Source organism: Lutjanus erythropterus, chromosome 21 (assembly GCF_056507025.1).
Source record: "Lutjanus erythropterus isolate fLutEry1 chromosome 21, fLutEry1.hap2, whole genome shotgun sequence".
NCBI lineage: Eukaryota > Metazoa > Chordata > Actinopteri > Lutjaniformes > Lutjanidae > Lutjanus > Lutjanus erythropterus.
Window position 1 is genome coordinate 30,437,667 of NC_139337.1, and position 131,885 is coordinate 30,569,551.

Here is a 131,885-nt window from a genome sequence, read left to right on the forward strand (position 1 = left end):
TAGACTGTTAGTATTACTTGATGACAATTAGAGCAGATTCTGCCCTACAAATTCATTTGGTCAAAAAATAGTTATTATCATTTTTGTGACATTAAAGACATCCTTGATCATGTGGACAAATATCTGTGTAAAAAAAGTTAAAAAAAAGTAGCCCCCTTCTTTTCGTTAGCAAGCCTACCTGTTTGGGATAGTAATCGTACTTGACTTCCGTCCGTTGCCCGCTGTGGCGGTGTTCATCTTGACCAAACTGAGTATCTTTGCTGGATGGCGAAGTCTCGCGAGAACTCCTGACGTCACGGGATAATGGCTGGAGATCGCGGATATTAGAAGGTACTTTTCTGCTTTTATTTACTTTGTGCTGGATTAAAATGGTGCATTCTCACCAACAGGTTATTTTAAATGACGACGTGTTTGCACGACTGGTCGTTGAATGAATGGTTTCTAACGTTTTGTGCCAACTTACGGCGACACCGCCGGTACAAACCGTCAAACCTTCGAAATAAGAGCACAATGTTTTCCGCGCTTTCTACCATTGCACAAACAGTTAGCTTTAGCTTCACACAGATCCCGCTCTAATTAAACACTGGAGCGCTATAATAGCCTCTGCAGTGGCGTGTTCAGTACACAAAGTGCTCATAAATCTATGTGAAACGACACACGAGCACCAGAAGTCATTTTAACCTCGCCACGACACTGCTGTTAGCATTAGCATGGCTCTAAGGCCTGCTCAGGAAGCAGGCGGGAGCTTTTATTTTCCAAAACTGCTTCTCCATCTCTCACCTGTCAAGGCTGCTGATTCAGATAAATAAATCTGTTCACTATTGTTTATGTAAACTGTAAATGGTTATTTAGGCTGTCATTGGGCTCTAAAGACTGACTCAATACTCTCATTTTTATTCGCATCTTTCTCCAACAGAGAAATCCACAATCCAAGAGTTAAAGAGGAGGTGACTCAGGCACACGCTCACAGTAAGTTAATAGTTTTATAATAATTGTTTGTTTTGGCAGAAAAATATTTTTTTTTCTTTGTTTTGATGCTACATTTTATTGTATTTGAATTTAACTTAAATATTCTGCCTGTTTTCTTGCTGTGACATTGGATTTTCCCCAGGTGAGTCATATAAACACATAATCAAGCCTTATTCAGATTACAGGTTGTTTGTAGGCTCATATACACCCAGTCATATTGATTTAATTTAAGGCCCGAACATGTAGTAAATGCCGATAAATAAAGAACTTTGAGACAGAAAAATAGTGTGTTGATATTTTATATTTTATTTATGTCAGTTCTAGTGTATATTACATCTTTGAGTCACTGAGCTCTATTGTCCAAAATATTAGGTTGCATATTAAATATCTGTCTGATATAATAATAATGGGAAATTATGTTGTTATTTATTATTCCAATAAGGAAAGTATAGCTGATAAATATAAGGCTCTAATAATATCTGCTTCGCCAGATTATGTTAAAGCATTTCATTTGAATTCTCCACTATAAAAGCCAAGGTGTGTTTAATAGGAAAATATACATTTGAAGGGTCAGAACTGTTCTTTGTTTTTGTTGTAATAGTGATGCCACTTGTCCTTGATTTGGCCAGTACTGTGGAACATTAAATCATGCGTCTTTGCTCGCTACATCTGAGTCTTTCTTATTCTCAGGTGTGAATAAACTACAAATTACATGATGTTTTTAAAATACAAAAATGGGAAATTACCCATTATTGTGTCAACAAAAAACAAAAAAAACCATTGTGCATCCTTAATAATTAAAGTCAGTAAGCTGCACTGTTTCACGCTTGTTTTACTTTTCATCTCCAGCTAAACAAATTTAAACTGTTTGACTCAGACAGTCTGAAATGTAATTAACTGACTAGTGCCATATACTACCATAATTCTTTGGTAAGAATGGTGTAGTTGACATAAATTCGGTTATTCTTAGCAACACATGTAATTTGGTAGACATTTCAATGAGTTGTTCTTAATGAAATCAGTCATTAAGTGGCAGCTGTGGTCAGGGGTGCTTTTGTATGTTGAGCAGCATGCAGCAACAGGAACTTAAAATAAGAGTTATTACTGTATTATTTATCTTTTGACCTCAAATGAGCAGCAGATATTTTGCTTTGGTTAGTATAAATGTATTCAAACAGACTTAATGTATTTAAAAAACATCACAAAAATACAAAAGTCAGGCAATAAAAGTTTTGTAGCAGCAATAATTAAAAGTCTCTGTTTGCCTTTTGAAACAGTGTGACAGTGTGTTCGTGCTTCATGAGGCTGATCGCTCTTGGAATGAAAATATTCTCAGTTGATTTTATGGTCTTACAGCGCCTCCCAGAGGACGATATCTTTCTAAACATAACAGTGGCATTAACACTGACTCTCTCTCTTCCCTCGTTAATCAGCAGCAGAGATGGCTCATGTCACCAATCATGGGAAGCTGCTCTTGCAGCGCTTGCATGAGCAGCGAGAGATGGACTTCCTGTGTGATATAACCATCATGGTGAGAGACGTGGAGTTCAGAGCCCACCGCAACATCCTGGCTGCGTTCAGCAAGTATTTCTCCTCCCAGGCTGAAAAGGGTCAAGAGGTCACAACCTTGGACCCTGATAAGGTCAGCCGGTACGCTCTGGAGAAGCTTCTGGAGTTCATCTACACGGGACACATGAACCTCAGCAGGTAACACTGAATCAAATACAGGCTGTGGTTTTCTGCTTTTGTTGTTGTTGTTTTTTGAAGATAATTAAAGGAGTAATTTGGATTATTTGAAGAGGAATTGTATAATGTACTTATCAACACAGTGGTTATAAAGGTTAAATATTGCTCTCTCCAAAACAACCAAGCTCCATAGAAGAAATCAGTAATTTTTCCTTGCAGAACACAGGAGTTGCTGGTCTACCGCTGCCTCGATCTGTTAGTTAGTTTGTGTTATTGTGTGATCTCTGTGTCTTAAAGGGTTACTTTGTCACACAGTAACACAAACTAACTGATCAAGACATTGGTAGAGCAGAAACTCTTGTGTTTTGCAAAGTAAAACGACTGGTTTCATCTATGGAGTTTGGTTGGTTTTGGAGAAAGCTACATTTAGCCTATATAACAGCAGTTTTCCATCAGTAAAGGCTGTCTGATGGTAAAGTGGTATGACTGACTAATCAACTAAGTTAATTGTTGAAAGAATTTATCAATAAAAATATTGAGTCAGGAATTGAAAAAAAGAAGAAGAGGAAGAATCATGATATTTAAGGGAATCAATTTTTTGTCCCATCTACTGTAGCTAATACACTGACTGTTGATAAGTACCTAATACAAATAATCAAACTATCCTTTTAAGGTTGAGCAAAATTAATTTTCAACTAACTTGTAATAAAATGTTGTTTTTCTTGGTTTCAGCACCAGACAAGCAGCTGTGCGTCGGGCAGCTGTGTTCCTGGGAATGTCTGAGGCCACAAAATACCTGGAGGAGACCCCCCACTGGTCTGAGCCGAGCGAAACGTCCCAGTCAGAGGCGGATAAAGAAGCGGGTCTGTCTCCGCCCAGTCCGGCCTCTCCTGGCAGCCCCAGCTCACCTGTTCCCCTGTCCATCGCCTCGGTCACAGGGGACTGGCAGGACGAGGGAAAGGATGGCAAAGAGAAAGGTGACGAGGCCAAAGATTTGGATATGGAAGAGGGAGAAAAAAGTGATGAAGAGTACACCCCCGCTACGCTGAAGGGCATGGGAAGAGGACAGGGGAGGAAGAGAGGCAGACCGCCCAAGAGTTTCAGTGGCGAGAAGGTGGAGCCGAGCAGCTCGGCCGAGGGCACCCCCAAAACCCCGGGCTACAGGGGGAGGGGGAGAGGCAGAGGGAGAGGCAGGGGGAGAGGGAGAGGGGGGTTGACAAGTGAAGATTTGGAAGATTCTGACACCAGCGTGAAAGACTTCGGGGACACGTCTGCAGACTGGAGCCCCTCGCAGGAGGACGACGACACTCCGGTGAAGAAACCTCGCCTGAGCAGCGTGGAGGGACGCAGAGGGCGAGGCCGGGGGAGGGGGAGGGGCAGAGGGAGGGGCAGGGGGCGAGGCAGGAGCAGGGCCGAGGAGGGAGACGAGGAGAGCGGCGAGGCGGGGACGGGCGACGACGAGGGGGAGGACGGGGATGGCGAGATCGGGGAGCTGGATCCGTCACTAGCGGGCGAGCTGACGCTGTCGTGCACCGAGTGCAACAAACTGTTTAAAGACGTGAGCAGCCTGCGCAGACATGAGAAGATCCACAAGGGGCTGAAACCGTACGTCTGCATCTTCTGCTCCAAAACCTTCAGACAAGCTACGCAGCTGAAGACACACCTGCGGATACACACAGGTGAGCTGAGCTGTGACTCATACGTCAAACTATTAGACAGAAATATCTGTTACCTCATGTGTCGTTTTTCCTTTGTTTGATTTATATATACAAGGAGACTGCACTGCTGAGACTTCAACTGAGTGTACACAAGAGCTGCAACTAACATTTATTTTCATCATCAGTTAATCTGTTGATTGTTTTTCTCGATTAATAATCTGTTCTCCAGATTTATTTTCATCATCAGTTAATCTGTTGATTGTTTTTCTCGATTAATAATCTGTTCTCCAGAGTTCAAGCTGACGTTCACAAATTGCTTTAGATGTTCAGTTTATGGTCATAGAGGACTAAAGAAAACAGAAAATATTCACATTTGAGAAGCTAAAATCAAAGAATTTTGACATTTTTATTTAAAAAATTATGATTAATCGATTATCAAAATAATTGGCGATTCGTTGCAGCTCTAGTGGACACTTGCTAAAGTTTGCTTTTTGTTTATGTTTGGCTCCTGGAACACTTGGAAGTTTGAAATTTTAAGCTGGTAAATACCAATCATGTCTTTGACTGAAGCACAGCAGAAGCTTCAGGGAAAACAAGCAGCGGTGCAACATCCTGCAGTAAAGGCCTCATATATGATGAGTAAAGCGATTGTATAAATCATCTTCCAGGAACTACAGTCCATATCTGATCGACTTATTAATCCAGGCATGTCCAAACTGTTCCATAAAGGGCCGAGTGGCTGCAGGTTTTTGTTCCAACCAGTCTACAGCACACCTGATTCGACTAATCAGCTGTTTGAAGACTGAAATCAGTTGATTGAATGAGTCGAGCCTGGTGTGCTCCGGCTTGGTAGGAATGAAAACCTGCAGCCACATGGCCCTTTATGGAACAGTTTGGACATGCCTGTATTAATCAATCATCACATCACAATGGGGGAAAGAAGTTAGTGTTTATGAGTGTGTTTTCTTTCTATCCCCACCTGAACTTTCTCTCTGTCTCTCTGGTATTTGCTGCAGGTGAGAAACCGTTCAGTTGCTCCGACTGCGACAAGTGTTTCGCTCAGAAGTGTCAGCTGGTCGCTCACCGCCGGATGCACCACGGAGAGGAGAAGCCTTACACGTGTGAACGGTGTGGTTTCAAGTTCGCCACCTCGTCCAACTATAAAATACACATCAGGTACACACACTGCTTTGGGTTTTTATTACATTACACAGCAGAAGCTCTGTGTTGGAAGTTTTATTTATGTGTGTTTAGCAAAACTAAATAGCAATTTTTGTTTGAAATCTTTGTTATCCTTTCTTTATTCCAGTGTTACTTTCATTTTTAGCATTTTCCTGCAGGTTGTAACATGATGTAGAGTCCAAAGTCTCAAAGGGTTGCTCTGATAATTTTTGTGTGTGTGCACATGTGTGTTCTCTACAGACTGCACAGCGGAGAGAAACCGTATGTCTGTGACATCTGTGGCCAGGCATTCGCTCAGTCCAGCACCTTGACATATCACAAGCGACGACACACCGGAGAGAAACCGTACCAGTGTGATCTGTGTGGCATGTCCTTCTCTGTCTCTTCCTCTCTCATCGCTCACGCACGAAAACACACAGGTGAGAGTGTTTTTGAATGAGGGGATTGAACTTCAGCCAGATACACTGGTTTCTTTCCAAAGTGTCTGGACAGATTGAGACATTTAACATTTAACAGCCAAAACCTGTCGGCTTCTGGCTCAAAGCAGCTATTCCATGTGTTTGTATTTCAGGTGAGACGCCGTACAAATGTTCACAGCCGAAATGTGACTCAAGTTTTGTGACGTCATCCGAACTAAAGAAGCACATGCGACGACTTCACCCAGGTGAGATTTCCTGATCCAGCGTCACACTTTTGACTATAAGAGAGGTTTGGTTTGGATCACAAGAACAGTATAATCAAAGAGCTTTTCCAAGTGTGTAGATAAACATACTGTGGCCATGAGACCCGCACAAAGCACAAAAGGCCGAATCTAGAGCCAATGTTTAGTTTGTCCATTCTGGGCTACCATAGAAACATAGTGAATCAACACGGCAATCAGCCTCATGGCCTCAGAAACTCGTCCTTTCTCTGAATGTTCATCAACAAAGATATAAAAGTATGGTTTAATCACACTGTCTCTGTGTGTGTGTGTGTATGTGTGTGTGTGTAGAGGGGAACAACGGTGTGCAGTGTCTGCTGTGTGGAAACCGGTTCGCCAGCGTGAAGAACATGATCAAACACCAGGAGAAGGCTCACGCTGATGAAGTGCGGCAACACAAGGAGAGAGCCAGAGCAGGTGAGCGGTGTGCGGATTCAGGTCATCAGTCGAGAAAAGTCGACATCATTTTGTCCGTCGCATCTCTGCACTTTTGGTTTTTAGCTGTGTCACTGTACACAGAGTAATGCAACAGCATGACGGGCTTCAAACTTAACAAACCGAGTCTTAAAATCACAGCAAACCACAGAACTAACTGTGATGAAAGCAGAGAAGAGTGATAGAAACAGAGAGACGCTGCGTGGTGTTCTGGGATTTTATAACTGAACTATAACTCAAATGGAGGACGCTCACTTTTACTTTCTCTGACTGTGTGGAAATCTGATACTTTCACGTCACAGATGATGAAGGAAGACATTAAAACATGTGACTCGTATTGATCTCACCCAAACCTACTCATATAGGCTGATATATGAGTTCAGAGTGGTGCTGATCTGAGAGGGAAAAAAGGAACAAATAGTCGAATCTTTGTATGGACAAGCCAAATCCGATTCGGCTGACAAAATTCTGAGTTGGCTGCAGTCCTATTGATGATGGAGGTGCTCCTTTACAGGGAGGGGGGAACCTGTGGTCTGGAAACCACCAATGTTGATTTTGATTTAGTGTTTTCATTATACTGATGTTTGTCATTTCACTGCTGTTGTTTTTGTGTGTCTGTGTGTGTGAGAGCAGTGGTCCTCCTTGCTTCCAGTCATCCTGTGACCTTCGTCCAGAGCAAACTCTCCCAGGAAAACAAAGCTATGTCTTCCATCCCCGAAGGCGAGCCACCCAACCCCGAACCTGCCACCCCCAACCCCAAAGCCACAGCACCATCGGCAGCCGCAGATGCCACCGACGCCACCACCACTCAAACCATCCAGGACTTCAAGGCGGAGCCCGCTCACCCTCCTATCAACACCGCAGACCAGGTGACCTTCGAACCCGACCAGGAGCAGACCATCAACTCGGACACCCTCCACGCTCTGGTGGAGCAGCTGCGGCCGACGCCGTCCCCCGCGCGCAGCCCCGAAAAGATCATCATCTCTGAATATACGGACCACATGGACAACCCTCAGCCCTCCCCTGCGCAGAGCCTGGAGCAGATTGTCATCATCAGGACGGTGGACAACGCTGACCACAACCCTCCTCAGCAGTGAGGCCCTGAAACACAGCAGCGTCGCTCTGGTGGGACATTTTCACTTTGCAGCCACATTCAGGCTTAAAAATCTCCGTAAAATCGACTTTAATCAACCTTCAGTCATCTGCGGAGAAAGATAATTCTGTTAGATTTATATGTGGATCATAAACTCATCGTTTTTGTCCATTATTTATAACAGTAACAAGGACATTGTACTTGCCAAGTTAACAGCTGAAACCAGAGAATTGGGTCACATGATCTGACAACAAACCAACAAACCTCCAGGTTAGACAAACTTAGTTAGAAGAGAAAGTGAAGGCGAAAGTTAAAATCATCAACAAATTATCTGTTATAATCATCAGTCATCTGACGACCTGATTCAGCTTTGACCAACCATATTTAAAGGTATAGTTTAGGGTTTTTGACGTGTAGTTACCTGACCTGCTTATCCACAGTCGGTATATTACCTACAGTAGATGGCGGTCGACACGCCCCCAGTTTGGAGAAGCGGCAGGAGCACCGGTGTAGGAAGCTCATCAGTGTACTGCTGTAGACAGGGTCAGCAGAAACATGTAACATGCACAGCTTCACAATTGTTTCGATGTAAACACAAACCAGAAGCAACAGAAGTTTCTGAGTTTCTGAGGCTGTTTAGCACAAATTGTGCTAGAATGTGGAAATGTTTCCTAAAGTCTAAATATCTCTTCATTTAGGGCTCTGTCTCCTCCCATCCTGAGTTCTAACTTCTGCTAAATATCAAAAATGTGTGCATCATCACTGATGTTTGTTATCATCTACTGTGGCTGACTAGTGTCAAACTTTATCAGCCACTTAAATTCCAATTTACCAAAAAACAAAACAAGACTAACAACATTTTCTCAGTCGTCAGTGTGTGTCTGGAGTTTCTGTTGAAGCTGTTTGGATCAATAATCAATGTAAAAAAAGTTTATCAGGCCTGAATGTTGATCAGAGTATATATAACAGGACAGCCAGTACAACACTTGCATTGTTTTAATAGTTAATATAGTTAGTAGGAGCCTTGTTATCATCCTGAGATATGATTTTATTTATCATATATGTTTCATCCTTAAGTGTTTGACATGTGATGGTGGCTTTATTACTGTAAACATAGCCCTGTTAATGCAAACCAACATTTTGGTTTCAGTGTAATATAGTCATTTATTTTTTAAAGCAGCTGTTTTAGGTCTTAGCAGAAGTGTTTGTGCTTCAGATTTGAAAACTGCATCATATACAGTGTTTCTAACGACTCTTTAAGAAGCTGTTTTTTGTTTGTTTTTGTTTTGTTTTATGCTTTCTTTTTTCTTTTGGATAAAACGTCTGCATTAATTGTACAGAAATGTGAATTACATATACAAGTTCACCACTGTATAAAAACTGTACCACAGGAAAATAAAATTAAAGATGAGAAGGAACAATTGGACTGTTTGTCTCAGTGGCTGCTGCGGATGCAGTCGAGAAGTTATTGATTATTGTTTGTAGTTGCATGAGATTGTCACATTTTGTCCAAAGCAGTTTCAGTTTTCTTTCAGTATCTATGTTTTTTATCTTACATGAATGGGTTTTCTGCACCCTGTCTTTTTCAATGCCATCATCTGTTTGGAAACAGAATAATTTCTCTTTAAAACATCTTATAGTTCCTCAAATGTACCAAACAAAGTTCTAAAGATGATGGTCTAAATTTAATCAAACATGTTTACTTACACCACCAGCAAGTAAAGGAAGTTGTTCAGTGTTTATCACCAGGCATAAAATTCTATATATTTTTATAAACATTATAAATCTATTTTAAACCACTAGAAACTAGAAAACTGAAAAAGAGGTTAGATTTATCAATTTAGTATTTCAGGACAATCATAAGAAATGCTCTGGTTCTTGACTCAAAAAGGAAGAGATTTATGAAAGACATGGCAGCAAATTGAAATTTAGCCATCAGGAATATAAATGAAGGTAAAAGGGGTATTTTTGTGCTGGAAAATCATAATTATCTGCTGTTGAACTGCTGTTCACTCTCTCGTCCAGAAGGGAATCCTCGTTTTGCCAAACTCTCCCGAGGTTTGTAAGAGTTCTTTCTTCATTGTGCACCTTATTCAAACTAGTTATGTTTTATGACGTAGCTAATGTCTGGGTAGATTAAAAGACAAAAAAACACCCGGTTATGTTTAGAGAAAGATCACGGTTTGGATTAAAATAATAACTCTCGCGAGATCTTCCGTGATTCTGAGGTTCCCTCCAAAACACTTTTCATTTCCCTCTTGTTGCCATAGCAACTCAAACAAACTGTGGCTATAACGATGGCTAGTGAAAATATGTCCGAGTTTTACGCCGCTGTCTGCGCAGAACATCAGATAAAAATAAATCCACTCATTTTAGACGTGTTAAAAAAGAAGACGGTAACTCAGTAAGTAACTTAACTAACGACTGAAAGCTAACATGTTAAGATGAAGTTAACGTTAGCTTTCGGAGCTAATGTTGCCTTTCAGGTGCAACTAGTTAGCTACTCCAGTACAAGTAAAACTCAGCATTTGATATAGTCTAAATAATAATGAACTTTATTTACAGTGGTGGAAGAAGTATTCTAAAGTCCTCTAATAAAAGTATTAATACCACAAGTTCGAATTCAAAAGCTTACATTAATAAAAGTATTATAAGTATCGGTATTCAGGAGTGCAAGAAGTATTCAGAAGGTTTACCTCAGTAAAAGTACAACTATCATAGGGGGGAAAAGTCAAAAACTTACTCAAGTGCAGAAGTATTGTAAGCTAAATGTACTTAAAATATTAAAAGTACTCATAATGCAGGAAAGTAGCACATTTGGGTGTTAAATTATTATGTGTGAATAGCATTTTTACTATTAAAGTTAATCAAGGTGGAGCTAATTTTAACTCACCTCCATTAGTAGTTTATAATATTATTTTATTATTTTCTTTATAAAATCTTAATTTGTAATGTTATCATACAAATGTAGTGGTGTAAAAAGTTCAATATTTCTCACGTAGAGTAGAAGTATAATGTATAAAATGGATGTACATCTATGTAAAGTACAAGGACCTTAAATTTTTACTTAAGTATGACGCTTGAGAAAATATTCCACCTCTGTTTATTTATATATTACTTTTACAGCACCTATTACTTAAATAGTTAAAGTAAGTAGGCTAAAAGTAACCTAAATATTAGCAGACGTGATGCAAAGTAACTGAGTACTGTATTTAAGTAGCAATTACCATGCTGTACTTAAGTTTTGAGGTTTGTGTACTTTACTCGAGTGAGTCCATTTTCTGCTACTTTATTCTTCTATTCCACTACATTTGAGAGGCAGATATTGTCCTTTTTACACCACTGCGTTTATTTGACAGCTATTAGTTTACAGTTAGTCAGCTGCTAAAGGTTTTAGTTACATGTTTAGTTATATGTTACATTTTACAGATTCATACATTGAACTAGTTTTAACAGTGAATTGATTCTTCTATAATGTTGCCTGCTTTTACTTTCGGTATGGACTGTTTCATGTAGAAAATAAAACCACAGTATCTGTTTGTCAGTCTTTTATTTTGCAGTCTATTTGTATTATTTTCACAATCTGCAGTGGTGGTGGTTGTACAGGTGTGCACAACTCCTCAAACTTTATGAAGTGCAACTGAAGGCAGCATGAGTGCTGGATCATGAAATTGGTTGACTAGTTGTTTGTTTTTTGGCAGGAATTTCACCTTAAAACTGACAGGAAACAGTCGACTGAGACATGCTCAACAACTTGATGACAAAGACGTTCTCGCTCTCACAAAATGTCTAAGAAACAACACAAGTGTGACAGGTGAGCAGTCAGATGTAAGTGAACACTTTAAAGTGGTTGTATGAGGTATTTATTCACAGTCAGTGTATTACCTGCAGTAGATGATGGTTAACCCCCCCTTAAGTTTGGAGAAGCAGCAGGAGTACCCGTGTAGGATGCTAAGCAGTGTACTGCTGTGGACAGGGTCAGCAGCAAAATATATTTTAGACACCTAAAAAAGTCAATGTCAGTCAATATCTAGAGCCTTTCTTGTAAAACACTGCAAATATTGCTCTCTCTGAAACAACTATACTACTGGTCTACCGCCGCCTCGATCAGTAAGTTTGTTTGTGTTATCATGTGACTCTGGTGAATTCAAACTTCAAAATCACACAATAACAAACAAACTGACCAATCAAGGCAGTGGACCAGCAGCTCCCGTGTCCTGCGAGGTAAAATGCAAACAGCATTTTGCTGCTGACCCTGTCCACAGGTCTCCAAACGTCCATCTACTGTAGGTAACACACTGACTGTGGAGAAGTACCTCATACAACCACACTTCAAAAAAACAATCCCTTTAACATTTGTAAAATTATTTATTTATTTATTTATTTATTTTTAAGTTAATTTTAAACTTTTTTGTATCGGCAGGTCTTGATGTCAGGTACAATAACATAACAGATGAAGGGGCTGGACACCTTGCTGAAATCTTACAGGTAAGCAGGTAATGAGGGATCTGAATGTACCACATCTAGTTAAATGGTCAGTTCACATGCGCAGTCCCAGAAATGTTGATGATCAAAGATGAAGGCAAAACATTTTTAATACAATCTATGTTTCAGTTGTAGTTCACATTTGTAAAAGTTTGTTTTCCCTGAGCAGGAGGACGGTTCAGCCCTGCTGTCGCTGGACCTGATGTTCAACAACATCCAGGCAGACGGAGCTGAAGTTCTCGCCACGAGCCTTCAGGTTCATATTTACCTCTCTCTCTCTCTCTCTCTCTCTCTCTCACACACACAGACTACTGTTTATAGGCATCCTTTCTGCTTACTTTCACGGCAAGTTATTGTCAACAATCCTCAAGAAAGGCCAAAATCATCACTGTACATCATACTTTCTGATGTCCTGTCTGGAATTCAATGTCAAGCTCACTGGTTCCTGCTGAAGATGTAAATATTTAAAAACACCTCACAATTATATAGTTGTTGTTTTTTTTTTAAATAAAAATTCAATTAATTAAATTTTATTTATTTAAACAGCAGCAAGGCAGGTCAGTGTAGATTTTATCAAACTGGAAAAGAAAGCATTTTTTGGGGACTACTTTCAGCAGCAGATTATTTGGGGTTGAAGGATGGTATCTGTTGACTGGCATCTGATCTCCGAGTTTATTTTTGCTCTCCAAGGGGTGTTATGAATAGGAGTGGAGTCGCAGCCTCAACTAACAGTCTCACAGAGAGGGACTCACACACAGGGAGCGTGACTTTAGTCTCTGCTCAGGACGCCATTACTCTTCTCTTTACACAGGAAATAGTTCTTTAATGCCGTGTTAATGTTCAAGATCTCATACATATAACCTTTGACTGTCAGAAAGTAATGATATCTCTCTCCCTCTGTGTCTCTGCAGTGTAACAGCACCTTGCTTTCTCTCAGCCTGTCAGGTAATAAAATAAAGAACAGAGGAGCCATGCGGCTGGCCAGCATGCTGCAGGTGAACCACTGCCTGCAGGAGCTGGAGCTGGCTTCCTGTGACCTGGTAAACACACACAGTGTACTGTCTGTCATGCTGGTTGGTGAGACCGAAGAGACGTCTTTCCTTATAACTTTTTAGTTTGTAAAGCATCAGAAGGATTTCTTACTTTTCAAACTGAAAAAAGGCCATTCTGTTGATTTTATATTAATAATGTTGGAGTTAGGTTGGCTGTCAGCTGCCCTGTTTTCCCTGCAGGATTTCCTTTTTTTAAGAATATTAAGTTGCTGATCCACAAGTTTCATACAGGTAGCATTACATCCCCACCCACACAAACATATAGCCTACACACTTCACACACACAAACACATGACAAATTAAAGACAAAACAAAAGTTTTCTGGGTGATTTTCCAGCACCACTCCCTCTAAAGAGCTTCATAAATTATGATATTGTGTATCTTTGTTGTTTCCTCTGATACTGTCCTTTCAGTATTCAAGCAGTATTTCATTTTTTAAAGTTTCTTCCTCAGTATTTTTCCAGTTTTGCAATATTACCTCCTCATAAACTAATGATGAAAAAAGAATATTATACCATTGGGTATATTATTTTCTTAACATCTTGAAAGAGACAAATCAATTGAAATCCATCTGTCAGTGTTCTCACAAGTTCTTCATTAATTTTTATGTTTTGTTTGCATCTGCCGTATCAAGATCTTTATTCAGTTTATTATACATATTTTGTAGCAGTTCATTTCTCTCAGCTTTAATAAAATATTGCATTTAGCACCTACTAAACGCCTATTTTTATCGCTTTTATGTAGAATGTCGTGTGTCTCAGGTAAAAGGATTTTAATCAGGATCAAAGTTCCTCTGACCCTGCCTCTGTCCCTGCAGGCCACTCAAAGTGTGATTGCATTTGCCATCGTGTTGAAAAGCAACAAGACTCTTCGCTCTGTGGATATCAGCCGACCACTGCTCTTCAGTCACCAGGTCCAAACACACACACAGCGCCACACTGCTGTGTTTTACAGATAAAAATCAGCAGTGTTTTTCTTCGTCACGGTTGATATGAAGGTCAGTTTGAGGCAGATTTCCATGAGCAGAGACATGTAATATGACCGTGTGTCTCTCAGGAGGAGTGGGCGGTGCACTTCTCTGAGATGCTGGCGGTGAACAGCAGCCTGGTGGAGCTCCACCTGGGGATGATGGGAATGACCGACACTGGGATGGAGAGGCTGACTGAAGGTCTGAGGCTCAACCACAGCCTGCGCTACCTGGACCTGCGCTGGTAGGAACAAAAACGTTCTCTCTTTCAGGTTCATGACATTTCAAATCCTTCATCTGGGACAACCCAAAATCACAGTGTATGCTCGTCTTTTCTATAATTAAGTAAAATGACAATTTATGATTAATTGACATTTTATGGATAGTTTATATTATATTCAGTGCGTAACAATAACAGCACACACCAACTGATGAACTGAACGGTTTGAATCCTCGTCTCTCACCGTCTTCTCCTGCACCTCCTCTTCATCTCGTCTCTGTTGTTTACAGTAACCGAGTGACTCGTGACGGCGTGCGTCATCTTGCCAAGGTGCTGAAGCAGAACCTGACCCTGGAGATCATCGATCTGTCGTCCAATCGGATTGAAGATGAGGGTGCTCTGTACATGAGCGAGGCCATCGCCTGGCCAGGCTGCGTCCTGAGAGAGTGAGTCCGACACACTCAGACAGACATCGACTCTGCAACATTATGGCTCCATTAAGTAGTTAAAGGGACATTCCACCCTCTGGCTGGAGGCACACTTTGTCAAATGTGCTCTGTCTTTCAAGGAGTGCTGTACTAGTTTTGGCTGCCTTGGTGGTTCAGGACTGTGACTTCTGATCCCCTTAAAATTAAGCACTTTCTACTTAAACCCCCACCAGCTTAATTTGGTCATAGGTTATGAGCGTTTTCCTCCGTTTGATGGACTTTTTGAAGGTTTGAACAGGTGAAAGTATCCAGTTTGTGCTTATTTTAATAGTTTTTAGAGATTTAAAGAGGTGAAAGTATGAAGCAGCTGGAAGTATTTTCATAAGACACATAAACATTGTCTGTCTGTCTGTCTGTCTGTCTGTCAGACTGTCTGTCAGCAGGAACAGTATCAGGACGGAGGGTCTGCTGTCTTTGGCTCAGGCAATGAAAGTTAACACAACTCTGAACCACATCTACATCTGGGGAAACCAGCTGGAGGAGCCTGTGTGTCAGGTCACTCACTCACACACACACACACACACACACACACACACACACACACACACACACACACACACACATTCATTTCATCTTGTCACCTTGCTGAAGTGTAACATTGCACACTGTCTACCTCATTTTTGTGTGTACTTTATTATGCCTCCGCCGAATATGCCGGGCCAGAGGCATACTGTTCTCCGGTTGTCCGGCTGTACATGAGTCCGTGCGTCCGTCACAGATTTTTGTTCGCGCGATAACTTTTGAAAGCGTGGACGGATTTGCACCAAATCCTGTGTCTATAACAGGTCCATGAACTGATTATTGACTTTGATATATTTTTGAATAACTATGTTGGATACTATTAGGTAATAAAGGTAACAGCTCTTTCCTTGCAATCTTTTCTCATTAACTGTATACTGTATCAATAGAACCATAATTCTCAAACTCCTGGAACACTTGCAAATAGGATTTATAATGAATCAATGGTTTCAATCAGGTGTAGGGGACACAAAAACTCACAGTTGCATGAAACTGTTGCAGGCGAAGGCATCAGAATCAACGCTTTAGCGTCGACTTCTTCCTGTTTTCATTTCTCTGCTGTTCCCCTTCAGGCCTTCAGAGATCTGATCTCCAGTGGCCGCCTGCTTCCGGATCAGACAGATGTGAGCGCGTACGATGTGGACGGTCAGGTGTTTCTTGCTGAGGTCCTCCACAGTTTGAGAAAACACTATTACAGGACTAACACCTCCACTACAGACACGTCCCCCTCCTCCAACAGTGCCACAGACCCGTTAACAGACCACACTGCCACCTTTCTACCACACATTGACTGTGAGCAGCTTGTTGCTCTGCAGCCCTGACAGGCTTCCATTAATTTCCTCACATTCACCTGCATGCCAGCAAATGAAACCCTAATCCTAACACTGACTTTAAAAAAGACTTTAACCAATAAAAACACATACACATGTCAAAAGAACGTGTGTGTATGTGTGTTTTTTCCTTTATTTCCCTGTTTTATAAAGCAGTGATGTTTGGTTTTGATGGTGAATCAAATCCTGTCTGCTTTATTTCTGTTTAAATCTTCAATAAAATGTTCATTACAAAACAACAAAGAGTGGATCAGAATTAATAAAAGAGGACAAGTATGGAGACACCTGCCAACAAAACATGAGATTAGCCTTTGAGTGAACACTTGTTTCCTAATCATGAAAGCTCATACAGAACTTTAAGTGTGTGTGGCGTTAATGAATTCTGAAAACAAACCTATTTGTATAAAAGCAAAGAGTCAACTTTAAAAGAATGACATGCATCTCAATATTATTATTATTAGTTTTTATACTGTTCATTTACTAATTTGTATTATTTATGGTCTTTTTGTGGGAAAAACCGGAGCGCCCGGAGAAAACCATCTTAAATAAACACCGCACGGGACCGCATTCAAAGCAAGCTTTGAAATGATCTGTGTTGCCACTAAATCCCCAGTGTCTATCATACTTGAATGAATTCGATGTAATTATACTTAAATTCATTTTATTAACTTTTTTGTTGCGTGGGAAAAGCCGGAGCGCCCGGAGAAAACCGGATGTAAACAGAGGATTTTTAAGCTTCTGTGCCGTCTTATAAGGATGTTATAAATGTAGCAGGGGGATACTGAGAGGCAGTTGTTAAGAGGCCAATGAAGCACAGGTGTGTAAGCGTCACTCAGGCTATTGAGATCACTCCTGTGCACATGCTGCCTTGGTAAGCCAAACAAACACTGTTGTTGGAGGTATTTGTTTTTAAAGGTAATGTAGGGGTGCAAAATGCACCCTGAGGTAATTTATTTGCATATATTATGTAAATAGGGAATCTTTGTAAAAATGTGGGTCTGGCAATAATTAATTCTCTCTTTTGTAAAGGGTCCTAACAGCCCCAGAATTGTGCCAGTGGCAAGGTATGGGAATGTCTCCTTGTTACCAGGCATTGTTTGCATGTCTGTAGACTGAGACTTAACATGTGCTCTGTTAAATTTGCAGGGAAAGTGCTGGTTGCCGTTTACAGCCTATTATATTATTTGAATTTTGTTTATTGTGTCTAGTGAGTATGGCTAATCTATAGCTCTCCTTTTTGTTTTAGTGCTGCAGCTGGTGTTGGCCTTTGGTCACAGCAGCAGCTGGTGCAGTGGAAGTTCACCCATTGATTTGTGGTGTTATCCTTTTAAGGTTTGCTGTGGCACTGGTATTAGTTTGGGTGTGTTTCTGTTGGGTAGGGTTTATTTTGTTTTCTAGTTTTGGTATATAATTATTTATTTTTGTTTTGTTCACCTATAGTATACTTCCAGTGCACCAGCCTGCTGACTGGTGTGCCACCACCCCCTGCAGCGAGACATGCTATTTTTAACCTTTTAATTGATGTTAGTGAGCCTTCATTGTAATAAAACAGCCAGTTATGGCAGTTATGGCCTGTATGTAAGTTTTAGAGCTTAGCTGAGTGTCACATAAATGATCACATGGTCTTATTAAATGTCTGATCTTTTTGGTGTGTTGGGTTTAAAAAAAATACCAAAATACAGCAGCAGTCGTGTCTCTTATGGAGGCGAAAGCAGCTGCAGTTTTCTGTTTTATCACAGAAAAAGCATCACGAATCCCGAATTGGGGAGAAATGATTGGCTTAAATTTACCTGATGCTGGAAGGTACACCTTCAATTCTCTCACACGCTCTGGAAAACCAAGTTTAAATTCTTGGCCAGAACGCGGAAAAAACAGCTTCAGTTTTCCGTTTCCGTCTGGATAAACCACCGACATTTCTTGCTCTGGTTGGTTTAAAGGCAGACTGAAATCTTGTTCTAATTCTGGAAGAATTAACTGCACTTCTTCCTCTGGTGCTGGAAAAACGACGGTCACGTTTAAAAGGCTGTTGTCAGAGGGAAGAAACTTTTTTATTTGTCTGAAAACATAACCAGCACAATCTACTGTGATCTTGTAAAGTAAGTGAAGAGGAAAGTCGTGTAAGACGGACGTCAAAGCCATCTGTAAAACGGTCTGTGGCGCCTTAGTGTCTCCCATATTTAAATCAACTGGATGAAATTATACGAAATTTTAACGTTAATCTTTAGCTCTATAAACTACCAAACAGCTCTGTTCGTTAACTGAACCGCTAGATACAGACTGACTGCAGTGACGTCATCAAAGGATTTTAAAAGATCATAGTCTTTGATGACGTCATTACGTCACGGCGTGTTCAACACTGTTTTTTTAAATAAAGTTCAAAGCACGTTGGTGTCTGTGCGTGACAAAATGTCTGACAGCACGTCAGTGTGAAAAACACTCATGTGTGTTTAAAATCCACCTCATGTTGTTATATGGGACACAGTGTAACTCTTTAATAACTGAATATTACAGAATATTATATTTTGGCTGTATTATAATGTTTTATCAGCAGCCAGGAGCTCGAATTTCACCTTCAGTAGGGGAGAGCGGGGCATGTTGTAACACATTTTACTTTCAGTCCAGTTTCTCAGTCTCAGCACATCAGGGTCACTCATTTTACATATTAATTTAGCGTTAAATAATGAATTCTAAAATTAAAATAATGTTAGAATGCACATCAAAGTAGTGTTTTGCTTTATGAAGCTGTTATTTACTTATTACTAAAATCTTATTTTCCAATCAATGTGTTTGAGAATTATGACACCAGTCAAAACGTCATCATGTTAATGAATTTTTTAAATATTAGCATTTTAGGAACTTTTTAAATCAATAATATACAAAGTGAGAAAGTAACCCATATTTAGAGCTCAGAAAAACTTATAAAACTTTCACAATTATGTTTTTATGTTGTGTTTTCTTGACACAACTTGTTCAAGTTCTTTACTCACATTTAACTCTGTGATGTGGTTTGAAGTGCAACATGTCTGTGAAATCTTTTACGGCACTTTGCATCGTGCTATTACTGTTTTCTGACCGTCATAAAATAAATTTATGCATTTTAAGGGGAAAAAATCTGTTAATGTGTTATTTTGGCTATATGAGGTTACATCAGCACCATGGACAGAAGCTGTCAGCAGCTTGAAGTTTACAGGTTTCAACTTGATAAACTCTCATATTTCATGATTTGCAGAAAGAGGCAGGAGGTATGATTATGAGACATACCAGCGTCAGCAGACACTGAAATTTCTTTCATTTATTGGAATAAAATAAATTGGAGAACATATTAATTTTAATTTTCTGCTGTCTAAAGTTTAGATAACTGCAAATTTAAACTTACATTATTTTTTCTCAACGTTCTTTGTTAGAGATTAACATGATCGAACCGTGATAATATAGTTGTTGCTAGCTGGCATATGACATTTTATCATAGCTGCAAGATCAGAGCCTGATGGTCCGATGGAAGCATCATGTTTGTGTTGACATATTTGTGAAGAGAGAAGCACCTTTTAACTGGTTTTGAAAGGTGTTATATAAAAAATAGAATTTATATTATTGTTGCTCTTCTGTCAGAAAATGAACATATTTCATAAATGTAAACGTAACGTTACATTTAACTCAATCAAACGATTAAAATCTAGTTAGCACTACAATAGCTGTCAAGTCTTCTGCAAAAACAATAATAGATTTTTGCTTTGAATGCATATAATGCCTGACATCTAACAAATATGAACCATATACAACTGCCCACCAAGGAGGGAAGCAACAACTATATTTGATCATATTCATTTTGAACCAATAATCCAGAGACCATTGCCCACCAAAGGGGGCAATTATAACACTCTGACCTGCATGAAATGTTATGTTATAGTCTCATCCTTATTATTAAAACTATATCAATTATCTTATTAGTGCACATATATATTTCTTATATTGAAAGATGACAAATGCATTTGAAGTTACTAAAAACAGACAAGGAAAATATTCATTTAAAAATTAAATTATTATTATAAAATCGAGTATTTAACAGAGCCGTGTAATGAGTGCTGGTAATGTTTCTAATTCAGGTGTTCTTCATTAGTGACATATGATCTCTGATATCCAGCATCTTCATGATTCTGAATCTCTATTCCTCAGGATGACTCTCTGGGCTCTCCTGATCGGTCGCCTTAAATGACAACGTAGCGTTTTGATTTGGTGGGTCCCACTCCAGCAGGACGCTCCTCTTCCTCAGGCAGTGGCTCAGCTGCTGTCTGTCCTGAGAGCTGATCGTCCACCGCCGCGCCGCCAGGCGAGCCAGCGCAGGGAGTCGAGGCAGAGCGCAGAGCAGTGCCGGCAGCCAGGCCGAGCAGGGAGCGGAGGTCAAAGGTCGAAGGCTGAGGTCGACGTCCTCAAGCGAGCTCAGGCCTCCCGCTGCCAACAGGACCGACCAGCCGTCATCACCTACCGAGCCGTTGTAGGACAGATCCAAGACGCGCAGCGAGGACAGACAGCCACGTCTGCACACAGCAGCTGTGCAGGACAAAGAGGAGTCCAATCGAAGATTATTAATCAGCAATAAATAAGCAGAATTTAAGCCACTACAAGGAGTTTTAAACTGGTTATGAAATTGTCTCAGTTTAATGCTGACCTGCATAAGTTAACGAGATCATCTGTGAGAAAAGCTGCAGATTCAGATTCTTCTTGAAATCAGATCAAAAGTCTGTGTTCAGATTGTTTTTCTTTGCAAAGTAACAGAAAGTAGCACGTTAGACAGTTAAAAAGAAGCAGATGGAGATTTTTACTTAGATAATTCTATTTTTGACGTTATATTTTGTGGTTATTACAGTGGAAACACCACTAAACTAAACAGTAAACTTAGGACCTTGACTAAGAGACATATTTTAGAGATATCCCATATTATATTTATTGCATCACAATAACAGTAGAGAAAAACTGATAAACTGTACAGTTAAACCCAATTAGTGAACACAATAACTGCAAGAATTAGTGATTTTGATGAATTCTGAGCAGAATATTTTCTGTGAATGTTGCATCAAAGATGAGTTTTATAAACTTTTTAAATTAACGTTTTGTATAATTACTTTTTTCTGTTAAAATCTTAAATAATAATATAAACTTTAAAATTAACAAACTTTTTTTTCTTTATTAAATGCTGAGATGTGGGCCTCCTCTATATTTCTTTTTAAAAAGCTTTCTTCCACCACTTAAAATGAAGAAGGCCCATGTGAAACTTTGGTGACCCCTAGTGGGAGTCAAGACCCCCAGATTGAGAACCACTGCCCTAAAGTGAGCTGGTAATGTCTTCAGAGGCTCTGGGTTCTCTGACACACTTGGAAGGTACGGTGAGGCGAGGTCTTTGCAATCTCACCCCTAGATACTACAATATCCTACACATTTAAATGCAACTCAATTTGCATAAATGTATGGGGTTTTTTTTTTGCGTTTTGATGTGAAAATGCTGTGTGTGTGTGTTACCTAGGTGACTCAGGTCGTCTGTGGTGAGCTCACAGCTGCTGAGGCGGAGCTCCAGGATGACTGACGGCTGCAAAGCGTCCAGGAGCAGCGCTAAACGACCACCGACCACTTTACACCAGGAAACATCCACACTGTGGAGGTACGGCACGGCCAGGGCTGACACACACACACACACACACACACACACACACACACACACACACACACACAAACAGTGAAGACATCAGGGATACATAACCCACTTGACCTTGAACAGTTGAATACTGCTCTAGACTCAAGGCACAAAAAACACAATTTTACCCTTTTTGCTTAAATCACAAATAAGAAGTTCAGAGTTAAAGAGATAGTTGAAGTGTATGAATTAAATATGAATATGAAAATAGAATTATAAGGATATAACAATCGATTAATTAATATATAATTAATCTTATAAAATATGAATTAGATTTTATTTATCTTCTAGACTCTATGATCAGAACTGTGTCCATAGCAACAGTCTGTTCTGTTCTTCTGGGTGAAACCTTTCACAGATGGTCTGGGTAAATCCCTTTATGTTGGGTTCTAGGTAGAACTCTCTTAATGTTTATTAAAAGGTTCCCCCAGGAACCAAAAATGATTCTTCTGTGGGAACAAGCCAAAGAACCGTTTGTGGTTCTAGTTAGCACCTTTGTTACTAAGAGTGTTGTGTGCGCGTACCGAGAGCAGTAAAGGACTCCACGTTCAGGCTGCAGCTGTTGAGCGGCAGACGCCTCATCTGTGTCAGAGGGAGGGCGGAGACCAGTGAGTGGACCACACCCCCTGCCTCCTTATTGGACGACACGTCGAGCTCCGACAGCACCGTCAGAGAGGGAAGCACCTGGACTGGAGACAAACAAGTCACATGACTGCTGCAGGTTCCTGCTCATCCTCATCACAGCTCTGTTCAGTCTCAGTTTACACACACACACACACACACACTCACTGAGGGCTTCCAGGTCGGTGTGTGTGAGGCAGCAGAGGTGAAGGTCGAGGCTCTCCAGGTGTGTGAGGTGAGCCAGGTGGAGGGTGAAGTGGTTCAGTCCTCCAGACAGACTTTTGTTACAGGACAGGTCCAGCTCTCTCAGCGAGGGGAGGCAGCGGAGTGAACCACCTACAGGACAGAGGGGGGGAGGACCAGAATCTACTCGTCTTGATGCAGTTTTACCAAACTAGATCTGATGTAAATGTATGAAAAATTCCATGTAAAACTGTGATGTCACACCCCCCCGTCCTGCCTTTTTTTTTTTTTATCTTAATCCTCAGACGAATCAAAGAGCTCAACCTACACAAAAAGCCCAAACTGACCCGAGCCTGTCATGTCATGTCATGTCATGTGTGTAAAACATTAGATCTCGTACTGAGAGCATCGAGGCTGTCTGTCGTCAGACCGCAGGCCTGTAATTGCAGCGTGGTGAGGGAGGCAGCGTTTGAGAGAAAGGAGGCCAGCTCCATGAAGCCGCCAACATCATCAACACCGTGAGCGAGCTGAGGATTACAGGAGACGTCCAACACACACAGGCTGTGGAGGGAAGACACCAGTCCTCCTGACAGGGACACACACAGGACAATCCAAGAAAGTCTCCATCTTTCTGTGTGTTTTCTCTACCGGCATTATGGGAATTGTAGGAAATGGTGTACATATAAGTTACCCAGTGCAGCAGCATCACTCGCAGTGAGCTGACAGGCCACCAGGTGGAGTTCCCTCAGCGGTGGGTGAAGTTTACCCATCAGGCCTTGTAAAGCGCCGCCCCCGACGCTGCTGTTCCAGGACAAATCAAGGATCTCTAAGAGAGGCGCGGAGACGAGCGCTTCACCTACACAAACACACAGACCTCTGGAAATTATGTGTTTGTCGTTTATTTACAAGAGAGCTGAAGCCATCTGAGATCACACAAACAACTGTAACTCTCCAGATAGAACTGTGATTTGAACTGTGTTGCGATTTCGATAATATGTGATTGATTGTGCAGCCCTGTTGATGACAGAGTAAACTGACTTGATCTGCATGCACAGTAGCTTTTAGGCTTTTAATTAAAACAGAAATAATGACCCACCCAGTGCAGCGACGTCATCAGCGTCCAGCCTACAGCTGCAGAGCCTCAGCGCTCTCATCCTGCCCACATGCTGGAGGTGAGAGGTCAGCGCTTTCAGACTTCCACCAATCAGATCGTTCCAGGAGACGTCCAGCTCCTCCAGCTGAGGGAGAAACTGGAGCAGCGTCGCTGTGGGGATGAGGAGTGTTTGTTACTGCAGGCCAGCATCCTGCTTTCAGCCTATACATGTTGTTCTCCTGCTACAACATGACGTCTTCTGTGAGAAAGATTAGGATCACCTTGACTTGGAAGCCACCAACAAAGATTAATATAACTCAAGATTAATTCTAATCACAGTTTAGAAAAAACTAGGTTTAAAATGAGTAAATCCAGATTTAAAATTAAGTAGCGCTCTGTTGCACAATTAAAAACTGATATCAATGCAGTAACTTTAAGTTTAGTGATGTAAAACTTATAGACTAAATAGACTTTAATCAATATGGAGACGCTTGTTTACGCAAATTACCAAAAGTTTACCCACTGAAACTCAGCAATCTTAGACAACGTAGAGTCAGAATAAATGAAGGCACCTAACTCCAGCAGGTCTGTCGCAGTGAGGTCACAGTGACTCAGACTGAGGCTCCTGCTGTCACCTTTCTTCCCCAACCTCTGCAGGAAAACACACACCCGACCCCAACCGACGTCCTGCTCGCCATCTGCTGCCTCAGGAACACCTGCGGCACAAATGCACACATTTCTGTCCCCTCTTTTGTCACCTTAACATTAACTTTTAACTTTCTCTTCTGTCCCTGTCCTTCTTATATAATTGATTATAATTATATAATTCATATAAAACCTTTAAATCCATCCATCCATCCTCAACTGCTTATCTGAAATCGGGTCACAATTAATTACTGATTTTATTGATTTAAAGGTTTTATCCGACCTGATGTTGGATAAAACCTTTCAGTCAATAAAATAATTTTTAAATCAATATTTTATTAACTTTTTTTTGTAAGTAACCATGTAATTAGCAGGATAATGTACAGTGAGTGTATCATTATTGAGAATAAATAATTTTTCCTTTATTTCGTAATAATGACCCACCCACTGTACATTATTCCTCACTTGCAACACTCCCTTAAATGTCAAACATTAAAAAGTCAGATGTATTTTGGACAAACATGGCCGTCTCCACCCTGACTGTTCCCACGCTGCTGTGAGACATCACCTGAGCTCTGTCCTTTGTCCTCTCTGCTGTCCGTCTCTCCATCCTCAGGGATCCCCGTCCGGTCTGACGTCCTGGACAGGAGGCGTCCCAGAGGCTTCCTGTCTGAGGCTGAGCGTTTCCTTCGGATCTGACTCATGATGACGTCAAGAGGGGAACGCCTCTGACTGCTGCTGTCCCGCCCCCGCTGACCATCTGACCAATGAGAGCCAGAAAACAATGTAACATTATAATTAAAATGCACTTAATTTCTCCTTTAAATCAATATTAATTGATATTTTTAAAGGTATATTCATGTTTTTTTCATGGAGTTACTGATAATTAAGTGAGTTTTATCCCTGTGTGCATGTTTACAGGGTTATAAAAGTTTAGTTGTGCAAAAATCCATAAAATGGATGCAACCTCCAATAAATGATTCCCTAACTGGGGATCAAGGGAGTTTTTTTTTCCCTTAATCGTAGAGAACATTTGTTGCTGGTATAACAAATCAAATGATAAGAGATTAACATTACTTCACTAACATGTAAGAGGAGACTTTATTGTTCCCCATGGAAGAAATTAGGTCTTATTTCATAACAAGAAACAGAGCAGACAAAGATACAAAGAGGATAAAAAAAAAGAACAACACAAACAGAGAACTACACCACAACTCAGAGTTAAATAAATCTGAAAAGAGGAAACTGTGAATTTTTCATTAGAAAGGCTGCAGTAAAAATAAGGAATTGTTTAATAATAAAAATAATGCAAAATGAAATTAGAATTCTTATTTAATTCTAAAGGAAGTTGACATAAATTAAGGAGAAATTATTCAGAAAAGAATAACATGTAATATGAATTGTAAATTAAATGAAATTAGATTCATGTAATGTATGTATCTGTCCCATTATATTTTTATTACTCTTGCATTAATGTAAAATTATTATTATATTATTATTTTCATTACAGATTAATCTGCTGATCATTTTCTCTATTAATCGATTGATTGTTTAGTTTGTTAAAATTCTGAATAAGGAGAAGAAGCAAATATTCTCATTTTTTAAGCTAGTAACTAAAACTGTCACATAAATGCAGTGAAGTAAAAAGTACAATATGTCCTACTGAGGTGTAGTGAAGTAGAAAATGCCTTTAAGTGGTACTTCAGTGCAGTATTTGAATAAATGTACAGTATATTTTTTTCTTCTACAGGGTAGGAAAAAAAAATCACTGTATATGATCATAGTTCTGTACATTTACTGCAGTAAAATCTCTGCTTCATACTTTCACTTTTATTCTACTCAACAGTAGAACTTATCTTACCTGCAGACTCCATGTACTTAAGAGTTGAGCCCCAAAAAGAAGGAAAGATAATAAAAAGAAAAAAAGAAAAGAAAAGAAAAACTCGAGCGTGTTTTTATTAGTGACTCGTCCCGGCCGGTGATGCGTTCATGGTCAGTTTGTATTAAAAAGATAAAAGTAAAACCTTCAGTGACTCTTTGCAAAGTCAAAATGAACTAAATCCTCTCTAACGCTTCAAAACAAACATCTACTTCATCTTTTATCTCATTTTATCTTGAAGACGCTCTCACTCCGGTCTGAGCTTCACCTAGATGACGTCAGGTCTCGTGCTCGTCAGGTGGATCTCATCCCGGAAGTGCGACAACACCTTCAGTAAATGTTGCCATGATCACTGTGCTGCTGCTCCTCAGTGGCTCTGTAACACTGTTACACCTCCAAACACAGCCGTGGAAGAAATACAGTTTCGTTTGTTTCAGTAAAAATAGTAACACCTCAGTCCTGTATCTGAATCTTAACTTGAGTAAAAAATCTGAACGTATTAGCATCATAATGGACCAAAAAGTCAAAGTAGGTCGCTCATTATACCATCATTATTACAAACCCAGTCTAAGTTTACAGGAAGTTGGCAGAAATTAAGGAGAAATTATTCAGAAATATTGATAACAAGTTTTCTAATTGGGTGTATTATGTGTTATAAATTAAAATTAATTAAATCAATGTAATAACAAGTTCCTTGCAGAATCTCCCACACAATGGAAGTGAATGGTGACAGGACTATTAAATTGAATAATCAAACCAATGTTAAATAGTGTTCACAAATAATTAATCCTAACATGAATTGTTTACTGTAAGTGTGTTGCTACTGCCTGTCACTTTCCACTGTGTCTAAAGGCGCTCTCTCTCTCTCTCTCTCTCTATATATATATATATATATATATATATATATACATATATAGATATATAGATATATATATATCTGTATGTATGTATGTATAAAATTAAATTTTTTTTCCATAGTTTTCTTAATAGTAAGACAATAAAATGTCAGAAAATTGTAAATCTCTGCCATAACTGTTTCCTAAAACCCCAGGCCGGGGAAATCCTCATATTTGAGAAGCCGGATCTATTTTTGCTTAAATAATTCCTTAAAAGAAAAAAAATATATATAGCAAAAATGTCACAGACTGTTGTGCTTTTTAGTTGAATGACAACTTAATTATCGACTGACCACTTTAGGCATCATACAAATCTTTTTAAACAAATAAAAGTTTGTTACTTTTTAACTACGCTTTGACTGAAATCATTGGATGTTATTTTCATACAGAAATTAGCTTATCAGCACAATATAACTCCTGTAAAAGATTACAAAAATATAAAATCAGTTAATTACAACCCACATTCCTAAAAATAAAAAGTTGTGTTGCTGTGCAAAACTTAAATAAAACAAAGTTATAACTGCTGATCCTTTCTGACTTATACTAAATTGAAAACAGCACAAAGACAATACCACATCAACTTCATTGATTTTTGTAAATGTGCACTTAATAATTTATAATAATTTAGTTTTTAATTACGTCTCACTCTGGAATCTGGTTTGTGAGATTCTGACAGATAAATCAACTTTAGGAGCTTTAAATCCCTTTGACCTTTTAAAGCTTTATACTTGTCTTCAGTTAAGTGCAATATCTGAAAAGTGACAAAAAGACCTCGAAGACGAGCACATTTCTTCCAAATTTGTTTTATTAGATCTGACTGAAATCTGGTGACAGTACAGCATCATTCTGTACTGAATGAACCTCTGGTCTCGCTCTGGAAGCAGCTGCATGTGAACTTTCTCTGGAGGATTGTTATGACAATCTAAAGAGCCTCCTCTCCTCCTCTGTTCTCCTTCATCTGCAGTAAACACAGGTGACGGGTCACAAACACTAAACTGGACCTCGTCCGAGGCGTCGCTGTGGAGAAAGAAGAGCAGAGGGAGGAGGAGGCGACTTTCGACCGCTGACATGTCCTGTTCTGCTCACCGCCTTCCTCCTTGTGGAAAGAAAAAAAAACAAAAAGCCAAGAAGAGTGTGATGGTTGCGGTGTCCTGATGGGCGTGTTGCTACGGTGATGTCCAATTTTCTTCCTCCTCAGTCATCGTCCACTGTGGGTGTGATGGTCACGCCCCTCCTGATTTGTCCCCATCCAATCAGACTGAAGGGAAGGACGACAACATAAAGGGCGTTAAATTTAAGAATTCATCTACAGTCATGTAAAAGTTATTCTGAAAATCAGGCGAGTCTAATGTTAAAGGAGCCAAAAGTGTATCTTCAGAAATCGCTGATCACACAAATCTAAAACTTTATTTCTGTTTGAAGTTAGGCGTGAAGTCTCCAGTATGTTAGATCTTACGTTTAAGACAAAGATGAGTTTAATAAACAACTTCTTAGGTTACAGTTTAGTTAGTTTATCCAGGAAGAGAAGAGACGCCGCAAAGCGACTTGACAAGGACGCACACTAGGCACACAATTCTGTGTGACGCAGGACATGAGGCACTGGCCCACCAGTGAAATACCAAGTGTTTATAGTCCCCTGCTAATGCACCCCGGGCACCTTGCAATTTTCTAATTAACTGAGAGATGACCCTTCTGTGGTGAAGAGGACAAAGTTTACAGATGCTTGGAAATAATCAAGGAGGACAAAATAGTGGCGACTTTCACTGGATACCAGGAGCGATAAGATTTTTACCAACCATAGTTACCAGAATTTGAACAGAAACAAAACCCTGGAGGAAAATCCGTGCTGTAATTGAGATTTTGGGTAAGTTGTCTTCATTTATTTAAATTGTGCTAAAGGCCCCAACACATGATCAGTAGTAAAAACTATTTGTGCTGACTGTCCCATCTGCATCAGATTCAGCAGCACCGCTACCCTCGGTGTGGCGTACAGACTCGGATCGGCCGCTGAAGCAGACCTTCCTCTTTAGTGGATTCTTACCGCCAGTGTTTCTCCACACGCCGACTCAGAGCGATCTTCTCTCCGACCTCTGTGCAGACCGGGTTGGTGAGGACGATCTTGGCCAGATCGGCCTTGACGGCGCTGACGCGGCCGCCTGTCGACAACGAGCCGATGTTCACCATCAGCACCTCGTTCTTAGACAGCTTCTGGACCTGCAGAGATGAAAGGTGAAGGATTCTGTCATGACACTTTTCATCCCAAACAACGGCACAGTTGTTGTTCAATGTAATCAGATTCTGGTGGGTGTTTCTGAGAGTACTGCGCAAATAACTGGGGAACTGGGTTTGAAAATATTGTATTAATGCCAGCAAGAGAACAACAGACCTATTTTACAACTGGAATGACTTAATGCTAGAAGACTGTGGTGTTTTCTCACAGCACCCTGAGCTATCCCCATACAACCAAAACATGTTAAAACCTATAAATACTGTGTTCCAAGGTTCTGAATATCAGGATTTATAATAGAAAACATTTCCATTCTTCAACACGACTCCTCTCTTGAACTGCAGAAGACTTGGAGATACATTTCTCATAATGCATGTCTCACCTTGGCAGCCTTTTTGTCTCCCTCTGTGCGGACTCCGAGCAGCCTCCTGAGCAGGAAGTAGGAGATCTCCAGCTCAGTGAAGATCTCTGGCAGCGCTCCAACGGCGCCCAGCACCTGACCGACCATACGATCCGCTCGGCACAGTGTCGGGTCGATCTTAGTGCCCACACCTGCACACAAACACTTTTATTTAACCTATTACTGGAACATTTTGTTGTTTGTGCCACTCGTAGTTTTTCCTAATTTCTCTTCATCTCTCCCTGTAAGCCTGTGTATTTATATCGGAGTACAACTATGAAGTTGTTTTAATAATACTTTAACAATACTTTTCATTTAGCTGACTCGTGGAAAAATAGCATCACAAGAAATGTTTTTCTATCATTAAATAATATTTCTTAAGTCACAGGTTTTCTGTCACAGCCAGGAAGTTTTCTGGTTTATGACATTAAAATCAAAGCTCCATTTAATCCCACCTATTGAAAACAACACATTTCTGAAGCGGTATTTCTTTCTAAGCACATAAAAGGATGAATCAAGGTTCAAAAATGCGTGTCTGGAGTGGGGACGTACCGATAAGGCCTCCAGGTGCAGCGTACTGCAGGTCGTTGTGCTCAGCAAACAAAGAGACAATCTTGGAGAAGATGGGTTTGCACATCAGCTTTCCTTCCTGGTCTTTGGACACAATACCTGGTCGCACCTCGATCTCTTGACCCACCTGGTCACATAAAGAAGAGGAGGACGGTTTAGAGGGACACACTCAGTGATGGATAACTGTATAAAGGTTGAGTTTATAAAATCATAATTTCTACACTGCTGTGCCTCTTATTGTCCATCTCACCTTGAGGACACCTTTCAGGATACTTCCTCCTGCCACACCTCCTTTCAAGTCATCGACTTCACAGCCGGGCTTGTTCACGTCAAAAGATCTGATGACTGAAACACAGAAGACGTTCCCAGGGTTTCATCTGATACCGTTCAAATCCACTGACAGAACATTTCATTATTAAAGTACTGAAGTGGTTCACAGCAGGAAAAAAGACAGAAGAGTAATTTTCAAGGCTAAAACATGATCAGGAAAACAAAAGGCAGAGAACAAACAACAGTTTAGTGAGAAAAAAAGAAACGACCTGTGTGTGTGTGTTCTTTTCTTACCGATGAGTCTGGGTTCAGAGGTGAAGTCTCTGATGGGCACTGGGATCTTTTTGACGATGTACTCACAAACCACCTCGATGTTGTACTTGAGCTGTGCTGAGATAGGAATGATGGGAGCTCCCTCTGCCACTGTGCCTGCAGGAGAAACGAGACACACATCAGGCGACACCAAAGATTCAGACAAAGACGAAAGACGAGTTTGCATGAGTCATGAGTTTAAAGTGAAGGAAATGTGAAAGTCGAGTCAAATTTTATTTCTGTAGTCCAGTATCAGATTTGCCTCAAGCAGCTTTGCTATGCTATACTATTCAGTAGGACTAGAAAGAAGACCTGATGGACCCGCTTCTTGAGTGTGTGGGTTCATGATGACTCACCCTGTACGAAGGCAAGGATCTGCTCGTACTGCTCTTTGGCCTGGCTCTCCTTCACCAGGTCGATCTTGTTCTGCAGGATGAGGATGTGCTTCAGCTTCATGATCTCTATGGCTGCCAGGTGCTCTGACGTCTGAGGCTGAGGACACGACTCGTTTCCCGCTGGCAGACAGAAAGGCAAGAACAAAAATCAGATGACTTCTCAAGAGTACAGCAGGAGTAAATTACACACAGATTAAGTCATGGTTTGTCTTGCTGGCAGAAGTAAAGGAATTACCAATAAGCAGGAGGGCTGCGTCCATGACGGCAGCTCCGTTCAACATGGTCGCCATCAAAATGTCGTGACCAGGACAGTCAACAAATGACACATGTCTGGGAGAAAGAAAAAGTCAAACTGATACATGAAAAAATGGATTTCATAGTTTAATAGCTGAAAGTCTAGACTAAAAATCTTGTGTGTGTTTTTGTGACACCACTGCCTTCTGTCTTCAGTCTCACCTGACCAGTTTGAAGTTGCCCTTGGTGCCGGGGATGTCTGAGGGAAACTCATCAGGAGTGCTGCTGCCACACGACCTGTAGCACTCTGGCCGGGGACAGCTGGGGTCATCCAGCTTATAGACCTACAATATCAATATCAAAATCATGGATTTGGAGAATCATGACACCCCTAGAAAAATCTGACATAAGACTTGTGCATTAATATGAAGTAATGAACAGAACTCCTCTAAAAATGTCAACACTTATTATTAGCAAGCACTGACTGAAGAGTCCCTGCTTGTTTTCTATCCTGTTTAGAATATAGATGTACCGAGCATCTTTAATATTGTGCAGAAAAAACTGCTCCAATTCTAACTTACAATGGAAAACATCAAAACCAGCAAATGCCCCCGTCATACAGGCAATGCCCCTCAAAATTCAGAAGAAGCAGAGGTCTGGTAGACCCACCAGATCACGCTTCGTAAGACCAATCCCCAGTGCCACTTACCTTAGCATTAGCATATCCTAGCTTGATGGTGATGTTCCTTTCCAGCTCATTCTTGAATCTGACAGTGTGGACACCAGAAATGGCCTTCACTACTGTGGACTTTCCATGGGCCACATGACCGATGGTGCCTAGGAGAGAGGAAGAGACAAGTCAAAAATTGTGTCATGTCCAACCTTCAAGGGACAAGAGCATGCTGAAACACATGAAGTCCGATGCCAGATTCCCATACCGATATTGATGGTGGCCTGTCTGCTGATGATCTCTGGAGAGAGAGGCGTCAGGGTGGACACATCCTGCCAAAGAGAACGAGTCACATCACAACACAGAATTTTTACAGGTTTTCACTGTGAACAGAGCAGCGCTCCCTCACTCTCTTTAATCCAGGAGGTGAACAGACACAAAGGGAGCTGCAGAGAGGACAGACATACAAACACTGCTGTCCCACTGACTCTGCAAAGTTATGAAGTGGACACTCACCCAGACAGGAGCATTGACATTTCATGTAAACCCAACACTGTTAGTGTTGTGTTTTGGTTTACAATGTTTACTTAGGCTAACTGGTTAAAAGATGTATGACAACTGTTCTGGCTTACTGAGGGAAAATTTTGCACTTTTTGTGTGGATGTCCAGTCAGTGTTGAGGGTAAATGTAGTCAGCTGAAGCAATAAATTTATCAGGCATGCTATATTGACAAAGGAAGCTGAGTTATCCTGCTCACAGAGTTGTGCCTGCAGTGCCTACATGTATCAGGATACATTGCACATGATCTTCTGCTTTAATTTGCTGTAACATATTGTCCTCAGATCTCCAAAAAATGACCTCAGACACAAGGAAGTGCAAAGTAATAGTCATTAAAGTTGGACCCATGTAGCCTGAATTTGCTGACATAAACTCGCCTGACACCAAAGCAATAAGACAGCGCACACAGTGAACACATTTCCATTCAGGTTATTTGTGCTTGATGAAAGAAACTGCAAGCATGTGCTACCAGCCCACTCGTCAGGTCTCTTCTTAGTTGTGCTAATCTGTTAAATCAGCATATGAAATTCAGAGACTTGCCATACAAACATCAGTTTGTTGCCAACATCCATGTTGCCTGAGCAGATGCACTGGGACACATTTGAATTGGAAGTCAGGATAAGCAACGCAGAACTATCACCTTCCAGCTTGCAAAGGTTTGCATTACATTGCTGGCAAAAACATGGCCTTAGGTGGCAAAAATACTCATCTGACTGGTGTACTAGTCTCTCAAAGGCAGAGACTATTAGTCCAAGCTGAAATAGCCTGTAGTTCTTCCTTAACACCAATTACATCACTGAGACATCACTGATGCAGGAAGAACAACAGATTTTGCAACAGAACTCAACTTTTATTATCAATATAGTACACAATGAAAAAGTATTTTCATTAAATGACTATATTTACCATCAGCACTGACAGGACATCCACATAAAAGGTGCCAAATATTCCCTTTAAGCTTTACATTTCCTAAAAATGAAACACTTAATTTTTTTTTTTTTATAAATCACATAAAACTTAGCTTGGTACCTTAACTCGGTAAACGTTTTAAATAACAAAGCATGTCTTCCCAGCCCCAGTATGTGCACTATAAAGTATTTTATTGTCAACGGATTTAAACAAAAATCACAAAAGATAATCTGTGAGCCATATCCCCAGAACATCATTAGCACCAATCAATACACATACAGTATTCATAAAATGACTGTATCAAGACGACAGCCCGCATCAATGCTGATCAGAATCCCTGCTTCCATCTCCGTTCAGAACCCCATTGACATTTTTATAGATTTTACTCCAATTTAGCAAATGTTGCTAACGCTCCAAGACTGAGCAGCTATTACTGACGTAGTACAAAGATGGCGACAAAAACGGCGCCACTAATACAACATATTGATTTCATTTTGAAATGATGATTAAATTAAGTCTAATGTTAACCTTTGTTAAGCGTGAAGCGGGTGTCTTAGCTGTGTGCCACGCCGGGGGCCTGCCGTCATGTGCCGGGTGGTGGTGGCAGCGCAGCACCGGTGACCGTTAACGTTACGAATTTCTATCTCTTTTGTAACCGTTTTGATGACACAACAAGCCGACAGCCACTGATATAAAAGTAAAATGCTGTCAAAATCAGTTTAACCGACACTTACCAGAGAATTAAGGTCTTGTCTAGCCAGGTGAGGCTGACCAAGCGTTGTACCAGACTCGTCGCCCGCCATCTTGAATGAAAAGGGAATGAAGGAGGCGGCTTCGGCGAATGCCTGATCAACGGACAAAAAAATGTTGTTCCTATTTCCAAAAATCGATTATTCCGTCAAATTCTGTTTACTTTTGTAGTGGCCGTGGGGAATCACATAATCTTAGAATCAATACGGATGTTAAATATTTCTTTTTCGCCGAGAAAGACGTGGTTTGCAACTCGCGTGATTCATCCAAGTAAAGGTAGCGGGGTCCTTCCACTGCGGCTGATGCAATTTATTTATTACTGTAAATTGCATTTGATGTAATGACCACAAACTGCTGCTGTGTATGCACAGTAAACAACTGATTATCATGGAACAAGACACAAGTTATGACTAACTTTTTCCTGCTTCAGAAAGTAAATAAATACATTCTTATCCATGTCTCGGTTCCGTCGATGTTTAAAAACGTAATCAAATTGATGTTTTTGTAGTTCTTTATGTTTAATCCAAGTCCTACCCTACCTGCCTTCTATTAAGACCAATTTTATGACCACAAAATAATTGTATTATCACTAATATTGAAAAAACATCTGACTCGCTGCGGAACATGGAAGCTACGGATCTACAGTGAAGATTTAGGCTGAAAACATGGTGTGAATTATGTCTTTCAAGCTTGGCATGTTAGGGTTTTAGGAGACTAGAAGCATTTCGTGTTTCTTTGACTGTTTTTGTTACTGGTCACCATTCACTTAAATTGTTTAGGAGATCCTGCAACCCTGTTTTCCTGTGAAACTCCAGCAGTGTTTTGTGGACTACAAAGTTAAACCGTCAGTCGGCATGAGCCTGAGTAGATAATGACTGAATTTTAATTTTCGGGTGAACTATCCCTTTCAGTACAGTACATTGATAAACTGTACTTTCCACCAAACCACTGGTAGATAAAATGCATTTTCAATAAAGATGTGCTGACTGTTTTGAGAGTTGAAAACAGGGTTAGGAGTGATACATCTTTCACATATAGACAATCTTTGCTGCTGCGCACTACGCCCTTCAGTTCCGCCCAAAAGGGAAATGACGCCGGTGCAGAAAATGGCGTCCGCAAAGCCTGTGGACCGCTGTGGTTTGTTACCCATTTAATTTAGAGCCGAGTGGGGGGTCTCTTCGTCTGGCAGATGGACGATAACATGGCAGTGCACCGCTGCCGTCCGCTCTCTTGATTCCGGCAACGAACCCGCAACTTCATGTCCGAAGGAGCCCGAGCTGCCTGGTCGAAGAGGGGCTGTGGGGATTCGCACCGCCGAGGTGAGACGGGTTGGATGTTAGCCGCTGAGCTAAAGCTGTTACCCCAGTCTGTCGATCAGTGTCGGATCCCCCGGACCTCCTGTCACTACCACTGAGAGTCGTGACAGTTAATGTAGCTGCTGTGGTAGCTAGCTACTGAGTGAAATATCTGCTTTTATCATATTTAATCACTATACATGATCTAGATGATTAGCTAGCTAACGCTAACATCTTCATCTTCAGATAGCAGAGCTGTCTGTGCACCGTTACGTGCAGCCCCAGCCTTTGTTTTTGAGCTCTAATCTTGGCATGTACGGTCTCTGTAACACACTTTTCTACCGCTGTTGTAATGAAAGTTAATCAAAGAAATTGAGACTAGCTTCTCTAACCGCTCTTTTGTTCTGCCCATGCCAGTGTGATGCAAACTTATGTAGTAAGTTGAACGGTTAGCTCTTCTCTGCTAACGTTAGCATTGCTCTGCCTGCTGCTCCTCCTGTTGTCATGACTGAAATGTGACTGACACAATAACACAAACAAAGACACGCGTTTATAAAGAGAGCTACTGTTGTGTAGTGAGTGACAGCTACATTATGAGCTAGCTTAGCTGAATGTGAAGTCGCTGTGAACATGTGAGGGAGTGAAGCTTGTTGTCAGCACTGTGAGCTCTGGAGCGTGAGACTCTGACAACCTGTTGTTGTTTGTCCTCTTCATCCAGAGACAAACTCACAGGTCAGTCAGAGGGTCAGACTGATTCACACAAGTGCAGAGAGCCTGTTGAAGTTTGTGTGCGTCACTGAGTGTGAAGAAAGTTTTAGTTAATGTTGTGATAATTAACACTAGAGCTGTAACGGATAGTCGATTAGCTGTTAATGATTAGTCATCAACATTTTAATTAATCATCAACTATTTTGAATATTAAGTATTCGTTTTAAATCTTGTTTTTAAAGGGGAAAAAAGTCTTTAATTTAAATGATAAATTGAGAGAATTAATTGTAGTTTAATGAACTGATGTATGATTGTAGTTAGTGGTCAAGCGATATTGGTTTTTCAGTGGCTGATAGAAATATTAAGAGAGCAGGGCAGCTGATGGCAGGTTAATATATAATGCCAATATCAGAAGAAAAGTCATGCATAATTTGATTATTTCAAGCACATTACAATTTAATATAGATGTTTATCTTAGCTAGTAGCATGTTGTTTTGGATTCAACTTTTATTAATTAATCAAATAGAAAAAAACAGTGGTTAAAGCTGTAGATTGTAGACGGGAGAGCGAGCGTCAAAGGCCCGATCATTTAACTGCATTATTATGTACATTACAACATAAGTAAGGGATAATGTACAGTGAGCAGGTGAGCATGACAGGTGAGCATGACAGGTGAGCATGACAGGTGAGCATGACAGGATGATGCACAAGAGTAAAAATATATTATCAAAATTATAATTAAAATTGTATCAAATATAAATTTCAAAGGTCTCCTGAAACATCCTGAAGGGGTTTATTTGAGCTGCTCACTGTACATTATCCCACTTGTTACATGATTATGTACAAAAATCGTTTGACAGAAAATGATTTTAGTGATTTAACAATGATTTTATTGTTCCTGCAGTCTCTGTGATCAGGACTGTGTTCACACTAACGGTCTGTTCTTCATAACGCCGGTCTGTTATACAGAAATAACAGACAGAATGATGTAATTGACCAATCAGAATTGAATATTTAACAAAGCCATTTGATAATATATATTTATCACTTGCCAGCTGCAGTTTTAGATTATTTTTCCTGCCGTTTAGGATTACAGGAGGAACATATACATTTAGAAAAGATACTGTTGACTGAGGACATTTAGGCAGACGTTTTCAACAGGATACCTGAGTTATGTGCTGCGTTCGAGACGACAGTGGAGGTCAGACTTTCCCAGTTGAAATTTCCAACTTCCAAACTCAAAGCATTCCAGGTGCACAAGGCCAAAACTGAGCAAAACAAAAACATGGCTGACTGTGAAAAATAGTTGACTTTCTTTAGAAAGTGTATGCTCAGTTGAACCCTCAGCAGTGCAGCCTCCTTGCATAAATGTGAATGAGGAAAAACCAACACATGAAGTAACAGACACCATTATACATTTTATTACACAGCACTTGATAGTAGGGCTGCACAATTAATTCAAATTGTGTCAAAATGACAATGTGGCTCTTAAATGTTTATTCTGTTTATACACATGTTACCAGTTATAATCATTAGTTGCAGACCCATTGAAACACAAGGAAAAGAAGTAATCTCCTTGGATTTGTTTTTGGAGTCAGTGTTTGACATCTACTGTATGTTGATGTGGACCAGTGGTTCTCAAGCTGGGGAGCAGGTCCCTCCGGGGGTCAACAACATGATTTATGTAGGAAAATAAACAATCAAGGGTTTCTTTATTGTGCTGACCTTTATTTTATGAGAATTCAGCTTGGATTGTTTTTTATTAGTTACTTCCCCTGTCATTGTTTAATGGTTGATAAATATTGTGGGGTGGGAGGGTGAAAACTTTTTTTTGGCTTCTGAAGTTGGAGATGCCAGAAAAAGATATCGACTGCCCCGACCGTATCACAGCTGATACTGGCGCTTGTTTGCTGTGAAACAGTTTGAGCTCACTAATTGTAACTTGCAAGTCCCGGATTGTGTCGTGGAACATTTGATGGGTTTCTTTTGCTTTCTGCTCCTCCTCCGCCGTCTTACAACTCTTTCTCTTGTCTCCTCTGTTAGAACCAGGGAAACATAAACACAGGAAATGCGAGCGGCCCCTTAGCGCTCAGCTGTCAAAGCCTGTGATTGTTCGCCCGGGCTCCAAAAGGTACGATTTTTCATTCTGCAACACTGCATGTTAAACTTAACCCGGGCAAACTCCTTCAACTCAGCGTCCATCTCGCCCATCACTCCCCTCTTTTCTTCCTCTTCAACATCTGCTTTCATTTCTGCAACCTGTACTTTGGGCTCACAGGGTAGATGAGGGGTCTAAGGTCAAATCCTCACAGTGCTGAAGTGTCCTCGAGCAAGAAGACGCTGAACCCTTAACAGCTCTTTGGCTCGTGTTATGTCACGTTTTCTTGTTAGTTTAATTGGTTATTCAATTAAGGGATAATTCCAGTTTATTACCATGTGGATCTTATTTTTCATAGTTTTGGCCAGTCTGGGACGTTTATATTGTTTGACTGAACTTGCCAACATCACAAAAGACAAATTTGTCAGTGACTTGATGGATTAATTTTCGGGGATGCACTCTGCCGCATCTCTGCTGCTGTAATAAAGCTTTTAAACATTGTTTTATGTCACATTCTTAATATACTGATGCCTAACTGCATAGGATCTTAATTACTCAAACTATAAGGTGAATAAAAATTGCACAGGTTTTCAGTTTCGGAAACCAAAAGCTGATGCTTGGCTGCCGGCCTGAAAACCACGTTTAAACGTTAGTGTTGCGTTCTGTCTAACCTGAAGGTTTGTTTCCAACTTGTGTGTCTCTTTACTTCTGTTTGGTGACATCAGTGTTCTCAGATCTCAATAATTAAATAATTTTATTTAATCTGACTTTGATGTTAAAAGATATGAATTTAAGACTCAAGTAGTAATAACCTGGAATTATCCCTTAACCGTAACTTTACTGTGACTAACGTTCATTTCATAACATTCATTTTGAAATATCCACAATGAATTTTCCTGCATTAACAGACGTTTTGCTGCACTTTTGCTGTGTATTAAATTATGAGAAGATAAGAGATTCTACTCGCCTGTGTTGAAATACACAACAAGGCCAAAATTATGTGGACAGTGGACACCCCTGTCTGTGTGAACTGTTCAGCATACAGTATATGCATGGATGAAATGTCCAGGTGTCCGCATACTTTTGGCCACAGTTAAAGCTATTTAAATGCACAGAAGTCGTTTGGCATTTTTCTTTAATTGCCCCTGCAGACGTTCATGCTTTAATGTGGCGGTTGTGTTGGCTTTGTCGTCCAGGTGATTGACGCTCAGAAAAGGGACATTGTTAGCATCTACTGGACACAAGGGGCACTGTCCTCTGATTGGCTCGGACAACCCCCTCTGACATGCCCGTGGCCAATCAGAGGTGAGTGTGCTGTGTGTGTGTGTGTGTGTGTGTGTGTGTTTGTTTTCATTTACATTCTTATTGAGTGAGTTTGTGGACATGTGCAGATGACGTGTGTTTGTGTTTTCTCCTCTTTCTTGTGTGCAGAAAGTAGATAACTTTAAGTACAAGTTTTGTGTGTGTGTGTGTTGATGTTTCCTTCTTGTGATTTGTGTGTGTGACAGTGTATTTTCATGCTGAATAAAGTGGATGAAATGATAAGTGGGATGTTTTTCTTTTAAAGGATTTCCTCTCTTTCTCTTTATTGTTACTGATGTCACTGGGGAAATACCCTGCTCCGCTCTAACACGGGGTGTCAGCGCAGAAACACACTCGTCTGGCTGTGAAAGTGTAACCGCTTGTTAGGATGCAGCAGCTGAAGTGCTGAGCTTGTAATGCTGAACGTCCTATTGAATGCCCTTCCAGTCCCAGACTTACTGTTTTCAGCAGCATGCACACAAACGGTCTTTTCCTTGGAGATGCGTGCAGTTTTGTGCCTGCTGAATTCATTTTGGAATAGTTGTGAAAGGGACAGTTCACCCCAAAATCCAAAAAAACATATTTTCCTATTACTTTTAGTGCTTTTATCAGTCTAGACAGTTTTGGTGTGAGTTATTGGAGACAAGCTGGACATCTCAGCAGCTGATATCTCCAAAACTCAGTAATTCACACTGAAACTATCTAGATGGATAAATAGCACTACAGGTAAGAGGATTTTGGGGTGAACTGTTGCTTTGATTCTAGTTCATACCTGCATTCTGTTCCCAATAGACAGCTGCAGCCAGGTTCAGTGTTGTGACCTTAGAGATCTGTTCTAATGCTCTGTCCGTCTCCATCCCCCCCCGGCTCCTGCACTTTGCTCTCCTTCGTGCCTCCAGGTGTGTTATGTCGGGGGCAGATGTGGAGGTGTACCTGTCCCAGGTGCACGATGGGAGTGTGTCGTCGGGCTTCCGGGCGCTTTACGAGGAGCGTCTGCTGCTGGATGTCACACTGTTGATAGAGGAGCACCACTTCCAGGTAGACAAATAGAACTGAACACACAGAGATGTACGTTGTTTTAAGGCCTTTCTCAGACTGCAAGATTGTGGACTAGAGTTTCAAATGTTGTGCATTTTCCTTAAGCGATAGTTTAATGCATTAACAATCAATTAATCCATAAATCATTAATAATTAATAAGATACAAAATGCATGTTTTTTCCTCACTTTAAGGTTTATTCAAACAATTCTTTTGGCCCATTAGAAACGGCTGCTCTGTCCACCTGTACTTGCTCTGGAGAAATGGTACACAAAACATGTATTTTTGGTTACTACATTTCGGTTAATCTGTTAAAGTCTTAACAGTGAATAATTGATTAATTATTAATCATTAACATCCCCAGTCTTGACAGGAAAAAAAACAAAGAAAAAACAGATGAAATGTGATTTTTGCAGCTTGGATCCAAGCTCTACTTCTACTTGGGAAACCTGTAAATAGTCGACTAGACAATTAAAAGTTGCTGCCCTCACTAGTCAGCAAATACTAGTCAAGCAGTTATAAATATTCTGTTAATATACAGCGCCAGTTAACTTGGGACAAAGATGCTGCCTTGTAAAACCAGCACAGTTTGTCAGTATTTTGATCTAGAAAATCAAGATTATATGTGAAGGATCAGTCAGAATAAACTGGCAAATAACAACCCACCCGGAGTGATGCGTAAACACATTTAGCACACTTTTATTGAGAAAGTTGTTGCCTAGTTTTGTGGGATATTTTGCAGTGTTCATAATGCATGGTACCAAGTTGTACACATATCACCAGCTTTTAAAATATGTTTTTGTTATTGAAGGATGTTAATAATGGTTTCAAATGGCTCTTAAATACTCACAATATTTTTTGTTTAACCTCATCAGTTAAATTGTGCTCAGCTTTTGCTCTTTCTGACTCTGTTTTCAACTCTTCTGCTACTCTAAATTTAAGTTTCTGTTTTATTAATTCATTGTTAGCAAACTGTAAACGGGTCGACAGGGAAAGGTCACAACTGACAAACTGCAACAAAGCCAGTGTTGTAGCACTCTGGTGTGACAGCCATAATTTCACTTCTGGCCACTCAAATTGAATTTCAGAGTGTCTTTTTTTCATCAGTTGACAGGAGATGCACAATGTCAAATCCAGGGTGATGGAATTACATCAGAGCGGCTGAGCGGAGTCCCTGCTGCCTCTAGCAGAGTGCTATCCTCTGTCGCTGAGTTTCTCTGGTGCGGTTGTTTGCAGGGCGAGATAAAGGATCTCTGTTTCTCACGTCTCTGCACTGGAAAGCTGCGTCATGAGCGTACGTAGTTACTGACGCCTACGTTGTTACCACACCAGTACATGCAGACAAGTCGGTGACGTCTGGAAACACAAATCTGATCTGATCACTTGCAAACAACCGTGCAGACAGTCTATCTCACAGATCTGATTTGAGAAACAAGTCTGATTTGCCTGCAGTCATAACAAAGCCTTAAAGCTTTTTTTTTTTTTTTTCATAGCCGTGCATGGATATCTCTGGGGAACACATCTGCTAATAAAATTTGTTACAGGAAGGTTATTGGAAATGTAAACTCACTGGATGGTTGGAAATTTTCTGAGCAACTTTGAAGCTGGAAAATTGAAGTCAAGCAACTGTAAAAAAAACAAAAAACATCTTTTATTCCCACAGAGAGAAGTCTTATCCATTCAAGTCCTTGCAAAGTTGGAAAAGACACTTCTCTGTTGATTTTTGTTTTGTTACTTTACAACCTGACGTAGTTTTTCCTACCTTGTACATCACTAAGAATATTTCCAGCCACCCAGGGACTTCATATTTTCCAACATGCTTACTGTAGTGATTTCAGTTCAGTGAGAAACCCATGCAGAATACGTGCTGTACGTTCCTGGATCAGGGCTGGATGTTTCATGTGGAATTTAACAGTGTGGAGAGAGAACAGGCAGAAAGTCACAACTATAAAACTTTTTGTCCTGCGTGTGACGCTGTTGTTCACGTGTCCGTTGTGACCGTCCTCCTACAGGCTCACAAGGCGCTTCTGGCCACCCAGAGCGACTACTTCCGGGTCATGTTCACAGCAGACATGAGGGAGAGGGACCAGGACAAGATCCACATGAAGGGGCTGACAGCCGCTGGGTTCGGCCACATTCTCCGATTCATGTACTATGGCTCGCTGGAGCTCAGCATGCCCACCGTCCAAGAGATCCTTCAGGTACTGCCACCCACCTACTGACATAAGCACCTGTGCAGCAGAGCAGCTGCACCCCCCCAAAAATACTCAAGTGACCTATGTAGCTTTGCAACCAGTCTTGACAATCTATGCATCATATAGGTTGCATTATCTGTCACTTCCTGAGCTTTATAGTGAAAGAGCAGCTGTATTGATCACGATTGAAGCTCTACATTGCAGAAAAAGGCACTTTGAGGTGTTAATTAAACAATAATTTTACTGCCATACCTTTATAATTATAAATAGGTGCTCATGCTCACTGATATCTTCTCTGGTTCTTGCAATGTTATTGTGCTTTCATTTCAGCCATAGCTGATGAAAAACGGACACATGAGCTGTACAGAAGCAGTATTTTATACTTCTTCACTATCATAACACACTCTGACACATTCCCTCCTCTGTTTCCTCCTCCTCTTCCTGTCCCCGGCAGGCGGCCATGTACGTCCAGCTGACGGAGGCGGTGGAGTTCTGCTGCTCCTTCCTGCTGGCCAAGATCTGTCTGGAGAACTGTGCCGAGGTCATGCGCCTCCTGGAGGACTTCAGCGTGGGCGTGGAGGGCGTCCAGGAGCAGCTCGACAACTTCCTACTTGACAACTTCGTCCCCCTCATGAGCCGACCCGACTTCCTGTCCTACCTCAGCCTAGAGAGACTGCAGGTTCGGTTGTTGTTTGGATGCTTAACACAACAGATTGCTAACAGAAAACTGCTGAGCTGAAAATACAAAGTTTGTGTTTGCTCAATTATTTTAATTAGTTGGATTAATTGTGATCAAGATGCATACTGAGTGGGACATTTTACATCATTGCTTTTGAGGTTTCTCTGGCAGACAAACCATATAATTTAAGGGCGCTCCAACTGATCGGCCACTGATTGTTATTGGACGATATTTGTTTTGAATAGTTGGATTGGTGGTCTCTATAAAGGTTGAGCAGGTGATGATTTTTTCTTTGTTGAATAAATGTCAGAAGGCTGTCGACCACACTGGTGGTTAAGGTTTGCACCAAAATAGGTTTTTTGATAAAATATGGTGCTTTGGTTGCATTTCAGGCGTTCTGCTTCTGTCCACTGCTGTCTGTGTCGGAGTTTGACACACACACACACACACGCACAGGGACCTTATGCTGCATTTAGGTGCACTTCATAAAGTCTGAAATCTACGTTGCTTTGTATAACAAAGCGCAGTGGTGCCAACAGGGACTTTGTGGTGCATTCAAGTGTAGCTCAGACATCTGTAATCAAATGGCCACACATATTAACCAGAAAAGTTTTTTAAGTTTTCTTTACTGAAATACATAGGGCTGCTTCTGACATTATTTTTTATTCCTCACTACAGTATTTTAATAATTTCATGCTAAAATCAGAGCAGTATCCCATTAATTTCTACATAAGCAGATTTAAAAAATTCTACTTTAAAAAAATCAAATAAAAGTTTTGCTAGCATACATATTGTTATACAGCAGGTCTCCAAGTACCTCTGTGATCATGTAAAAGTTGTTTTATACTTAATGTGTTGTTAAGAATAGTTTAAAAAAAAAGTAATGGTGCACGGTGGATAGAAGGAAAGTCCTGACTGGGACACGCTTAATGAACTGGTTTCTAATTACCACAAGTCTGGTTTGGGCGTGATACATCTACGGGTCAACCAGTGATAAAGTTTTCTAAATTCAATCTTTCTCTCTTTCTCACTCCAGGCGTACCTAAACAGTGATGCTCTGAGTCGCTTTCCGGAAATCGAGCTGTATGAAGCTGTCCAGGCGTGGCTACGGCACGACCGGCGGCGCTGGAGGCACACAGACACCATCGTGCAGTCCATCCGCTTCTGCCTCATGACCCCCGCCAACATCTTCGAGAAGGTGACTTCTCTTCTCTCCTCAGATGTAGAGAGCTGAGGGAAATGCCGCTGGGTCCTCAGGTTCACTGTGATGTTCACTGATGTCCTCCTCTTCCTCATCGCAGGTGAAGACGTCAGAGTTTTACCGTTACTCCAGACAACTGAGGCAGGAGGTAGATCAGGCGCTCAGCTACTTCCATGATGTCAACCAGCAGCCTCTGGTGGAGACGCGCTCCAACCGCATCCGCTCCGTCCGCCCACAGACCGCTGTCTTCAGGGGAATGATCGGTCACAGTATGGTCAACAGCAAGATCCTGCTGCTGCAGCGCCCGAAGGTGTCTGCTCGTTAGTCTGCCTACAAGAGTCCTTATTTTTTTAATCCAGTTGATAGATTGTCCCCAAAACAAAAAAGCATTGTTTCGGGTATCATATTCCGTCTAATCTCTTTCCATGATGTGAAATCAGAGTTTGTGTCAGATTCAGTAACGCATGTTTTGATCCCTCAGGTGTGGTGGGAGCTGGAGGGACCTCAGGTGCCGTTACGGCCGGACTGCCTGGCAATCGTCAACAACTTTGCCTTCCTTTTGGGTGGAGAGGAGCTGGGGCCGGACGGGGAGTTTCACGCCTCCTCCAAAGTCTACCGCTACGACCCTCGACAGAACTCGTGGCTACGCATGGCCGACATGTCTGTGCCCAGGTCAGAGGAGCCTGAAGCTCTGCGTGTTTGTGCTGTGCTGTTTTCTCATGTGAAAAGCTGATGTTTCTTTTCTTATGTTGTTTTTTTTTTTGTCACTTTATCTTAATTCCAAGCTGATGCTCATCCGCTCCTTGCAACTGAATTTAAACGAGTTATTAGATTTTGATGCATATTGATGGTGTTTGTCGTTGCAGGTCAGAGTTTGCCGTCGGTGTCATCGGCAAGTTTATTTACGCCGTAGCGGGCCGCACGCGAGACGAGACCTTCTATTCCACAGAGCGCTATGACATCACAGAGGACCGCTGGGAGTTCGTGGACCCGTATCCCGTCAACAAGTACGGTCACGAGGGGACGGTCCTTAACGGTAAACTGTACATCACCGGCGGTATCACCTCCTCCTCCACCTCCAAACAGGTGTGCGTGTTTGATCCCGGGCGGGAAGCGGGAGGTGGGGGAGGAGGAGGGAGCTCAGGCGGGTCAGACGCACACAGGACACGCGCCGGCCGAGGCCCGCTGCTGCCCGGCACCCACGCCAGCTGCTGGGAGAACAAATCCAAAATGAACTACGCCCGTTGCTTCCACAAGATGATCTCTCACAACGGGAAGCTGTACGTGTTTGGCGGCGTGTGCGTGATCCTGCGGGCTTCCTTCGAGTCGCAGGGCTGCCCGTCCACCGAGGTGTACGACCCAGACACCGACGAGTGGACCATCCTCGCCTCCATGCCCATCGGGCGCAGCGGCCACGGGGTGGCAGTGTTGGACAGGCAGATCATGGTGCTGGGCGGCCTGTGTTACAACGGCCACTACAGTGACTCCATCCTTACCTTCGACCCCGACGAAAACAAGTGGAAGGAGGACGAGTATCCCAGGATGCCTTGCAAACTGGACGGTCTGCAGGTGTGCAGTCTGCACTTCCCAGAGTATGTGCTAGAGCACGTGAGACGCTGCAGCTGAGGTCTGCTCCACAACAAGCCTCCTTTTTATAGAACTGGGAATGCACTGTTCACGGCCTGAAGGGTCCCGCTGGGAGGTCAGGTGTTCACAGGTGGGAGGCTCTATTTTAAACTAGAGACCAGCACTTACCTGAGGTGAGGAAAAAATGGCCGGGCCATAGATTTGCTGTTCTTAATGAAGCCAATCGAAGCGTGGCGCGGTGAGACGCCACACGTTAACAGTCAGCTTGAACATTTTCAGAACTAGCTTTCTCAGAAAATTAAGGAAAATCATTTGTGGGGAGAAAAAAAAAGTTGAATTCTGCTGGTTTATGTTTGGACTGTGGTCAGTTTCCTCTTCTACTACTCACCTACTGTATTTAGGCTATCCAGTCAGTCAGGCTTATTGCAGAAACGCACTGGAAGCGTCAGATTCTTGCATTCACAGGTGGACCTGTATTCATTTTAGTTCTCCAGTCAAACAAACCAGTATCTCAGATTTATCTGAATCAGGTTTCTTTGCCTGAGGTCTCATAGTGACCATTAAAGGGAAAGTTCAGATTAATTGAAGTGTAGTTGTATGCGGTTCTTATCCATAGTCAGAGCACCAACATGTATTTTAGACGCCTAAAAAAATCATTACCGGTTTTAGTGTTCACTATATTTAGAATATTTTCACAGCTTTACTTTATCTTCAGACAGACTTTTCTGACAGGAAACCACTGTTATAGAAGCCAAATATCGCTCTCTACAAACTAACCAAACTATATATGTGAAAACAGTAAATTTATGCCACAGAGCACAGGAGTCGCTGATCTACTGTCGCCTCAGTTTGTTAGTTTGTTTGGGTTACTGTGTGACTCTTGTGTTTTAAAAAGAAAGTTTGGATTCACCGAGTTCACACAATAACACAAACAAACAAGCTGATCCAGGCAGCAGTAAACCAGCAACTCCCGTGCTCTGCAAGGTAAAATGATTGATTTTGACCATGGACTTTGGTTGGTTTGGAGACAGTGACATCTGGCTTATAAAACAGCAGTTTCCTGTCAGAAGAGGTTATCTGATGGCAAAGTAAAATGCTGAAAATATTTTAAGTACGCTTAAACTTTAAACTCCAAACTGGGGGCGTGTCGACCACCGTCTACTGCAGGTAATACGCTGACTATGGATAAGAGCCTCATAAAACCACACTTTAAATAATCCAGACTATCCCTTTAACTTATTTGAAGGGAAACAATGATCCTATATGTTGTTAATCAAGTTGCTGTTATTGAGAAATTAGTTAGTGAAAGCCAAGACATGACTGTAGCTACTTCAAACAATCCAAAAATGCCCTATAAGATATATAACGGCAAGTTAAAGCATACAATTAGGTATATAAACACAATATGAACACTATATACTGTAGCGTATCTAATTTTATAGCCCGTCGCCAAATATGCGAAGCAGACTGTAGAAACCATTAAAGAAATATGATCACCGTGTTACAGATGCTGCTAAGGCTTCAATCTGCTACCAGCTGTAAACTTTCAGATTCGTCATTCAGAGGTTCAGTTTTTCGCTTCCAGTGCGTTCCAGCTTTTAGTCCCAACTCTGCTCTTTACTCCCAGATATCCACCATACTGTGCTCATGTTCATATAACATCACCGTGTCTGTCTGTGTCCCCTCTCCTTCCTCCGCCTGAGTTTGAGAATATGTAAGTGTGTGTATGAGAGAGAGAGAGAGAGAGAGAGAGAGAGAGTGAGTGCAAGATTGAGAGGAAAAAAAAAACACTACATGGTACACGAGGGCTCATTGGTTCATTCAGTGATGATGTCATATGATGATAGTGGCAGGGACTCGTACACCGCAGGGGTCAAAGGATGTCGTCCGTATCCGTCTAGTCACTGGCAGTGCTTTATTTTCTCTCGTCCACATTCCCTGCACTTTACTGGTTCTTGTTGTGGCTCTTGGGCATAAATGCAAATTTTACCTGCTAACCTTCAAAGCAGCTGTAATGTTACAGACATTCAACAGTGTCTGAAATTAACCTCCTGGCTGACAAGTCAAGATGAACTAAACACACACCCACCATCACACACGCAGCTAGAAACACTGGGACTCCTGCAAGAATATTTTAGTATTCTTATCATAAAGATTTCTTCTTCTGGATTCACCAAACTCTCTTAAAGTACCAGTTTGTATGATTTAGCTGCATCTAGTGGTGAGCTTGAAAACACCTCGTCTCTCCCTCCTCTTCCCAGCATGCAGGAGAATCTATGATGGCCACAAAAACGTGAAAGGTTGTAACCCTCTATAGATTTAAATGGTTCATTCAAAGGTAACGTAAACACATTATTTCTATTTTCGGCTGATCTTACACTCATGAAAACATGCTCATAAATATTATGTTCCATTTCTGCCATAGTCTGCAAATGATCGTCAGTACATCATACACACTGGACCTTTGAGAAGCACAGACTTGTTTTAAAAAGCTTGTTTCAGTCTGATTAGCGCCACCCGTTCATGAGGAGGTGCCTGCATGTGTGCAACTTTCATCATTAACATAATCACCAGCCTGCTGATGGCAAAGCAAATTTGCATCTTCTCCTGCTGCTTCTCCAAACTGGGGTCGTGTCGACCACCATCTACTGTTGATAATACACTGAGTGTGGATAAATACCTCATACAATCACACTTAAAAAAATCTGAAATATTCCTTAAAAATAGAGAAAAGAAAAACAAAACAGTTGAGTGCCACAAATTCTCTTAAATTCTTTGTGTCACTTTAGGACCGATCTGTTTGTACGAGTGGTTCTTGCAGGAGTCCCATTGTTTATTTACCTGTAAACTGGTCCTCACACACGTCATGTTTATTACGTACAGAACCAGGTTCAGTGTGTACTTGCATCGAAGCGTGTTAAACGTCTTACAAAAGCAACAGATCTCAGTGTAGCCAACCAGGCTTTCAGCTTTGAGTGACTCAAATTACCAGCCAGTGTTTTGGATGATTGTGTCCAGTATGTCCACGAAAGCTGAACTTTACCAGCGTTTCGCAGTCGGCTGTGTTAATTTCAGGCATTGAGATGTCACCCGGAGTGCTTCGGTCAAATCACTTATTTAGCAGGTTCAATATTTCTGTTGTCATACGTACTGTAGAGCTTTTTTCACGTCTAAGCAGTCCAGCGCCTTGATCCTGCAGCCCAGCACGCCCTGCTCGATGACCAGCTCCATGTTTCTGACTCTGTCCTCTCTAGATATTTATTTTTCCTTCTGTTTTTTGTCCATGAGCCAACTGTGAAAAGGGCTAGAACACATACTGATGCAGTTCTGTATGTCAGCCGTGTATTTAAGTTATTTATTTTCTGAAGTATTGCTTTCACCGAGCTATGCAGTAACAGAAGAAGTAGGGTTATTTATTATGACAAGAATTATGTTGTGAATCGTGTTGTTTTCAAATCGTACATTGTCTTCTCTCCTCGTTTCATCCTCGGCCGTCTGTCCCGTCCACCCCAGCAGCACTGCATGTGGCTAATGAATGGATGCTTTGAGAACGGTCTTTCTTCCAGTCTAAACTAGCGAGACTGCAGGTACAATTTAAAGGAGGATGCTGGTGTTATTTCGAAATTATGGTCCATTATTTACAATCTATTTTCCTGTATGCAAATTGTCATTCATCAGATGTTAAATTTACAGGTTTTCCATCATTTCTTACATACAAAGCTGTTTCTAAGCAGCATGTTACTGAGGGATCTGACTTGAATTTCTTTCTGAAATGAAAAAACTCTGGTATTATCCTTTAATTCATGGCTCTCTGTCCCTACGGTTCACTCACAAACCTCTCGAGTCCTGAGCTGCAGCTTTTCACCGTTCATGCGATGCCTCTGGGGTTTGTCTTTTTGGGGTAATCTTCAACGCTTTGCAGCGGGAAATCTTGGATTGTTTCAGTTTCCTCATGTCAACGCCTCCTCAGCAGTGAGAAGTTGTGTGTTTCACTGTGGACTTCATGATGCGTCTCTGCTTTCAAAGAGGGAAAATTGATTGATTTGTTGTTATAATGACATGCTGATATTATCAAAAACAAAAGTTTCATATTTGTACTTGCAAAATGTCTTAAACATTATTAGATTTTCAAAGTAGTTGCAGTTTCATTTATTTTTAGTCACCTAATTCATTGACAAATTAATTGCATCTCTGATATGGAGCAGTCACACTGTAGATACACGTCATTTTACAACCTTTTTCCACTCTAAGTCAATCCAAACCTGGTAAGCAGAAGCTAAATGAAAATAAAAAACACTAAGGAAAAGACAGTTTTTATTTTGAAACTCTTCCCTCAAATTTAAAAGCATTTTTTCTGCTGTCAGTTCTCTATTTTTCAGATTCAGAACATTTCATCTCATTGTTTTTTATTTGTTTGTTTTATAGCCAAAGCTAATGTTCTTCCCATATTCCAGTTTTTGCACTTTTTTTTTTCTGGTAATTTCTAATTTTTAACACCAGAATCTTCAGAATATCCACAGAAGCGTCACATGCAACGTTCACACTGTCTGAGGCAGGTCTGGTTGAGGAACAGCCCTCTTTAACTCTGCGTCCCTTTACATCTCTTACATGTGTCACTGTAGCCTGCAGCTGATATCATCAACATCACATCTGCCACGCTGTAGGCCTCTCGCTCCTCCTCCTCCTCCTCCTCCTCCTCCTCCTCCTCTTCCTCTCATGTTGCTGTTAAAAGAACAAAAGTGTAACCGATGAAGTACTACTGTCCTGATTTGAGGCACATTCAGTCATAGCGCAGCATCCTTTAGTCCACCAGTCTTCAGTCTGTCAGTAGGAAAACAGAATAGAGGATTTAAAAAAAAAAAACATACCTTGCTACGACTGTATCCGAAAAAGAAAGTAAAATCAGATTAACATATCTTATAATCTGAGTAGAAACTCTTTGGAAACGATTTGTAACTTCTTTCCAGAAATAAATGTTCATATTGGTCGACTTTCAGCCGGCTGTCTGAGTGCTTTAATATCTGTGTGTTTGTGTTTCTGATTCTTCTTATGGCTTTTTGTTGAAATGTTAGATCATAACGGTATTACTGTCCCTCCTCAAGTAAAGTCATGTTGACCAACAACCCCAGATTCAAATATATCTTATTTTTACAATGATATGAACCAGAAAAGCGTTAAATCCTCACATTTAAGAAGCTGGAAGCTATACATTGTTCTTAAATGACCTAAACTGTCATTAAATTATCTGCCATCAAAGATTAGCCAGAGGTTATTATTTTTTTTTCTTTCTCTTAGCCAAGGACCCCCTCAGGATAATTAATATATGATTTAGATGTTTCCCTGCTCCAACACACCTGATTCACACGATCAGCTCGTCATCAAGCCTCTGCAGAAGCCTGACAACAACCTGATCATTTGAATCAGGTGTGTTGGAGCAGGGAAACGTCTAAAACATGCAGGACAGTGAGCTCTGAGGACCAGGGTTGGGGAACACTGATATAGAGAATATAAATAATATAAAATAAGGCTCATAAAAACATCTACCCCGGGACTTGAATATGATAGGCATTTAATTTTTTGTGGAAAGTATGTGTAAATATATAAATAAATAATGATTATCTTAAAAAATATAACTGTCATAACTGTGACCTTTGTTTTTTATTATTATTATTGTTATTATTATTTCATATTTAGTACTTTTATCTTGTAATTTACTTTTTATCTCTGATGTACCATGGATATAATTTTTCTTTTTACCAGCGGAAATGGGCTTCAGTAATGTCATTTTCAACTTTATTAGATAATTTTAGTGTCGAGCGTTTCCATCAGCTCCATTCTTCATGCCTTCTGCTTTGAGAGCCGTAGTGGAACGCGCATGCGCCCTTTGGTTTGACACTCCTTCGGCTTGCCGTACAAAAGCGAAAGTCTTCTGGGGAGAAAATGTCATATGTGAAACTGGTAATTATTCTTAAACATTTATCACGTTTAACATAATGTACTAATTAGTCTGCGGTTGCTGTTTAGTCAAGCATAGACTTACAGTGTTACTGACATTTAGCTAAAAAAGACTAAATGAAAGACTAAATTAGTCCACTGCTAAGGTTAGCATGTTGCTAGCTGCTGTCGCTAACAGGTCAGTTAACAGGCGACTGCTCCTTTTCTGTCTTAATTAAAGAGTACTAGACGGTAAACTTGTGTTATTTGCCTCTCTCTGTTTATAATTAATAATTATAATTCGTGTTTAGAGTGTTTTAAATGACGGTACAGCTTTATTATTGACGTTATTAGTTATCATCAGTACCAGTCAGTGTGTTCTGTCGGTGTGCCGCCAGGTGTCGCTGTGTGCCGGGGCTTCAGGTGTGACGGGCCTGCTGTGCGGCTCGGTGCTGGCTGCCAGTGAGGCGAAGAAGAAGAACTCGCAGCCTGCTTTCAGCATCGATGAGGTGGGTTAATAACTAACTGACTGCGAGGGGGAGGAGGGGCTGCCCTCCCATCACCAGCACCATGATGTTCCCTGTAACCTTGTCCTCAGTGTGCTTTTGTTTTATTTTTGTACCTGTGTTTACAAGCCCACGTGTATCCTGGATATGAGTCTTATCCTGAAAGACTGAAAATATCCAAAAGGCCGTAGAATGTACATCATTATGTTAATCCAAGTTTCCACAGCTGCATATAAATGGGAATAGAAGGAATATTCTTTTTCCTGAAAAAGGGCAAACAGCAGAATATTTTGTGCAAGTACACATTGTACCTGATTCTTGTTGTTCTTCCTCCCAGAGTTCATCTTTGGTGAACTTTGATCTCCAACGTTGCTCAATACAAACTGTTTTGTTGATGCATCTTGTGGATCAACATGGAGAAATCATTATCCTAGCAGTGTGTCATCACCTGGTTTTTGAAAAATCTTCAAATATCAAACTACAATCAGTCTGACCTGTGACGACATGTTGTTTTCAGTGTCGACTGTTGACTCATAGCACTGACTCTCACCTTGTCTTTTTTTTTTTTTGTTTTCAGCTGCCATCGTTATACACCAGCCCTGAAGTCGAGCCTCAGTATGTGGAGCCAGAGGCGGGGCCGTTGGAGGAGACCGTCTCATCTCTGAGGAAATGGGCCGAACCATACACGAGCCAGTGTCAGGTGTGTTCATACGTGATGCTCCCTTCAAAGAAGTTAAATGAAAGCTTGACAATTTCTGGGTTTTGTGTAATGCTGTTTAAATTTGGGTCATGTTTCTGTCTGTGTGTCAACTTACACCAGCAAAAATCTCACCTTCTCTAACCAGTCTCTTTTTCTCTCTGCTCGCTGCAAGTTGAGTCACACCAAATTAATTCCTAAACTTAGTAATTCCCAAAATTAATCAAACAAAACCATTTCTGTAAGTTGTGAACATGGGTAGACAATATGATGCAAAAAATATCATATGACAATTTTTTTAAGGCAGGTTCACGATCAACGATCATGATTCATGTCGATTTATAACGGTGGTTCTCAAACTTTTTCTTTTTCCTAAGACTTATTGCCAGTCATTAACAAAAGTTGGGGAAACATTACCAATTTTTTTTGTTTATTTGCCCCACATAAATCATATTCATTCAACTGTTTGACTCCATATTTTTACACTGGTCACATCTCAAGTTTTAGAACGACTGGTTTATGAGACTATGGCTTTGGCTTGCAGAAGCAGACAGTGTTCAGTGACTTTTTTTGTAGCAGCACTGTGTGCAGTTTGTTAATGAAAAGACTAAGGCTGCATGATGTGGTTAAAAAAAAGTATTGCAGTTATTTGAACATATTCTGATGATATGATTCACAATTAGTTGGAATGCACTACGTTGTTTTGTTTTTCTTACACCTGGAGAAGAAGATTTGTAGACCAGGGCACCTTTGCACCACCACTGTACTTCATGATTATGCTGTTTTGTCACAGATTTTTCTTTTATCGAAAATGTCTCCTGCGGTTTGGATATTGCACTTGCAATTTTGATAAGCATCACTGCATCAGTTACGTATGTGCAGGGCTGACTCGCTGTCATGCAGAGAGCCTTTCTCAAATATTGTCATTACAGATTGTTTTGGCTTTACAGCCTCTGGTTGTGTGGTTGGAGATGATGCACTAATGTGAGATCCCCTCACTGACTGTCTGTTTGCTGCATATATTTGGGTGCTCAGGTCGTTAAAAAAGTTTTTTGTGTTGTTATCCTTGCAAACCTTACCTTTGAAAATAACTGTTGTTTGCACCATGTTGGTTTTGGAAAATGCAAACCAGTTCAATATGTCGAATTCTTTCTAGGAACCAACAACTCAGTTTTTTCATCCATGCGGCTAAGCTGCCAAATAGAAAACAGGAAGTGGAGGAGATCCAAGGCTCTACTTACTATTTGCTATCATTGGTTTATTCATGTGTCTCAAGGGAAGGTGCAACACCGACTGACAAATAGTGTGATGTAAGATTTGGCTGAAAAAGCAAGTCTGGATGTATGTAGGAACCATAAAGCTGCAGCTGATATAATGTGCACTGTAGCATGATGCTAACAGTCTCGCTGTAAAGGCAGATTGTGGAGACATTTCAGTCATTCACAATCTAATGTAGTCATATATTACTCGGCAGCCATTGTGAGCTTCTCAAGCTAAAGAGACTTTGGAAATCTGTTAGAAAAAACATTCGAAGTTAGTCAGATTTACAGTCATCTCTCTGATGAATGCATTTATCAAAAGGACATGGTGGCTTTTTGTGGCTTTCAGTGCAAATGTCATCTCACTGAGGTTTTTGAAGTTCACACCAGTCACATGTTTTTCATATTGTTTCACATTTTTCAGATTGTGTTTTCAACTGTCAGCGTTTCTCCTCATATTCCTCACAAACTTGTAGATCCTCCACAGTTCATAAACTACTCAGTTTCTTCACTCCCGATGTTGTGTTTTTTGGTCAGCTGTCATGACTCCCTGCCATCATTTCATGAAATCCAGTCACATAGATTATGAATCGCATAGTGCAGTTAATGCACGTTTATCACTTTCATTTCCTCTGAGAGTGTCGCACAGGAACAAGTTGTGCAACAAGTGGTTTGTTTTTGTCACTCTGGTGCTTTGAGCTGAAGCCTTAAGTTTTTCACTGCACCAAAAACTATCACATTATAACTTTTCCACCAGATGAGATACTAGCAAGCAGTACGTATTGTCTTTTTCAATTGTGTTGCATTATTTCTGTTGCAAAATAGTCTCAGTGTTCAAAGAATGTGTTCAGATTTAAAGTTTTCAGCTGGTGTGTCAGTCTTATCATCTAATATAAAGAAATATCTGCTGTACCAGGACAAAGCTGTTTGGGTTCAGTGTCTGCTCTGTTCTGCTTTTCTGTTCCTGCAGGATTTAACTCCCTTCTGGTTTTCATTATATGCACATGTGCAGGAAAGCATGGACTATTTTTAATCCTGAACTCTGCCTGAGGAAACAGTAAAAAACTGTATGTTGGAAAGACAAGATCAAGCTAGCTGAGACCTTCTGTCATAGAAAGGGACATTATTTCATTTTGTTTTGTAAAAGATTGTTGATCAGTTTGGAGAAAAAAAAAAAAAAAAAGAAACTGCTGTATAAAAATTTTTTACTTAAATATTTGTTCTTTTTTGCAGCAAACGGGCCAGGCTGCAGTGGAGAAAATTGAGGTTAGTAAAAAATTCTGCAATCAAGGCTGAAAAAGAGAGTCACTTAAGGTCATCTGGTTGTTTGAGAACCACAACTTTTTGAGCCGACAGCTGCAGCTCGATGACTGACGTCTTCACTTTGACAGTCGCCACAAAAACATGTCCGAACCATCTGTGACAAAGCTGTTGGATTTTTCCTTTGCTTGCAGGTTGAAAATATACCGTTTATTTTTACGCCGTGTCTCCTGCATCGTTATGAAAGGCTGTAGAAGTGATACTTCATGTAAACGAGTGCAGAAAATAAAGTGTGTCCTCGCTCTTGAAGGGTTAGGTCACAGTTTTTTGAATCGTGGTTGAATGAGGCACTTATCCCTAGTCAGTGTCTTACCTACAGCAGATGGCGTCCTCTAGTTTGGTGAAGCAACAGGAGCACTGGAGCAGGAAGCTAAGCAATGCACGTCTGTGAGCAGGGTCAGCAACAAAATGTGTTTGTGATTTCACAGCCAAACGCCTCTCCACAGTGCTCAGCTTTGGAGAAAGGTCTGGCTTCATGCATGCACCTTCTGCTACAGGGGAAAAACACCCTGCCTTGTTTGCATTTTATTTAAACCAATCACAATGGTCCTGGGCGGTACTAAGCCCGGGATGCAGCAAGAGTGCCCCTGCAAAATAATATACAGGGGGAACTTATTTTCAGTGTGTAGGTTACAACTAGGAGGTTGTTCTCTTGTTTCCTGGGGAGTTTGAAAACCTAGATAGCCGACGGCGCGATGCCGGGCGACCAGTGGCAGGACTTAGACCTGTTCGGTCCGTGCTGCACCCTCCCACCAAGTTTCATGAAAATTCAGTCAGTAGTTTTTCTGTCATCCTGCTGACAAAAACTTAACCTCCTTGGTGGAGGTAATTAAGTTGCTTCAGTCTGCAGGGGTTGTGCAATACCTTCATGGTGTTTTTATCACTGGTTGTGTAACATGTAATATTAATTTTTTATTACCATGTGCACAGCATTTGAGCAACAAATTTCCCTGCAGGGACAATAAAGCTCATCATATCGTATTATTAGACAGTCTGGATAACAGATACGTTCACACATAAAAGAAGAGAAGAAGAAGAGAATTAAAACCGTTATAATGCTTTAACTCATAATCATGAAGTAAATATTGATTGCACAGTGTAATGACTGTAGAATAATGATGCCATCTGTGTTTAGGCTGATTCTCTCTGAACTTCACTTGCATCTGGGCCTGATTTTTCCACAGGAAAATGTCTCCATTAGAGACTTAAATAACCAACAAAATCATGCTTTTTCTCCAAATGTTTTCTTTTAATATTATTCCATCCAGAACTCAAACCCTGCTGTGTTGTGTAAAGGTGTTGTCTTTGCAACAGCGCACAAACAGTTACACCACTTGGAAAAAGTAGGTCTTATTTTCACGATTAACCGATTAGTTTTTGTCGGCCATTAATTGTCAGGAAAAAGTGAAAATGTAGATCAATGTTTCCCAAAGCTCAAGATGACATGTTAAAAATATTCAGTTTACTGTCAGACTAAAGAAGCCAGAAAATATTAACATTTGAGAAGCTTAAATCACAGAGTTTGAACATTTCATCTTAAGACAGTGACTCAAAATGATTCATTGATCATCAAAATAGTTGCTGATTAATTCTTTCTTCTGCTTTCAGGAGGTCAATGACACTCTGAGGATTAGTCAGTAAAGTGTGACTGATGATCGTTTTTGGCTTGTCTGTTGTTTATGTGACCTTTCAGTCATTTCACATACTTAGTTTGACTTATCAGTCCAGCTAAAGTTTGAGCCTAAAATCTAAAATCTGATCTGATCAAACAGTTTGATTTATGGTAAAATGATCCGTTGTGATTAAAAAAAAAGTGCCACATAAAGACAAAAGAGCCAGAAAAAATGAGAAAAACTAAAAAGATGTTTTTATTGCACATTTTGAACGAGCTGAAGGTTATTATCACGTGAAAGTAACCTGCTCTTCTCGCTCACTCACTCTCTCTCTCTCGCTCTCACTCTCTCTCTCGCTCTCTCGCTCTCTCGCTCTCTCTCTCTCTCTGTTTACTGATGATCTTTGGACTCCAGCATGTGTACAGGACTGTGGAGCCCACAATCAACACGTCTATAACAACAGTCACAGGTGAGAAAACACCTCTTCAGTCTGTACTGTTCAGAAAGTGTAGTTTGACAAGTTGGTTGACAGAAAGTTTGTAATAAATATTCATAAATTTTGTGTTTTAGCTGATATGGGAAACAGGATCCTGGAGGACTTTTCTTTCCCCGCATTAACTGGTCAAAGTCACCTGCATCATTAATTATTTTTAAATTTGAAGTCTGTATGCTTTTATTTATCTTTTTCATATCAAAAATCAAATTAGGAACAGAAAACAATAAAGCAAACAAATATGATGTCATCTGTTTTAGAGGATGTCCACACCTTCAACAGCTTTTTGTTTTGTGTCAGCCATCTTCACTCTCTTCCTTTTTCCATCTTTCCCACGTTGTTTAATTGTGTTTTTCAGATGTGTACCAGTTCCTCAGCGACCCTCCTCCTGACCTCTACCCCAGTGTAGCGGTGGTGGGCTTCTCTGGCTTCCTGGGTCTTTATTTTGCTAAAGGTAACCGGAGCACCTTTGCACACAAACACACACACACACTGACCTGCAAGGTTGACGAGGTGGACGTTCGCTGACAGACGTGCTACAGACCGCTCATCAGTCTGTAGCACCGGTGGTATTTTGTAAAACAGCTCAAGGTTATTTCAGTTCAGGACAGAGTTTGCAAGTGTATGTTTTGTTTTTTAGGCGTATTTTCGTCTGTTTTTTTTGTTTTTTTTTAACACAGATTTCCATTAAAGTTCAGTAAATGTGATGGTGAATGAAACTGGTCACAGCAGTTCTCCTCTCACCTGTTTAAAAAAGAAAAAACTCATCTCTCTTTTTGTCCTTCAGGCTCCAAAGTGAAGCGGCTGGTGTTTCCAGTTGGACTCATGGCTCTGAGTGCCTCCATGTTTTACCCTCAGCAGGCTGCCTCTTTACTCAAGGTGTGTTCTCTGCATCACTGTGTCTTAAACACGATCTCCGAGGCTCAGCATCACACTGTTGAAGTGGAATAAAGAATCTGGGGGTGGCTGGCATGTTGAGTCTTGTGCTAACAAGGCAGGCCAGTATGTTTAAAGTTTTCCATCCGGCCACTAAGAACATTCACTTGGTCCAATAAACAAAATAAACTCAAAAAGTGTCAAGAAATGAAACTTTCTCACTCCTGTTTTCCTTATTAAATAGAAAAACATAACCAAACTCCCCCTTAATCCAAGTTTATCCCCTTTTACCAAACTAAAATGAGCTTAATTGGCTTGTTAACACATAGTAAAACAGACTTCATTTAAACTCGACAGAAAAACGTTTAAAAAAAAAAAAAGTGTCTTTGTAAAAGCTTCTAACCAGCTCTGGTTTGGTCCAAAAAAAAATCCTTAACTGATGGTGTTAGATGTGAAAAGAGTCTGGCTCTGCAGGCTCTCATAAAAATTATTATTTCCCTCTAATATCACAAATCATGTCACAATTGTGATATCAGTCAAAGTATTTTTCTCAGAATCATTCAGGCCTAGTCTAAATTAATTCTTACATTCTCAAATATAATCTAAATTTTGCTCGTGGCTCATCTCAAGTCTCTCTCGGCTAGTTATGGAAGCCAAATCCAACAGAAGAAAAGTCTCAGACGAGATGAAAATAGAGAATTTAAAAGTTGCTTGTGCTTGTGCCACCTCACCTTTTTTTTATTTTTAACGCCTAACAACTTCATTTAAACTCAAAGTTAATTAATTTAAGTCATTTTAAAGTTTAAAGCTCTGAATCTGTTTTCACCTCCTTATTTAACTTTCCTCCCAGCGCTGAAATAAACTCAGGAAACAGCTGTAAAAGCAGGACAGTGACATGAATACATCTAGTTTATGTTTCTATATTTTATTTTTAGGTATAATTTATTCTTAGTAGTTTTTTTTTTCCTCTGAGCAGCAGTGAGCCATAAAGTTCGTTCTCAGAGAGTTTCTTTTTCCCAGGAAAGAGGAAAAATCACACCCTCACTCCATAAACTGTGTCTGACGAGCATCACGTAGGTTAAAATTTTCCAGGCAGGACTCATGCTTTAAGTAAATGTTGTATCAGTGTTTGATCTGTGACAGGAAAGGGTTGAGCTTCCCTGCAGGAAGGCCTGGCTGTGAATTGTGTTTCTAATACCCACTGATGTCATTTCATTTACTGTATTTCCACCCAGCGAGCCAACAGACAAGAACACACATACACAGAGACGCACCCTGATCGGGTCACTGTTTAGCTCAGAGATGAAGCAGACAAGCAGGGCAGGGTGCAGATATGAAAACACATGAGCAGACAAGATAAAAGGAGGCGTTCAGCTTCTTGTTTGAAATTTGAAGGAGGTGCGAACAAAACCATCATTATCAGACAGCCTTTTCTGATGGGAAATCCCCTGGTGGAAGTAACTAAGTACTTAGTCTGACTCACTGAATGCACCCTTCTGCTACACCCTGCCATTGGTCTCTTGCTTCAAGCGGCATGGCGGTGTCCGCTGTCTACATTTTAGAAGTGCCAGGGAAACAGCAGAAACCTCAGAGCTGCAGCCTACACGCTGAAACAGACAAATTAGCACCTGAGATGCTAATGGTACGAAGGTAAACAACCGCTACCTTTTGTTTTGCATTGTTGTTAATATTTTAATACCAGAATTCGCCTCCTGACGCACAGATGTTCCACTAAAACGATTTCCCCTCGGACACTATTTTGCAGCAGCACCACAGCTGCATCCTGAGCTCAGTACCGTCTGAAGAAGTGCAAACAAGACATGGCTTTTTCCCCCCTATAGCAGAATGTGTATGTGTGGAGCCGGACCTTTCTCCAGAGCTCAACGCTGTGGAGAGACTACTAATTACTAGACTCCTGATTCCACATGGGTCCCGACCCAGTCTCTGGGAATGACTGGGCTAACTGGTTGGTGCCTTTGGCTAATGATGTTTCTGGTGTTTGCAGGTGAGTCGAGACTCTGCGTACACCTGGGCTCAGCAGGGCCGCGTCGCCCTGGAGACTCTTTGGAAAGAGCCTCCGTTTGGCAAAAAAAAGGTGAGTCTTCAGCCGGCAGTTTAAACTTTTATCTTCACTGTGTTTCCTGATGTTCCTGATGTTTTTATTGAAATAGTTGTTCTGACTTTTGCAACTTTTTTTTTTTTTTTTTTTGAGAAGAAAGAGCGAACAGAGAGCGACGACCCGACAAGCTGAGACGACAAGAAGACAAACACCTCTCCATCCTTCACCTCCCAGTAACACACACACACACACTCACACCTGGACACCAGTTATTAATCACACACACGACCAAACTCCCATAGCCACAAATCAGGCCTTATAAGCTGCAGTGTTTAAGTTTTATATCCCACAAACTTGAAGGTGTATCTGAAACCCATCCTGCCTCCTCTTGAGTCCTTCCTTTACAACCCCGCCACCTGATCCAAGATCAGCTCCATATTCCCATTATCCAGATGAGTTTGTGAATCCGCTTCCTCCTCCTCCTCCTCCTCCTCCTCCTCCTCCTCCTCTGTTATCAGTACCAGTTTGTCCTTCGATGACCTCGGCTCCTCCAGTTTCTGTTTTGTTTAACACACCAGGTCACAGTGTCAAGTTTCTGCAGCGTTTAACTTCCACAATATCTGCCACTGGTTCTTCTTTATTGTTGTTATTTGTTAAAGCTGAACAACACAACTTCACAGACATCAAACTGTTAAATACTCAAAAACATCAATAAGAGGTTAGAGGTGAAATTATTAATTGATCACCAGAAAATGAATAATCTGTTTCAATCATTATTATAATAATTGTTTTTGTAATTTTGGTGGTTCCAGCTTCCCAAATGTGGGAATTTTCTCCTGTTTTATTTTTGTGTTTTGCACTGTTGAACAGAAGGAATCATCAAGTTCCTGCCTCTACTGAGGTTATTTATTTATTTTTTTTTACTGTTTTATTTGTCTTAAAAATTTGCCAGAACATTTTTAGTGCACATCTGGGGAGATTTGTGCAGAGGAGTCCCACACTGCAGGTTTGGTTTGTTCCTTGTCTTACTTTATAGTAAACTGAATATTTTTGTGTTTTGCACTGTTTAAAAGCAATTAGAACGTGTTATTTTGGACTTTGGGAAACTGGAATGAAGGTTTGTCATTATTTTCTGAACTTTTATGGACCAATTATCTAATTAATTCCTAAATTTAAGTCCTAAAGGGGGCCAGACCACTGAGAGAAAATGTCCAGATTGTTTTATTTTTCTCAGAGTATCATAAAAACTTGTTTGTTTTAAAGAAAGTGAGAACAATATTTTGGGTGCGCATCTGTATTTTGGTGCATTTTATTTTGCAGCACATTGAGATGATTTTGCAGCCTTGGCAGAACTGTGTGCTTTCTGAACTGCTTTTGTTGTTGTGACCAGAACACAGAGCACTTTCTGAGAATTTTCCATGTGAAAGAAATCTCCTGCTGCAGGTTACAGACTTACGTAATGTTTTACTTTAAAGAAGTCGATCAAAATTTTGGAAAAAACACTGATTTTAATTTCTTTGCTGAGGTTTAAATGAGAACACGCTCACACTAAATGTAATGGTGCAGCTGGTTAGCTTAGCATCAGATAAAGTCTGGAAACAGGGGAAACGGGCAGCCTGGCTCTGTCCAAAAAGAACAAAATCCACTCCCAGCACCTCTAAAACTCATTAACATGTTATATCTTGTTTGTGAGTGTTAACAACACACTGTAGAGAACTGCTTGTTGGCCGGTGCAGAGAAAAGCACTTGCGGTGTGAACAGCCAGCCTGCTGCTCACTCAACAACTGACGCTCCTGCCTCCTGTGTGTCCTCAGTGTTGAGCTGGTCAGTGGATCTTTGGTTTCTCTCTCTGTTAAACTAAGCTGACAAGCTGCAGGCTGTTCATGCACGTCTCAGAAAGATAGCAAATATGCATGTTTCCCAAATGTTGAATTATTCTTTTCCCAGCATTATGAAGTGCTGTTTTTTATTATCTCCATTTTAAAACGGCAACATCAGTCGAGTGACGTGTTTGTGAGGATCTCGTCGGTAACATGCAGCTCAGAAACAGTGTTGGACGAGTTTGAGTTACTTTTTACTCCTTTTAAAACTCTAACAGCTGGCTGACAGCTGACATGACGTCCTGTTCTGACCCGCTGCATGAACACATCATCATAAGATAACGTTCCTAGGTCAAAAAGGTACTTGGATTAGTAATAATATTACAGTAATATGTAACTGATTAATGTCTTACTGCCTAATACTGCTCACTTCTCTCTTGTCTGGGCGCCACTGTGATTTTGTCAAGTGCAGCTTTTAGCAGTTTATCACGTCGAGGACGATGGTTCAGCGTGTTCACACACACTTATTGTTTACGTTTAGTTTTCCACATGTTTATTTCCCCTGATGTTGTATTCATGTCACAGTTTGATGCTAATTATACTAACTATGCTACAGTAAAGGGCCAAATAATGTGTGTACTGCAGCTTCATTTACTTATTAAGGGACTGAATGAGAATGTGTTTATTGTCCATGTCTAATAATGCACTGTAAATACTGTATGAGGTTTTATCCTAATGTAATTAAATGTGGTATCTGACTGAGGTGATCTAATGTTTATTTTTGAGTGATGAGTAACTCATAAAGTAAATCTGTGTTTGTCTGCACACAGATGCATGTGACGGAGTGGATGTGAGAAGCCTGAGATGTTTTATTTCTTGTACCTTCCCTGTGCGTTCAGTAGTTTTGTGCATCTGAGGAGCTGCTTTTTGTTTGTTCTGGGAGTCGAGGCAGCAGGAGAACGTAAAGACTGATCATGTGAGCGGAGCGGTCGTGTCCTGATGTGGTTGAGAACGGCCCTGCAGCACCTCCTCCCACGACCTCACACAAAGTTCACTGTAAATGTGACACTCGAGCTGCTGTGACACGGCGAAGAACAATGAAGAGCGTCTCTGTTCTGGATATTCATGTTTAATCTCATTTCCTCTCTCTTCCTTTTTCTCTGTCTGCCGTTGATTTATCTTCAGTCCGCTGCAGACAGGACGGAGGATATGATGTAACTGTCCTCCGCTGTTTGATGTTTTCAGGAGTGACGTTCATGTGGGATTACCCTCATCCGTCAAGGAAAACTTGATTTGAACTCTTACACACTTTAATCCTGAAAGAATGGAAACCCTTTTCTGCCGAATAAGATTGAAAAAATTAAGATTCTGTGTTATTATGAGAAACCATTCTTGAAATAATGGCTTAGTATCACAAAATAATTAGAAACTTTATCAAAATAATGACTTGGTATCTCAAACTTCTTCAAAATAATTTACCTAAATACGTCATATAAAATGAGTCAAAGTTTCTCATTATAATGTGTGGAATAACTTTCTTTTTTGGCACAAACAAGCTTCCATACTGAGTAGCAGCATTTGTCAGCTGTAAACAAGTTTTTACACACAGTTTTTAAAGCAGCTTAAGACGACTAACAAACCTCCAACAACCCAAATCGGCTGTTTCCAGTCCAAAAAAAACATTTATGTGAGAGCACATCTCAAGCTGTCCCTGACTCGACAAAAAGGAACTGAAGAACACAAGTGTTCTGTGACAGTTACGTTTTGAAGTTGTTTAAGTTCCTCAAATCTTCTTAAATGAGAACATGCTCAGCTGTATTGTCCAAAAACTGTGAACAACTTTCTGCTCAAGCCACAAAAGTTGAAAATATCTCAAGGTTTTCACACATCATGTTGTGAAAAACGCCCAACACAACACACTGTTTCAGTTCTGTTTTTACGCTCAGGGACAAACTTCTGGTAACAACATCAACAACGTTTACTGACAATAATTAAGCCCTGAATCACAGGAAAATTTGAGTTTCCATCAGGAGAAACTTGTCTACGTTCAGAACTACAAATGATGACTTTCCGTTTCTGTTTTCATTTACAGGCAGCCTCTGAGAGTTAATGTGAAACTAGACTGTATATCAGACATGACAGCTAAAACACTGAAAACCTGAAGACAAACCCTGATTCACTAAAAGAATCACCTGCCTTTAGGTTTTACACGCTGGTGTTTAAATGTGTCGGCGTGTTTCGTCTTTTCACAGTTTCTTAAATAAAATGTTACGTCAGAATGTGCAAATTCTGGAAAAATGGCTGAGGAGATAAAACAGCTGACTCCGCTCCGATGTCTTTGATTCTTGATTTCTCTCTCAAGTTTTCTGTGTGCACACGGCCCTGCAGTCTCATGCCCTTATATGGGCGTTGGGGTGTTTACCTGTGCTAATTAAGAGCAGCCGGCACTTATGAGGACACTGGCATTCAAGATGATCAAAACTGAGATATGAACATTTGACCCTTTGCTAAACCCCGCCCCAAACAGCACCTGTCCAATCATAGCTTAGCAACCGTAACTAGAGCTGTCAAGCTTTTCATTTCTCTCCATGTTGAAGGTGTGCATGATGTTTTCATAAAAAACAAGAGCACACGTGGTGAATGTATTCAACTCTGTCTTCATCTGCTCTGACAGAAGCTGCAAATGTTAGCATGTCTGGCTAACTAACGCTAGCTTACCACCTGCAGTAACTTTAGCTCCAGACTAACTTGTTAGATCCCACTGCATCTGCATTTGTTCTGTGGGGGTTTGAGGAGGAGGATGTGGGCTGATGAAGAGTCAAGTCCTGCTGGAGTCTGGTGCGTCGTGTCCTCGCAGCTCAGGGTGCAGCAGCCTGATCCAGGATGCTGTGGTCTCTCTCTCCCTCTCCCTCTCCCTCTCTCCCTCTCCCTCTCCCTCTCTCTGTGGATAAACAGCTGTTGATTTGAGATAATTTAGCAGTTTGACGACACAAATGATCGATCTAAGTGAATGACTAATTTGCCATTTTTTCCCCCCGGTTGCTTTTCTTGGATTACACTCACTGACCTGAAGAAGCGTTTTCACAACCCCACATAGTGAATGTTTAACCAGACAGTCTAACAATTCAACATAAACAAGAGCCAAGAACAGGATCAAAGGTCAGAGACGTCCGTCTGAAGACGATTCTGGAGACAACATAAATGTGGACAATAAATAACTGGTATTTTTCCAGAAATAACAGAATCTGTCCACTCAGCGCACAAACAAACCTGAAGCCAAACTCTGATTGTAATCTGAGGAGATATTTAACTGCTCATTTGAGGTGAAACGGAGAGTGAAGATCACTCTGACCCTCCGGCTGCACAGGGAGTGTTCACAACTGTTTCCAGCTGTGAGGTTGAAGTTTACTTGGTGTTTTTCCCAGTCGCTGCAGTGGATTTAACATTGCTCAACTCAGACAAACTCCGTCACGGTGCAGAGTTTATGTCGTTATAAAGAGGCCCGACCAGTGAAATGCAACAAGTTGAGTTTATTGTGTTGACTGACCAAGAGTCCAAAGAGATTTTACACGGAAAGTTAAGACGTTGAGAAACTTTTAAGGGGATAATTCACCCAAAAGTGATAACAGGGAGAGAAGGTGCCCAGAGGATACTGAAAGACAGACAACACCTGCTGCAGCCAGTCTGTTCAAATATCTGCTGCCAAACCAGCAGACTGAAGAGCAGCTGCTCACTTCATCTTCACATCTCCAACTTATTTATTAAATTCAGTTTTATCTCTTCAGCAAATCTACTCTTTAATAATTTCAATGTTGGTTTTATGAGTAGCCAAAAAGGGAACTACAGTTTAATCCAGTTACACCAGTGTTTCTCAAACTTATTTTCTGGGAAGCCAACAGGCCTTATCAGTAAATCTTGTGAAAAGTTGAATTGTGCACAAATAAGTTCATGACTGTTTTCATTTCTGTTGTCTTGACACATGCATACATTACATATTTGATAAATGAGACATTAATAAATGTAGGCTGAGTTAAGAGGACGTCTCATTGTTTGTATTTTCCCCTCATCAAGAAAACAAACCTTAACCGTAACTTAGGTTTCTTCTTTAGATAAACTTGAATCTTTGAGGTCTAGAAACTCAAAAAAGCGTTTCAGAATTGTTCACTGTGAGCTGTGAACCTGATCAGTCTGTCATTGTTTGGGTGCTTGAAAATTAGGCTGTTTTTTAATTGAAGATATATATATATATAATATAATATTAACTTTCTAACTAATAATTCATTTTCATGTCTGCTCAGTAGTTTTTGAAATACGATTTTTGGGGGCTTCAACAACAAGATTCAAGTTTATTTTAAGTAGAAATTATCTCAATAAAACATTCTAAAACTTTCTTGACACTTGAGTTGGGCTCAAAATTCATACAGTGTAGGACATGAGACTGAATGAGCAGGCTGTTGTTTTTTCTCTCAACAGTAAAACAATATACCCATTTAATGGCTTTATAAAAGCAGAAATAAACTCAGTCTCATTTATCTGGTGACCCGAATAAAATCTCCTGTGACCCACATGTGGGTCACGACCCAGTGTTTGGGAATGACTGAGTTATACAACCCTATGTTGTATAATAATAATAATAAATACACCTTTGGCATTTTTCTCATGCTTATATTCTTATATTGATCTTGCTTGTGTTGTTTTTCTCATGTTTACGTTCATACTTAATATTTTCTTTCACCGTAAACCACATTGTGTTTGTTTAATCAAATGTGATATAAAAATAAAACTACCATTTTCTTGTACTTTGTAAATTTTGCAGATTTACTGAGATGAAAGAACCCAAACACTTTGTTCACCTCTTGTTCCAAGTGTGTTAAAGGATGAGACCACTGCGACATGTGAGATCAATTATTGTTTTATTGAAAACTGAAGTGATAATAACTTTTTCTGCAGATCAAATGCACCTATACTAACAAAGAAAAATAAGATTTCAGAACAAAAATATAATGATTCAGAGTGTTAATAGATACTACAGACTGAACTACATAGAGATTATATCACTGTGATACTGTTTTGCCCTTTTTAAAAGCTGAACTTATGTGAATCAACCCTCATCTGAATGGAGAGAAAAGTCGAGGAGTCAGACGCAGAGGATCGAGTCTCCGTCTCTGCTCAGACTCTCGTGTCTCCTCCTGTCCCTCCTGTCGTCCCGCCGCCGGACCTCCGTCACTCCTCAGCCGGAGCGGCCAGCTTGACGAGGCTGTTCTTGCTGAACCTGAACAGCCTCCAGCCCTCCTCCTGAGAGAGGTCCTCCGCACCGCGTCGCTTGTAGAACTGGAGAGAAGACTCATTGTTCTCCGCGACCACGAACATCATGCCGGTGCAGCGCATCTTCACCGCCAGCTGACGGAGGGACAGGAGTGTTAGAGGGCAAAGGCTGACTCACATCAACACGCACAGCTGCACAAATCCACACTTGTTGTCAGCTTTGAGTCACCATTTTTCATGATTATAACTTGGTGGTTTGTAGGTTGATGTGCTGAACAAATCTGATTCTAAAGGTCTGGAATCAGTTTAATAAAAACCCTATTTTATCTTTAATTCTGCTCGGACATATTCCTCAGACCCCGTGCTGTTCTAAGAGCTCTGGATCAGTAAACATACTCACGTCACTGAGATGCCGCAGGATCTCCGAACCGATGCCCAGCCCTGGAAGAAGAAAAGGAAAGTTTAAAAAAGATCTCATCAATAAATAAGCAGTTAAAGAGGCAGTTAAACGTGGACGGGACTGAATGTTTACCTCTGTAAGGCTTCATCACGTAGAAGTCCTCCAGGTAGAGCTGTTTGCCGATCCAGGGGTCGTATGTGAAGTAGTACATGGCGAAGCCCACTACTGTCAGACCTGAAGAGATGAAATGATTTGAGTTTCCTGCTGATGTACATCTTTTTAATCACGTTTATATATTTTTATTGATGCTTCTCTCTATTTTACCATCTTTCCTGATGTAAATTGACTCATTGTGGGACTAATAAAGGATTATCTCTCATATTATTGTGGTTAAGATGTGCTGAAAATGTTCAAAAAGTTCTGATATACACACTGAAATCATTCCACTAAGTTTTATATTGAAAACCTCTAAATGTTAAATTGCATTAAGTCATTTTTGATGTCAGTGTTTATGTCATTGCTGCGTCTGCAGGTTGGAGACTGTAGCTGACTTTGGTTGATGCTGGACAGGATTGATCAACTCAACTTTTATTTTCCCGTCTTGTTTTTTAGGATAATTTGCAATGGTTCATAATGCACAAAGCAAATTAGTAAATTGTGCTCGACTTGTTCTTTGCTTTGTCGTTGTGCTGTTTTTTCACGACCCAAAAAAAACAAAAAACACCCCTAAAAGATTCTAAATAATGATAATACATAAATAAATTGTTGATAAATTTTGTCTGTTTGTTTAACTTTTTATTTAATCGACTAGTCTAATCATTGCATCCATACTACATACCGATATTTATATTATGTATAACACATACACCACAGCTGCCGATCTGCTACCTTTGGCTGACTTCTTGAACAAGTGAATTTCCCCCTGGGCAAAGATAATTGTAGGTTGTGGAACTTAAATTGTCTGTGCAGTGTTTTGTGAAGAACACCTGACTGTTCACACTGAGAGCTGAACTGTGAGGTAAACAAAGAAACATCTAACTTTTAACGAGTGTCTGTACTTGGAAAAAGGTTATAGTTTCTGAAGTAATTTGAAGCCACGTGTAATGACACTAAATTAAAGAGGTACTGCACACTTCCACGTATTTTTGAACTAAATTATATTACTGTACATGTCCAGTATAGCTGTACTGTACTGCTAAGCTGGACATCTGAGTCTTTACCTAACAGGCTTCCGTTATATTAACGCCTGGAGGTATTTGACAAAAACAGGAAGAACATACAGTGCAGCCTTTAGATAAACACCGTCAGCCTGAGCAGATGGTGGAAGCAGCTCGAAGCTCAAACTTAGAAAAGTTAAACTGGGAGATGAGATCGTTTAAGAATCTCAGGCTGAGTTAAAACTGTCGCACTTCGACAACGGTGGAAACTCTTTAGGTGCAGACAAGAGAGGACGCAGCAGCAGCAGAAAAACAAGTGTTCTTCTAAAACTGTGGTGAAAATGATGAGCCTGTTTGTGTTGTTTGACGTTGCACCGGTTCCTTGAGACTTTAACTTGCTTCATACCGTCACTGCTGCTGTTCTCTCCTTGGATTTCAGCGATGATGCAATGGTAAAACGGGGTGTCACCAAAACCATCCTCAAGGAGTTCTGCGAGAAAAGAAAGATTTTACGCATGAGACGCAGAGCACCAATAATCTGTGTAATAATCAGATCGATAGATGAGGGAGGGTCACCTTTCTCAGTCAGTGTCACCTGGCTCTCCATATCTTCATATTTTGCAAGTTCCTGGGACAAGAAAGACGGAAACAACACCTTATATTTAGTGCTGAGAAGATCAGTCGTGTGACATTAGCACCCAACCCATCTAATCACAATCAAACACACAATATTCATTATTTATTGTAAGCATGTAACTCAATGAGTTTGTGAACTGTGACCAAGATATGTATAAATCTACATATGAAAATTAAACTTTTCAGTGCTCGCTGGTCGGCAAACCATGTAACAGGGACACAGTACTTCTTTTTAACATTTATAAACAGAGCTTGTAACTATAATACATTATGTCATCTATACTCAGGAGGTCATAGGAGGTGTTGGTGGACTTTTTCTTGAATGGCTGAGTGTAATATCCAAGTCTCAGAAGATGCTTTTGTTAATAAAAATGTGAGAAAACAGCATTATAATGAGATGTGCAGACCTACAAATATTTTTCTCCAGATGTTGGACAACATGTTTGTTTAGTGCAGACAAAAGACAAATGTCACATCGTCATGATTTTAACAGGTTTTTTTTCTTCAGTGAAAATGAAAACATGATCATATGCCGGTAATCATGAATCATATCACAATATAATTTTCTAACCATATCAGCCCCATTTATTATCATTATTATTATGAGCATCATTATTATTAATAATAAATTTAAATGTATTCCAAAGTATTTGATTTGGACTGCAGGTTAAACAGGCTTCACAAACAAACAACAGTTACAGTGCAAATAGGTACAAAGTGCAAATATTTACAGTATGGCAACTTGTTTAATGCTCTGAAAGACTTGTACAAATCAAGTGCACAGCGATGCATCATTAACTACTGGTGACTAGAGTTCAAATATGAGAATTACAGAGTGCAGTGACAAGTTGACAGCTCTTTCTTACAGTTATTGAAGGGAATATGTGTGCAAAATATTTTGGCTATAAGCTTAAATTGTACTTTACGGTGTATTAAGCAAACTTCACATACAGATAACTATATTACATATTTATAATTCACAAAACCACCAGACTGAGATCTGGATCAATGCGTGGTATCAGCGCTTCGTCCCAGTTCTACCAATACTAGTCAATACGGTGGATTTTTCAGTTTATTCCATGTACTGTCACGCAAGCAGGGTGGATTGTAATCTCTATGTTCTTTGCATTGTCATTGTGCTGTTTTGCACGACCTAAAAAAAACTCTATTTAACCTATATTTATATTTTACATATAGCCAACTGTGTTTTTGTTGTTGTTTCCATATTGTTATACCTCTTGTTTCTATGTTTTATATTTTGTTGTATTTGTAGCATACTGCACGTTTTACATACTTATAATTTCTATTTACATCTTTATATTTTCTATATGCTTATATATACACTTTTATTTTTGAATTAGAGCAACTGTAACAGAAACATTTTCCACTACAAACATTTTATAAATAAGTATTATATATATATTAATTATTATTACTACTCTAACCGGTTATGAAATCATGTCTGGCTGCAGCTTCGGTTGTGTTCTTCATGTCAGGTCAGTGGCTATAAACGGTTATAACATGTCATCATCAGGGTCAACCTTGATAAGAACTAAAGCTGCTGCTCTGACGCTGACCATATTTGGAGAACTCGTCAGTCAAACCGGAAATGGGTCGTCTGGCTGTAAACAAAGACCCCGACACTAATCCACACTCGGACATCCTCCGGATATTTTCCACCTGTCACCACTAACTCACAATTTACTCACCATTAAATCACAATTAACACCATTAGAGGATGTAATTTATGTTTTAAGGCGTCTGAGTATCTGACTTTGTGCGTAAACCTCGTCTGAACTGGAGTTAACTCGAGTTTAAGTTCACGGAAAGTGACTAAGTAACTAAGTTAGCTGGACGGTTTAATAGCTGAACTTTTATGTTGAATAATTTGACTTTCTGAGCAGATTTGTGGGCCTGTTCTGGTCCTCGGCCTACCTTCACCAGTCGTAATATATCAGACACGTCCCTGGGTTCAGCTTTTCGTAATTTATACTCCATTTTCTTCTTTTACTCTTTTTTCCTCTCGTTAGAAGTCCTCTGTATGTGAAGTGAAAGATTAGATGTTTCTTCATTCGCTTCAGAGTGGCTTTTCCCCCACAGTCAGCCTCTGGTCAGGACGCGTTTGTCGAGACAATAACATCCAGTAAGAGTCACCCTCGGCTGGGTCGCTGCCGTTCAACTGTCCGCTCTTTGTTTACATCGCTGCTTTTATACCGGGCTCGCGCTGGAATGTGGTTGGCCAGTCCCCGCAGCGCTCAGATTTCTGACCAATCAGCGACACCCTCTGGTATTTCTTAGCCAATCCCAACATAGAGAGTCTGTTTTGGTGCTGTCATAAGATCTTTGTTTTTGATGGCGAGAGAAGAAACTTGGAAAAAAGTATCTTATACCTCAAGTTAAAGTGGAAATTATAGATAATAAAATAGCGCAATTTAAAGCTAACATTTAGCATGTTTACTGTAGTCGAGTTGTAAAAATTTTAGTCGTAAATAAGTAACATTTACCCAAGTAGAAGATGCACAAACAGTTTGTTATCGTGGTTTCTCAGTCTGTTTAGAAAAATGTTATATATGGTTCTGTGTGCTGCAAAGACAAGCAACTCATAAAACAATATACTAATAATTAAATGGGTTTTAAGCTCTCCTTATTATGAAGTTGCTGCCTTGTAATAAGCACTTTGTGACGTGGGTTGAGATATAAAAATCATTGTTATTATTTTTACTACTGCTTCATACACATTGAGGTGTGTTAAACTCAAACACTACATAAATTTAAAGCATTTAGCAGCCCATACCAGTCACACAAGTGGAATTTTCCACCTCCCACAGACTGTGAGGTTAGACGAGGCTACAGGCTATATCACTGCTGCAGCTCTATGTAATGGAGGAAAAACAAATCCTTGGATCATAGACTTAAAGAGGTAGCTCCTCCACTAATTTAATCACACACTTGCACAAACTTAGGGGACTTGTGCTCACTTTGCACCAACAAACTTTGCACATACAAACTTCTTTTCATTTCCTTTTAACAGTTACAGTGTAACTATACAGTATAATACAGATGCATGTTCAAAAGCTCAACAAGGTTGTAAATGTCTTAAAGAGGTGGTCTGAGTTTCTGTATCTCCTCAGCGTCCATAGCACTGAATAATTCTCTTTGTTCATGGCCCCACTGAAAAATAGACAGGAAGGAAAAATAATATGGTAATTATTGCGGACCAATTAGTTGAAAATGCATTTGTTGTTATTGTGACCTTGCAGTTATGTTTTCCATGTAATGAACATCCTTAACTCTCTCTCTCCACTGTTTTAATGAGGGGATCAGTGGCCTCGGCCAGGAGACTGTGACCATTTTCACATTTTGCACAATATTCCTGATTATTGTATGTTGGACAACATACATAACATGTATTTTTGATACTGTATATTGTAATTGTACATAGTGTTCCTTGGTTACTTATTTATATTCACTCTCTTTTTTTATATTTTAGATTTTTCTTCACTTCTTATATCTGCTTCATTGTTTGACAGCATTCAGAGTAGAAGGCGAAGAAATAATTTTGTACTTCTGTACAGTTTTTAACTGTGCATATGACAAAAAATACTTTGACTTGAGGTTTTAGAGATAAACGGTCAAAACCAATGCAGCAGATGGCTTAAGGTCCAAAACACCAGGGTCATCAGGGTTATTTTCTCAGACTGGATGAAGCTCCTCTAGAGTCGCAGAGGACGTGTTTACACAGGCTGAGCAGTGGTCATGTGACTTCTGCAAAAACATTTCAGGTTGAGCAGGTTGTAAAATACATATATCAGAGGTACGACCAAGTCATTGTTTTACAAGTCTCAAGTGAAGACAGACAAGTCCCAAGTCACACATGTAAGTCACAAGCAAGTCTCAAGTCTCAGCATTCAAGTCTCAAACAAGCCCTGAGTTACTGTGGTGCGACTCAAGCAAGTCAGATCCCTGCTGTGAGACAAGAAAGTCACAAGTCAAATGAAATTCTGATAATCGCCCCCAGTTTCAGCATAAGAATCATTTTAAAGACAGTGGTCATGAACATTTACATTTAATTTTCAACACTGAAGATAAATAATAAGTGTTTGTCACAACAATCATCCAGACAACGGTACCTTTGAGTATTTGATTAACTTCATTATTCTATATTCAAAAGTTTTTTATCTACAAACAGAAGTCTGTTATTATCTTATTTAGAGTCAATGAGCGTGCGTCTTGCGTCTTGCGTCAGTGGGCGGGGCTAATGCCAACACGGAAGCTGTCCTGTGGTCCTCTCCTCCTGGCACTCTGCCACCCTGCCACCGCGCTCCCCTGATAAGAAGAAAACTGTCTTTTTCTCCTTTTTTTACCAGCTCACCGGCTCTGTTTGCACTCTTTAAAGTTTCCCGCTGACAACCCGGACTCCACAATGTTCTCACCGAGGTCAGTGTGATCAAAGTCCTGCTGGTGCCGCTGGATGCTAACCGTTAGCATATTTACAACCAGCTAATCTAGGATTGCTGAACATGCCTGTAAACTACAGCTGTTTAATGACTGCTGCTGTGTTTGTAGAGCTGTTTTATGATTTAATGTTTGCTGTACAAATGAAGGAATCTGCTCTACGTGGGAATAGTTAACCAGGTTCAAACAGGGTGGAGGTTTTTGTATACATACAGGGTGTGTCAACTTCATACCACTGAAAATAGACCCGAACAGTAAAAACAGCAAAATGAACAAAAGTATTTCACTATGGAGGAATATACACTTTTATGTACAGTATTACACTACTGCACAGTTAATGTAGGAGGTCAAACTAATTCATATACTGTGCATTTTATATTTTCTAAAATTGTTTGAAATTTAAAGACTAGATAATAATAATAGAAAAAATATTTATCAAAAGACAATAACAGTAAAAAAATATGTACAAAAGTAAAGATAAGCTCTGTTAATATGATCCTTTAGGGCTGCAACTAACAGTTATTTTCATTATTGATTAATTGTTGATTATTTTCATGAAATGTTAAAGAATTGTGAAAAATGCTTACTACAATTTCTGAGAGCCAATACTGATGTCTTCAAATTGCTTCTGTTTGTTCAACCAAAAGTCCAAAAAAAAAAACAAATCCTCACATTTATGACACTGGATGCAGAAAATATCGTCTGTTTTTGCTTAACATATGACTGAATTGATGAATTGATAATCAAAATAGTTGGCAATTTATTTTTCTTTTGATCACATAATCAAATATTTGATGCTTTCATGTTGCTCATTACCTTTTGACATTTTTGCACATAATTTAAAAAAGTAAATATTTTCCAGTTTAAATATAACAGAATCTTAAATGGTGGAGAATTAACATCTGGATTAGCTGCTCTGTTACGTTCCTCTGGTGTTAATAATAGAACAAGTTGGAACAGATGATGTCTAAACAAAGCTGCTGAGTGGTACTGAAGTATCTGGTGTCACTGCTGGTTTTAAATTGCAGTGAGAGTGTGTCTGTGTGTCTGTGTGTCCGTCTGCTCAGCTGCTCTCTGTGGAAGATCAGAGCAGGACAGATGCCTCTGGATGGTTATAATTAGAAGAGGAGGCTGCACATGAATGTAACTGGACTCTTCGGCCTTCAGGTCATCTCAGAGTTTTGTTTATTTGTTGTCATGTCCTCGTGTGCGTGGCTGCAGGTTCTTGCTGCTGCGGTCAGCCGCGTCCTTGACGACCAGGTCATTCTGTGCAGGGGGCGTGTCCAAACAAGGGAGGGCGCCGGACATGATTGAAGGTAAGACTGTAAGATTTTAGATTACATTTACACTATTGTCATTATTTTGGCCATAACATTACAGATCTGTTGAGAAGGGAATGAGTTTGAGATCAGAGTTGCCACATACGTGTCCACACAGCCTCTAATTAGTCGACAGACTCAAACCAAGGCATCATGGGATTGCCAGTGGATGACTTATAACAGTTTTCAACACGAAGAAATGGATAAATAATCACAAAAAATGTTCTTGGTCCTGTTTTACATCCTGCGCACAGCGGATGGCAGGGCTGACAGAAGTGTGCAAATGAACTTGCATGTGTGTGTGCACAAAGTTTGTGGTGCAGTAGGTCTGTCTGCACACGATAACAAACGCACACAAACATCTCAACACTCACAAAACACCTTCACTTATGTTAAGTCTTCTGCACAGGAGCTGGGATTAGTAAAGTGTTTGAACATATTTTCTATCAGCAATAAACTGTAAATATTGAAATCAACACTTTGCATTGCATCGTGTGTGTCTCTAAAATTATTCTCACTAATAATGAAAAATTATTATTACAATTATAAAGCCTAATAAATCTTAATAGACCTGCAAAGGACAGGATCACAGCTGTTAGATCGTCCTTAACAGATCAGTCACATGACAGCTGGAATGTTTGTGTCTGTGTGTTTATTGGGATCCAGAAAAACAATGATGAAACAATTATGATCTATAACATACAAAATGAACAAGAACTGACCACGAGACCGGCCCGCCCCGACCCGGGGAGAAAACGGTATGTGTGCTTCTGTCAGAGCCTGATGCTGGTTGAGATATACCTGTTGGATAACGTGTGCGTAAGGAGACCTGTCCCCTCGCTTGAAAATCTTTTCTCTTTGTTTCTTCCTGGTATTTCTACCATCATGCCGCCAACGCTTGTGCTCTTAGTGCACCTGCTCCTTCAAGGTCTTTAGAACAGACTTTGTGATTGGTTTATTTCATGTTACAGCCAGATCACCCCCGTGAATTAATCAAGGCACTTGTGCACAGCTGATAAGGTGTATCCTGCAGGCAAAGGTGGATTTGGACATAAAACCCACAGGTCAACTTTATGCATCACTTGAAATCATGTATGAAGAACAGCTTCACACCAGTCAACAATCATTTCCTCCCAGGGGATATAATCAGCATTAGACATACTGATAAACAACCAAATATGAATTCTTTGTGAGTTTTTATTCCAGCAGTTTGTTAGTGAAAAAGGTCAGTCATGCAGCTATGATGTCTGTGAGGGTTACAGAGGGATGTACTTGAAATTTCTGCTGACATCCATCTCTTGCAGCTCTTGTTCATGTGGAGGTGTATGTTTTTTTTTTTGTCAAATGAAATGTAACGTGGTGACACGTCTCCTGTCCAAATGTCGGTCTTCTCAAACATCCAGCCTCGTCCTCTGATCTTCTGCAAGGTTTTTTGTAATTCTTTTTGTCTCCCCACAGGAAATCCACTCTTACATGTGTCAAATGGTGTGTGTTGGTAAACGAATCCTAGACAAATCCTAACCATCAAATCTAAACCTCCTACCTGTACTTGTAGTAATTCTCTTCTAATTTGCTCTATTTGCATGGTAATTCCTCCTGCATGGTTACACATTGGCTGACTGAAAGTCTGTTCTCTTTTACCTGAAGCACACCTTGTTTCACGCACAGCAGCTTTTATTTTGCACCTGATCTGCACCTGGGCAGGTCTGGATTTAATGTTCCTGCTGGCCGGCTGGAGTTCTCCTCCTGCTCCACAGTAAAGCTACACCTCCCCTGGTGGTCTGTTAACCCTCTTCTTCTTCTTCTCTCTGTGGCAGCGAGCTTCAGTATTTTGTTGCAGCTGGCTCACGCCTGATGGTGGCCTGTACTCAACTGATTCTCTCCTCTGTTGTTTCATATTGTCTCACAGTTTGGGCTTCAATAATTTGCAGCCGTCTGGCAAGATTTCAGGACATGTTACTGTTTAAATTATTATCAGATCACTCCACTTTTGTCAAAGTGGTTGATTTAAATGTGATTACTTGATAAGTGACTCTGCTGTAAAATCCAAACACATCATCTGACCTTTAAATGACTGAACTGAAGAAACAGAAGAGTAACAGTCTAATTGTTTGTTGCACAGTGTTGAATAAAATGCTGCTCTGACCGAGACAATATGAAACATGTAGCCTTGAACTCTTAGTGCTTTCACTGCACTACCACACACACACACACACACACAGAAGATCTGAGTGTTTCTTTTGTGTTTTTCAGTGCGAAACAGGCTGAGAGAAATCGTGGGAGCTTCTACCAACTGGAGGTACTGAAACATCTGTGTCAAAGCAAAGAAAACAATATCTGTGTTGTTCCACCGAGGTCACAAAGGTTCTTTGTTACAGTTTTTGCATCTGTTGTATCTCAGAGGGAACAAACCTTTTGATACTTGGAAGAAACTTGCAAGAGAGAAACAGTAAAAATAAAAATAAACAGATATTTCCAGTAACAGAACTTCGTAGTTAACCTTGGAGGGTTTATATTTATTAATATGTTGAGTGATCTCGTCTGCAGCGACCACCAGCAGGCGATGGCGGAGCGCGTGTCGCTGTCGTCCATGTTGGCAAATTCTCAAAACGACCTTCCAGCCAAGACGATGAAGGACAGCTACCTGGAGGTCCACCTGCCGCTGGGCTCCGAGCCGCAGCTCAGAGAGAAGTACCTGACCTTCCACAACACGGTCAGGTACACGTGCACGCGCGCACACACACACACACACACACACACACACACCAGTTCCCCTGTATATTTTATCAGACAGACAAACCAGAACTCACCGCTTTCTCTAACTTGTCTTCTGTCTCTGTCCAGGTTCGGTAGAATCCTGGAGGACTTGGACAGTTTAGCAGGTATCACATGACACATGTTGATGATTTCTGTTCTAACTAAACAGGAAGTGTGACACTAATTAACGTTCTTCCTTGTCTGTGTCCTCAGTCCTCATCTCTTATTCTCACACCTACAACGCGGCGCTGAAGAGGTCTCCTCTGTCCATCGTCACGGCTCTGGTGGACAAGATCGGTAACAGTCTCTCATATTTAACGGTCTGAACACTGGCTTTGTTTACTTGCATGCTAATTTCTCACTACTATTCCAAATATGCAGAAGCCTGAGGTAGGCTTTGGTAGACAAAACAAGATATTTGAGGACATCAACCTTAGTGCGAGTAAAAAAGTAATCACCACTTAGTTGGTTCAACAAACATCACCAGACTGTTTGTACGGTATCTGGGTGCTTTATTTGGCGCCACCACAATTGTTTTCATTTGACCAAACAGTTGAAGCTCAACATGTCCAGATTAACCTGCACAAACATGCTTGTTACGAATGTTCCTTTTACATCCAAACGTGTTTTTGTTTGTGGTCAAGCCTGAGTTGTAAAAATCATCTGTTTAAGATCTGTTTTTTTTTAATTGAACAGACATGAGGCAGCACGTCATCTATCCAGACTGCGACATCAAGTTCACTGGTCATGTGACGTGGGTGGGAAAGACCTCTATTGAAGCCAAGATGCACATGTCGCAGGTAGACACGCTTCCCTGTCTGCTCAAGCACACAGACAAACAGAAAAACTGCATACATTTTAGTTTAGTCATCGAAATGAATACAGAACTAATAAGTACTGGCTGCCTGAAGTGGCCTGTGGAAGCAGAAAATAAGAAGAAAACAAGCAGCAATATCTGTTCTTGCTGCAGAAGCAAGGAGAATAAAACGCCCACAGTAACACGAATTTCACCAAAATCCAGACCCAAGAACAAAGCTGACATCGTCCCACAGAGTTTTTGATTGACATGCGATCACTTGTAATTGCAGAGCAGAAACACAACAGAGCTGCACAAGAAAGATCGAAACAAAAGTCCAAGAAAAACACTAAAGTCGCAGGTTTGCGCTGGAGCAAAATGTCCACTGACAAAGAGATGAATCTTAATAATGTGACTTCTCTTTCAGTACCGTGATGGAGCGTACGCTCCAGTTCTGGATGCTACGTTTGTCATGGTGGCCCGGGATCCAGAAAACAAGAGGTAGGACACTCAGTCCAAGCTTTCCAGAAACTCGCACTACATTCACACGGATTTTATTTTAATATAGAAAGAACGAGAGCCTGTTCTAAAAGTGTACGACAGGCAGTGTGTGTCTCTGTGATCCTGTCACTTTAGTGCAAATACAAATTCATCTGTGACTTCAGCACCACGGACAGCTCCATGGATTTATCAGCACACAGTTCCAGTTAGACTCCTGATATTTCAGAGCCGTGATCAGGGTCACAGATTCTCACTTAAACAAACCTCAGACTAATTTATTCACAGATATCCTCGGGATCAGTGGGTCAGACAGATGAGACTAACATATTTAACCAAACAACCCCTCTGCCTCTGCTGGGGGATGGAGAGGGGGGATGGTAGATTAACAAAGGGGGGATGCATTGTGGTCATTTTACTAACACGGGGGACAGAACGTCTCCCCATCCCCCCTCAAATACAGCAGCAAACAAGCTGAAACAATGACATGGTCTTGCATGAAAAATGACAAATAATTATCAGAATAGTTGCCAGTGAATTTTTTTATTTATATACATTCTTCATATGTTTTGTGTATAAAATCTTAATTTCTAAAAGAAGTAAAGCTGTCAGATAAGTCAAAAGTATAATATTTTCCTCTGACGTGTCATGAAGTAGAAGAAGAAAGTAGCTTGACAGTAAAGGACTGAAACCTCAAATTTGTAGTTCAGTACAGTCTTTGACTAAATAGATTTACAGTAGAGAGTGAAGAGAAACAATCATCACTGCTGGTGAGATTTTTTTCTTCTGTCACACATGTTGACTGAATCCTCTGTGTCCCCCGATTGTATCTGTCCACACGTCTTTATTTTTCAGGGCAGCTTTTGTAAATCCACTGAAGCCAGAAGGTCCAGAAGAGGAGAAGATCTTCCAGGAAGGAGAAGGTAAGAGATCCACAATATCCATAATATGTATTGGATTAACATCATGACTTTAAAAAACACCAAATGACTTCTTTTAACACATAGTTAGTTTATAATATGAAGAATTGTAAAATATGATTTCCATGAGGCTGTTCAGTCAGACAGTGACAGATCACCTGCAGTAAACTTTGCATTTCATCCCTGCAGCTGTAGAAAAGTTCAAGCTGCATGCACCATGTGCAGTTTATATAATGTTCATTATGTCAGTTAATGTTAAACTGACATTATCCTGTCCAACACCATCTGATAACACGGGGTTAGAATCCTTGTTTCATGTGGTTTTGCCTGAAATGTGACCAATTTGTTTTGACGGTCGCCAAAATTGTTAAAAAAAAGTTAAATTCCCGGGAAAAGAAGCACATTTTCCCTTTTTTCTCATTTTCAGGAAAAATATTCATCCCTAATCCTGACACAGCTTTGGTTTTATTTGTATTTTGTGTGTGTGTGTGTTTCCAGCTAATAAATCTCGCCGTGTGGAGCTCAGCACCGCCTCGCTGCTGAAGGTGGCTCCCACAGATGAGGAGAGGAAGATCGTACACAGTCTGTTCCTCAACACGCTGGACACAAAGTACGACTGAGATACTATTTAAATGAAAAATCTGCGATACGTCCTGATGGAAACCTGGCTACCATGTATTTATTTTTGCGTCTCCTTCTTGTCCTTCAGGACGGTCAGTTTCCGCAGCAGAGTTCTGCCTCCAAACTCGGTGTGGATGGAAGACGCCAAACTGAAAGGACTGGAGATCTGCCACCCTCAGGTCAGAGGACGGAAGGATTGTTTGTTTGTTTGTTTGTTTGTTTGTTTGAGGTTGTTGAAGGCTTGATTTCATTTTCCAAAGAGCAAAACTCTTGCACACCTGTGGATTGACAGGAGAAGACCATGAGTTGACACTACAAAGCAAAGTGACTCCTGCACACTTTGCTCTGCACTTGAAATCAAACATTTAATAATGCTTTGGTAAGATGAAAATAAAAAGTTCATTGTACTGAAACGTTTTTATTAAATCTTTGATTGCAAGCGCAGAAGAAGTCTTTTTGCTTTGTAAGAAATTAATTTTCCGTAATAGAAAACTAAATTCTACCTTACATTCTTTACTTTGACAATGTTGGGTTTTAGTTTTTCAATTTAGATACACCTCAGTGTCTTCTGTTCTTTCTAAAATCAACATTTACACAGGAGAAGTAGATTTAAGTGCCATTATTTGTCATGATTCTTTTAGATGCTTGTATGTTTTGTGGAGCTGCTAACATTTTATCAACGACAGTAGTAGCTGTTATTGTGGTGGCCAGTGTTCCTCATAATTTCTCCAAACCATCTCTTCAGTTTTTGTCCAGTTATTTAGTTTATGTCCCTGAGGTGTAAGTGGTTTAAAGATAATATGTGTATCAGTTGTTCTGTCTGTGTTTGTGTCGACCAGGAGAGGAACATCTTCAACAGGATATTTGGAGGTTTTCTGATGAGGAAAGCCTACGAGTTGGGTTGGGCCAACGCCTGCTCCTACGGGTGGGAGCTTTTGAACAAAAGAAAATAAAAGAGCATCATGTTGAAGCAGAATATTGATTCGATGTTAAACCGTTTGCTTTCCTTCCTCTGGTCTGCTGCAGAGGCTGTCGGCCGAGTCTGGTGGCCGTTGATGATATCCTCTTCCAGAAACCCGTGGAGATCGGATCCCTGCTTCTGCTCTCATCACAGGTCAGAGCGTCTGTGGGTTTCCATCTACATCTGATCAGGATCTTTGAGGAGAACTTCCTATGATTTAAGTTTTGCATTTTTTGAGCATAGTGGAACATTTAGCAGAGGTGGTGGAGACCAAAAACAGAGCTAATCAGATGGACACAAACACGACTTCACTGGGACGATCATGTTGCTCTGGATGTGTTAATACAAACACATTCATCATATCGGCTCTCTGAGGTGATTAAATGTCAGACTTGTGTTTACAGCCTGTTCTTGTCTGTTCAATTTGATTGTTTATGCACACACTGATACTAGGCTTGTAGTTGTTTAGTTTAGATGCACCACATTTGCAACACATTTGTGGAGCACCTTGAGGAACACCACAGAAAAATTCAAGCTGTGATCCGGTATCGAAAACTTTTTTGAGATTTCTGCAAGAATTGCATTTTTCTGCAAGTGCGTGGCGAGCACTTCTGCTTTGGTGGTTGCTCAGAAACCCTCTTCAGTGTCAGTTTACCTGGGAGGATCATCCATCCTCTGAATCCTTCAGGTCTCTAGTTTGTGGCTGTGAAGTTTCATGAAGCTGTGATTAGCTGAGAGGTCACTATAGGCCATTATATACAGAGAGGTCAAGTTCAAAAATTGGTCTCAATACAATAAAATTTCAATACAATACAATAAATATATACTACAATAAAATATTCCAGTACAGTTTAGGGACTTCATTGTGCAGAAATCTTCAAATAGGCGAAAATAACTAGAAACAAGTGCACATTTCTCGCCCCAAAACTGCAGAGGATCAGCATAAATAAATCAGGGAGACTCCTGGGTACCAAAGAACTCATTTTCATTCAGGTATCTTGAGGTCAGACGTTAAAGGAGCTCTTTGAAAATGCAGAGCTGCAGTTGAATGAGTTGCTGCAATGATGTGACCACAGAGACTGTTGGAGAAATACGTGAGGTTTTAATGTGTGTATCTGTGTGTGTTTCTCAGTGACTGACTGTCATCCTGGCTGTTTTTTTTCCTGTGTGTGTGTGTTTCAGGTGTGTTACACACAGGGGAAGCACATCCAGGTCAGAGTTCACAGCGAGGTTTTCGACCCGCTGACCCGCCAGCACAACACCACCAACGTCTTCCACTTCACCTTCGTGTCTGACCGCGACGTCCCCAACATTATTCCAAATACATACGGAGGTGAGGGCGCGGACACACACACACACACACACACACCCTTCAGCTAGCGAAAGACAAGGGTGAAAAATCCTGCGTCTGTTCCTCTGAGGAAGCACTTTTCAACCACCACGAGTAGTCTAACCTGCTGCTGCAGGATTAGACTACAAACTTGCAGACCACAGTCCACCAAGTGGCCCACTGGCCCTGACTGGCTGCACTCTACAGGCTTTTAAGCACCAGGTCCTGATTGCAGAGCAGCTGCACTCTTGTTCCGCGTTATCGTTTGAACATTTCAAAAAAAGATGTCAAAGTGAGAATCATCTGAGCACGTCTCCGTCTGACATGTTTGATGTTTTTGTTTGTTGTTGTCTGACAGAGTCGATGCTGTACCTGGATGGGAAGAGACACTTTAATCAGACCATAGAGCACTGAAAGCATCACGTCTCCTGCCGCCCAAAGCCTTTTAGGATCTGATCAATGAGGTCTTTATGTTTGTGTGTGTGTGTGTGTGTGGGTGTGTGTGAGAGATCAGCTGAGAACAATGAATGCAGTTCATATAGTATACATCCTTTTTATATAATGCCTTGTTCACTTTACACAAACCCACATGGTCACCTGATTACTGTTACTTTATTTGTTCGGGTGGTTTACGTTTTCTTGCAGAGAAGGGCAACTACAGAAAGACAGCTTTTTTTATTCATTTTATTTTATTTTTTTGTACTCAGCTTTCAGATGGTTAATTTGACAACCAGTCAGCATTTACAGCTTCTCAACAGTCACGTTTGACTGCTGGAACAACCCGTTCTCTTTAATCTGTACAAATAACACACAATTACACTTTCAAATAGCAAGGAGCACATATGCCAAAGACCAACTGTGTGTCCAGGTGATCCTAATCCTTTCCGTTAGCCGATATAGAAATCAGACCCATAGTCAGGTGACCTTCATCTGTAACAAAAATAAACAAGTGTTTGGACATAGTTTGGTTAGATTTAATGTAAGTCACATGATGCATGTGACGTTATGTAACTTTAAACTTTAGATAATGCTGATTTTTGCTTTCAGAAAGTCCTGTGTTTGTTCGATCCGTCCATCCACCACACCGCTTTTCTTGCACTTTACACCGTCTCACCTGATATTTGTTTCTTTAATGGGAAGAACTGGTGAATCACCTGCACGCAAAATTGGAGACTGGCGTATGCTTTGCACACAACTTCAATGTCTAATATCCTGGTATTTGTGTGCAAATTAAAGAGGGTATGCTGGATTAAAATGGAGCAGATGTTCAGTTTCTTGGCCTTGTCATGAACTCATATATCTCCGATTTGCATGGCTTTACAAACTGTGTTACATTTTTATATTCCTTTGTCGCTTATACGCACAAAACTCTTTGACTTTACTTTTTTATGTTGAATGGGAAGCTTTATTCTGAATGTGTCAGACAAGAGGGAGGAGGGTGTCATTATTTCTGTCTTTAAATCATATGTTTTACTCAAATGCAATAAATAAATTCTTATTTATGTTGAATGAACAGTTGTCTTTGTTTTCATTATTTTTGATGCAAATGATAACTGGTGGATGAATATTATAAATACAAATCAAAAATCAAAAATACTTTATTGATCCCAGGGAGGAAATTGTTCAAATTACAGATGCTCCCATTCAAGACTAGAAAAAACAGAAAAATATATAGCATGGAGCAATTTGCAGAAAATATTTTTAAAAAAAGGTGTGTTAAAATATTTACAAACTCCTTACATATACACAGAGACAAAATGACAATAATAGATGACAGAACAAAATATATACAATAAGACTATAAAACTGTAAAGACAAATAGGTCTCAGTGCATCATGTGCATCATGATACAAATATATTTATTTATATATGTTAACAACAAGGTTTTAGAAACGTGCCTGTGATATTTAATCTGCCTTTACCACTTGTTCCTTTAATAAATCTTAATCGACAGTCCTCAGGTGTTTCTACTTTTTATCTACATTACTCTTTATATAATTGGCATAGTATGTTTCTATGTTAACATGAGACTTTAAAGAGAAATTTAAAAGCAAATAATTTAATAAAATTTTAATTAAATTAAAGTATGTTGCATTTCCCGGCAGCTATAAAACCTGTGAGGAACCAATGTTCGGTGGAGCCAGTGTTCACCGGAGTCATTTCACAGACGGACACTAACACGGAATTAGCAGCCAGCAGCCACTAACAGCGGCTTCTCTAATCCCTTCAGAGCCGGGTCGTCGTTCAGTAGCATGCAAAATATGTTAACCATTATCTCTAACGCACTTTGTAGGATCACTGGCAGGAATGTGGTGAGTTTTCTGCGGGTTAACTGACCGTCGAGCTGCGGGATCTCTTGTTTCTGGGCTGATGCTAACGGTTAGCTAGCCTGGGTTTGTTTGGCATGGGGCTGACCTTGTGAGTGGGTAACATGTTAGCAACATTGGCTAGCCCGAATCTTGCTTTGTAAATTGCATGTTGGGGTTAGAGAAGGTCGTGTGTGCTTGCATATCGATCGACTAAATGTTAATTTAAACAAGGACGCAGATAAACGCGGTGAAATCTCAGGAGCTGAAGACGCTCGGTGTCGTCGCGGTCATTTTTCTTTACACTGATTCTCTTCAGTTAATCTTTACCTTGTCCTGTCTGTGTCTGTGTCTGTGACTGTGGTGGTTTGCCTTCCTCAAGCAGCTTTTACTGACTGAGATGCACTGATGTGATCAATACTGACCAATATCCGGTCCAAAATCCAACCCGAGACTAAACTTGGCTTCCATTTGTTAAGTTATAACACTAAAAATGTCCCATCAGATGAAAGAAAAGGTGTGAATCTCTGTTTCACACTTCAGACCTATTTGCTTTGTATGAGAAACCCAAAAGTCTGATTTTAAAACGGCTACTTAGCCTCGTGAAATCTGGATTAGATTGACACTGAGCGCACAGAGTAATTTAAACCCTAATTTCAAATGTAGATGTTATCTGCTGCTTATTTAATCAATTAATTGGTGGCGAAAGGGGAAAAATGTGATAAATGCTCATCACAACTTCCCAGAATCCTTAACTGCTTGTTTTGTCCAACCAACAGTCCAAACCAAAAGATTCTCCATTCACTGTCATAAATGACAAAGAAAAGCAGGAAAGACTTTAAGAAGCTGGAACCAGCAGATGTTTGTATCATTTTCACACGGAAAAATGACTGAAATGATCAATTGATTATCAATATAGTTGGTGATTTTCTTTTCCTCAACTGTTCAGTAAGTTAACTAGGCTTTGTTGTTGCAGCTCCAGCCAAAATTTGGGGAGTAAATGTTTGAGGACTTTGAGGAAGTAATGATGCAGTATTAAATGGTATGCTGAGTACTGCAGTAGTTATTAGTTATTAGTCTAGTACCAAAACGTTAAATTACCTTTGCAATATTAATCATTTATTTATTGATTGATGATTGGCATCTGTGTATCAGTACAACATCACCACCCTTCTATCTTTGAGATTCATAAAATCTTTAGTGTACCTGTGATAACACTCAACAGCCAACTTTTGCTTTTTTCTCCACATAGCACTTCACACATTTTTCTAATTTGTCCATTTGTTTTTAAATGTGATATTGAAAAAGACTCAAAGTAGCAATACTGACAAATTTCATTCACAATGTTTAACTCTTTATATGTGCAAAATAATCAATACTGATTTTGCTAGTTTTTCTAAACACAGCTTTCTCCAGATCTTAATTTTGTACAACAGAAATCTGACAAAGACGACGTGATGACAAAAAGATGATGTGAATGTTGACAGACAGAAGATATTGGTCTCAGTTAAAACACATCAGTGGATCTGTATTCACTTCGCCTGTTGAGTAGAAGAAGCCGTAGCACCGACAGCAGCATGTTGCGTCTTTGTTGTCGTGTTTCAGTGGCAGCAGGGGTCCTACAGTCCTGGGAATTAATTTGGCGTACATCAGATATTTTTGTGTTGTAGAATTCCAGATCTGTGCAGATATTTATAAAAAAAAAAAGATGATTCCTGTGTTAATTAAAGGAAACTGTCTGATCCTAAAAACGAAACACTGTGTGACTGTAGGAACCCTGTTCTTCTACAGCTTTCGTTCTCTCCCTCTGGCTTCCATTCCCTCTTCATTCACTCTTTCTCACACACACACTGACACACACAACAATCCCGATTTATTTCTTGCTTTTCTCCCTCCTCTCCTCCTCCTCCTCCTCGCCTGAACCCTAGGGAGCCCAAACAGTGTCGGAGGTAAGCAGCTTGTTGCTCTGCTGATGTCTGTGTGTAGGCTGGTCCCTCTGCAGTCATGTTTCCCCGAGGCGCTCCTCTAAAGTGCTTCTAAATTAGGAGGCCTAGGTTCTCGTAAACTAAATCACAATAGATTTCACCTTATTGGTCCTCTTACCTAGAATGAAACCAATCAAAACTGTTTACTGTGTTTGATTGAATTGTCCTTTTTAATTCTTTGGATTTCATTGAAAATGTCCAAACATCTGGTTTTTTTTTAATTTCTTCACTCATTTATTAATAATATAATAACTCTGTGGTAACACAGTCAAATGTCACCATTTAGGTGAAAGTCTGTCCCTGTGATATTTCACATTGGCACAACATTTATTTGCAGTTTCAGCTCCTCAGCAGCAGCAGCAGTCATTTAAAAAGAAGTCGCTGTCACCGTGTTACCAGTTCATGAGAATAATTTAGTAACATCTGCAAACGAAAATAACATTAACCAATGTTTTAAGATGCATTAAATAAACACTGGTGGGCTGATGAAAACAGTTTTGATGATTTGATGCATTTTAGTTTTACTTTTTCTGTAATATATCGGACTGCAGCTCGAGTTTAATCCAGTATAAAATATTATTTTCAGTTCTACTTGTACTATAATATTATCTATTTCTATATCTTCTCTGTGAACTATTTTCAGATATAATAACCAACAAATGGCCTTAATTAAATTCCCAAGAAGTGGATGCACTTTATTTATCTGAAAATATACATTAAAGCAGTTTTGCTTATTGATTTGCAACATTTCTACAACAGTGTTGTACAACCAGAAGTAAATATAATGATAAAATCTGTGTTGGTTGATAAAGTTAAATATTTTTCAGTATATTTGATGACCACATTGTATTTAAAATGTTGTGCCAGTTTTAAAATGTCATGTGACATGTAGACACTGTTGGGCTGGTGATCAGTCTCTGTTCCCTCAGTGTTTTTCTCCTTATTTTAGCTTCTAGAAGCTAGAAGTCATCGTGTGTGTGTCCATTCTCCATTTAGCTGCTGCTTCTGCTGTTTCTCACCTGTAGACGTCTCATCATCACCGTAGACTCTGTAGAGCTCCTCTGGCTGTGCTCTGCTGTGCTCTGCTCTGGTCTGACTGGTTGGCTCCTGTGTTCCCCAGTTGCTGATTGACCTGTCAGAGTACGTCAATATAACCTCACCGGCGGCGCCTGCCTTGGCACAGACTGAGCGGCAACCACCTAAACCACCTCCAGTCAGTACTAGAGCATCTGCTGCTGAGTTAGTTAGCGCCCAGACTGACCAGCTAGACAGACCAGTAAGAACATGTGTAGCATCCTCCATGTCTGCCTGATCACTAACACGGGTGGGAAACTTTACTTTTGTGTCTGCAAGCCACCGTGGCTCCTAACTGTTCAGAATTAAAGGAAATAATCTCTTTTAAGGTAGTCAAAAACACCTGTTAGCAATGCATTTCTTGGTACTGGGTTGTTCTTATCGTCTGTCCTTTCCTGGGAAATGTTTGAGACTAACTTAAGATGTAAAATAATAGGTTTGGAGTAAAAAACTCTCTCTTCAAAGATGCATGTCTTTTAAGCACTACTATTTATCATTTCATGGATTTACTGTAAAACAATTTATTTCATGATCTGTCATGAAAGTTAATTCTTTTTTTGATTAACCATTTTTTGTCTTTTATAATTCAGAAAATGGTGAAACAAATGTCCACCTGCATATGAAGGGAGCATCTGGTTGCAAAGGATAAAATTTGGTATTGAAAGTGTTCTGGTTTCTGTTTGTAGTCAGAAAAGAACTGACCAATCACATGTGAGCAGACTTAAGTTGCATGCAGGTAAACGGTCTATGTGGAGAGCAAGAGGGATGCATTGGCTAAGATGTAACCTCTGTACCCACTGGCTTTTTTAAAGCTTTTTTTTTCACTTATCTGTATTTAGATGCAGATATTCGTTTATGGACATGAGCTAAAATGTTGGCTGGACGTCTCAAGTTTCTAATTAGTCTTGAAGTCTTGACCCAGATATAATTTGTTATTCATCTAGCTGCTGGTGTAGAAGCTCTGAAGTATAGGCAGTTTCCAAAATTGTTGTTAGACACCAAACATTTTAAAATTGTTGTTTTGAAATGAATTTTTATGCCTAAAACATAAATTACTTCTGTTAGCTTAACTGAAGTTTGCTTGGTCATCAAGTTGGACTGCAAAATTGCATAAGAGGACACACTGAGTTTTCTTTCTTGTATCACTGACTTGCAAATGTTTCCTCAGATAACCAAATTTTTATTTTAATAACTTTTCATGCAGCGATGACAAAACCTGCAGGTGTCAACTTCTGATAAAGTGAGGACTTAGACAGCCAGTTATTGGTGTTCCTCTCCCACCCTGTTACTGACCTCCTCACATCACAGACAGCTGTGTCAGCCGTTAATCACCTGATCCCCTTCACCTGTAGCCCCGCCTACCCTCCACCTGCTGTGAAGAGGAGGGCAGCCCTCACGCTGTCTGTGTGGAAGACTCGTGTGCTTTCTTTATCGTGTATTATTACTCAGTGGCTGTCAGCTGTTTGTTTGTACGTGTGTGTTTTTGAAGACCAATGTTTGATTTGTGTTTTTGGTCACCAGGGTGCCAGAGTCGTGGTTTCCCGCTCCTTCGCCGACTTCACTCCTCAGGCGACCTTTGACATCAAGGTGGGTCAAAACAGAATTCAAAAAAATTATTCTGACTGCACAGAATATTATTGTTTACATATTTAGAATTTGTGCAAAAAAAAAAAATCGACAGAAAGTGCACAGATTCAGATTCTTAAATAATGTTTTCTTTTTACCGTCCTGGCCAGTAGAAATGCGACGTGCACCGTCTGGAGGAGGGTCCTCCGGTGAAGGCGGAGCTGACTCGGGACCAGGGCCTGCAGTATTACCGCATCATGCAGACCGTGAGGCGCATGGAGCTCAAAGCTGATCAGCTCTACAAACAGAAGATCATCAGAGGCTTCTGTCACCTGTACGATGGACAGGTGAGGACACACACATCCAGAAGGGATTTAGATCCAGTCAAGACAGATTGTTTTGATTTCTGCTTCCCTGTTTGATCGCTCACATTTAATTTGTCCTTAAAGAAGATGAGACCACTGCTGAAAATGCACTGATGCACCAGAGGAGCTCTTTATCAAGATAATTTTATTTTGATGTTGTATTTTGGTGGAAACTCTTTGTCCACATTGGGCCTCCAAAATCAACAAATATGAAAGTTCGTTGCAGACACTTTTTAAATTAAATTATTATAAAATGCTCCCCTACCTGCCCGTTCTAAGGTTTGTCTTCTCTTACAGGAAGCATGTGCAGCCGGCATCGAGGCCGCCATCAACCCCTCCGATCACCTGATCACCGCCTACCGTGCACACGGATACACGTACACGCGTGGCGTATCCGTCAAAGAGATCCTGGCTGAGCTCACAGGTGAGAGAGGTTTCAAAATCAAAACCTGTGTGAATGAGACGTATTTTTTTACACGCCTGCAGCGCCGTCACTCCTCATCTTCATTCGTCCTCAGGTCGTAAAGGAGGTGTGGCCAAAGGCAAAGGGGGTTCAATGCACATGTACGCTCCACATTTCTATGGAGGTAACGGCATCGTGGGAGCGCAGGTAAACACAGCAGGAAGCACAAGAAACTGAAATAAATAAATCCAGTTTTTAAGATGCCATTATAAGTCACAATCACACATGTTGGTTTATAACCTGGCTGTGAATTGTTCAGGTTCCTCTGGGAGCTGGAATCGCTCTGGCCTGCCAGTACCAGGGCAACAACCAGGTGTGTGTCACACTCTACGGAGACGGAGCAGCCAATCAGGTAAACATCCTGCCAAGTTCTCAGAAAATCCCACCTTTTATAGTGACGTGAAGTCATTTGGTCAATCCTACCCACTCCCGTTCTCTCTGATCCAATCAGGGCCAGCTGTTCGAGTCGTTCAACATGGCCGCCCTGTGGAAGCTGCCGTGCATCTTCATCTGCGAGAACAACAAGTACGGTATGGGGACGTCTGTGGAGAGGGCTTCAGCCAGCACCGACTACTACAAGAGAGGAGACTTCATACCAGGAATCAGAGTGAGACTCAGACTTTAATCTGCTGTTGTGATGTCGTGGTGAACCGTTGGGGTCTTGGGCTCTAGCTGCAGAGTGTCTGTTGGCCGTACACTGCAGCTGGCCTGTATGGACCGAGACTATAACAGGAGGAGGCTGACAGTCCGTCCTGGCAGTTGCAGGTGTGAGCATCCATACAGCTGTTTGATGCTCATGTATGATACTGCACACAAAAAACAGAAAAGGCTGCACAGATGATTGTTTTACTGCTTACTGGAAGAGAAATGTTTGTCAAACTGATCTGTGTGTGCTCAATGAAAATATAGACTGTGCAGCCCCAGCAGCTGGTCCTGAACTGAAAGGCTGCTCATATGTTTTGTCTAACAGTGTTCGTGTTGCTGCTTGTTTGTCTTGTCTTGTGCAGGTGGATGGGATGGACGTCCTGTGTGTCAGAGAGGCCGCAAAGTTTGCTGCAGACCACTGCAGATCTGGAAAGGTGAGCCGCTGAGCTGCTCTTTGTTTGGAGAAACAACTTCAAAGTTATTGTTGTTGTTTTTTATTTGAATCTAAAACATCCTGAGCCTTTGTCCAGCATTTCTTTTCCGTATATTTTCCATAAGCTTTAAATCTTTAAAAGTTGGCAATCTGAGTCCATAAATCTTGAATTATAGCTCCAGTTCAGAGAGATTAATCAGGTTTTTTGGGGTCTACAGCAGTGAACTCTTGAGAAATGACCTCTTGTGTGTTTCAGGGTCCCATTGTAATGGAGCTGCAGACCTACCGTTACCATGGACACAGCATGAGTGACCCAGGCGTCAGGTGAGGAACCTGTTATGATTTGTCTGTTTTTATCTGCATCCGTTTCCATTTTTAGTCTCTGGTCCACCTTCAAGTGTAGAGATGAGAAAATGATTTCCCTCCTTTTTATAAAGTCTTAGAAGTTCAGTTAAGTATGAAAACGGTTCTAGCAAATTCTACCAATTTTACCAAATCTGGCAACCATTCAATGACCACTTCAGTAACAGTGCATTAACCCTTTTCACAAACTATCCCAGTTTAAACATCAGATACAGAAGTACAATCGAACTGTTCAACATCCATTTAAACTTTTCTTCACCCCATATTTAATTCTGATTTTCCTTTTCCCCTCCTGCTTTCATTATTTTATTTTTCCTGATAAAATGAAAACAAAGATTAAATTTATCTATATTTAAACTTTGCAATAAGTTCAAGTACAGCAAAGCTCAGTTGTGTGTTAACTCACCTGTAAGTTTTCATTTTTATCATTTTCAAATGCTTTATCTGCACTAGAAATGTTTTCCATTTTCAACTGTACGTTTAACTCTGAAAACCCCAATAAAAAGTAAAAAAAACAAACAATAAAAACAATATGAAGGGAAAAAAAACTGTCCAAACATCTGTAACATCAATTTTATTTTATTTTTTGAGTCACTTTGCTGTCAGGTCATGATGGCTCAGATTAGTCATCCGTCAAATATTAAAAACTCCTGACTGTGATGTAACTTCCTGTAGCTACCGCACTCGAGAGGAGATCCAGGAAGTTCGCAGTAAGAGTGATCCCATCTCCCTGCTGAAAGAGCGCATGCTCAGCAACAACATGGCGTCTGTGGAGGAGTTCAAGGTGAGTTCACACACACACACACACACACACACACACACACACACACACACACACACACACACACACACACACACACCCTGCAGTGACACACCGTTCAGCATCAGTCACAAGAACTGAATCATCATCGTGAGCACAGCTGCTCTGTTCACTGACCTGCTGAGTCTTCATTATCCACCATGTGACTGTCAGACAGAAGTGGAACATTTCTAGAACTCAATGGAAAAAGTGACAAACTGAAATCTGACAGGAAGAAGCTGCAGGTTAAGTTTTTTCCAGGTCACCATTAAAACTCCCTAAACTCGTTACCATAGAACTGTGTTGAGTTTTTGCTCACACTTGTGCAATCTGTCTGGTTTGTCATTTCTGGTCTTGACGCCCCGTCAAAATTTCTCAAGAAAATCTGAGTGGAGGTTGGTGGGAAATGTTCGTGTTCTTCAGTAAAGTTGGAGGAGATCACTTGAGAAGAAAGTTGAAAAATTTAATCGACAAAGTCAGGATTATTATAATGTCTGCCTGATGTTAACCTGGAGAGGATTGTGACAAACAGACCTGCAGTTTGTCTGCTGGTAATCTTTCTCACTACTGGACCATCAGTCTAATATTGTGTATACGTTCATGACTGTTTGCTGAAGGACCTCAGTGTTTCACAGTTTTTGAATAACAGTGAAAAACCTTTTTTTATGCCTCCACACCAGGGATGTGCCGTATCATATCTTATAATTTTTGTTCATGAGGTGAAAAAAGTTAATATCATAATAATGGCAGTATTATGGTGGAGGAGTTGGTTCCAAAAAGGGAAATGACTGCAGTCATGTGGAAGTGGTTTTATTACAAAAGACCTGACATTAAACCACAGTAACATGTAAGACTGTAACAACAAAAGGAGCAGTACAACAAATTTATCACCAACTCGAGCAGGAGAGAGCTCAGCAGATACTGTGAGCTTAAAACCAAAAATATTTTTAAATATTTTGTCATATTGTCAAGAATATTATTATTGCAGAAAGACCCTGAAATATTGTGATATAATTTTAGGGCCGTATTGCCCACCTCTACTCCACGACCAGAGGCATCATGGTTTCAGGTCATCCCGTCCCTGTGAACATCCTGACAACATCATGTTTCTGGCCATAACTGAAGAATTTATATGCTAATTGTGACAATATTTAATAGGATACCTAATTTTGTACCCTACAGATCATTTCAACCAAAAATAGATTGTTCTGAACCCAAAAAAAAGATAATTTGGTGGAAAAGGGATATAAGAGGGTTTTACAACAACTACAACACCCTCTATTCAGGGTTCTTAAATGTCCTGGAAATCCTTTCAAGGTTTGAAAAGGTGTTTGGATTTTGGGTGAAGTATTTCCTACTTTTATAATCGATTGCTACCTGACTGAATACTTTGCTTTTTGGATAAAGAAATAAAATAAGTCAAAGAATTGCTTTTGCTTTTTGCACAAAATGAAGATGACTCCGCTCGACTCTTGTTTTTCCACTTTGTGCGTTTGTCTACGTTTGGTGTGATCTGTTAGGTCTTTTTTTTGTTAGGTCGCTGTTTCAATGAGCGTTGGCTTGAAAAGAAAAATGGCGAGGGGAAAAAGATCTTAATTAAATGAATAGTTTTATATTGGCTCTGCCTGGTAATACGTGATACCAAGTGTATTCAGACTGGTGACACGTTTTGAAAAATGAAACTTTAGTTAATCACCCTTCTGTAAAAGTCTGTCACAAAACATCATTTTTATTGCTTGTGGAACAATAACATCTGATTTAATGTGATAAAGTGAAATGGGGCGTATTAATGTTTCATCTTCAGCTGTCAGATGCTGGAAAAGTTCTTGAATTTGACATCAGAAAAGTTCTAGAAACTCTGTCGATCATTACAGCCTTCATTTGAGAAAAGGAGAGACTTCAGTTTACTTGATGAGGTTTTAAGGGGAAAAACAAACCCCCACCACGTTGAGGAGCTGTTGATTAACGAGTCTTTTCCATCCTGTCAGGAAATCGATGTCGCGATCCGTAAGGAGGTGGAGGAGGCGGCTCAGTTTGCCACGTCAGACCCAGAGCCGCCGCTGGAGGAGCTCTGCAACCACATCTTCCACAACGACGCCCCGCTGGAGGTCCGCGGGACGCACCCCTGGGCTGCGCTGAAGTCCGTCAGCTAGACTCGCAAACACTCCAAATATACGTACACGCACACCAACCTTCTAACCGGCATCAAAAGTAGAGTCCTTCATCTGCACCTGCACCCTGACTTTGACAAGAAACGACCCGAAAAAGTTTCAGCGGCTCCTCCTTCGTCATTCCGCACCTTAACGGGACTCTGCTTCCACCTGAAACCTGTCAGTGTTATTTATTTATAGTTTTATATAGAAATATTTAAGATTTCTTCTTTCTTTTGTGTGTTTGTTCTGCTGCACATCTGACCAGCCTGTTGTTGTTCTGTCATCGAGCCTCTGTGTGCTGCTGCTGCCAGAGACGTCTGAGAATCAGTGATCTGTGGTGAATGAGGAGAACCAACCTGTGTGTATTTGACAGGTTTTAAAACATTGCAGGGATGCACGATATACGCACAAAACTTAAACATCCCGTTTCCCCTTTTCCCCACCGAGTGTGGTAAATCTGTTAGAAATTCCTTTCCTCGTTCTTTTTTTTAGTTTTTTTCCAGCTTTTAAATTCTCAGATAAATAATGGTTTTGCTTTAAGAAACTGTCTGAAACACATTTTCCTCCCAGTGGCAACTTTGACAAAAACAATCATGAATATTGTGAAGTCGGTCTTTCTGAAAGCAATCAGTCACTTGTTTATTCTTTTAATCTTTCAGACCTCTTTTTTTAAGTTTCAGTTGCTTTTAATGGACAGAAGGAAGGGATGTTTTCAGTTTGGTTTGTGTCGGCAAGCTGGAGAGGCACTGCAGGAAGAGACGAGCAACGTTTAAAGCAGTGGTGGAAAGTAAAAGTACTCAAGTTAAGTACAATCTGAAGTACTTGAGTAATTCTATTTTATACTACTTTATACTTCACCACATTTCAGAGGGAACTAATGTACTTTTTACTCCACTACATTTATTTTTGATGAATTTACGTCTGTTACTTTATTTATTGAGATTATCACAAAATATTAGTATAATTCTAAATTAAGCGGCCCAGCAGAGTGTGAACAAATAATCAGAATTAACTAAACCTTTATCTGCAGCAACATTAAAGTGATGGACACATTAATCTATCAATGATTAATAAAGTTCAAACAATACTGGATTTTATTTGTGCAGATACTGATATTAGGGAGTTAAAAAAAAAGTTACTAAATATTTTAACAGTGAATTAAATTAAATATTTAATGTTCAGTTAAAGTTTTATCCAGAGTGATTTATGGGAAAGTTGTGAGACATCCCAACATTGACCAGCTGCTTCATCGTTCATCCAGCTTCACTGCAGCAGTAAAACTTTCCAAATAATCTCTACGTACCCGACTTTACACAGAGACAGAAAATAAACAAATGTGATGATTCTAAAAAACTGAGAGGGAAAAAAAAAAAAGTGAACTCTTCTCCTCTGCTGGTAGATGGATGCACTGCAATATATTCTATTATTTTGGACACTTTTTGGTTTGTTGTTTGGAGAATTATGTGATTGTGACATATAAAGATGCACTTAAAATGTGGACCTGTATCTGTGCTGTCAAAAACGGCAACAGCAGCACTGACTTTCTGTTTCGCGTTCCTCTCTGTTCTCTACACGAACATTTACCGTTACTGAACCTGAACCTGTACAGATATGAAGCTTTACTTGATTATTACGTGTATGTTGAGCTGAAAGACTGTTAAGACTGTTTGGCTGTAAAATAAATGCATTAAGAGAGCAGGAAAATAAGTACTGTCTTTGTTTCTAATGTCTGTAAAACGCGTTTGCCATGTTTTTTGTGGAAGTATAAAGAAGTAAGTGTGGATTTTATTGAACCAGAAAAGAGAAATCAGCTTTTTCCTGACTGGACATGCACATAAAACATGGTGAAATTTACCTTTAAAGATCAAATCAGCAGCTCACATAAACACCAGCACCTGTAAATAATAACGTAAAAGTCTGGATACAACAATATTATCATTATAATATCATTAAATATTTAACATAAAAGCCAAATTCATGGTCAAGGTGACCTTTACAAACTTCAACCACAATCAGTGCAGAAATGTAAGTTTGTGTATTTACTTCTTTCTTTTTAGCAACTTTTTGTGTCACCACATTTGTACCTTGTACAAATCTGTTTTGATAATGGATTAATCATACATACTTGACATACTTTTACTTCAGTAACATTTCAATGCAGGACTTTCACTGTTACTTCAGTAAATGAGCTGAATATTTCCTCCACCGTTGACCACCAGATGTCACTATCAGGCTGTACAATTAGCTTATTTATTGATGTCATGGCAACTAAACATTACAGTGTGTTAATCACATGGAAGTGTTTGACTGTAATAATTTATAGACAGTTAATTAATGAAAATCCTCCCATACAGAGCTGTGCACAAACAACAGTAAGAGAACAATAACCTGATGTACAGATATGAACTATTGTTGATCATAAGTTCATACTGTGATCAAGAGTCACTGAGAGAAAAATCTACCTGCATGATGCACATTTTGATTATAAATGAACCGACTGCTCGTTCTGAAAAGATGCTGGGATTATCTCTCACACAGTTTATGATGGTTGTAAAAAAAAAATTATGTTTATGGCACTGAAAACAAAGTGCCTCACATGGGAAAAAAGACAAAACTGCATTCCAGAGCAATAAAACAAAGATGACTTGTGCAGTACGAACAAAAGAGGTTTGATCAGTGGTGGAAAAAGTACTGAGATGTTTTACTTAAAGGGACAGTTCACCCACAAGTCAAACATACTTATTTTTTATTCTTACCTGTAGTGGCTAGAAAACAGTATAAAGTATTTTTCCCCTCTAAGCTAGCTAGCAAATATAACATTTCTTTTGTTTTTGTTTTTAGCAAGGCAGTAAACAACTTTTTTTTTTTTTTTTTTTAACCTAACTAGCAAACAGCATAATGTTTTCCCCTTTTTTAAGCTAGCTAGCAAACAGTATGAAGTTTTTCTGTTTGTTTTTAGCCAGCTACCAAACGATAACTTATTTTGGCCTTTTTAGATAGATAGCACACAGTATAACATTGCGTTAACTTTTCAACTAGATAGCAAACAACTTTTTCCCCCCTTTTAAAGCTAGCTAGAAAACAATGTGACACTTTTTAGTTTGTTTTTAGTAAGGTAGCATACTATAACTTTTTTTGCTCTTTAGCTAGCAAGCTTTTTAACTAACAAACAAACAATAACATTTTTTTCTTTGTTTAGCTAACTGCCAAATAACATGACTGTTTGTTTTTAACTAGTTAGCAAACAATGTAATGTATTGTTAAAGAATACATGCTGCACGTAGCCCCAGGCTAAGGAAACTTTCACACTGGTACAATCCTGGAACATTCCAAAGTGGGCTAACCCTGATTTTAGCCTAGGGTTTGCTGGACCCGCTCCAGACCGGGATTAGCCCTGAGTTTGTGGGGTTATTCCCTGAAAATCGACTAAACCCAGGGCTAAAATGTGCCAGTGTGAAATGGGGCTAAAAGTGCGGATTATACTAAAATATTCACATCAGTTGGTGTATTAACACACATGTAACCCAGGGCTAAGAATACACAGTGTGAAAAGGCCTTCAGATTAAATTTATCTCTGATGGTTCAGCCCAGTGAAAGAGTTTGAAATTAATTAAATATATTCCTTTTTCATATTTTTGGTAACAACCATGAGTTGGTCACACTCCCATGGTATTTAACCATTACTCATTCACAATAACGACACTGTTTCGCTGGAGTCAACTTCACTTGTCTCGTTATCTCAGGATGCCGCCTCCTGACGTGACGCGGCAGTGACGCCGCAGTCTGACGGACAGGTAAACCGACACCGGCCGCCATATTGGGAAACAACGGAAGTGAGAGAGAGAGAGAGAGATGGAGCGGTAGAGCGAGAAAGAGAAACAGATTGAGAGATAAGTGTGAGAGAGTGTGTGTATGTGTGTGTGTTGAGTCAATCAGTTTCCGAAAAAGGGCGTCCTCCTCCTCCTTCTCCTCCTCCTGCTCTCTCTCATGTTTGTCTCTCCGGGGGAAGGGGCGGTCTCAGCGCCACAGCAGATCCGGAATTAGAAGGTGTTCGCTCGGCTCTGCTCGGCTCGGTCGGTCGGTCGGTGGTGAACCCCGCGGCGGTTCGGTTCTAACCGAGGAAGAGGAACTGACAGACAACTGAAAACACTTCAGAGAAAGAAAAGAAAGAAAGAGGAAGAAAGAGAAAAGGGAGAAGCCGGGTGGACTGAAAGTGTCGACCGAGGGAGGGAGGGACGACAACCCGGAGCAGAAAAGAGGAATAACAAAAGAAAAGTAAGAGGCAGAAGAAGGACGAGATGCCTCTGGCTCAGCTGGCTGATCCCTGGCAGAAGATGCCGCTGGGGGGGACAACAGGAGAGGTGAGACACCCTGAGACACTTTGTCTGTCCTCTGTCACACTGACTGACACTTGACTGAGTTTCAGTTGGGCTGCAGTAACATGGTGCCAGCATGAGGACAGGTAGTACAGACACACACACACACACACACAGGATGTTATGTGGAGCTGGGAAGACACCTGAAAGTCACCACGAGACAATTACTGACAGCTACAGACCCTCTTAAAACTCACACAGGGATGACAAATTAGATTAAAATGCACCTTAAAGTATCATTAGATCACCTTGAGCACACCAACATGCTGTAATACTCTATGTAGAAGTTTTCATCTGGGCTGCACCAATAAAGATTAATTTAATCTAAGATAAATTCTAATGAGAGTTCAGCTAAACCACGTTTAAATGATTAAATCCAGATTTAAATTTAAGCACAGCTCTCTTGATAAATAAAAAAAAAAATCTTATCTCAGTTTAGTAAATCCAAGTTTATTCATGTAACCAAAATTAAACAGTTTAAGCATATATAGATCCTTGTTTACCTGCATAAATAAATCATCTTGAGGAGCTGTAATAAGAGAAAAGGGCTGCTCTGTATTTCTTAACAAATTTAATTGTTTGCTAGCTAGCTATAAAGTAAACAAGAGTTTGCTAGCTTACTAAAAAGTAAAACAACATTATACTGTTTTGCTAGATAGCAAAAAAGTTCACATTAATATATATATTTTTTAAAGTTAAAATTTTGCATTGTGTGCTAGTTAGCTAAGAAGTAACCCCAAAACTCAACAATCTTATTTTGTTTGCTAGCTTGCTAAAAAGTAAAAGGGAAAAAAAAGTTTGCTAGCAAGTTAAAAAGTTAACAATATCTTTCATTGTGTGCTAGCTAGGTAAAAAACAAACACTTTAAATGTTAATTTGTTTGCTAGCTAGCTTAAAAAAGTTAAAGTGTAGCATTATTGGCTAGCTAGCTACAAAGTTACAAAATGTAGTACTATTGCTAGCTAGCTTTAAAGTCAGAAAAGTTTTACTATTGCTAGCTTAAGAGTTATTAAGTGTCACATTGTTTGCTAGTTAGCTAAAAAGTAAAAAAAAAAGTTTTATTGTTTGCTAGCTGGATAAAAACTTAACAAAACCTGATATTGTTTGCTAGCTACCTAACAAGTCAGTTAGCCTAGTTAGCATAGTATTGAGTGCTCAAAAGAGATTTCCTAATTTCTCCTTTAAGCAAAAGTTGTTGGTGAAAATATCAACAGAAGCGATACAAAGAAGAGACACATCATAAACTCATTTGAGTTGGGTCTGTCTCCTAAATTTGTTTGAGGAGCTTTATTTTTTTCTTTCTTCAATCCATCTCAAAAAGGCAGCTATTTTAAAAGGTTGAGACTTTATTATCTTCAAATCTAAAAATTACACAGACGGGATTGGAAATCTCTGGTGAGAGACCTTAACATGAAAGTTTGGGATTAACTGCCATAAATAACCATAATGTCACTATAAACTACTAAATATGAGCCAAAATCTCTGTAGTAATGTTATAGACGTGTTACAGAGCTAGATTTTTTGTTCTGAAAATAGGGATGCATGATACATCCTACATACATCTGAGCCTTCTTACCCTCATTAACTAGAGTTTATATGAACGTCTGTTTTAAAAAACAAAAATGTGAAGAAAGTTCTATCATCAGCAGAATTTACTCCAAGTATCAAAAGCAGAAGCAGTCATTCTGGAGTAAAATGGTTCCTGTCAGTGTTTTACTTTCGTATCTGTTGTTTTTGGATGAAACTGCTGCTGCATTAATGTGCATGTTACTGTAGATGTTTAAGGTTGGGTATATGCAAAATAAAAAGTCTCAAGTCCAGAGGGGAAGCAAATGGTAATCAATCAACTGATTTCTTGACTCAGCTCACTATTGAGTGTTAGAGACACACTAAAACACCACAATACCCTTAATTATATCCTTTAAATACTAAAGTACTGTTGCAGGACACAGAAATATAAAATTAAAGTATAAGTTCACTATAAACACTGGTGAATTTGCTTAATCTCTCCAAATGTAGAGGCTGAAAATGCCATGAAGCGCATTAATATGGAAATAGGGTCATTAAAGGGCACAACAAATGCTCTGCAAAAGCATAAAGGGGCATGAAATGATGCAGTATGTGATTAGAAACTGACATTCAGCTCACTACTGAGCAGCAGCAGCTCCCCTTTAAGCTGCTGCAGGGACATTAGAGTGACACAAAATGAGATTAAAAACAGCATAAACAAAAGCACAGCACACTATCATACTATAATACTGTGTACAAGTCGTGCTCGAGAGAAACAATTACCATTAGCCTAAGTAACATAAAGTCACTTAATTTCTACCAAGTGTATGCTACAGATCTATGGGGATATTATAGCTATATTACAGTGCTAAACTGTCATAATAATGTAGTGCAACTAACTCTGTTTTCAACATATATTACTCTGCAGGTTGTTTTTCTTAATGAGTTATTCGTGAAGTCTCTAAAATGTCAGAAAATGCAATGCAGTTGCAATTTATTTTATGTAGATTGACTTACTGTTTTAGCACTAAAATGATGTGATATTAAGATCATTATTGAGTAACACAAAGACTTTCTCAGAACACAAAATGATGCCATGTGTGAACAGAAGCATCTTAAAGGGCAACTTTTTAGCCTGAAGCCTATTTTCCCTTGTTTTTGTGTCAAAATGACTAATGGGGACAACAGTTTTATAAATACTGGTCCAGTAATGAGGGAGAGAGCTGCAGCCGACAGAAGCAAAACTAAAATACAACTTCCAGGTAACTGTGAACCGTCAAAGAACCTCCACTAAAAGTGCCTGCTTTTCCACCGACAGGCTCAGATTGTTATTCTAAGTGTCTGACAACAGGATGGAAAGGATCCCTACAGAGAGAGAGAGAGATGCTTTTTGTTCAACCACAAAGAGCCGATTTATTGCCAGAGCCACCAGACTCCATTTACAGAAACAGCCATTTTATCATTGTAAAACAAACTTCATTCAAGCTTGACAGATACAAAATAAAACACACTAAAAAGCAACTTGGTTTGTGTTTCCACTGTTCCAACAATCGCCAACTCTGGCTTGGTCGAAATAAATCCTTAATTAATCACTTCAGATGAGAAAATATTTGGAGGGGAGCGAGAGGAAGGACGACCGTCAAAGGCAGCGGGTATGCACAGCCAGAATATTTTCACATCCAACTCTGCGAGTTAAGGGTTTATTTTGAACTAACTAACAGAGTTGGTGAATGTCGGAACAGTGGTTTTATTTCTGTTGAGTTTGAATGAAAATCGGAAGGGTGATGTTAAAATAACACTTTTGCAAATGGAGTCTGGTTTGTTTGGCGAGAGGGGTGAATTGTATGTTTATCATTGAGAAAAAACATATATATACTCTTTTAAAAAAGATCTCTCTCTGCAGGGATCATTACCATAATGCTATCAGATACGTAGAATAACAATCCGAGCCTGTCAGTTGCAAAAACACTTTTGTGGATGTAATTTTAACATGTTGTAGTTTAATTTTGCTTCTGACAGCAGCAGCACTCTAACTTAGACACAAGAACATGAGAAAATAGGTTGAAAAATACCAAAATTACCCTTTAAAGTAACAGCCGCTGAGTTACTGCTAAGTGTCACAAAGTAGACGGTGCAGAATAAAGAGTATGAAAGCCTTTGCAATAGATTTGACTTGATGTTTGTGAGGATTTATATTTTGGTGTAAAACAGAAAGCAACGATGATGATGCAGACAGGCAGAGCCAAAGTGTGGGATTGTTCTAAGAAGGGCCTTGTCTTCAAAACTGAGATACAAGATTGAAACAAGAACAGCTCCTGTGTGTGTTTTTTTTTTTCCAGTTCTTCCTTCCTACAAATTTTTGAATCTTGATAAAGAGCAGGAGGCGGTGCCACTGCGACCGCATGATTCAGGAAGAGCTTACGTCTGTGTGTGTGTGTGTGTGTGTGTCCACTTCCTGCATGAGGTGTCACAAGGGCTGCATGGAGGAATGGTTGTGTGTGTGTGTGTGTCACTCTGTAGGCAGATCGTGAACAATCAAACCAGATTCACGATACGCTCAAACACAAAAATGCACTGAGTCACAGCCAGCTTTTCTTTTTCTATCTCGCCTCCTAACAAGCTCATACCTGCTCGCCGATTTTCCTACACGGGCCTCCTTTCACCTCGCTGTCCGCCAGACAGGAACATGCTGATGCTCCTCTCAATGAAACCGACCTCTGACCCCGGCGTTACACCTCCAAGCCTTCTGGTGTGCACCAAGCTGTCGCACCAGCTTTTTTCTAGGCCACCATGAGACAAAAAAAAACACTCAGACACACAAAGGAGTGAGTGGTGAAGTTGTGGAATGAAAAAGAGATGCCTCTGTAGGATTTCTGCCCTAAAGACAAGATCATTCAACACAGACACAAAGAGGAGACAGGGGCTGCACTTGTTTGGTGAAATGCGGAAACAATGATGAATGTAGACCAAGATGGCTGCAGCAATGAATCTGCAGGGTTAAATATGCAAGACAAGCTGGAGAGAAGCTGCAGAATTTGATCATTTAGTGCTCTAACTAGTGATTATTGTCATTATCCATGAATAGTTTTGTCAGAAAATAAAAAAAAATTGCCCTTTGTAATTTCTTAAAAGCACAAGGTGACACTGATTTTATTTCATGACAGAGAAAATCATCAAATCTTCGCATCTGAGAAGGTGAAACCAGAAACTATCAGTGCATCGAATCAGCTTTTTGCTCAAAAAGCGTAGCTGAAACTTTCATTTCATTTCATCATTTCTAAAATCCGTAATTAGTGTTGTTCCGACATAGATAACAGTATTGAGAATGCTGTGAGTACCGGCAAGTCTGCCCTGGAGCTGCAACAATCAATCAGTTATTAATTGATTATTAAATTAATGGCGAACTATTTTGATAATCGATTAATGGAAAAAAGTAAAAATTCTCTGATTCTATCTTCTTAAATGTAACAAAACAAGTAATTTTTCACAATTTTCTGACATTTTATGGACCAAACAAGTAATCCATTAATCGAGAAAATAATCGACAGATTAATCGGAGACGAAAATAATCATTAGTTGGAGCTTTACTGTGCACCAGTCTGATATTATGTGATTTATTAGCCACATTTTTTTTAACCTTAGCCTGACTGTACAACAGCACTAACAATCATCACATCCATACATGGTTAGTGGTATTCAGCTGTTAAAAATAATGATAATAATAGTTTTTTTAACAAACTGGTATCAGATCAGGAGTTTGAATTGGCCGATATGCAAAGTTCAGGTATCAGAAGCGATGTCATGAAGGAAAAAATGGTATTGCAACATCTCCATACTCAACTTATAAGAAAAACGGTTCATCTCGGTCTTTCTGCAACAAACCCGGTTAACAATTTAATGATTTTATCACCTTAAATACTTGTATTAACCTCCAAAACCAGAATAATCTTGATTCATGTTTGCTTTATGACCGCTGTCAAAGCACAGATATTTTTAAAATCTCATGATTGCCTGATTTGCTAAGTTCAGGTATTAGAATCCATATCTGGAATGAAAAGATTAGATTAGATCAGATTAGACGGGATGAGATTAGATTAGATTAGCCTTTATCGTCTCCCTTAAGAGAGATTTGTCTCAGACATTTGAGACAACACAGGATGCAGTATCACCCCCAGATCCATACACACAAAATACACACACCTCACGAATACTGCACGATGCCCTAAATCCAAGTGTTGCACACATGTCCTACCTAAAGTAACTGCACAAAGAGTTTATTGTCATATGCACAGTTAACAGCAAGTTTCCCTGTACAATGTAATTCTTCCTTTGTCTTCTGCTCTGAATGCCGCCGAACAATGAAACACACATAACAGAGAAGGAAAAATCAAGTATAAAAGAGTTTGAACATACAGTCATAAAATATAGAAATACAAGATACATAAATAAAGTATCTTTAACTTTAAGTTACGGGTCTAGTTCAGAAAAGTGAAAATAAAGTCTCAGTGGATAATCTGCAGACTGTTCTGTGCTCAGCATTTTCAGTTTAGTTTTGATTCAGAAAGTCTATTATGTTACATCAGATAAATATTAAGACTGCAGAAATATGAAAGCGCTTCTCTGAGTTTGTCCTGGAAAAATACCTTTCTTTATTTTCCACTAGTCACGACGTTCAAGGTAGAATTTATTGAAGGAATTAGTTGTGATACTTCACCGTCCCCATGTGCATAAATAAGAAATAAAACAGGTGCAGCAGTTGATGTTTTTGACTGAAAAGCAACTTTTTATGCACATTCAATATCTTGATTTATATTAGACATTTTCTACTCTGCATTTGAATGTCCCTAATTACTGCACTGCAAGTGACCACAACCGAAATATATTATTTCGCACTAACCTGCAGAGAAAATGATTCAGTTTTTAGTAAGATTAACTGGAACAATGTATTTTGACCAGTCCTGACTGGTAATAAATTAAATTCCACAAAGTAAACTCCATTCACACTTGTATTTGGGTGGTGGCAGAAATCTAAGGTAGGCCCGCACATACCAGAGAGCATGACTCATCAACCGTTACAGATAACAAACTCCACAAAGAGTTCCTTTTCTCTGAGGTGCAACTTCTTCTTTTCTTTTGTGTTTTGTTGTTTGTTGTTCAGTCAAATCATGAACTGCCACCATCAACCTAACTTATCGGGGCTGGAGATCATTGCCAAGACTTTGAGAATTGTAAAAATGTTGTTCTACCGAACCCCTTTCAGTCTAAAATCAGTTATGCTGATGATGTCTGATCGTGCGCTGATAATAATGCACCATCAGAAAAGTTTGCTTAGAATTTGCTTGATGGTTGGCTTGAGAATGTAAGAACATGGCTTTTAAGACTAAAGATGAGGAAAAAACACCTGTTAAATGAGAAATCTGAGAGGAGATTTTGTTGTAAAATGACTAACTTTAGAAGTGGTGACTTTATTTGACTACCTCAGACTTTATGACTGGTACTGACAGGAGGAACAGTTATGGTGATTAATGAAGTACATATGTGAGTCTTGTTTTTATCAGAGGATAAACCTCAACCTCAACCTCAACATAACACCACAGATGAGCTCTTCCTCTGCAAAATAAAAAAATCGAGCCTGTGCAGCAGTCTCACTTATGTTGACCTGAGCTGCTCTGTGTTTGTTGATAAGTTTGCCACCTCTGCAGATTCTTTGCATATTGATATCTGATTACAATGCAGACAGACTTAAGAATAAGGCTTATAAATGCCAGCTGTAATGCAAAGGCAAGTGACCTGATGTTATCATCCAGATTGCATGTTAATACCAGGTGTAAAAATGGGGTCTAAGGGTCTGATAAGGCATTTTAATTTCATCCTTCAGTGCTTGACCACTTTTAACACTTGCTCCTACAGACACAATGTAGTTGATACTCCAGACAGGGCATCATAAGCATCATAAGCATCATAAGAAAGGTATTCTTGCATTGGGAAGTTAGTTATTGTAGGTTGACGAACTGAGACAATCAAACAGTTAATGGAGTCAATTAAAGTGCTTTAAAACCCTTCACACCCGATTGTCACAGTGTCAGAGTCACATAAAGGTGTTATTTCTCCATGTTTGTTTGTGTCTAAGTGACTAATGGACACAGCAATTTTTGAAATTGGTCCAGTATTGAGTGAGAGCGCCGCAGCCGTCAGTCTAATCCTTCCAGGTAATTTCAAACCATCTGAATATAAACGCGCTTGTTTTTCCACTGACAGGCTCAGATTGTTATTCGAAGTGTCTGACAGCATTACAGAAAAGATCCCTGCAGAGATAGAGCTTTTTTTTAAGGAGTAATATATTTCTTTTGTTTAACCAGAAATGGTAATTTTATCATTGTAAAACAGAACCAAAATTCAACTCAGAAATAACATCTTGGCTTGTCTTTCCACTGCTGCAGCAACCACCGTCTCTGGTTGTTTGGTTGAAGTAAACTCTTGCTTCACCCGCTGCTTCTCTGTTGTCTGACCTCCATCTCTCTTCTCTCCTGATATTTTCACATCTGACTTTGTGATTCAGGGGTGAATTTCAATCAAATCAAAAAAAGTTGCCGATTGTTGGAACAGTGGAAAGGCGAACCGAGATGGTTTTGTTGAGTTTTATTGTTTCTTCTCAGTTAAATTATTGTCTCTGTAGTTGTTTTGTACCTTTTATCGTGTAAAAGTTCAGTGAAATGTGTGAAACAAGTGATTCTCCATGTTGAATGTTTTGAACGTGATGTCATCAACAACATGCGGTTTGATTGGTCAGATGCGTTCATGTCGAAAGTGAAACTTCAGAACAGCGTACCTCGGTCTGAAAAATAAAAGCTGCGATATCGCTCAGCAAAATTTCGCCATTGATGTGGAAGCTTGTGTCGGATACACACCGGTTAGAACAATATTATCAACATGCAAATTACGTGGATGGGGAAAAATGCGTCTGATGTAAAAGTCCTTTTGACACAAAAACGTGAGAAAATAGAGTTCAGTTTGAAAAGTTACTCTCTACAATTTCCGAGGATATCCTTATCCTCCGATGACCATCACAAGAAGCCAATTAAGTGTCTCCATGGCAACATTACACTTTCGTTATATCCCCCAAAGCCTCCACATTATGGGAAATGTAGTTGCAAACTTTATTATCTCCCAATTCGAAGTAAGCCAAAGAATAACTGGTTTTGTGGTTTTTATATTCCTAAAACTCTGACACTCAGATACAGATATTTGACCTGTGTAGAAACCCTGAAGCCATAAAGGCAAAAATGTCTGCAATCTAAAACTGTGCCCACAGTGTCATCAGAGTCTGGCTGTGGTTTTTATCCATGGCTCAGACTCTGCAGTCCTTCACAGAGGAAAAAAAGCAAAGCTTTTCTCCTCTTCCTCTCCATCTACAGCTCCGTCCTCTCCATCACCTTCCATTTCTGCATCTTTCTCCCTCCTTCTCATCATAATCCTTCACTCTTCCTGTCTGCCACCCGTCTCCTCTGCTCACTCTCCCCGTTCCTCCACTCTCATCTCTCTTTCACCCCGCTGTGCAGATTTCAGGCTTATCCTCCCGGCGCTGCACTTACCGGCAAAGTAAATAATCACCATAATCGCTTTTATTGTTATTATTGTTTTTGTCAGGCAGTAGTATCAGTGCTATCAGTGTCTGAATCACAGCTGTTGGTCCAGCAGGGAAGCAGACAGGCTGCTAATCTGCCTTACGTAATGCTAATTCATATCTGTTGTTTTTGTTTTTCCTTTTTGCCGAGCAGACGAGGTAGATGCGGTCGGAGTTTAGTGGCCCTGCTGATAAATCTCTCGCTGTGACTGTCTGGGAACTTTTTTCTTTCTTTTCTTTTCTTTTTTCTTTAATTTGAACTCTGGTTGATTCCTCCATCACATGGCGCAGGAGGGAGACGGTGACAAAATAAAAGACGCCTCCTCATTGAGCAGCGCACTTTACCTCTGAATGCTTGGTGGCACAAAATGAACGTGTAGGCAGCAGAAGGCCTTGGTGTGACAAAAGAACGAGTCCTCACAGCCCTACTCCACGCGGCAGACTCACAGTATAGAGCGGCTGATTGCTGTGCATCGTTAAATGAGAGCTGGACGCAAAGTTCACTCTGTTGTTTAAGGACTGACTGAATGCAGGTTATGTCTGGAAGTCAAGTCAAGTAGAACAATTTGTTTTCACTTAAAAAAGTTTGAGTCCATGCTGCTGTAAACTTTTAAGTTGACCAAATCTCTGTTGTCGTATTTTGTGCTTCATAATGCACCACACATTTCCAATGGGAGACAGGTCTGGACTGCAGGCAGGTCAGTCTAGTACCTGAACTACGAAGACACGCTGTTGGAACACGTCCACAATGTGTCTTGGCGTCATCTCGCTGAAATAAGCAGGGACGTCTCTGAAAAAAAAAACGTCCTTTATAGTGTAACTGTAGCCAGGAATCCTGATTATCCAATGATGGGACCTTCCAGACACAGATGACTTTGTACTACAATCACTTGAGACACATTCACTGCACTCCAGTGATCTCCATTTCATTAATTGTTAGACTAGTAGCAGCAATTGGCTGGACCTCTGTTGAATTAGATCAGTCACTTTAAATGGGGTGAATATTTATGCAATCACTTATTTTACATGACATATTCTTATTTAATTGACATTACTTTGTAGAAACCGGTTTTCTCTTTGACATTAAAGAGTTTTTTGTAATTTATTTTGTTAAAAAAGTCAAATGATATTCCACTTATAAAAGCAGTAAGAGGGGAAACAATCCAAGGAGGTGAATATTTTTTATAGACACTGTATGTTGCTCCAAAACTTGTATGTACATGTTAATGGGGCCTTCACAGATGAGACAGTTACTGAGTTACTTTTGAAGTTAGCGCTGGTAGCAAACTGGATGGTCCTTTTCCTCGTTAGCCTGGAGGACATGACGTCCATGATTTGTGAAAACCATCTGAGATGTGGACTCGTCAGACCACAGCACACTTCCACTTTGCATCAGTCCATCTCAGATGAGGTCGGGCCCAGAGAAGTCTGCAGTGTTTCTGGATGTTGTTGATATATGTCTTTTTTTTTGTGTCCTTGCTCCTTATCGCACTATTACACAGCTATAATACGTTTTTCAACAAAAATAAAAGTCATAAATTCTTGATTGATGATGAAAGACCTGTGTCAAACAGGCCTGTACAGTCAGTGTTTCCAGGAGGACATGTTTCAACCTGAAACAGTGACGTCGCAGGATCACGCAGGGAGCAGGAGCTAATAATTATCATGTCACCGCTGTGCATCAGGTGTGTGTTAACGCATGACGTCTCTTTGTGTGTGTGTGTTTGATTACAGGATGCACATCACGATCCTGAGGACTCAGTGGGCGAGGACGACTCGATGCCCGTATGCACTGTAAGTCCGCCTCCCGTTCGTGGTTTTATGTTGTTATCAGACAGAGACGAGGCTCCAGATTGTGTTTGGAGGTTTCTGTTAGTCTTGCCTGACATTTAGTGGGCTTCAGTTGTAAACACAGCGAGCGCTCTGTTTGTACTGACAACAGAGTAACACTCTGAACTCACTGATGGCAGCTGTCTTTGTGTGTGTGTGTGTGTGTGTGTGTGTGTGTGTGTGTGTTTATATGTTTGTGTGTGTCAGCTACAATTATGCAGTCATGAGTTTGACTGGTTGTTATTGACGAGTAAACAGCCCTTCTGGTCATTTGTACATTCACATGTTTGTGACCTTGTGTGTGTGTTTGTGTGTGTGTGTGTGTGTGTGTGTGTGTGTGTGTGTGTGTGTGTGTGTGTGTGTGACTGCAGAGTTTCAGTTGCATCCACACAAAGCTCAGTTTTGCTTTTTGATGATATATCCACTGTTTGGGAAAACTGACGCCTACTCCTGCAGGATAATTGCTGGTATGAAAGTGAAGCGTAGTGTAGTGTGGCTCACTATTAAAGTTATGAGTCATCTTAAAGCAAAAAAAAAAGAAAAATCCTCCGCTGCTCTGCTCGATATTGTCATTTATTTGTGATGCTCATCACATTCGTGGAGGAGTTATTTTTGGCTTGGATGTTATTATTTACTCTTTAGGTAAACCGTCTTTCCCACAACCTGCATCATACATGCCCTCCTCAATCACTTCCTGTGTCTCAGTTTCAAACTACGCGCAGACTATTTTGACTTTCTAATCATTGTACAGTGGAGTAATATATTTGACATCACTCATAATTCAGTGTTACTAAGGAGATGGAAGAGTCCCATGTGATGTGTCCTAATTTCATGCTGCGTACTGGTTTGGATTGGTTTTATTCTGTCACAAACAGACGATGTATGTAAACCACTTGTCTAAATATTCACAAAAGAAGAGGATGAAGATGAAAAGAGACACCAGTTCAATCCAACATGGGACCTGGACACGCAGGGACAAAAGGTGTGAAATGAAATATAATAAAACGAACTATAAATGACAGATAACACGAATAAGTTGCTATTCATAAATGCACTGATTTTATACAGTTTGTATTAAATACTAATTACATACCTTTTGCAGTTGGTTATAGGGCTGCGTCTAATGATCATTTACACATTTATTAATCCTTTAGTTTATAAAATGGCAAACAATTGTGATCATCACAGTTTCCTGGAGCCCAAAGTGACATATTTTGCCCAACCAACAGTCCAAAATCCAAAGACTCTACATTTACTGTCAGAAATGACAAAGAAAAGCATCAATTTCTCATATTTAAACAGCTGGAACCAGCAAATGTTTGACAGTTTCACTTGAAAAATGACTGAAAAGATGAATAAGTTTTCAAAATAGCTGGTAATTAATTTTCTTTCCATTGACTAACTGATTAATTGACTAATCATTGCAGCTCTTGTTGGTTAAAAAATGGTTGTATTGAATGTCAAACAAGCTGTGTTTTAGAAGTTCAATAATTAAACAGAAAAATGTTTCCACTAACGTAACACATCACAGTCTGTTTTCATTTTTCCCACTGTGAGTAGTTCCTCTGTTTTTTCTGTGCATTGCATTGTGGGACATCAGTGTCCATGAACTGAACTTTCCAGTTTAGACCTGCTGCAGTTCAGTGGAAGTGGGAAACAGGTTGTACTATCCTACAACTCCCAGAATGCCTTGACAACAGCATTGAGATAACCTAAGTTGTTGCTCTCAGTCGGAGGTGAGCTTAAGGTGACTCAGCGTCACGTCCAAACTGATCTGTTCAGTCTGTCTGTGGCCTGGACACGTCTGACAGATAATCTGATGTCTCTGTCTCCTCTGACAGACACGAGTCTGAACCAAATTAAATTTTGGACTGATGGATTTGTAACCACCTGTTTATCCAACCAGAACGAGACTGGGGGTGTTTTTTCTGAGTTATTTTGGTGAACATAAGGCTGCCTGATGTCTCTCCACCAGCTGATCTCAGGGCGTTTTATCTGTACTGGAGCTGAACAAACTCATTGAAGGCAAATTTACTTGACATTTGAATATTAATGGTGACATTTGCATCAAACTGACACAGAAAATTGGAAAGCAGTGGACTGTTTCGTCTAGACAAGCAGCTCGTTTCTGGAGTCAATTGACCGCAAAGTTTTCTTATTCTTCAGGATATTTTAAATTATAGCCTGAAGCTAAAATTAATTTTCATACCATTATTCTGTATTGCAGTATTTTTTCTTTTATTAATAATGGATTTTACAGTATATTATCATCCAGACCTGCACAGATATGGTGCAGATTTGCAGAAATAAATGAGGTGCTTCCTAACCTGGAAACACACAGGTGTGATAAGAGCAGAGGGGGTCAGGAGTCATGAGCTCATTATTGGAGAAAACATTTCTACTACACAAAGTTGCGTTTATTTTTAGCCATGCTAGCAGTGTGGCTCTAATGAAAGCAACGTTGGTCACTTGACTGCCCACTTCTCAATTAAATTTTGTTCGTGGTCCACAGACGATGAGGTTAGGGCTGCACCCTTAAAGTCAGAATTCAAAGATTTATTCAAATCTGAGGAGGGAACATTACCCTTTCATTGGACGACACATACTGCCCAGACATGTGCAACCTTGGACGAAGGGGTTGAGAGTTGATTTACTTCACATTAAAGGATTTCCAAGTCATAAATGTTGGGAATCATGCTGATGTAGAGAATCCAGTGTGTGGAAACACAGAGTCAATAGTAAGATGTCTTAATTTGAATAAAACAGAATTTAACTTCGATCTTACTTAGATGGTCTTCCTAGCTCTGCTCTGCTGTGTGTGTGTGTGCGTGTGTGTGTATGTCTGTGTGTGTGTGTGTGCACCCGCGTGTCGGCGGCAGGCAGGGCAGCTGCAAGAATCGATTTTTAAATGCAGAGGAGATGGCTTATAGATCTACTGTCTGAGAAGAGCTGAGCACTCATTACCTCACTCTCCAGAGTCTGCAGCACCACACACACACACTCACACACACACACACCCCTACACACATAGACACACAAGCTCTAAGGCAAGGAGCTGGAGGTGAAAATGGTATGAACGTCACATCGTGTGGATGAATATATTACAAAGCTGTTAATGAGTGAGTTAGAGTTGTTCCACCGGCTCAACTGAGTGTGAAACTACTGTGTGTGTGTGTGTGTGTGTGTGTGTGTGTGTGTGTGTGTGTGTGTGTGTGTGTGTGTGTGTGTGTGTGTGTCTCAGGTTAAATTGGGGTAATGAGGCAGCTTCGTCTCTGTGTCACGCTGCTGAAGTCTTGTGTGTGAAACTGACACAACTACATCTATACTTGTGAGGACATAGTACATTCACTAAAGCAGAGCTGCAGTGATTAGTCTCTTCATCATGTAGTTGATGAAAATTAGACGTTTTGATGCTTTTTTGTTTGTCAGACATTTGGGTTTTGGCCTTTTGGGCGGACAGAACAAAACACTTACCAGCTTCACGATGGACTGTGGGAAGTTATATGGATTGTTTGCACTGACGTCACTTTTGTAAACATCCTGGAACATGGACATTTACATGTGGACAGGAATCGTGTTTCCTGACATTTACATGGACCTGATTTCAATGCCGGTAAAATGCACAAAGCAAAGGCAAACAAAAGCGGCCGCTCGGTCGTAACGTTACTTCAAGGTGGGATTTGTTGGCGAAAAATTAGAGTGATGAGGACAGCGAAGGATATACCCTTAACTTCTGCATAGTGTGACGTCACATTCATACCCTCTATAGATCAAACAATTAGTTAATCAGTTGAGATGATAATTGGAAGTTTAATTGATAATAAAAATAATCATTAAACCCAACCCTAATCTTAATCTAACTTTAAAAACTAACTGTAGTACTTTAACAGCTCCATGAAGAAGTTCTGATCGCTTCTCCTCAGGATTTAAATCTCTCATTGGTCCTCACAAAAATAGTAGAACAGCTAACACACAAACACACACATTCACAGTCACATTTGAGTCTGATGCTCATTGTTGAGTCAATAACACACATTCAGACACACTCACACACATCATCATCACTTGGTCGGATATGACTGCAAGACACTAACACACTCACTGCACATACTGACTACACTGCTCATTGTTGAGTCAGTACCACACACACACCCACACACACACACACACACACACACACACACACACACTGATGCCCCCAGCGAGGCAGAAAATGTTTTCCAGACAGCGTTATGAACATCGCTGCTCTCTGAGGGACCATCTAACATCTGCTGCCATCTGCTGCTGCTCAGCTGTGTGGATGTGTGTGTGTGTGTGTGTGTGTGTGTGTGTGCGTGCGTGCGTGCGTGTAAGTGTGTGTGTTGGACAGACAGTATCATGTTTGGGCCCAGGATGAGGTCACTCATTCACTGTGGGAGAGACTGACACTGACCACAGACTCTAACCCCGACACACACACACACACACACACACACACACACACACACACACACACACACACACACACACACACACACACACACACACACGTGCACCAGGTTTATAGTTATATAGGTACAGCCTTTTGTGTCTTTAATTGCAGATTTTGTTGGCTCTCATTGTGGCTTTGGATGCTTTAATGTACTTTTTATGTTTTACAAATGTGCAGCTATTTCCCCTCAGGAGCTCAGTTTATTTTTAAAGTTTGAAATCGTCCATTAAGAATTAATTGAGACCAGAACTTACCAACGCATCTGCAAATGATGAGCATTATTTTGATGATGAAATGACTCTCTAAGTCTTGCCCGCAACTTGTGAACAACTATTAAAACTGAATGTTGTAGATAAAAAAACAAAAAAAAAGCATAATTTCTCTGCTCTTGGCCTCAGGTTTCATCTGAATCTGATTTGGGTGGATCATCTGGGTAAAATTAAATAACATTTTAAGGCTGCAATTAATGAATATTTTTCATTTAGTTAAAAAAAAAAAGATTGATTAAAAATGTCAGTGGTAAGTTCTCTATGCCCAAGTTGTTATCTTCAAATTATATTTGAGTTCTGACCAACAGCCCCAGACCTAAAGATAATTCAGTTTACAATCATACAAAACAGACTTTTTATAAGCTGGAGCCAGAGCTTGTTTGCCATTTTTAACTGATAAATGGCTTAGAGTTGCCATGGCTTCCCTGAAATAAAAAGGGCTGCATTTTTATGGCCTACAATATAAGCCTCGATCCACACAGCAAATGCCACATGTTTCATGAGTGAGGTGATAATTAAACCATCGCTGTGTAATAGGATGACCAGATGAGAACTGGTGAAAGTCGGGTCAGGGGAGATGGGAAGTGAGTCTCTCATGTCAGAAGGATTAAAACAGAATAATTTAGAATATCGTTAGACTTTAACGTTGATCATCTGTTATTAATTATGAAGATGAGTCACAGATTCTGAGGATGATATGAAGCACAGGTCACAGGTGTGTTACAGTCATTTTAAATCAACAGATAAGATTGTAATTAAGCTCCACACACATTTTTTAAATAATTTTTTTAATCGATTCATCCTCCCACAGTGGCGGCTGCTCTCTCCGTCATCTGGTTTAAAACGTTTTGTTACTTATGACAGCCTCATCACTGCAATACACAAGTTAAAACACATCAATAATACTTTCAGATATTTTACAAAAAACAGCAACACATTTTAATATTTAACAGCAGGAATTAGAGGCGACTTCACTGACTTGATCAGAAGATTTTCACAAATTGTTGTTCATGTTCCATGTCTTTACATGGTTAAATATCAGGACAATCAGGGCAGGATTCAGGAGACTGTCCTGAACAGGCATGTTAACCTAATAAAAATGTATGAATTGATCAATCAATCAATAGTCTAGAAATGGCAATAATTGCGCCTAATTTGGCTGGTTGAACCTTCATCTGTCTGGACTGTTTGTGTTCTGCGAGCCGAGCCACAGCTGAGTGTGTTTGAGCCTCACTGACTCGTCTCTTTGACTCCAGCTCAGCGGCCGAAAACGGCGGTTTGTTCAACAGCAGGACGAGCCGAACATCTGGAGGAAGGGCCGGTCGGGTTTTCTGGTCGACCTGAAAAGTCCGGCAGCGAGGGAAGATAAAAAGAAAACACATCCTGCATTAAACAGACTGAGCCCATATGTTTGTAGATTCATCTGTCCAGTCGATGTCTCTGTTGGTCCAGGTTGCCTCTCGGTCACTGAGTTGACGGTGCTGAAATGTGAATGAGTCACCGGAGCAATTTTAATATTATGCCGCCTTCGTGTGCATGTCAGCATTAAAATTACAAACGGAGTTTTTTTTAGTTTAATTAATTCAGAGTTGGTTTGCTGAGCATGAGTGTGTTTTTTTTCTTCAGGTCTTTAACTCTGCCTTTTAGAGCAATATGCAATATATTCATGTTGTTTACACCAAAGTCTGACCTGACCATCTGAATGTCGCAGCAGAAATCGAGACTCATCAGACCAGGCAACGTTTTTCCAATCCTCTGTTGTTGTAGTTTTGTTGAGTCCGTGTGAATTGTAGCCTCAGTTTCCTGTTCTTAGCTGACAGGAGTGGCGCCCGCTGTGGTCTTCTGCTGCTGTGATCCATCTGCTTCAAGCTTCGTTGTGTTGTGCGTTCAGAGATGGTCTTCTGCACACCTTGGTTGTAACGAGGGGTTATTTGAGTTACTGTCGCCTCTCTGTCATCTCAAACCAGTCTGTCCGTTCTCCTCTGACCTCTGGCATCAACAAGGCGTTTTCTCACCGCTCACTGGATATTTTCTCTTTTTCAGACTGTTCTCTGTGAACCCTAGAGATGTTAGTGTGTGAAAATCCCAGTAGATCAGCAGTTTCTGAAATACTCAGACCAGCTCGTCTGACACCAACAACAAATTTGGCTGCAACTAAAGGATAAGCGATTAATGTGTAGAATTTGTTGTGATAATTAGTTTCTCGGAGGATGAAATAACATGAAAATTACCAGTTTTCTCTGACCAATCATCCAAAACCCAAAATATTGATTTGATGATATGAAATGGCCACATCTGAGGAGCTGGAACCAATCGGTGTTTGACATTGTTGCATTTTTTTGAACTTCATATCATACGTCTGCAGCAGGTCGAGTTCAGTAAAAACAGCAGCAGATTTTCTACTTAAAACCACACAGAGGATGGATGTTTGGCCTGTCTGTTTGTCCTAGCCCAAGCAGGCTAATGTAATATAAAGTCAGTGGTAAATACTCACACACACACACACACACACACACACACACACACACACACACACACACACACACACACACGCACACACACGCTGCAGCTGCAAACACACAGAGTAATGAAGTCTGACACAACATGTGGACCCTCATTTCCCTTTTTCAGCCTATTTTTCCTGACAGATTACTACAGGAAGACTAAATTATTCATTATTACCCAAGAAAAAAGGCCTTTATCACAAATGTGAAAGTGTAATGAATTTTCTTATTAGAGAAGTCATTTTTCAGATTCCATAAATCATCGCACGACCTCCTGGGTGTGTGTGTGTGTGTGTGTATGTAGCGCTCGCTGGCAGATGGTGTTTAATCTTCTCTGGCCATCTGGACCGACTTTCTCTGGCGTCTTTTAAACGCCCACACACACAAACACATGGCACTCTACTCTCTTATTCAACATGCTCAGGTGTGTGTGTGTGTGTGTGTGTGTGTGTGTGTGTGTGTGTGTGTGTGTGTGTGTGTGTGTGTGTGTGCGCGAGGGATCCGATAGACGAGACATTCCTGGAAAACAACTTGCCCAGTTGCGGTTTAAACCGTCACAACCTCTGAACTTTGAACAAGAGGCAGTGGACATTGTTATTCTGTGTGTGTGTGTGTGTGTGTGTGTGTGTGTGTGTGTGTGTGTGTGCGTGTGTGTGTGTGTGTGTGTGTGTGTGTGTGTGTGTGTGTGTGTGTGTGTGTGTGTGTTAAAGTCCAGATGAGGACAGAAAAAAAATGAGCCAGTTTGGGAAATTTCGTTAGTTCTCATTTTGTAAAAGGAGCTATTTTAGTGTTGGGTCCTGCACTTAGTGGTTATTTGTCTGTATCTGTGGTCATCTTTCTGTGTGTGTGAGAGTGTGTGTGTGTTTGAGAGGGAGGCAGGAAGTGTGTGTGCTCAGGCCTAAACACCTAAAATGGAAACCTCCGCCCCACCCACACCGGCTAGAGTGGTTATTGATGGATGCAGAGAGAGCGAGAGAAAGGAAATATTGATTGATAGGAAGAGGCATGCGGCGAGGGAGGGAAAGTGTGTGTTTGTGTTGGTGTGGATTTGTGTGTTTGTGTGTGTGTGTGTGTGTGGATTTGTGTATGTGTGTATGAGTGAGAGGAGGAAGGCAGATAATAAGCGAGCAAGCGAAAGAAGAAGAAAGACTTTCGTGTCCTCCCAGTTTAGCTTCTGTCAGGATCGGTTGGTACATTCCACTGTGGTAATGGGCAGGGTCAGTGTGTGTGTGTGTGTGTGTGTGTGTGTGTGTGTGACAGCTCTGGGCCTCGGCGTCTGTGTTGTGAACGAGGCATTGTGGGTATTGCCATTGTGAGGTCACGGGGTGATGATGTAATCTGTGTAACCCGGCGCCGCTTTTCCTGAACGCAGCTCTCTCTCCAGGAACAGACCAATCACAGAGCAACAACACACACACACGCACACAGATACACTTAAACATTGTTATACTTGTGAGGACACTCATCCTCAAATAAACTTAACTATTGCTCATCCTAACAACAGGGTTTTTCTTGGATGGTTTTGATACAAAGGTGACAAAGCCTGGAGGACGTGCCGTGTGCCGAGTACACAGTTTGCTTAATGAAAAAAAAATCACAATTTGACAGACAAAAATGTCCGTAAGGATGTAAATTTTATAACAAAATGGAGCAAAAAGATAAAACACAAAGATTGTGACAAATGACACTGTTTATTTTGGCTCAGGAATCAACATAAAAACACTCACTTGCAGATTGTATGAGGTGTATCTGCAAATTTCACTCCTCTGGCTCTATTTTGTGGATAAAACAAAAGGGCCCAGAGTTTCCTTCCTAGTGAAAACAAAGTAGTTTGATTCTTTTTTCCAACCAACAGTCCAAAACACAAATACTCTTCATTTACTGTCATAAATCACAAAGAAAATCAACAAATCATCACATTTATGAAGGTGGAACCAGCAAATATTTGACATTTTTGGTTTTAAAACGGACTGAAACAATTAATGTATCTTTAAAAATAGTTTGCAACTAATTTTCTTTCGATAGACTAACAGTTGCAGCTCTAAAATGTTCAAAATTGAAACTTTAACTGCAACATCCTCCAAAGAATGTGTGACGCATTTGTTTTTGTTTTCCGCTGTGAAATTTAGCTGCATCTAAAATAGAACCACACCTCAGTCTGATTGCAGCAGTGAAGGACTGATGAGATTGTGTACGGATTGTTTACTTTTGTTTAAAATCAGCTGTATCCTGTTGTTGTCGGCCTTACAGGGAGTAAAGAGGAAAGATGCAGCACATGCAGTGATAAGATGAAAGAAAAATAATGTGAAACAGGCAGCAAAACAACATTTACTCTGATATAAACCAGTGAAGGAGTGATGAAACACAGAGGAAACTGTCCTTCAAACAGTAAACTATAAATAAAGTACCCGCTGTGACTCATTTTAACCTCATATGTAAAGAAACACACACGCAGACATTTGAACACATGTGTGCAGGGAGAGTCAGTCAGGGAGTTTCCTCTGGACCATCGGGGAGGAGGAGGGGGTGATGAAGAGGAGGAGGAGGAGGAGGGAGGGAGGGAGAGACAGACAGGGGGGTTTTCCCTAAATGTTAGAGAGACGAAAGACTGAGAGGAAGATGCAGGATAGAGAGGAGGAGGAAGAGAGACCCTGACCTAAGCTGGAATTTAGCATGGAGGCTTTAAACCAACGTCCCGTCTCATTTGCAGCTCTCCTCCTCTTCATCCTCCTCCTCCTCCTCCTCCTCCACTTTTTCTCCGTCTCCTGTGGAATTTCATGTCTGACGCTCCCTGGTTTCTCCTCCCTGTTGACTTGTCCTTCTTCCCTCTCTTCTACACTAGTTTCGTCTTCTCCATCCTTTCCTTTCCTTTCTCCTGTCTCCTCTTCTCTTATTTCTCTCCCCCTCTTCTCTTCCCTTCTTTTCCTTTTTCGCATCTCCTTACATTTCCCTTCCTTTTCTGTCCTCTTCTTTCATTTTGTTTCCTCACCTCGTTCTTTGCTGTTCCTCACATGACCTCTTTTCATACCTTTCCTTTGCCTTTACGTCTCCGTTTTGTCCTCTCCTTTTCTTTCCTCTCCTCCTCTTTTACCTCAACTTATTGTCCTCCTCTTCCTTTCCTTTCCTTGCCTCTCCTCTCCTTTCCTTCCCTTTGCTCTTACGTATCGGTTTTTGTCCTCTTCTTGTCTTTTCTTTCCTTTCCTTTCCTTTCCTTTCCTTTCCTTTCCTTTCCTTTTATTACATTTAATTTCCGTACCTTTCCTTTCCTCTCCTCTTCTTTTACCTCACCTTTTTGTCCTCCTCTTCCTCTTCCTTTTCTTTTCTTTATCTCCCTGCTTTTTCTGTTCTTCCCTCTCCTCTTTACCCCTGCTTCCCTCCCCTTTTCTCTCCTCTTTCTCTTCTTTCCTGTCTTTTATTTTCTTTCCCTTTCCTCTTGTCTCCTTTCCTCTCCTCCCATTTCCTTCCCCTCACCTTCCTGTCCTTTCCTCTCCCTTTCCTCTCCTCTCCTTTTTCTGGAACCCTCTACCTTTCTTTGTTTGATCCTGACTTCAGTGCAGAACAACACGTCGTCTTCATGACATATTAAAAGTGTGTTGTGTTGATTAGACTGATGATGATGCATTTAAAGACCTGTGGGAAATCACACTGTCATGGCTCACAGGCTGCCTACTCATGCACAGCATTCAGAACATTTATTACATGATTCTTCACACAAACACAGACAAATACCACAGAAGAAGAAGAAGTTGATGATTTAAAGTTTGTCCACTGCCTTCCTGTCCGTCCCAAACTGACATGGGCCTCCAAGGACAGATGTGCGCCTTCCTGTGCAGATGTTGTTGCCAGGGAAACAATGACAGGACATGCTCTAATCGCCACGATGAACAGCTGGGGGCCCTTCCTGTGTGTGTGTGTGTGTGTGTGTGTGTGTGTGTGTGTGTGTGTGTGTGTTGCCCTCGGCGCTGTTTGCTCTAACAAGTTCGTCAGTTAATCAGTTTGAGCAGTGTTGTGACAGGAGAGGAGAATGATGAAGACACTTTTATTTCACGTGAGGAACAGGCAATATCAGGTACAGTTTATACACAGACACACACACACACAGAGACACACACCATGCAGAGATACAGACTGTTTTTACAGATTGTTGTTTGCTGGCTGTCGGTGTTTGTTTCATTGGTTGTGATTCACACAGACTCTTTGGCATTCTCGTACGCTCAGTCTGGTCATATTGTTTTTGGAGGCTGTGTGCCGTGTGTTTGTGTGTGTGTGTGTTTTAGGTCTAGCAGGATGTTGCGAGCAGACATGTTACTTTGCTTTGGCAATAGTGTGAAATAATCTTGTTTTAACCCTTTGGACCTTCGCCTGTTTTTGCTCAGTGCACACCCTTTGCCTTTCATGCCACATGTTGTCATTTGTAGCATAGAAAAACCACCAGCAGCAGTCAAGTGGTACTTAACATGTTCAGGGACAGTTTTAATGAAATTCAAATAAATGTTATGCAACTTGAAATTATTAGGATTCAAGGTTTCCCCCAGGAGATTGTTTAGATGAGGTGGTAAACCACACAGATCCTGATGCATCTCATCCCGTGATCACTTTAGTTAGAAGAGCTGGAGTGATTAGTCAATTAATCAGTTTGTCAATTGACTGAAAATTAATCTGCAGCTATTTGGATGATTGATTAATTGTTGAAGGCCCTCGGTTATTGAATTTCCTGCCTGAGGATCTGAGGCTTGCTGAATCAGTAACGTCTTTTAAATCACTTCTCAGAACTTTCATTAAATCTAATACAACATTTTATTGTCAACATGTCTTTCAGTATTGTTTATTTTAATATTGCTTTTGTATTTATTGCCAGGAGTTAGTATTCAAGTGTTTGCTTCATTTCCATTTAGTTTTAACTGCCTGATTCTGGTACTGTTTTAATCTTGGGTATACCATGTCAAGCACTTTGTAACTTTGGTTTTTAAAGCGCTGTAGAAATATAGTTTATTCTTCTTATTGTTATTATAAGTCATTTTTAAAAGCAAAAGCACCAAATGTTTCTCAAATGTGAGTATTTGGTTATTTATTATAATAAATTGAATATATTTAGGGTTTTGAACTGGATATGACAACTTGCGGGAACATTTAACAAAATTTTCTGACACACAATTTATATAAAAAGACAAAATGACTAATTGCTTCATAAATATATTGAAAATAATTGGTCTCCGCAGCCCAAGATGACAGCCCTAACAAAAGACACACTCACAACACAGCTGCTGTTTATCCTTAAATATTATGACTGTTTTTTTTATAATAAAAATGCAGTGATCTTCCTGATAGCAGAGGTGTTTTGTAGCTTTGCTCTATTATAAATTACTGTAGGGAAACAGGTGTGCAACACACCAGAAATATATAAATATGGACTAATTGGAGTAATTGAGTGTTTCAGTTATTTATTCATAACTAATGTCTTTTTCTTCAGTCTTGTTTTTATTTAGTTTAGGGACAGTTAACTTACTTTCAGCCCAGTTCCAAATCCAGTCCATTTTGAGGATATTCTTGTAAAAAGGTGCTGCATCTCAACGCCACAAATGATTCTGTTGTCGACCCTGTTGACTGCTGGCTGGAGGGGAAACAGAAACTTGTCCTGTTCACGCAGAACAGACGGGGACAATCCTCACTGAGAAATACTGGATCAATCTGATATTCACTCGCATGGTTTCCAGTTAGGAAGCAGTGTTAACTTGGGACTTGTCTCAGGACTTGCCTGTCTTAATTTGAGTGCAGAAAAAGCAGCACTTTGTCATCGTACTTCAGGTATCTTAACAGATTTAGTTTTAATGCATTTGAAGGGAATTATAATTATTTTTATTTCGCATCATTGCACACCGCCTTCCCAACATCAAGACTGATTTCAACATAACTGGATTGAACAGTAACTCACAGAAAAGACAGTTCACCAGTCATCAGTGCATATTCCAGACAACAGATGTAACAAGATGAAAGAGGCGTACACTTAAAGTACGTTTCACAGCATGTACTTTTTCACTTTTAAAGAAGTCGAATCAATGCTTTTATTAGTATTTGCACCTTTACTTCAGTAAAGACTGCGTGTACGTATGCCACCTCTGCTTTCTCGTGACTTGCAAAACAATGACTTGGTCCCACCTGTATAAAAGTCATGCTGCATTAGCTACGAGCAGTTCCTGTTTACACTGTAACCTTGGGTGTTGAGGCAACAATCATCTGTATTACCAGTGATGCTGAGGAAAATACTCAACCATGGTGATCTTGTGTAAAATGTAAGGAGGGCGGTTTTTATACAATATCTATACAAATTCATGCATGTTTATTTTTAAAGGCAAAATACAGATACAGTTTCTATTTCTTTGCCTTTTATTCCTTAGTTTTCCGAGTTGTGACTCTGAGTAGAAATGAAGAGGTTGCTGCAGCATTAGGTTGAAAAAATTATTTGAAATGTGGCGTGAAGAGAGCGACTGATCATTTATTACTTTCCCCTGTAGTGCAGTGATGGCTCTCACTCTCACATGTTGCATATTTATGTGTGTGTGTGTGTGTGTGTGTATGTGTGTGTGTGTGTGTGAGAGAGAGAGGGAGAGAGAGAGAGAGAGAGATGTAATTAAGAGGCTCCCTCGTCCTGATCAGAGAGGCTCGATTGGCAGCAGATGAAGCGCTTTGATTTCCTCTAATGAGGAGAGAGAGGGGGGTATAGAGGGGGGAGGATACAGAGAGAGAGAGAAGAGAGTGAAGGCAGAGAGAGGTAGAGCGAGGTCGGGAATGACTGGAAGATGGATAGAGAGAGAGAGAGAGAGAGTGAAAGAGGGTGGACGGATGAGCACACAGACAGTGGCTTTACTGTCCAGCAGATCACAGAGAGGTGTGTGTGTGTATGTGTGTGTGGACAGATTACCATGGTAACGTGGTTGGCATGGCGACAAAGTTTTCCATCTCTCTGCTGTCCCCCATCCTCGTACCTCTTTTTGTCCCCATCTCACTTCCTGTCACTGTCTTTTGGCACTTGTTATTTTTCCATCTAAATGTGCTCAAAAGTCACAGAAGTAAAAAAAAAACAAAAACTGAATATCAGCAGTTAAATTTTAATATCATTCAGGCAGTTAAGACACATCATCAGGTAGAGACAAGCGTGTTAGCTTACTGACGTTTCCTCAGATGCAGTGATACAGAATTTTTTGTTTTGTTACAAAAGGTTGAGTATGAGTATGTCTGTATTGTCAGGTCTGTAAATATAAATATAGTGGACTGCAAAGGTTTTTTTTCCCCCAAAATAATCCAGTTTTCCAGCCTGTCCTCACCAGAAAAACAGCCACACAGATCGTCTGTGTCAGGAACTTCTTACAGCTTTTACATTGATTGTTCAGTGGCGACCTCTGGTGATTGTAGTAATTATAACGGAGCAGGAAGAACTTTCACAAAGGATTCTGGGGTTTGTGTCCTGTGTGAAGTAGGGCTGAAGAATTTTTGAAACAACATCTAATTAATCTTTTTTTAAGTCTGTATAATCTGATCTGTAGGACAGGACATCCCTGCCTCATGACATTCATTTAATAAGGTTTTTTGACACACATTTTACCTTTAACAAATATCGTACCTCTTGCGATTTGAAAATTGCAGAAATCCATATTACAATTTCGATAAAATTTCAATTAATTTTGCAGCCCTATAGTGTGAAGTCAAGTCACTGTTGACTTGTTTAAAGTCACTTTAGTCACATCATGTGACTTTGGTAATGTAATAGAATACTTATTTTTACCCAAACTATGATCTTTTCCTAAACCTAACCGAGTAGTTTTGTTGCTTAAATTTAACCAAATGGACCATTTCATAATGTAAACCACATGTTTACCATCATGTGACCTAACATGACTTGTGTAATATAATTAAGGTCTTGTGCTGCCTGTTGCTGAGACTCTCTAGACTCTCTCTATTAATTAATCAATTAATAATTTCTGTCATTTTTCAAACAAAATTGTTAAAAAAATTTCTGGTTCCATCTTCTTAAATGTGGGGTTTTTCTATTTTTCTTTGTCTAAATTAAGAGCCTTTTGAGTTTTGGAGTCTTGGTTGGACAAAAAAAAGACGTTTCAAGCAAATTGAAGATGTCACTTTGGGAATTTGTGATGCACATTTTTCAGATTTTCTTCACCACATTTTATAGACTAAAGAATTAATTGTGAAAAAAATCTGCAATCGTTAGTTGCAGGTCTAGTCTTAGGTTTAATATGTTAAGCAGTTTTAAGATATTTAATGTAAAGAATATCAACATATGTATAATATGTGTGTAATTGTTGATTGTAAACTCTTGTTTATGTTTCCTCATGACCTCAGTGTCCTATTTGCACGCAGCCCCCGTGTTGGGAAAGAATCAGAGGCAGAAATTAAATAAATATTATAAAACTGAGACTGCTTTGTTGTTGCAGTTGGGAACAAAACATAAAAATTAAATGCCCAAACTGACCCAGAATCAGACAGTGAATGGATGTTAACTGCTGAATGTTTTATCGGGGTTTTACGCAGCGTAACCTTTAGTTTCATGTCACTGTTATCAGCACACAGCAGGATTTTAAGCTCTTTGTTTGCTGGGAGTGGATCTCTCTCTCTCTCTGTTTTTATGTCCGCAGCAGGCTGGTATCTTTGACTTAAAAAGCACATATTTTCTAACACGTCTTTTGAACTGGAGAGTTTCATGAAGTTCTCCAGCTGTCAGTCATCTGTAAGAGAACAGACTTAGATTTCCTCACCTCACTGTGCTCTATTTTATCTCAATCTCAAATTCCCTCCGTGTTTTTACCTCTGTGCACTTTGTGATAGATCAGTTAACAGCAGAATGAAGGAAAGGACACACACCTTCATCTGCTGCGACTGAGACTGTGTGTAGAAGTGTGTATGTGTGTGTGTGTGATTGAGGATCTTGTCTTGCCAGCTCCTGAATAAATGATGATGTCCTCCCTCTGCTCCTCCTCATCTATTCTTAATGCTCTCTCTCTCTCTCTCTCTCTGTACTATAAAGTTCGGCCTGTGCTGTAAATCAAATCCGCCTCTCTCTTCTTCCATCACTTATCCTCCTACATCTCCTTTTTTTCCTCGTCTTTATTTTCTCTTTCAGTCTGTTGTCTTTCAGTTCTCTCCTCCATGATTTATATTTTTCTCTTAATGTATCCAGGTGTGTCTCTTTCCTCCCACTTCTTGAAAATCAAGATAAATTAATGAATCCATTTGAAAACATATGCAAGTATTGAACTAAATGAAAGTACAGAGTAAGAGAAAGTATGCTGTGAGATGATATCAACCATCAGAGATTTTGCCCTGTGCCTTACATCATGCCCCATTTTGGTTAAAGAAGCCCCTTTAATCAGGGATGCACTGATGTGATATTCAGCATCAGTATCAGTTCAATAATGGTCACTAAATCAGATATCGGCAACAAAGAAAAAAATATAACCTGTTACCAAACACTGTCCATAAACTATTACGTAAATGCCAAAGTAAACTCTATCTGCTGATCTGCCATCCCTACCTTTAATTTTAAATGCTAATTCTGAGGTCTTTGCCAATTTAACTGAACAAAATAAGAATTCCATATTATTAAATTATAGTGGCTGACACCCAGGATGTCTGTCATATTGCTAAAATTATTTACATGTCTTCTGTTATTTTCTCTGGTCAGTCAGTGAATCAGTGGTAATCAGCAGCCATCACTGCACTACACTTCCCAGGGATCACCTGTCAGTGTGGGAGTCTGTGACGTCGTCTTGTTTGGTTTTTCTGTTGATGTGGTTTGAATTTCTGTAGGTGGAGCTCTTATCTTCTCTTCAGTCATGGTGGCCGTCACTGCTCACAAGAAGCTGTGTGTGTGTGTGTGTGTGTGTGTGTGTGTGTGTGTGTGTGTGTGTGACAGGTACAGAGAGAGCAAGAGCTCTTGTGTAGAGAAATGATATGTTTGTATAATTTGAAATGCTTTTATAAAAACATTTTATTGCTGAACCGACTGTCTGATCTTTGACAGGTGACTGTTAGCTGTGTGTGTGTGTGTGTGTGTGTGTGTGTGTGTGTGTGTGTGTGTGTGTGTGTGTGTGTGTGTGTGTGTGTGTTATTTGAGCCTCAGGCAAGGCCAGCGGAAATGCACTTTAAGCCTCTAACCTGACAAATCCCGTGTGTGCGTGTGCAGGCGTGCATGTGCAGGCGTGCGTGCGTGGGTGTGTGTGTGTGTGTGTGTGTGTGTGTGTGTGTGTGTGTGTGTGTGTGTGTGTGTGTGTATATGTGTGTGTTGGCCATCCGGCCTGTTAATTTGATTGCGTAACAGGCTTAGGGGGCGCAGATTGTCTGGAATGGCATCCCGCTCGCTCAATCCGTGATAGCTGCTGCCATGGAGAAGCTTTCTACACACACACACACATACACGTGCACGCACACACACACACACACACACACACACACACACGTACTGTTCACACACATTTACATTACATTGACATTTTAGGTGTTTAGCTGATGCTCTTACACACAGCAACTCATACTGAGAGCAACAGCAGAAAACACTTTAGATCACCAGGATCCAGCAATTTCAGTGTCACACACACACACACACACACACACACACACGCACACACACAGACTATAGGGATAATAATACATAACAACAGTCTGGTTGGTATTATTACCAAAGTCCCACTTGAATCTATTTTTATTAGCGGAGTTAATAAGGGATATGCAAGTGACGCTGGAAATGTGGCGTCACTTTTCTCTCATTTCCTCCATCTCTCTCAATCACACACACACATACACACACTCTCACATACTCCGACACTTGCCATCCATCACTGCGATACACTCAGTCACAGCCAAGTACTCCTCTTTCTTTTCAAGCCAAACTCCGTCATAAATTTACGAAAAGACTTCTTCTCAGGTAAAAGTTGTTTAAAGGAGCACGCCAGGGGATTGTTCCATTCATCACTGTGTTGAGAAATACTCGGCTGTGTGCTTAAAGGTTAACATTCTGCTCTGAGTGAAACAAAGACACTAGTATTTGAATTTATAGCAGCTCTAAAGATAAATGGAGACTAATTATCAGTGGCCTGTGGACAAGACTGTTCACAGTCCGTATGGCATAAAGTACCAAACTTTCTTTCCATATTCTCCTTATAGTTCTGGTTTGGTCTCCTCCAGCTCCAGAGGGAAATATCAGGCTCTTTAGCTGATATATGTTCTGTTTTCTTCACCAGTTACCAGCTGATGTTGCTCTGAAAGATAAAACATAATATACCGCCCTCTATGGTACAGTTTCAACAATTAGTTGATGGAAAGATCTGTTTTGGTCATCAAAAATAATTTCAGTAATTTTATATGTAAACTTCAATGTAAAACTTCAAACATTTGCTGATTCTAGCTCCTTTAATGTGAAGATCTGCTGCTCTTCTTTGACATTTATGACGGTTACTTAGTGTTTGGGGTTTGGACTGTCGGTTGGACAAATGAATCTACCTGAAGACGTCACTTAAAGCTCTGGAAAGTTGTGATGAGCATTTTTTTTTTTACAGTGTTTTGGCTTTTCATTGGCAGAATGATCGATTGACGAAATTAAGCATTAGTTACAGCTCTACTCTGCAGTGGTCCATCGTGCAGGAAAATGTGATGAAGTAGCGTTTAGGGCCTTTCACTGTGACTTTTCACTTATCCTGGATACAAAGCAAATAAATAAATGAATGAATAAATAAACTCAGTTCATCTTAAATCCCGGCTCCCTTAGCAGCTGCTCCTCTGCTCCGCTCCCATATCAGCTAGACTTCCTCTTGTTAACTCTGTCTCTTGTGTTTGTGTAAAAAAAATGGATTAGGAGAGGTTGATAAATATACCAAGCTGTGTACAGTACTGTTATGTGGTTGACGAGCTGCAGCCTGACGGTTCATTTTGGTGTTCGGGGCACTTGAAGTGCATCGAATGACTTTCCATGCAGCTGCGGCGGCAGTGTTTTCCACTCCACTTGATGCAGTGACCTCTAGGTTGCCCTACTGTACATACTAGACAATTTGTTGACCTCTAGGTTGCCCTGCTGTACATACTAGACAATTTGTTGACCTCTAGTTGCCTCTCAATGATTAATAGTTCCCTGTTTGTTTTTATTACAGAGGTGTAGTAATTATCCTTAAAATTTTAGTCATATAATAAAACAGTTTTAATCATAACCAGTGTTTGGAACTGTTTCATCATAAGTGCATCACGGCTTTCTGCACGCTGATCCTGTCAGCCAGATACCAGCTTATCAGATCGTGTTTTCTAACAGTAAATGTGCAGCGTAAATGCAAAAGTATGAGTTGAAAGATGAAGAGACTCGTTAGAGCTGCAGAGTTGGTAATAATCTCTGTGTCTTTTCATACAACATGTAAACCATTTTATTCAGGGTATAAAATAATGATTAATCAGTAGTTCACCAAAACCTTGCGGTGCTCTTTATTTTTCCGATATCTGTGTGTTCGGCCCAGTCCACCATGCTTTTGTCCTCACTGGTGTGTGTGGAAACCAGTTCACACTCAGAGAAGGCGACAACAGGTGGAGGTAATCCAAGAAATGTCACGCATCCTTTCGACGGTCCTCGCTGACATTGTGTACATTGTGTTTGTGTACGTGGTGGGGGGGTTGTGACAGGTGGAGGATTTGGGGTGGAGAGTGTCTGCATCCACATTGTGTCTGTGTTGGAGTGTGTTGGCTGTGGGTTTTGAGGATATTAGATTTGCGTGTGTGTGCGTCACT

At 40.2% G+C, this 131,885-nt stretch overlaps 9 protein-coding genes and 1 long non-coding RNA gene across 17 annotated transcripts; 7 read left to right on the forward strand and 3 right to left on the reverse strand.

The window, feature by feature from the left end:
• The first annotated feature begins 244 nt into the window (after positions 1 to 244).
• Positions 245 to 9,144, forward strand: mynn (myoneurin). 2 transcript variants are annotated; one of them, XM_084747242.1, is made up of 9 exons: positions 245 to 330; positions 917 to 969; positions 2,403 to 2,676; positions 3,388 to 4,334; positions 5,330 to 5,489; positions 5,736 to 5,914; positions 6,067 to 6,159; positions 6,487 to 6,612; positions 7,264 to 9,144. In XM_084747242.1, exons 3-9 carry the CDS (start codon positions 2,411 to 2,413, stop codon positions 7,725 to 7,727), a joined length of 2,235 nt encoding a protein of 744 aa, XP_084603368.1. In that variant the 5' UTR covers positions 245 to 330; positions 917 to 969; positions 2,403 to 2,410; the 3' UTR covers positions 7,728 to 9,144. The 2 variants fall into 2 exon arrangements, with proteins under 2 accessions (XP_084603368.1, XP_084603369.1); XM_084747243.1 differs by having other exon boundaries at positions 286 to 330; positions 2,406 to 2,676.
• Positions 9,145 to 9,986: 842 nt separating this feature from the next.
• Positions 9,987 to 16,914, forward strand: lrrc34 (leucine rich repeat containing 34). Its single transcript, XM_084747244.1, has 10 exons — positions 9,987 to 10,127; positions 11,425 to 11,537; positions 12,147 to 12,211; positions 12,378 to 12,464; positions 13,120 to 13,248; positions 14,078 to 14,173; positions 14,317 to 14,471; positions 14,738 to 14,893; positions 15,304 to 15,430; positions 16,027 to 16,914. Exons 1-10 carry the CDS (start codon positions 10,021 to 10,023, stop codon positions 16,273 to 16,275), a joined length of 1,284 nt encoding a protein of 427 aa, XP_084603370.1. The 5' UTR covers positions 9,987 to 10,020; the 3' UTR covers positions 16,276 to 16,914.
• Positions 16,915 to 20,007: 3,093 nt separating this feature from the next.
• lrrc31 (leucine rich repeat containing 31) lies at positions 20,008 to 26,399 on the reverse strand. The gene is made up of 10 exons (XM_084747694.1): positions 26,374 to 26,399; positions 25,081 to 25,272; positions 24,440 to 24,583; positions 23,871 to 24,038; positions 23,466 to 23,630; positions 23,175 to 23,360; positions 22,760 to 22,927; positions 22,495 to 22,659; positions 21,799 to 21,954; positions 20,008 to 20,832 (listed from the first exon to the last, which is right to left on the reverse strand). The coding sequence occupies exons 1-10, from the start codon at positions 26,384 to 26,386 to the stop codon at positions 20,447 to 20,449; spliced, it is 1,743 nt and encodes a 580-aa protein (XP_084603820.1). The 5' UTR covers positions 26,387 to 26,399; the 3' UTR covers positions 20,008 to 20,446.
• LOC146307848 (uncharacterized) lies at positions 20,953 to 25,516 on the forward strand. Of its 2 annotated transcripts, none has more exons than XR_014772759.1 (3): positions 20,953 to 21,660; positions 21,803 to 21,937; positions 25,129 to 25,516. It is a non-coding gene; the product is annotated as an uncharacterized LOC146307848 (long non-coding RNA). The 2 variants fall into 2 exon arrangements; XR_014772760.1 differs by lacking the exon at positions 25,129 to 25,516 and adding an exon at positions 23,166 to 23,301.
• Positions 26,400 to 28,074: 1,675 nt separating the features above from the next.
• Positions 28,075 to 34,662, reverse strand: eif2s3 (eukaryotic translation initiation factor 2, subunit 3 gamma). Its single transcript, XM_084747552.1, has 12 exons — positions 34,567 to 34,662; positions 32,634 to 32,697; positions 32,405 to 32,532; positions 31,918 to 32,039; positions 31,697 to 31,791; positions 31,423 to 31,581; positions 31,049 to 31,183; positions 30,735 to 30,829; positions 30,467 to 30,611; positions 29,897 to 30,066; positions 29,329 to 29,501; positions 28,075 to 28,545 (listed from the first exon to the last, which is right to left on the reverse strand). The coding sequence occupies exons 1-12, from the start codon at positions 34,633 to 34,635 to the stop codon at positions 28,482 to 28,484; spliced, it is 1,419 nt and encodes a 472-aa protein (XP_084603678.1). The 5' UTR covers positions 34,636 to 34,662; the 3' UTR covers positions 28,075 to 28,481.
• A 988-nt stretch (positions 34,663 to 35,650) lies between these two features.
• klhl15 (kelch-like family member 15) lies at positions 35,651 to 51,680 on the forward strand. Of its 4 annotated transcripts, XM_084747549.1 has the most exons (10): positions 35,850 to 35,901; positions 38,629 to 38,716; positions 39,880 to 39,988; positions 40,885 to 41,023; positions 43,035 to 43,223; positions 43,672 to 43,896; positions 44,933 to 45,094; positions 45,198 to 45,407; positions 45,579 to 45,769; positions 45,964 to 51,680. In XM_084747549.1, exons 3-10 carry the CDS (start codon positions 39,969 to 39,971, stop codon positions 46,721 to 46,723), a joined length of 1,896 nt encoding a protein of 631 aa, XP_084603675.1. In that variant the 5' UTR covers positions 35,850 to 35,901; positions 38,629 to 38,716; positions 39,880 to 39,968; the 3' UTR covers positions 46,724 to 51,680. The 4 variants fall into 4 exon arrangements, with proteins under 4 accessions (XP_084603674.1, XP_084603676.1, XP_084603677.1 ...); XM_084747548.1 differs by lacking the exon at positions 39,880 to 39,988 and having other exon boundaries at positions 35,651 to 35,901; XM_084747550.1 differs by lacking the exon at positions 38,629 to 38,716 and having other exon boundaries at positions 35,651 to 35,901.
• A 732-nt stretch (positions 51,681 to 52,412) lies between these two features.
• Positions 52,413 to 61,687, forward strand: apoob (apolipoprotein O, b). Its single transcript, XM_084747553.1, has 9 exons — positions 52,413 to 52,642; positions 53,017 to 53,127; positions 53,702 to 53,824; positions 56,314 to 56,346; positions 58,428 to 58,482; positions 58,865 to 58,960; positions 59,294 to 59,385; positions 61,388 to 61,477; positions 61,595 to 61,687. Exons 1-9 carry the CDS (start codon positions 52,625 to 52,627, stop codon positions 61,631 to 61,633), a joined length of 657 nt encoding a protein of 218 aa, XP_084603679.1. The 5' UTR covers positions 52,413 to 52,624; the 3' UTR covers positions 61,634 to 61,687.
• Positions 61,688 to 68,157: 6,470 nt separating this feature from the next.
• On the reverse strand, positions 68,158 to 72,909 carry LOC146307852 (diamine acetyltransferase 1-like). Its single transcript, XM_084747160.1, has 6 exons — positions 72,655 to 72,909; positions 70,660 to 70,711; positions 70,490 to 70,573; positions 69,059 to 69,160; positions 68,927 to 68,967; positions 68,158 to 68,661 (listed from the first exon to the last, which is right to left on the reverse strand). The coding sequence occupies exons 1-6, from the start codon at positions 72,715 to 72,717 to the stop codon at positions 68,485 to 68,487; spliced, it is 519 nt and encodes a 172-aa protein (XP_084603286.1). The 5' UTR covers positions 72,718 to 72,909; the 3' UTR covers positions 68,158 to 68,484.
• Positions 72,910 to 74,976: 2,067 nt separating this feature from the next.
• acot9.1 (acyl-CoA thioesterase 9, tandem duplicate 1) lies at positions 74,977 to 85,889 on the forward strand. Of its 3 annotated transcripts, XM_084747482.1 has the most exons (16): positions 74,977 to 75,156; positions 76,396 to 76,490; positions 77,952 to 77,978; positions 78,747 to 78,792; positions 79,041 to 79,211; positions 79,338 to 79,375; positions 79,464 to 79,547; positions 79,947 to 80,050; positions 80,474 to 80,547; positions 81,400 to 81,467; positions 81,963 to 82,074; positions 82,174 to 82,264; positions 82,925 to 83,010; positions 83,112 to 83,199; positions 84,229 to 84,379; positions 84,735 to 85,889. In XM_084747482.1, the coding sequence occupies exons 1-16, from the start codon at positions 75,143 to 75,145 to the stop codon at positions 84,788 to 84,790; spliced, it is 1,305 nt and encodes a 434-aa protein (XP_084603608.1). In that variant the 5' UTR covers positions 74,977 to 75,142; the 3' UTR covers positions 84,791 to 85,889. The 3 variants fall into 3 exon arrangements, with proteins under 3 accessions (XP_084603608.1, XP_084603609.1, XP_084603610.1); XM_084747483.1 differs by lacking the exon at positions 77,952 to 77,978; XM_084747484.1 differs by lacking the exons at positions 74,977 to 75,156; positions 76,396 to 76,490; positions 77,952 to 77,978 and adding an exon at positions 77,161 to 77,251.
• A 646-nt stretch (positions 85,890 to 86,535) lies between these two features.
• On the forward strand, positions 86,536 to 98,235 carry pdha1b (pyruvate dehydrogenase E1 subunit alpha 1b). The gene is made up of 13 exons (XM_084746910.1): positions 86,536 to 86,688; positions 88,611 to 88,631; positions 89,788 to 89,943; positions 91,263 to 91,328; positions 91,481 to 91,654; positions 91,970 to 92,096; positions 92,191 to 92,282; positions 92,395 to 92,487; positions 92,587 to 92,742; positions 93,143 to 93,214; positions 93,470 to 93,537; positions 94,252 to 94,360; positions 96,364 to 98,235. The coding sequence occupies exons 1-13, from the start codon at positions 86,629 to 86,631 to the stop codon at positions 96,526 to 96,528; spliced, it is 1,359 nt and encodes a 452-aa protein (XP_084603036.1). The 5' UTR covers positions 86,536 to 86,628; the 3' UTR covers positions 96,529 to 98,235.
• Positions 98,236 to 131,885: the final 33,650 nt, after the last annotated feature.

Excerpts from the sequence above, each read along its gene's own strand:
- mynn (XM_084747242.1), top strand. The coding sequence starts at position 2,411 with ATGGCTCATGTCACCAATCATGGGAAGCTGCTCTTGCAGCGCTTGCAT. Across the intron at positions 2,677-3,387 it reads GGACACATGAACCTCAGCAG|CACCAGACAAGCAGCTGTGC; the intron begins GTAACACTGAAT and ends TCTTGGTTTCAG. Across the intron at positions 5,915-6,066 it reads TCACGCACGAAAACACACAG|GTGAGACGCCGTACAAATGT; the intron begins GTGAGAGTGTTT and ends TTTGTATTTCAG.
- lrrc34 (XM_084747244.1), top strand. The coding sequence starts at position 10,021 with ATGGCTAGTGAAAATATGTCCGAGTTTTACGCCGCTGTCTGCGCAGAA. Across the intron at positions 14,472-14,737 it reads CGCTACCTGGACCTGCGCTG|TAACCGAGTGACTCGTGACG; the intron begins GTAGGAACAAAA and ends TGTTGTTTACAG. Across the intron at positions 14,894-15,303 it reads CCAGGCTGCGTCCTGAGAGA|ACTGTCTGTCAGCAGGAACA; the intron begins GTGAGTCCGACA and ends TCTGTCTGTCAG.
- lrrc31 (XM_084747694.1), bottom strand. Across the intron at positions 23,361-23,465 it reads GAGTGATGCTGCTGCACTGG|GAGGACTGGTGTCTTCCCTC; the intron begins GTAACTTATATG and ends TGTCCCTGTCAG. Across the intron at positions 20,833-21,798 it reads AGACGACCTGAGTCACCTAG|CTGCTGTGTGCAGACGTGGC; the intron begins GTAACACACACA and ends TGTCCTGCACAG.
- eif2s3 (XM_084747552.1), bottom strand. The coding sequence starts at position 34,635 with ATGGCGGGCGACGAGTCTGGTACAACGCTTGGTCAGCCTCACCTGGCT. Across the intron at positions 31,184-31,422 it reads GATCCTTGCCTTCGTACAGG|GCACAGTGGCAGAGGGAGCT; the intron begins GTGAGTCATCAT and ends TTTCTCCTGCAG. Across the intron at positions 29,502-29,896 it reads GAGACAAAAAGGCTGCCAAG|GTCCAGAAGCTGTCTAAGAA; the intron begins GTGAGACATGCA and ends TCATCTCTGCAG.
- klhl15 (XM_084747548.1), top strand. The coding sequence starts at position 35,841 with ATGTCCGAAGGAGCCCGAGCTGCCTGGTCGAAGAGGGGCTGTGGGGAT. Across the intron at positions 41,024-43,034 it reads TAGAGGAGCACCACTTCCAG|GCTCACAAGGCGCTTCTGGC; the intron begins GTAGACAAATAG and ends GTCCTCCTACAG. Across the intron at positions 45,408-45,578 it reads TGCTGCTGCAGCGCCCGAAG|GTGTGGTGGGAGCTGGAGGG; the intron begins GTGTCTGCTCGT and ends TTGATCCCTCAG.
- apoob (XM_084747553.1), top strand. Across the intron at positions 56,347-58,427 it reads CTGCAGTGGAGAAAATTGAG|CATGTGTACAGGACTGTGGA; the intron begins GTTAGTAAAAAA and ends TTTGGACTCCAG. Across the intron at positions 59,386-61,387 it reads AGGCTGCCTCTTTACTCAAG|GTGAGTCGAGACTCTGCGTA; the intron begins GTGTGTTCTCTG and ends TGGTGTTTGCAG.
- LOC146307852 (XM_084747160.1), bottom strand. The coding sequence starts at position 72,717 with ATGGAGTATAAATTACGAAAAGCTGAACCCAGGGACGTGTCTGATATA. Across the intron at positions 70,712-72,654 it reads ATATATTACGACTGGTGAAG|GAACTTGCAAAATATGAAGA; the intron begins GTAGGCCGAGGA and ends TTCTTGTCCCAG. Across the intron at positions 68,968-69,058 it reads CGTGATGAAGCCTTACAGAG|GGCTGGGCATCGGTTCGGAG; the intron begins GTAAACATTCAG and ends TTCTTCTTCCAG.
- acot9.1 (XM_084747482.1), top strand. Across the intron at positions 76,491-77,951 it reads GGCGCCGGACATGATTGAAG|GAAATCCACTCTTACATGTG; the intron begins GTAAGACTGTAA and ends GTCTCCCCACAG. Across the intron at positions 83,200-84,228 it reads TGCTTCTGCTCTCATCACAG|GTGTGTTACACACAGGGGAA; the intron begins GTCAGAGCGTCT and ends TGTGTGTTTCAG.
- pdha1b (XM_084746910.1), top strand. The coding sequence starts at position 86,629 with ATGCAAAATATGTTAACCATTATCTCTAACGCACTTTGTAGGATCACT. Across the intron at positions 86,689-88,610 it reads GGATCACTGGCAGGAATGTG|GGAGCCCAAACAGTGTCGGA; the intron begins GTGAGTTTTCTG and ends CCTGAACCCTAG. Across the intron at positions 89,944-91,262 it reads CTGACCAGCTAGACAGACCA|GGTGCCAGAGTCGTGGTTTC; the intron begins GTAAGAACATGT and ends TTTGGTCACCAG.